The sequence below is a fragment of the Tinamus guttatus genome, unplaced genomic scaffold (genome assembly GCF_059628265.1).
Source record: "Tinamus guttatus ecotype Peru unplaced genomic scaffold, ASM5962826v1 Tinamus_guttatus_pri_ptg000355l, whole genome shotgun sequence".
In the NCBI taxonomy this organism is placed as follows: Eukaryota; Metazoa; Chordata; class Aves; order Tinamiformes; family Tinamidae; genus Tinamus; species Tinamus guttatus.
In genome coordinates this window covers 3,884-148,062 of record NW_028288889.1, presented here as the reverse complement: position 1 = coordinate 148,062, position 144,179 = coordinate 3,884, and the positions used below count along the sequence as shown (strand labels likewise).

The following is a 144,179-nucleotide window of genomic DNA, read 5'->3' as shown; positions in this document are numbered from 1 at the left end:
GTTGATGTCGGGGTAGTTGAAGTCCCCCATGAGAACCAGGGCCTGTGACCGTGAGGCAATATCCAGCTGCAAAAAAGATTGGAAGTTATTTCTACAGTTGCCAGATCCCATATTTCCTATAGTATCTACCAAAAATACGTACTTTGCTGACAAATTCACACTGCCTGAACTGTTCTGATGGGTTGCAGAACTGCTAAGATCTTGTAAACAACCAGAATTTTCTTGTCTAAAAATAGAAAGCTTTCTTGTGGAAGGTGTGGTAAACCACCTGGACACTCACTACCAAACATTCTTGCCCAAGCCAAAGGCAGCTATTTAATTTTAAAGAAAGAAACATTATACAATACTACAGCGATGTGCAAAGTAGCTGGAAATTATACACAGTGGAAAGAAGCCAGGAAGAAAGGGAAATTATGTTCCCTGGCAAAGTGGATCCAAAGCTGCCAATGTCTGATGGTGATAGTGTTGAAAAGTGAATTTTGCATCCTTAATCAAACAGTAGCAGCAGTTTATTGAAGGTCATAATCACAGTTCAGTAGTGGATTCGGCAGCAAATTTAAATGATCAGCATATAAGTATCAGAACAATGAATGTTGGCCAAGCAGACTTGATTAATTATTCCAAAAGCACAGGACATGTGACAGATTAAAATTATGCTTTCTGACTTAGGCTGGAGACTCTCAAAGATTAGAGTTCAGACTCAGAATTGCAAAGGCCCCTTTAGGCCAACTTGCAGCCTACTGCTGTTGAGGTTGGAGAGAAACCTCAGACCTCACATGACATTGAGTTTTTGGGAGGGGATGGGGAGCAGAGACATGTTTTTGTTTTGAAATGAGGTTTCCACATCCAAAGCTGGATGATCATGTGTGTCCCCTGCAAGATGACCCAAATGCAGGACATTGGGTTTCAGAGACTTCCCACCATCGCCAATGATACTCAAGCAAGACAGTCTTACCACTGTAAGACAAGAGCAATGCAAGACTACCAAAAGTGGATAATTCAGAATTATCCAGTTTGAATTATCTCAAAACTTTTACACATCAGCATACATATTTTTTCAAAAAAGACAAGCCAGTAGTACTTTTCTCAGCTTACCCACTAAGGTTTGGTGCTTGGCACTTCCTAGATTAGCAAGGTATTCACTGTGGAGGCATAGTACCTTGTCAGTAGATAATAGATGCCTTGTTAGTAGATAGTTAATCACAAGAATGCCTTAGCAGTGCACGGTTGATGGGTCGATGGGCAAGGAGCAAAGCAGGAAAAGGAGGAGGACTACAACCACATGTGGAATGTCTTGTTAGCAGATAAGGAACAAAGCAAGGAGAAGAAGATAACCACAACTGCACGGCTGGCAAGATGCTGATTGGTTGTAATTTTAGCAACACTTGTGTTAAAAGAGTATAAAAGGAGTTGGTTTGAGAATAAAGTTGTCTCACTCTGCATCCCAGACTGAGTCCGTTCTTTCGCAAGGTGCAACAAATGGCGCCCAACGTGGGGCTCGAAGACTAGCTGTCTCTCCGGTTGCACCGCCCAGCTGAACTCCCGGGATTCACGCTGAAAGGAAGCGTCCTTTGCGCGCACACCAACACCTCTTGAAAGCAAAGAGGTAAGCAGCTGGGGACTATGGGGTTACACTTAACGAAGGAACAAAAAGATGTTTTAGAAGTCTTTCTTAAGATCTTAAAACAACAGGGCAAGAAATTAGATGAGGAAGATCTGCAAAAGGTTCTTGCATGGGCTTCTAAAAACGATCCCTCCGTGAACAGTAAGAACGTATTTGATATGGAGAAGTGGGACCAAATTGGGGTCCGATTATGGGACTGTGCCACTTGCGGTGATAAGGCTGCTGCTGGCCTGTTGCCACAATGGCGAGTTGTATTTGAAACGCTGAAATCTCACAGTGGGTCGCAGTTGAACACAAATGACGGAGTCGGGGCTCCTGCCATCCCCTCCGCGCCTCCATTACCTCACTCATGTCCTGATGAGAATCAGAAAAGAAAATGCGCTGCAAAAGCCTTCACGGTACAGCCACCTGATGACCAGGACGATGATCCTTTTGACCCGGGTCCTATTAACCCTGAGAAGGAGCCAGACCTATACTCCCTGCAGCTGCATGATAAATGGGCCTCAGTAAAACCAGGAGCAAAACAGGCAGGGGATGTGGGCATGCTGAAAGCCTTCCCCGTTATCTATGCGCCAGACCAGAATCCGCGCTGGGAAGGATTATTGTACAATCTTATTAAGGACGTGCGGCGCACAGTGACAGATCATGGCCTTGGCGCACCATATACCACCCACCTTATACAATCTCTTTGTGATACTTCGGTTTTTACTCCTCACGATTTTAAAACTTTGTTTCGCCTGATTATGACTGATATGCAATATACGATGTGGGAATCAAAAATGAGACGGCTTGCTCGAGCACAGGAGGAGGAAAACCAGCGGCTGTCGAAAAAAAGGTCCTTTACGGACTGTTACTGTGGACATGCTAATGGGGGAGGGTGACCACAGTGCCACAACAGCACAAGCAGGAATTCCCCCGAGGGCCTGCAGCACGTTAAGGCACTTGCTCTCCGCACCCTTAAGGCCGTCCGTCCGGAGAGCGGTAAACAAAGACGGCCTTTTGTTAGCATAAGACAAGATGCGAATGAGCCTTACATGAAGTTTTTAGATAGACTTAATGAGGCTCTGGAGAAGCAAATTGATAATGAACAAGCAGGAAGCTACATTTTTAAACAACTAGCAATTGAGAATGCTAACCCTGATTGCCAGAGAGTTTTGCGAACACTAAAGGATCCTACTATTGATGACATGCTGCAGGCGTGCATTAATGTCGGCTCTAAACTGTATGAATGCTCCCTGATGGCTGAGGCGTTTGCAACAATGTCTATGAAAAAGCCATGCTTTGCTTGTGGCCAATTTGGTCATATCCGTAAATACTGTCCAGAAATGCAAGGAAACAGAGGAGCGCCTGGAATATGTCTGCGCTGTCACAAAGGACGACACTATGCTAATCAGTGTCGATCAAAATTTGATAAGGAAGGTCAACCATTAGCCCCTTCGGGAAACTTCAAGCACAGCACGGCAAGGGGTCGCGCCATGACAACAAATCACCCCTCAGAGCGGCCTCACCGGGAAGCAGCCGCCACCTGTGCACCCGCACAAGTGGCAGCGCCGGGGTGGACCTGGCCACCACAATAGAAGTGCTAATTACTGATACATCAGTTGTGCTAATTCCAACTGGTGTCCATGGCCCCCTGGGGCGAGGAATGGCAGCATTATTGATTGGGCGATCTTCAACAAGGAGACAAGGGCTGTTTGTGTTACCTGCAGTTATCAATGCAGATTTCAAAGGAGAAATAAAGATAATGGTATGGACTCCGATACCACCCTGTACTGTGCCAGCAGGGAGCCGAATAGCACAACTAGTATACTTTTTACCACAAACACCAAATGCTGCAAAAACTAAACGCGGCATAGGCTCTTTTGGGTCCACGGGACAACCAGAGATTTTCTGGACTCAGCAGATAACTATGAATTGCCCACAGATATCCTGTACGTTACAATCAGGAGTGATAAAGTTTAATGCACAAGGAATTTTAGATCGCGGAGCGGACATTACAGTCATCGCTGCCTCTCAATGGCCAAACAGTTTACCCCTGGTGAATGCGCGTACATCGCTTTCAGGAATTGGTGGGCAGAGTACCCCAATGCAAAGCGAAAGCCTGATAAATATTATTGGTCCGGAAGGAAGAACCGCAACCATTAGACCATTTATATTGCCTGGATCCGTTACCCTGTGGGGGAGAGACTGTTTGAGTCAATGGGGCATGCAGTTAAGTACGGATTTTTCTTAGGGGCTACTATCCAGCAGCAGGTCCAACCCTTGATCTGGAAAACAGACAAGCCGGTATGGGTGGATCAGTGGCCTCTTCCACGAAATAAACTGCTGCAGTTACACAAGTTAGTAGAGGAACAATTGCAAGCTGGACATATAGTTCCTACTACAAGCCCCTGGAATACACCAGTTTTTGTAATTCAAAAGAAAAATAATGCCTGGAGATTGTTACATGACCTTAGAAAAATCAATGAGGTCATTGAAGATATGGGAGCCTTACAGCCTGGACTCCCTTCTCCAGCGACGTTACCTCAAACATGGACTTTGATCGTAATTGATTTGAAAGACTGTTTCTTTACCATTCCACTTGCACTGCAAGATGCACCTCGGTTTGCATTTTCTGTACCTTCCATCAATGCTATAGAACCCCATAACAGATATCATTGGAAAGTTTTGCCACAAGGCATGAAAAAAAGTCCTACATTATGTCAACAATTTGTGGCAGCAGTCTTAAGTCCAGTACGGAAGTATTTCGACAACGTCCTCATCTATCACTATATGGATGACATATTGATTGCTGCAGAGCAAAAGGAAACAGCAGAAGAGGTTCTGCGTCAGATTACGCGAGCAGCATCGGCTGCAGGATTAAAAATTGCAGAAGATAAAGCACAGGAAAGTCCGCCTTGGCGATATTTAGGATGGAGAATTTCTGATCATCAAATTCGACCACAATCATTGATCCTAAAGACAGACATAAAGACTTTAAATGGTCTTCAAAAACTTTTGGGAACTATTAACTGGATCCGTCCCTCCCTAGGGATTTCCACGGAGGAATTACATCCTCTATTTAAGCTTTTAGAAGGAGACACGAGTTTGACATCCCCAAGGAAGCTTACCCCTCCCGCGCAAGCTGCACTTGACAAAGTTGTGAACAAATTAACCGCTCAGACTGTTCACAGAGGAAAGCAGAACTATCCTGTCAGTCTTTTTGTCTTTTATTCTAGCTTCCAACCTTATGGCCTATTAGCACAATGGATACCACAGGACGCATGTCCGTTAATAATCTTAGAATGGGTGTTTCTACCTCATAATTTTGGCAAAACTGTCACCACTGCTATTGATATGATCGCGATGGTTATTCAAAAAGGCAGATTTAAATATGTGCATGTTTCTGTTGATACCTTCTCATCCTGTATCTATGCTTCTGTACATACAGGTGCGAAGGCCAAAGATGTATGTCGACACTTTATGATGGCCTTTGCAATGTTGGGAGTGCCTAAAGCTATAAAAACTGACAATGGTCCAGCTTATATAACACAAAAAAACGCAAATATTCTTTCAACAATGGGGAATCCAACACATCACTGGTATCTCCCATTCACCCACAGGCCAAGCGATTATTGAGCGTACGCGTGGCACCCTTAAGAATATGCTACAAAAACAAAAAAAGGGGAGTGTAGGGTTATCCCCTCAGGAACGCATAGCAAAAGCTTTCTATGTTTTGAAGTTTTTAAATCACTGGACAGAAGAGGGACCCCCTATATACCGACATTTTGATTCACACAGACAACACAAAGTTCAGGAAAAAGCCCAGGTTGTAGCCAAAAACCCACAGACGAATCAGTGGGAAGGGCCTTTTCCTTTAATAACCTGGGGTAGAGGATATGCTTGTGTTTCTACAGGCTCAGGGCCAAGATGGGTACCTGCTCGATGGATCGAGCCTTTCTTATCACAGCCATCATCATCATCTGCACCGTGACATCACCCACACCGCAGTGGATGCCACCCCAGCCTAAAACTAACATATGGGTAACTCTGTCCAATCAAACGGGACAGGACACGTTATGTTTGTCATTATCTAGTCCAGGAAATCCTTTTGTAACCTGTCTGGTAGGACAACCTGTTGATGATTGGCAGGTTCCCCTCGAAAGGCGTCCATATATAAGTGATAAACCAACTGACATAGTTGATAAGTGGAATAATGGGGTCCCATGGTTTCCAAAAATGAATATAGAGCCACAAGAGCTAGATTTGTTAGGATCAGTAAAAATCGATTATTGTGTGTATCTTAACTATACAGATGGATGGGCCAACTGGAAAGAAGTATCCCCTCCCCTCCCAGGATACAAAAGACGAGATCCAAAGGATCTGGAACCACATAAAATACAATGGCTGAATGCTACCTTACCGGAGTATAGAAATGCCACTGCATGGTGCAACTATACTGCCGCAAAATTAACCTTATCTGGTAGATACCCACTCAAATTACCAAAGGGCCTATTTCTAATTTGCGGAGATCGTGCCTGGCCTGGTATTCCCTCTCGCGCATGCGGAGGACCATGCAGCATTGGAAGGCTGACTCTATTGACACCCAACATTTCAATGATTAATAACCATAGAAAACGCCCCAAGCGCGCCATACACGCTTTTCAATCTGAGTGTGATGACCAAGTAACATTTTGGAACACTGCAGAAATTGTATCAGCATCTATATTTACACCCGGGGTGGCATCAGGGAAAGCGCTAGTAACCTTAAATAAGCTTGCTTGCTGGCTGGCAAAACAGACTAATGCTACTACCCTGGCACTGAGTGGGCTATTGCTAGATGTTAATTCTGTTAGGCATGCTTCACTTCAAAATAGAGCTGCTATAGACTTTTTGTTATTAGCACAAGGCATTGGGTGTCAGGATTTTGATGGACTCTGTTGCATGAATTTATCTGACCATTCGGAATCCATCCATAAAAGCATTGAAAATTTACAAAAAGGAGTGCAGAAGTTACGTCAAGACGATGGTTTCAATATTTTTGGGAATCTTTTGGGGAATTTAGGATTAGCTGCGTGGATTAAGGGAACATTGCAAATAGGTTTGATGTGCTTGATAATCTTTGTTTGCCTTTTAATTTGTATCCCATGTTTGTTAAAAACAATTCAGTGTTTAATAGACCGTGCCTTGAAACAAGCATTCTTCATAAATAAAGAAGGGGGAGATCTGGGGATCTCAAGGACAGACTCGAGAGTGTTGGTGGAGAGACCTTGGGAAAAGGACACTGATATGCTTGTTGGAATCAAACCATGGGAGTAAATGCAACAAACTAAACAATCTTTTGCTTAGCCATATTAACGCAAAGTTTCTAATTATTGTATTAACTGTATTTTGTTCATTTGTACTACCTGTATTTTGCACGAACTGTATTTTGCTTATTGTTAGTGTATCTATCTGCTTTGTTTCTTATTATGTGTTCAGTGATTGATTGATTGATCATTTTAACTAAGTCATGGCTGTTCAACTAAAAACAAATAAAGAAGGGTGAGATGTGGAGGCATAGTACCTTGTCAGTAGATAATAGATGCCTTGTTAGTAGATAGTTAATCACAAGAATGCCTTAGCAGTGCACGGTTGATGGGTCGATGGGCAAGGAGCAAAGCAGGAAAAGGAGGAGGACTACAACTACATGTGGAATGTCTTGTTAGCAGATAAGGAACAAAGCAAGGAGAAGAAGATAACCACAACTGCACGGCTGGCAAGATGCTGATTGATTGTAATTTTAGCAACACTTGTGTTAAAAGAGTATAAAAGGAGTTGGTTTGAGAATAAAGTTGTCTCACTCTGCATCCCAGACTGAGTCCGTTCTTTCGCAAGGTGCAACAATTCACATTAGTCTTTCTTCTAGACAAGTGATAAGAAAGAGTGACTGAAACAACTGAAGAAATGTCTTAAGAGATAAAAGGGATCCAACACTGGGAACTTAGTTTCAACCTACTCTTTCGTGTCCACAAAGAGGCAACAATCTTATAACTGAAAAGCAGGGAAGTCATGACAGACAGTTTGATATAATACATTGACAACAAGATCACATATAGAGCCGGTTGGAGGATGCCTGATGTACATCCATTGAGGACCTATAAGGGGTCAACAACGAACTGCTGATTCTACTGGGCAGTGTGGCTGAAATTTGGTTTTGGTTCAAATTTTAGTTTCAGAGCATGGAAGTTATATTTTCTCATCTGATTACTGCTATCGGAGGAAGAAAAGATGATAGTGGAACTATAGAGCTTTTTCAATCCACCTTAAGTGGCAGTAGTTTCTTCCACGATTTTAGTATACTTTTAATTTGCTTTCTGCTGTAACTACTGGAAGGGCAATATATGCTCTTGCACAGGTAATATAAATATCACAATGGAGCAAAGGGGACCGCTCACCTGAACTACGTTGGTTCTGCAAGTCACACAATCTCTCTTTAGGGATTAAGTACAAAAGCAGTTATTGCTGTTGCACTGCAAGAATGGTGGCACCAATCAAAGACAACCTTTTTTTCTTCATAGCCTCAAATGCTGTTATTTCATCAACCGATCAGATTGTGAAATACAAGTCTGAGGTAAAAAAAATCAAAAGCAACTATCATATGTTGTGTGCACATGCATATTAGTGTATGTAGAGAATTGGCTGCGGAAGAATGTCGAGGAGATAGGTGATGGGGACTGCCCAGACTGTTCTGGGGCACGCTGACCTAACTGTACTATACCCCATGCTTGGCTTATGGCCATGTCACGTACACCATGCACACAGACTCTGCTCATTATCGTACATTGTACCACATGATGCTTATGTGCTGTTGACCTGCTATTAGCACCAACTGAATTGTAACACCGGACGATCATGTGCTTAATAGTTGTATAAGAGCATAGGTTCCCCTTCCCGCCCGGCTCCTCGCCATGGACCGGTGCTCAACGTTGTCTGGAATCTCCCCGTTGTTCTCTTCCTCCTGCTGGGAAACTGGGGAGCCCCCGTGCTTTTTTCCATCTACATCTGCAGATGTAGAGCAGCAGTGAGAAAAGAGGTCTGAGTGGGAACGCAGGGCCAGAATGCAGGGAGCGAGCTCGGATCTTCCGTCTGCTTTTACAGAAGGGCGTTAATAGACAGGAAATTGATGGGAAACCAACAGAAGTATTACGCCAACTAGCACGCTGATATAATGTCCGTGCGTTCCAGGCTGCGAAGCAGCGCTCAGGAATAATGTCCAAGGCTGATAGATCACAGGTGTTGCACCCATGGGAGGATTTAGAGCAGACAGTGTTAAGATTCAGACCGAAGGAGAAGCTAGAGACAGTTTCTCCCCCTCAGGAGGGGCTTGGACGCCCAAAACAAGAATAGGGGCATGGCCAAGCTCCAGTGTCCGAAGGGTTCCAATGTAACATCGCTCGCCAAGACAATCGACCGTTCGTTGCATGTGCCATTTATTGTTCGGAACAAAATAGACAAACGGTTCGTGCCTTGGTGGACACGGGAGCGGAGGTCACAGTAGCGCACAGGAACCCAGAAAAGTGCAAGGGGGAAGTAATCCCTGTTTGGGGTTTAAGTGACCAGCCTGTCAAGGGAAAACTTGTGACTGACTGCCATCAAGCCATACACCAGACTCCTGAAACTGCTGGGGTGCTGCGACCAGGAAAGGTCCAGGTGATTCAATCAATCAGGGCGCTCAACAATAGAGGGTTGACCAAAGAGTGGACACTCCTTACCCTGATGAGAGGGATACCCCATGTAAATCGTGCGGTAGCCACCTCAACTGTAGCATATGAATCTGGAGTGAACTCTAGTCTCTTCCCTGCTAGGGAAGGGTTGGTATTAAACCATAGAGGAATACTTGAATGGGATCCCGGGGGAGGACTTCTCGAAAATTAAGGCAAACCCTCCCCTGCCGCTTTTCTGCCTCCCCCCCTCCCCGCCTTTCCCCACAAGTGGACCAGATGTTCTGGGGAGAGGAGGAGGATTGAGAGCCATACTCTGACTTATATCCTTACAGAGAGACCAGGAGCATAAGTTCGGTATCGAATACAAGAATGAAGTGACCTCCGAGCTCCAGTATGAGGGGCACGGAAGGGCCAGTGACCCCATGTAGAGATCATTAGGTGTGTTGCAAGCACTGGGAATTGAACAAAATAATGTGTCCTTTGTTCTGAGTTGCACCCAGGCCCAGACATGGGTGCAGAGTGTCGTTGCAGGTATATTGAGAGATGGAGACAATGGAGTCCTCCCCACTGAGATCTGAAAAAATCGTGTGGGACGTGGCCACAGAGAAAGAGCGGCAGCTTCAACCGTGATGGAGACCTGTGAACATCACCCATGACCAGAGCCTCCGCGCAGTCATCACCTACGTACTGGCCCTGGCGGATGTCACCGTTGAGAAGGTCTATCTGTGCTCTACACACCCCCACCCCCACACCCCCGAAGATGATGCCCTTAAAGTGAGCAATGTTTTCTCTTGATACCGAAGAGGGCGGATGCCATTATGGGATCAATCCGCAGAGTAATAGTAAAACCGTATTAGCTTATGTAGGGAAAGGATGCGTGTGTTCTAGAACAACATGTAAATACGTGTTAAGTAATGAAAGCTATAACCAGACTGTGTTTAATGACTCTAATATGTGTGCTCACAATGTAGTTATTATTAGAGGCTATGATTTTGTATATGTTACCCATGTTTAATGACAATCTGTGCGTGTGCTGCCATAATAGTGCCTTGCTACTGCATGAGGCAAGTGAGACTACCTTGATGACCAGCTGAAGTCTAAGCGCCTCCTACCGCAGTCAAGGGCAAGACTGGGTTGGCCTCTATGTTCGCCACGAAGAAGAACCTTGAGCTCCACTGTTGGCTGCAACCCATTAGGCGTTGAGCAGTGGGGACACATGCCATGCCCGACCTTGATGTGAGTGATGGCCACCTCCGTCTCTGAGGGCCATCTAGGAGGCGAATGTAGGCCAAGCGGCCTGCTGCTGGCATGAGTGACAGTGTAATTAACTTGTGCACAGAACCACAGAGCTTGCCTGAAAAATGGCTTATGCTACCTCTGCTGCACATAGGTCCGTTGGACTGCTTACGCCACCCTGCACAGTAGGGCAGCTTACTATTTTAGGGACCAGGTTTCAAAAAAAAAAAAAAAAAAAAAAAAAAAAAAAAAAGAGAGAGAGATGTAAGAATGTCATTGCTCCAGGGATCACTGCTGCACAAGCACTGACCACATTACACAGATCGGGATGCTGGCTAGCAAAATCCTGCAGTGCTACAACGACAGCTTTGCCATCATTGTTAGTAGATGTGGACTCGTCTCGGCACGCAATCTTGCTGCAATGGCTATGCTTCTGCTTATGCATGACCGCAGATGTGAGGAGGCAGGGGCATGTGCTGCATGACTCTAAGCAATCATACCACGTCTATGCATGCCCAGGTCCGGATGTTACAAGACCTGACTCATCAATTGAGAATGGATGGTGATTGGACTCCATTTGGACGATGGACATGGGGTTGGCCATGGCTATAGAAACTGTTATTCGAGCTGTTATTTCTAATTGCAATATTATCATATGTTGTATCCCTTGCATAATGATGCTGACACGAGGCATGGTTGAAACTGCTATGAAAACGTTCGGGTGCTTGGCTACGATAGATTGACCTCTACAGATCGCGGGGTGGTATGTATAGGAGGTGGGAATCCTTATGATTGTTTATGATCTCTACAGATCACGGGGTGGCATGTATTGGAGATGGAAATTTCTGTGATCTGTAGAGTCATAAAAATCTCCTGTGAGAAGAAGAGGCCAGACCTTGAGAAAGAAGATGTTTGCCTGCCTAGGCTGAGCGATAAGGAGCAGGGATGCAGTTGCTCAGCCCGGTTCACAGGCAGCCCGCCCGGAAACCTGTTGAAGCCGGCCGCTCGGCCGGGCTTGTAGCCGACTTAACCGCAGATGTCCTCCAAACTAGCTTTGGTGGTCAAACACCTGGACATGAGGAAGAAGAGGAGGAAGGCAGGGCCCTCGAATTGAGGGCTGGGACCCCCGACTGGTATGCGCGCCTGCGCACCCAGGGGGGAGAGTTGCACAACTCGAGGCGGAGTTTGTCCACCCCACGGCCTGCCTCCTGGGTTGTACTGACCCTACGTGCCAGGATGCACCGGGCATAAAAGTGGACAGTGCGGAGAGAGCGGTGAGGGGAGAAGAAACTCCTGACTTTGCGGCCTACGCTGTCTCCGCGGGAGCCGGTCAGCAACTCTCTCTCTCTGGTCTGCCAGCTCGAGAGGATCTTCGGGTCCAGATCGGCAGGTATCACCTCGTGAGTAGTTATCCATACTTTGCTGCTTTTATATGCTTTCACCTGAATAAATGCTTGATGTAGTCACCTCGTTCTGGCGAGATTATTGCCGAATCCCGAGCCCATCCGGAACACTAACCCAGTCCTCCTCGACCAGCGGAAAGTCCTCCTCTCTCCTGGTTCTCTCTCTTGTCTCCGGGCTCAGTACATGGGGACTGGCCCTAGCAGTAAAGACTGAGGCAAAGAAGGCATTTAGTAACTCTGCCTTCTCTGCATCCTCTGCCACCAAGGCACCCTCCCCATTCAGCAGCGGACATTTTCCCTAGTCTTCCTCTTGCTCCTGATGTATTTGCAGAAGCCCTTCCTGTTGCCCCCGACATCTCTCGCTAACTCTAATTCCAGATAGGCCTTGGCCTTCCTCATTGCATCCCTGCATTCTCTGACAATGTTCCTATATTCTTCCCATGTGGCCTGGCCCTTCCTCCACATTATGTATGCTCTCCTTTTCTCTTTAAGTTTTCGCAACAGCTCCTTGCCCATCCACACAAGTCTCCTGCCCACCTTGCTCGACTTCTTTCTTGTAGGAATGCACCGATCCTGAGCATGGAGGAAGCGGCGCTCAAATATTAGTCAACTCTCCTGGACCCTCTTTCCTTCCAGGACCCTTGCCCAGGGGATTCCTCCAAGAAAGTCCCTGAAGAGGTCAAAGGTAGCTCTCTTGAAGTCCAGGGTTGCAATCCTACTTCTTGCCCAGCTTCATAGAATCATAGAATCTTTAAGGTTGGAAGGGACCTTTAGAGATCATCTAGTCCAACCCCCCTGCACACGCAGAGTCACCTAGAGCACGTGGCACAGGACTGCGTCCAAGGGGGTTTTGAAGATCTCCAGAGAAGGAGATTCCACAACCTCTCTTGGCAACCTGTTCCAGTGCTCTGTCACCCTTACTGTCAAGAAATTCTTCCTTAAGTTCCTGTGGAACTTTTGGTGTTTCAGTTTGTGGCCATTACCTCTAGTTCTGTCGGTGGCCACCACTGAAAAGAGGCCGGCCCCATCCTCTACACTCCCTCCCTTGAGGTACTTATATACACTGATCAGGTCCCCTCTCAGCCTTCTCTTCTCCAGGCTGAACAGGCCCAGCTCCCTCAGCCTCTCCTCATAGGACAGATGTTCCAGGCCCCTGATGATCCTCGCAGCCCTATGCTGGACTCTATCCAGTAGATCCACATGCCTCTTGTACTGGGGGGCCCAGAACTGGACACAATACTCCAGATGCGGCCTCACCAGGGCTGAGTAGAGAGGCAGGACCACCTCCCTCGACCTGCTGGAGACGCTCTTCTTAATGCACCCCAGGATCCCATTGGCCTTCTTGGCCATGAGGGCACGCTGCTGCCTCATGGTCAACTTGTTGTCCATCATGACGCCCAGGTCCTTCTCTGCAGAGCTGCTCTCCAGAAGGTCGGTCCCCAGCCTGTACTGGTGTCTGGGTTATTCCTCCCCAGGTGCAGGACCTTGCACTTGGCCTTGTTGAATTTCGTGAGGTTTCCCACCGCCCAGATGTCCAGCCTGTCCAAGTCCCTCTGGATGGCAGCGCAGCCCTCTGGGGTATCAGCTACTCTTCCCAGCTTCGTATCATCAGCGAACTTGCTGAGGGAGCACTCTGTGTCTTCATCCATGTCATTGAGGAATAAATTGAACAGGACGGGGCCGAGGACCCCTGGAGGACACCGCTAGCTACAGGCCTCCAACTAGACTCTGTGCCACTGATCACCACCCTCTGAGCTCTGCCATCCAGCCAGTTCCTAATCCACCTCAGCGTCCACTCATCTAACCCACACTTCCCGAGCTTGCCCAGGAGGATGTTGTGAGGGACGGTGTCAAAAGCCTTGCTGAAATCCTTATATATGACATCCACCACTCTCCCCTCATCTACCCAGCCCGTCATTCCATCATAGAAGCCTATCAGCTTAGTCAAGCATGATTTCCCCTTGGTGAATCCATGCTGACTACTCTTGAGCACCTTCTTGTCCTCCACATGTTTGGAGACAACAGCCAGGATGAGCTGCTCCATGACTTTTCCAGGGATGGAGGCGAGGCTCACTGGCCTGTAGTTGCCGGGGTCCTCCTTCTTGCCATTTTTGAAGACTGGCGTGGCGTTGGCTTTCTGCCAGTCCTCTGGCACCTCCCCCGTTCTCCAGGACCTTTCAAAGATGATGGAGAGTGGCTTAGCAATGACATCCGCCAGCTCCCGCAGCACTCTTGGGTGCATCCCATCAGGGCCCATGTATTTTTGGGTGTTCAGTTTCCCTAAGAGCTCTCTGACCCAACCTTCCTCTACCCAGGGCAAGTCTTCCTCTCTCCAGGCACCTTCTCTGGTTTCTAAGGTCTGGGATTCCAGAGGGCTGCCCTTGGCAAACGCTGAAGCGAAGAAGGCATTCAGTGACTCTGCTTTTTCAGTGTCTTTCGTAATCAGGGCACCAGCAGACCCATGTTTTCCCTAATCTTCCTTTTGCCATTGATATATTTGAAAAAGCTCTTCTTGCTATTTTTAACATCCCTTGCCAGATTTATTTCCAATTGTGCCTTAGCCTTCCTCGTCGCATCCCTGCATTCCCTGACAACATTCCTATATTCCTCCCAAGGAGCCTGTCCTTTTTTTTCCACTTTCTGTATATTGCCTTTTTCTGTTTGAGTTTTGCCAGCAGCTCCTTACTCATCCACGCAGGCCTCTTGCCCCTCCTGCCTGACTTCTTACTCAAAGGGACGCACCGCTCCTGAGTGTGGAGGTAGTGCTACCTGAATACTGACCAGCTCTCTTGGGCCTCCCTTCCTTCCAGAGCTCTAGCCCATGGGGTTCTTCCGAGGAGGTCTCTGAAGAGGCCAAAGTTGGCCCTCCCGAAGTCCATGGTTGCAAGGCTACTTACAGCCCTGCCTCCTCCTCGTTGGATCCTAAACTCAACCAACTCATGATCACTGCAGCCGAGGCTAGCCCCCACCTTCACATCTCCAACAAGTTCCTCTCTATTTGTTAGTATGAGGTCCAGTAGCCCACCTTTCCTCGTTGGCTCCTCCACAGTCTGTGTTAAAAAGTTATCATCAATGCTCTGCAGAAACCTCCAGGACTGTTTGTGCCTGGCTGTGTTGTCCTTCCAGTTGATGTCAGGGTGGTTGAAGTCCCCCATGAGAACCAGGGCCTGGGACCGTGAGGCAATATCCAGCTGTCTGTAGAAGGCCTCATCAACTTCCTCGTCCTGGTCGGGTGGCCTGTAGCAAACGCCTACCACAGTGTCTCCCACATTAGCCTGCCCTCTAATCCTTACCCACAAGCCCTCAACTCACCCATCCTCCACCCCCGGGTTGAGCTCCACGCATTCCAGTTGCTCTCTCGCATAAAGAGTGACTCCACCACCTCGCCTTCCCAGCCTGTCCTTCCTAAAGAGCACATAGCCTTCCATGGCAGCACTCCAGTCGTGTGAGCTGTCCCACCACGTCTCTGTGATTCCAATGAGATCATGATGCTGGGACCGCACACAGCCCTCCTAACCAGGCTGGCCAACCTATTGGCAGACACACGTGCTCCTCTTGCTGAGGTGGTTCTCATTGTTCCCCACTAGCTGATGATCCTCAGAGTCTCATGGTCACAGAAACCAAAACCCTGTTGCCAAGAGCAGTGGCGCAGCCAGTTGTTCACCTGTAATATCCGCCTTTTCCTCCTCATATCCATTCCCCACATTGGCAGGATAGAGGAGAACACAACCTGGACACCCAGACCTTTGACTGCCATCCCTGGGGCTCTGAAATCTCATTTGATGTTTCTCAGTTTCCCCATGGCATCGTTAGCGCCCACATGAAACACTAACAGGGGATAAGAGTCAGATGCCCGGACAAGCTTTGGCAGTCTCTCTGCAACATCCCTTATTTGAGCCCCTGGCAGGCAACAGACCTCTCTGGATGAGGGGTCGGGTCTACAGATCAGTGCCTCTGTGCCCTGCAGCAGGGAATCACCCACGACAATCACATGCCGCTTCTTCCGGGTGCTCCTTTTCTCCTTAGTGGGAGCGGCCTTAAGGTGCAGACTTGACTGCCTCACTCTAGACAACCCCCTAGATGGGCCTTGGTCCTTGACCTCATCTGTCTGGCCCTCAAGTTCCAGGGCCTCATACCTGTTGGATGTGGTCACTTGTGGGGGCGAGGCGGGCCGGGAAAGGGTTCTCCTGCCACCTCAAACAGGGATATGTTTTGAGTCTTGTTCATCTCTTAATACTGTTAATTCTGCCCCCCTCTGCCCTATGGCAAGAGGGTAGTGGATCCTCAGATGGAATTGAGAGCTTCTCTGGGTGTACTACCTGGGACAACTGCAGAATGCAGCTCCACCAGTCTATTTCTTTCTCATTCTCTAATGCTCCTCAACCTTTCTACCTCCTCCTTCAGCTCCACCACCAGGCTGAGTAGGTCGTCCACCTGCTCACACCTAAGACAGGTGCTGGTTTTGCTACTCCCTGATAACATGGAGAGGCTCAGACACTCCCCACAGCCAAAGACCTGGACTGCTGCATGCTCATGCGGCGCTTCAGTCTGCATTGCCACAGTCTTCCTGGCAGAGGTTGTCTGCCGCGTAGAGACCGTGTGATATAGTGAGAAAGTGAGAGGCAGAGAGTGAGCATGCAATAGAGAGTGAGAGAGAGCGGGAGAGAGAGATTGCAAAAGAGAGCAAGAGAGTGAGTGAGAGGGCATGTGGAAGGGAATGGGGGGAAAGAGAGAGCACAAGAGAAAGCCAGAGAGTGGGAGATAGAGCAGGGGCAAAAGAGTGAAAGAGAGAACAAGAGAGAGGAGAGGGAGAAAGAGCAAGAGAAACAGCGAGAAAGTGAGTGAGCATGACAGTGTGACAGAGCACACGAGAGTAAGCAATGGAGAGCGAGCAAGCGAGTGGTAGAGAGACAGAGAGTGTGAAAGTAAGAGAGAGAGGAAACAGGCGAGGCAGTGAGAGAGAGACAATATGAAAGAGTGCAAGAGAAAGTGAGAGAGAGAGCACGAGAGCAAGAGAGAGGGAAAGAGAGTGACAACAGGAGATGGGGAGAGCAAGCAGATGAGAGAGAGTGCATGCGAGGAGAGAGTGATATAGCGAGAGAGCAAGAGAGAGACTGAGATAGAGAGACTGAGAGTGGAGATAGGGAGCAATAGAAAGATAAAGTGAGACAGAGACGTTGGGGAGAGAGGGGCGATAGCACAGAAGAGAGAGCAAGAGCAAGAGAGAAGTGCGAGCAAAGGAGTATGAGAGAGAGAGAGAGACCAAGAGAGCGACGGAGCCTGAGAGCGAGTGAGAGAAAGAGGGAGACAGAGAACGAGAGAGAGTGAGAGAGCGCAAGAGTGAGATAGTGAGGGCAAAAGAAGGAGAGCAAAAGAGAGCATGATAGAGTGGGAGAGAGAGTTGGAGAGAGCAGGAGAGAATGTGGGAGAGAAGGCAGAAAGAGGAAGACAGTGTTATTGTGAATGAGCAAGGGAGAGAGACAGAACAAGAGTGAGAGAGTATGAGAATGAGTGAGACAGCAAGAGAGAGAGCATGTGAGAGAGAAACATGAGGCAGAGCGAGGGAGAGAGCAAGAGAGAAAGGGAGAAAGCGAGATGAGCGAGAGAGCAAGAAATAGATAGCAATAGAAAGGACGTCAGAGCGTGAGCGAGGGAGCAAGATAGAGCAAAAGAGTGAAAGAGAGTGAGATGGAGGCTGAGAGAGTGAATGAGAGAGCACGACAGAGCGCATTTGGGAAAGATTGAGATAGTGTGAGGGTGAGAGAGAGAGCAAGAGCGCACATGAGAGAGAAAGATCAAGAAAATGCGAGTGCAAAAAAGAGTTTAAAAGAGAGCAATAGAAAGTGAGAGCGAGCGAGACAGCAAGAGGAAACAACAGAATGGGAGAGCAAGTGGGAGAGCATAAAATTGTTAGCGACAGAGTGAATGAGAGCAAGAGAGCGAGAGCAAGAGCAAGAGTGTGATACATTGAGGGAGAGTGAGAGAGAGATTGAAAGAGAGAAAAGGAGAAATAGCAAGAGAAAGAATTCAAGAGCTAGAGAAAGCAAGCAAAAGAGCAAGAGAGTGTGAGCAAGAGAGCGCAAGAGAGGCCAAGAGAGAGGGAGCTAGAGCATGAGAGCGAGAGAGAGAGAGCGTGAGAGAGAACAAGTGAGAGGGAGAGAGCAAGTGTGCAAGAGAGCAAGCGAGAAAGTTGTAAATATTGGGAGAGAGAGCAAGAGAGAATGATCGAGGGCGCAACAGAGAGCCTGAGAGCAAGACCAAGAGAGTGAGAATGCAAACGAGAGACAGGGAGCAAGCGACAGTGAGTGACAGAGTTAGCCAGAGTGAGCACTAGAGAGAGCACAAGAGAGAGAGTGTGAGGTATAGAAAGCGAAAGAGCACGAGGGGGCGAGAGAAAGATAGAGAAGAGAGAGCAATAAAGAGCAAGGGAGTGAGGGAGAAAATGAGATATAAAGATGCCGAGAGAGAGACAGAGAGCGTGAAAGAGAGAGCGAGAAAGTGAGACCCAGAGAGAGAGCATGACAGGAAGATAGAGGGAGAGAGAAAGAGAGAGTCATAAAGAGGGAGAGAGAGGAGCAGAAGGCAGGGAGAAAGTGGTAGAGAGAGAGTGGAGAGTGCTGTGCAAGCGGAGGAGTGAGAGACTGCGAGAAAGAACAAGCAAGAGAGTGAGAGAGATCGAGTGAGTGAGATTCCACAAAAGAGAGTGATAAAGAACAGAAGAGAAATATACAGAGAAATATAGAGCAAGTGAGAGATCGAGGGAGGGAGCGCACATGAGAGAGAGCAAGACAGAAAATGAGAGTGTGAGAGGAAGAGAGAGAGAAAGGGGGAGAGAGCCTGAGAGTGAGCGAGAGTGCGTACGAGAATGAGCATGACAGAGAGCATGACAGAAAGTGCAACAGCAAGAGAGAGTGAGCAAGAGAGCAAATGAGACAGCGAGTGAGAGTGAGCGAGAGAGTGCAAGAGAGCATGAGCAAGAGTGAGAGAGTGCAAGAGCACAAGAGAGCAAGTGAGAGAGTGCATGCAAGGGAGAGCATCAAAGACCAAGAGTTTGCAAGAATGAGAGAAACAGAGAGCACACGAGAGAGCATGAGAGAGATTGAGCGTGACTGAGCTAGATAGCAAGTGAGAGAGTGAGACTGCACAAGAGAAAGAGGAGAGCAAGAGTGAGACAAAGAGCAAGAGCAAACAAAATAGCTAGTGAGCATGAGAGCAAGAGAGAGGGAGCTAGAAAGGAGGGGAGAGAGTGGGAGAGGGGGTAAGAGGAAGAGGGAGAGGGAGAGAGAGAGAGAGGGAAAGAGAGCAAGAGAGAGTGAGGGAGCAAGAGAGAGCATGTGAGAGCACGTGAGAGAGCAAGAGCATGCCCAAGAGAGAGTGCAATAGAGTGCAAGAGCACAAATGATAAAGAGCACAAGTGGGAGAGTAAGAGGAAGAGAGCGAGAGAGGAAGAGAGCGAGTGAGCGAGTGTGTGAGCAAGTGATAAAGAGTTTGAGAGAGCAAGCAAGAGAGCCAGGGTAGAGAGAGTGGGAGAGAAAGCAAGAGATGAGAGAGAGAGAGAGAGAGAGAGAGCAATAGAGAGCAAACATGAGAAAGGGAGCAAGAGTATGAGCGAGGGAGTGAGCCAGAGATAGAGTGCAAGAGTGAGTGCGTACGCGCAAGAGAGGGCATGAGCGCAACAGCGTGCGAGAGAGAGCATGTGTAAGAGTGCACAAGAATGTGAGAGATTGCATAAGAGAGCCGAAGAGAGAGCACACGAGAGAGTGAGACAGAGGGAGAGAGTAAGACAGTGTAAAGAGGAAGGGATAGTGAATGAGAATCAGCAAGAGTGCAAAAGAGAGTGTGAGAGCAAGCGAGAGAATGACAGAGAGAGGAAGAGGGAGAGGGAGAAAGGGGGAGTGAGAGAGCATGAGAGGAAGAGAGAGAGCGAAAGAGCAAGTGAGCAAGAAAAGCATGAGAGAGAGGGAGAGAGAATGGGAGAGAGACCGTGAGAAAAATCGAGGAAGAGAGCAAGACAGAGCATAAAAAGGAAGAGATAGCAGATGATAACAAATGAGGGAGAGAGACAGAGAGAATGCACATGCACGTGAGAGAGAAAGAACGCAAAAGTGAAAAAGAACATAAGACCAAAAGCAAGATAGAGAGAGAGCAAGGTAGCAAAAAGTGGATTAAGGAAAATTCACACTCAGGGATTACTCTTGGATGTTTGGGGGTTTTATTTATTCCTTCTTCTTCTCTAAATTAACTTAACTGAAAATTTTGTGAAAAAAAAAATATATTTACACATTCATTAAATGCCCCTACAGCTCAGATAAATGGTCAACTGTAGTTCTGCAAGACTGAACAATATTAAAAGGTGATTTTTAGTCCTGTCTTGCTTTACTATAGACTTATCAATTGTCTTCAGAACACTGCAGACATACAGATTGGATAAATGGTGGCCGCAGACACACAGATCAAAGTGGCTGCTTGGTTTCCCTTCCTTCAGTTTAAAGGGGCAACAACCTTAATCACATGGCCTGAAAAGCCTCAGGAGTTCTGCTGATATATCATGTTTTGAACAGGATATTATTTCCAGGATATTCTTTCCTCTTAAAATACCATCAAGAACCATTTACATGAGAGTAGAACAGGGACTAATTTCTTTATAAATAGGAGCTGAAAGTTGGGTTGCTAAATCCATATTTAGCCAATTATATAAGTTGACCTGATTTTCAAATATGCCAAGCACCCTCTACAGTTCCGTCATCAAAACACCATTTGGGTTTCAAGGGTGTCCAGCATACTTGAAAGTAAGGCCACTAGTTTTAGAGTCCAAATAGGAATCAAATAATCTAACATCAGGTCCCTGTTTTGAAAGTGTCACTATATTGCTTAGAAAAATTGGGGTTTCATTTATTTGCTAGCTCTACTAAATGCAAATGCTATAAGAATAGTTAAACTAGATCCAAAGGTCCGTCTATGCCCTTATTCTGTTTTCAGCAGCAATTAGGACTAGATGCTTTAGGAAGAACATAAGAACACAGTAAAATCACAGTAAATATCAAGGGACACTTTTATCATCATACCCTTCTAGCTCCCAGCAACGTGATGTCAAGTTATTCACACACATGCTCTGCTTAAGATTTTTTTCTTGTTCTAGCACTCATTGCAAACTAGTACATCTAAAGTATATTAATTCAAACAGAAAAGTGGTAATGTCATGTTATTCAAATCACACCTCTGGAAAACAAAACTTTTAAAGACTGTAGTTTCTAAAGAAGTATTCCAATTCAAAGCAAACAAAGACTTACAACCCTCGGGGAGTAAAATAAATATCAGCACTTGCCTGTCAAAAAGTAAAAATCTTGTAAGTAGTTTCTAAAGCTCAATAAATGCAACAGATTAATGGGACTGTGAAAAGTCCTCAATGGTTAGCAAGGAAGCAATATTGACTTTTGTGGAAAAAAAGCTGGCTTATGCAATGAAACAACACAAGAGAGGGCAGAGACTCTTGCACAGGCTCAGGTGGCACAAAATGTTAGATCTATGTTTATCTATGCATAAAAGACTTTTTCCTGGATCTTGCCAAAATGAAAGGAAATGCAGCCAGTAGGACATTTTGAAACATAGGGTTTTCAAATGGGATCAACAAAACTAGATTTGAAATGGCCCGATTTGAAGAAAATGAACCACCAGGGAAAGCAGAGACACCTCTTTCACATTTGAAATCCTTCAGTCAGCATAGTTCAGATGAGTAACTTGACTCACATGAGAGTATTTCCAACAGTGAAATAACTATGGTATTTAAATTCCAATGGGGTCTACACTCAATTCCTGAGCACATAATGTGACATCTTCATTACACCAGATCAAACCATGAAGCTACTTTCAGTCTCCTGCTTCTAACTTGCTAGTTCTCAGGAGTACATTAATGATGCCTATCTCTCCCTGTGGTGTGAGGATGAATCTCTTTCCTGAAAAATCTAATTAGGAGCTCTAAAGTGTTTATGGTCTGATATATATCCCTTCTTTTCCTCCAATTCACTCCTATCTGTTGGTTGTAGAACTTAAAATTAGTAGTTAGGAACTTACAAAATTCTCAAAATTCTGCAGAAAGCACTGAATCATTAACTTTCATGATGCTTTCTTCTTTTTCATGTACAGTTTGTCAAGAACAAAGACACATGGGCCACAATCTCTTACTAGCACAAATTTGGGAGAAAGTGTATTGAAGTTCACTTGACATAAAACCAAGAAAGAGTGCAAAGTTAAATCCTTCAACTTCAAAACAGCTACAGGAAGCAAGAGGGGTTGGTGGTGTGGAGGCATTTTCCTGATGTAATGCTAGAGTTCAGGATTAGTGATAGGGGAGGGAGGAAGCATAGGGCCCCATTTAGAGTGAAGCTGCAAAGGGCATGTCAAGGGAAGTGTGGGGCTGAGCCAAGATTCATGCTTCACCTACTTTGTGGTTTGGGTAAGAAATAGGGTTGGTGGTGTGGAGGCATTTTCCTGATGTAATGCTAGAGTTCAGGATTTCCCTGTGTTAGGAGTTGCATATAACTGGGCCTTAGACCCTTTCTTCCAGAGCATTATTTCTATAGGTAAGAATAGAATCATACTCATTATTGTTGGGCGCAGTGGTATCAGTAGATCCCAAGATATTGCCTCTGGAATTGGTGCACTGGGTGAACTTGCAGGTCCTGAGAGTAGGCCCAGGGCGAAGGCGCCCGGCGCCCCATCAGAGCTTTCCCAAAAGCTGCCACTTGGGATTTTGTGCCCTACATGGGATGGGGGATCTGGACCACCAGCACCAGCATTTCACTGACAGCCCGGTCTTTGGGAGTCAAACCTCCACTTGTGGGGCACTCGCACCTGGCAGGGTGTCCAGCTGCCCGAGAGCCTTCGGCAAAATTTTGGACCCTAGCGGCAGTCTCGGTAGGTCCTGAGATATTGCCTCTGGAACTGGTGTCCTGGGTGAACTTGTAGGTCCAGAGAGTAGGCCCGGGGCGAAGGCGCCCACCGCCGCGTCAGAGCTTTCCCCAAAGCTGCCACTTGGGATTTTTCGCAACACATGGCATTGGGGAACCCAACAACCATCACCTGCATTTCCCTGACAGCTCGGCCCCTGGGATCCAAACCATCACTTGTAGAACACTTGCACCTGGCAGGGTGTCCGGCTTCCCAAGAGCCTTTGCCAAAATTTTGGACTCTAGTAGCAGTCTCGGTAGGTCCCGAGATATTGCCTCTGGAACTGGTGCCCTGGGTGAACTTGTAGGTCCAGAGAGTAGGCCCGGGGCGAAGGCGCCCACCGCCGCGTCAGAGCTTTCCCCAAAGCTGCCACTTGGGATTTTTCGCAACACATGGCATTGGGGAACCCAACAACCATCACCTGCATTTCCCTGACAGCTCGGCCCCTGGGATCCAAACCATCACTTGTAGAACACTTGCACCTGGCAGGGTGTCCGGCTTCCCAAGAGCCTTTGCCAAAATTTTGGACTCTAGTAGCAGTCTCGGTAGGTCCCGAGATATTGCCTCTGGAACTGGTGCCCTGGGTGAACTTGTAGGTCCTGAGACCAGGCCTGGAGTGAAGACACCCGGCACCACGTAAAAATTTCCCCAAAACTGCCGCTTGGGATTTTGCGCCCTACATGGAGTGGGGCATCCACACCACCAGCACCTGCATTTCTCTGACAACTCGGCCTCTGGGATCCAAACCTCTACTTGTAGGGCACTCGTGCCTGGCAGATTGTCCGTCTTCCTGAGAGCCTTTGCCAAAATTTTGGACCCTAGTGGCGGTCTCGGTAGGTCCCGAGATATTGCCTCTGGAACTGGTGCCCTGGGTGAACTTGTAAGTCCGCTATTCATTACCATTTTCTTCTACTCCAGTTAAAATATTTACAAAATATGAATGAAGTTTTTTATTTGTTTCTCTGCCTTATCCTAATTACCTTTACTGCCATAATATAAACTTTATTTCTAATTTGAATTTGGAAAGAAAAAAACCCAAAAAACTCATCTGCTTGCATCATGAAATCTTCTCTGGGACCCTACAGATGCACGAGCCTGAAGCCGCAGCTGTACGAGAGGGAGCCAGAGCCTGCTTGCCGAGTGAGGAGCCAGCGACCCTGCTGATGGCACAGCCTGAAGCTCCTGCTCTGTAGCCTGCACCTACAGCCAAGGCACAGGGCCCTGGTGGCACCAAAGGGGCTGCCCAAGGCAGCAGCTGAGCCTGGACCTGCAGGAGCACCAGTAGAAGTGGGCTGGCAGCTTGCTGGGGTCTGAGCTTTGGGACATTATGGAGAGGCTGCTGAAACCTTGCCAGCCCCTGGGGCAAACGGTGCAGCCAGGGGAGAGCTGGAGCCCAGCAAGAGTGACTACATGTCCCTGGTGTGAGAATCAAGGGCGTGACGGCCCAGCTCTTTATTCCCATTTAAACACAAGAACTTCTCTCCCCACACGTGGTGAGGGTGATCAAATGCTGGAACTAGCTGCACAGAGTTGTTGCAGAGTTCCCTTCCTTGGAGCTATGAAAACGTGACAGGACACTGGCCTAAGCAACTTCTCTAGCTGACTTTGCTGTGAGCAAGAGGCAGCGGTTGGACTAGACACTTTCCTGAGGCCCCTGTTCTGGGAGTAGAAAAGTTTTTTTCCTGAACTGTGTTCACCTATTCAATCATTCTGAGAGGTAGCTTGGGAAAATACTTTTCAGTTAACTTTCCATAATAATGGATAGTTATTCCATAATAATTCCGTAATAATAATTCTTCAGTCATTCTCAATAGTGGACGGTAATAATAGATATTAGTGAATATCCATTAAAGGGCTTACAGTATATATAGTCAATCAGCTCTACTAATTATAATTGACTAAAAGTGGCTCGTCCTTTTATTGTTTTTTACCATATATTCTTCCTTGGAGCAAACAATGTTTGGAATAGCTCAGTAGATCATATAAAGTAAGACTTTCTATTAGCCAGTCAGCACATAGAATATCAAGCATATTATTGTCAGGCTAAGCACCACGATAAGATGATCTGCAAAGAGCTTTGCCTGGGAATCTTGTTTTATTTGGGTACATGAAAGGCTCGGTGAATTTGCATCCCTGTCAGCTAATCTTAGAAGTTCTTATCTGCCCAAAGTGTTTGCCTATTTGTATGTCAAGCTGTTTTTTTCCCTTGCCATAATATTTTTCATCAACCACCAATTATTCTTTGGGTGATTCTGTAATGTATGTTACTTGTCTAAATTATGCAGCACCCTATTAAACAAACAGAAAGACTGACATGTATATCATTCAGGGAAAAGAAAATTGCACACATGGCAAAAGGATGGCCCTTTGACTTTGATATTCCATTTGATAGATATATTTTGGCTGAGTGTGTTTGTCTTCCAGAGAAAAAAAATCCAAATATAAAAACATCAATTGCATAAAGCTGTTTGAGTTGAGGGATTTTTTTGACATTTGAGGCTTCAAGAAAAGTTCAAGTGAATGGTACATGTGTTTTAAAATAATGGTACCACCGTAGCACATATGGTTCTTGTTTTCCTTTAAGTATGCTCCTTGTTTTGTTTTTCTACAATGGTGAACATATGTTTCACTTGGTCTTTCAGTATATGAAAGTGATAGAAACAGACATGTATAAATCACGTGAAGAGATACTATAAATGAAAATAAAGCCGTTTTTGCTGAGTGCTTTCACAAGAAATATTAAGATGCCAGTGAAAGTCTATTTGTAGAGCTCTTGATACATAAGCTTGTTTCCAATTTTATACCTTATTTCTTACAAGTAAAATTCCAAAGTTTTGCATAGGTGCTTGTCAGAGGGATATAGTCCAAGTATGCCTTTTTCAACAGAAATGTTACTTCTCTTGTGAATTAAATAGGAGGCATTATCTTCAAATGGTAGTTTGCTACTGCTGCTCAGAGTAGACTGCCTCTTCAAAATGATTCAGAGATTTCTGTTATTTTTCTTAGATTTTGCACAGACTCATGACAGGTCAGGACAGATTTTTTTCTGTGCCTCTTGTAATCAATCAGGAATTTTACTCACGGCATAAATTCATACAAATCTGCTTGCCAAGGTCTATATCTGGCCAAAGCCTCAATTTTGATAGTGTGAACTGCTTCTTGTCAAAGTAAGTGGGTTATTAGCACCCGGAAGAAGTGGCGTGTGATCATCATCAGTGATTCCCTGCTGCAGGGCACAGAGGCACCAATATGTAGACCGGACCTCTTATCCAGAGAGGTCTGCTGCTTGCCAGGAGCCCAAATAAGGAATGTTACAGAAAGGCTTCCAAGGCTTGTTCAGGAGTCTGACTATTATCCCCTGGTACTGTTTCATGTGGGCACGAATGATGCCATGGGGAAACTGAGGGATATCAAGTGAGATTTCAGAGCCCCAGGGATGGCTGTCAAAGGCATGGGAGCCCAGGTAGTGTTCTCTATCCTACCAATGAGAGGAGGAGAAGGTGGATATCGCAGATTAACAACTGGCTGCGCCGCTGGGCTTGGCAACAGGGTTTTGGCTTCTGTGACCATGGGACCCTGATTGATGACCACCAGCTAGTGGGGAATAATGGGAACCACCTCAGCAAGAGGGGCACATGTCTCTTTGACAAAAGGCTGGCCAATCCGGTTAGGAGGGCTTTAAACTAGAGGGAAGGGGAGTGTCACACAGACAGGGCAATCAGTACCACAGAGCCAAAGTCAAATGGCATCCAGCAGGAGTATGGTAGCGGGGAAGTGAGGATAGGATATGATTATAGAGGGTCCTCTCTCACCCCTCGCGGGAAACATGCAGGCTCAATTACTTCCCTGAAATGCCTGTACACCAATGCACGAAGCATGGGGAATAAACAGGAGGAACTGGAGATCTGTGTGCGGTCCCAGCATCATGATCTCCTCGCAGCCACAGAGACATGGTGGGACAGCTCACACGACTGGAGTGCTGCCATGGAAGGCTATGTGCTCTTTAGGAAGGACAGGCTGGGAAGGCGAGGTGGTGGAGTCACTCTTTATGCGAGAGAGCAACTGGAATTCGTGGAGCTCAACCCGGGGGTGGAGGATGGGTGAGTTGAGGACTTGTGGGTAAGGATTAGAGGGCAGGCTAATGTGGGAGACACTGTGGTAGGCGTTTGCTACAGGCCACCTGACCAGGACGAGGAAGTTGATGAGGCCTTCTACAGACAGCTGGATATTGCCTCACGGTCCCAGGCCCTGGTTCTCATGGGGGACTTCAACCACCCTGACATCAACTGGAAGGACAACACAGCCAGGCACAAACAGTCCTGGAGGTTTCTGCAGAGCATTGATGATTGATAACTTTTTAACACAGACTGTGGAGGAGCCAACGAGGAAAGGTGGGCTACTGGACCTCATGCTAACAAATAGAGAGGAACTTGTTGGAGGTGTGAAGGTGGGGGGTAGCCTCAGCTGCAGTGACCATGAGTTGGTGGAGTTCAGGATCCAACGAGGAGGAGGCAGGGCTGTAAGTAGCCTTGCAACCATGGACTTCGGGAGGGCCAACTTTGGCCTCTTCAGAGACCTCCTCGGAAGAATCCTGTCGCAGTCGTGGCGGCCAAAAACACAAACAACTGGGGTAGATGCAACGCAAACTACGCTTGTTTTCTAGGTACATTATTTATACCGAGCTCTCCTTGTCGTGGCTGCTGCTTATTGGTGAGGGTTACAAAGGACAGTAGTTAGTGACAGAGTTATGATTGGATGATTCTTAGCTTGGCCGGTTTCTGCTCCGTGGCCAAACCTCCTTAAACTTCTTAATAACTTTCTGTTGTCTCTGTGTGAACTCCCTATCTCATAGATACACTCTAATCCTTTCAAGGTTAACGTTCTCTGCTAAGGGAGCCAGGGATTTCACAGACCAGCTGCAATCCCTGACAATTCCCCCTTTTTGTATTTGTGCTACAAAAATGGCACTAACGGTTTACTGCAGGGCCCTTTGCAGCAGACGGATCAAACAAGGTACCATTAATAACACAATTACAATAATTACCAAAATCAGCAAACCTGTTTTCACTAGAGATAGTAACCACCCAGACAAACCCCGGTTGCCAAACAACTTATTTAACCACTCCCATCCATCATCCACTTGCAGCTTGCGTACTCCGCCAGTTAGAGCAACTGTAGTCTTTGCCCCCCACCGAGTCTGGATCTCTGGTCTCACTGATCCATTGCCAGCATATTATGCAGCAGTTGAAGCCCTTGTATTCGGCTCGTGTGGATACCCGCCACCAATTGGTTTCTCCGCTGGAACTCCCACCAGACACGTAGAAAAGGGATTTCGAGGATCGCTGGTAGCCAGGCATATGGTGCTTTGATTGATAACGTTGACTAGGGTTATCCAGATGTTGCTGCCAGTTCTTCGGGGAAGGGCTGGAGGCCAATCTCCTCCTCCACAACTTCCGAGGATGAGGAGGGCAGCGACTGCAACGCAGGTCGCACGCACCATGCTGGAACCCATCGCGGTCCACTCTCTGTGGAGACACAAGCATATCCCCTTCCCCAAGTTATGAGCTCATGTGGCCCAGACCACTGGCCAGTAACCAGATCACGAACTTGCACCGGTACCCGCTGTGGTACCTTTTCTGTTGTAGTCAAAGAGGAAAAATGAGAAAAAATGGGTGAGTTGTTTGTTAGGGAAGGAAAGAAAGTTAAGCACATATACAGCTTTATCTAGTCTTGCCTGCGGGGACTCCCCCTGCATTCCCCCTTTTTGTTTTTGCACGAGGCGCTTCAGAGTGCCATGCAAGCGTTCAACAATGGCTTGGCCTGTAGGGGAATGGGGAATCCCGGTTATGTGGTGAACACCCCATTGATTTAGAAAACTCTGCACCTTTTTGGAAACATAGGCAGGACCATTGTCAGTTTTTACTGTTTGAGGAATACCGAGAGTTGCAAAGGCACGTTGAAAATGGTGAATTATGTGTAGAGATTTCTCCCCTGCTTGGGCTGTAGCACAAGCAGCGTGGGAAAATGTATCAACAGAAATATGGACAAACCGAAGCTGCCCAAATTCAGAGATATGGGTGACATCCGTTTGCCACAATTGTAACGCTTGTAGGCCTCTAGGGTTAACTCCATAGAAAACAGGTGTCTGCTGTCCTTGACAATCAGGGCAGGCAGCAACTATAGATCGTGCCACAGATTGTGTCAAGCCAAATTGTTGACTCAACGCCAAGTTGCACTGGTGAAAAAAACGATGAGATAATAAAGCCTGCTGGTGTTTGTTAGGGAGCGGACCCAAGGCCACAGCAGACACAAGGGCATCAGCCCTTGCATTACCCTCAGCAAAGAAACCAGGTAATGCAGTATGACTGCGAATATGTAGTATAAAATAGTGTTCGGTTATCTGTTGTATTGCAGACTGTTGCACCTTGCGAAAGAACGGACTCAGTCTGGGATGCAGAGTGAGACAACTTTATTCTCAAACCAACCTCTTTTATACTCTCTTAACACAAGTGTAATCAATCAGCATCTTGCCAGCCGTGCAGTTGTGTTTATCTTCTTCTCCTTGCTGGTTATTCCTTATCTGCTAACAAGACATTCCACATGTGGTTGTAGTCCTCCTCCTTTTCCTGCATTGCTCCTTGCCAATAAGACATTAGTCCTTGCGGGTCAGCCCATCAACCGTGCACTACTAAGGCATTCTTGTGATTAACTATCTACTAACAAGGCATCTATTATCTACTGACAAGGTACTATGCCTCCACACAGACCATAGGTCCAAGAGTACCGAAAACAATGGACGTTGATCAATAAAAGACAGAACCATCTTATCTAGCCGTGCAACTAGATTGGCAACATAAGCAGAGTCCGTAACAATATTCACAGGTTGAAGAAACATTTGAAAAGCTACGGCCATAGCTTGCAGCTCCACTATTTGAGGTGATCCTTCTTGTAAGATTACCTTGTCATGCCATTCTTGGTTGTCGTACCATACCACAGCAGCTTTACCGGTCTTTCCAGATCCATCTGTAAAGACAGTGAGTCCATCAACTGGCCCTATTTGCCTCAAGTGCTTTTGACCCACCGTAATTTCCTGAAAAAGCTTAATAAGCGGATGTGAGGGCAAATGATAAGAGATCTGCCCATGAAAATCAGCCATAGCTGGTTGAACTTCATACTTGTTGGCTAAGCACCATTCAAAATACCACGTTTGTATTGGGACAACAATGCGATACGGATCCCTTCCTGTCAGTTCCACACATCTTTTACGAGCCTTCATAATAAGGTCTGCTAGAAGTTCAAACAATCCTGGTGCAGTCTTTTGAGGTCAAAAAGGTAAAAACAGCCATTCCAGAATATGTAAAGGATCTGTCCTTTCAGGGTTCCATTGCACCAAGGCACCGAAAGGAGTTGTCCGATCAATGAGGACAAATAACTGAACTATCTGTAATGGGTCAATGCGGGATACAAATTTAGTTTGTAATAACGACTCCACCTGTTGGATTGTTTGAACCTCTGCAGGACTCAAAGTCCTAGGTTCAGAAGGATTAACAGAATGCTGGAGCAGTTCCAATAAGGGCTGCAGCTGGGAATTTTTGAGACCAAGATAGGGTCTAATCCAATTCAGAGACCCCATCAACCTAAGGGAGCCAGGGATTTCACAGACCAGCTGCAATCCCTGACAGAATCCCATGGGCTAGAGCTCTAGAAGGCAGGGGGGCCCAAGAGAGCTGGTTAGTTTTCAAGCGGCACTCCCTCCACACCCAGCAACAGTGCATCCCTGTGTGTAAGAAGTCAGGCAGAGGGGGCAAGAGACCTGCGTGAATGAGCAAGGAGCTTGTGGCAATGCTCAAGCAGAAGGCGGCGGTCTACAGAATGCGGAAAAAAAGACAGACCCCCCTGGGAGAAATACAGGAACGTAGTCAGGGAATGCAGAGATATGACAAGGAAAGCTAAGGCACATTTGGAACGCAATCTGGCAAGGGATGTTAAAAATAACAAGAAAAACTTCTTCAAATATATTAACAGCAAAAGGAAAATCAGGGAAAACGTGGGTCTGCTGGTGGAATGGGGTGAGTACGCTGGTTAAAAATAACACAGAAAAAGCAGAGTTGCTGAATGCCGCCTTTGCTTCGGTGCTTACCAAGGGCAGCCCTTTAGAGCCCCAGGCCCTAGGGACAAGAGAAGAAGTCAGGGGAGAGGAAGACTTACCCTGGGTAGAGGAAGATTGGGTCAGAGAGCACCTAAGGAACCTCGATACCCACAAATCCATGGGCCCTGATGGGATGCACCCCAGAGTGCTGTGGGAGCTGGCGGATGTCATAGCTAAGCCGCTCTCCATCATCTTTGAAAGATCCTGGAGAACGGGGGAGGTGCCGGAGGACTGGAAGAAAGCCAATGTCACGCCAGTCTTCAAAAAAGGCAAAAAGGAGGACTCCGGCAACTACAGGCCAGTCAGCCTCACCTCCGTCCCCGGAAAAGTCATGGAGCAGCTCATCCTGGCTGTTGTCTCCAGGCACATGGAGGACAAGAAGGTGCTCAAGAGTAGTCAGCATGGATTCACCAAGGGGAAATCTTGCTTGACTAACCTGATGATAGCCTTCTATGATGGAATGACCAGCTGGATAGATGAGGGGAGAGTGGTGAATGTCATCTATCTCAACTTCACCAAGGCTTTTGACACCGTCCCTCACAACATCCTCCTGGGCAAGCTCTGGAAGTATGGGATAGATGAGTGGACAGTGTGACGGATATGCTCCTTCCCCAGCTCATCCTGACTTCTCACAGGTAGCGCTGTTCAGGTGTTAACTACCACATTATCTGATCCTAGTAGTTGCCTCCCTGATTTCTTCCCCCACCCAGACATTAACCATCAATAACAGTCCTGATGGCCCTATCCTGATGGGGAGATAAGGCTAACTGTGAGTACACCAGTTAACAGTCATTTCTGAATTGAAAGCATGAATATCAGTCAATCATCTTTTATCCCATAAATACGGGGACAGCCCAAGAGCCCATTGAGCTCACCTTGCATGGCAGTGGGCTGCACGCCAGGATCTCCCCTTGAGCAGGGACGCCTCTCAAGGATACTCCTCGAGGTTAAGAGATCCTTCCCAATACAGATTTGTGGTAAGTGACTATAGCGCACCTTTCTCTTTTTGAACTTGTAAACTTTACTTTGTAACTGTGCACAAATCCCTTAGACGTAAACCGTTGATCAAGTCTGGGTCTAGGACTGGATCCAGCCGCACCCAGACTCCTCTCAGAAGGAGTTTGAAAAGCAAGGGGGTCCAGTTTGAACCTCATGACCCAACAGGAGGGTGTCCTTGATAATTCTGTGTGTGTCTTGAACCTCCATAAAGTAACTAATAAGCGACTTTGCCATAGAATCTCGTGAAACCATTGTCATTGCCAATAAAACCTATTCCTATTTTTTTCCCATGAGTGAAGTGCATTGTGTCACTCACTCCCACCACCACTCGTTCCGTGACAGACAGTGAGGTGGATTAGGAATTGGCTGGATGGCAGAGCTCAGAGGGTGGTGATCAGCGGTGCAGAGTCTAGTTGGAGGCCTGTAGCTAGCGGTGTCCCCCAGGGGTCAGTCCTCGGTCCAGTCCTGTTCAATTTATTCATCAATGACCTGGATGAAGGTACAGAAAGCTCCCTCAGCAAGTTTTCTGATGATACGAAACTGGGAGGAGTAGCTGATACCCCAGAGGGCTGCGCTGCCATCCAGAGGGACCTGAACAGACTGGACAACTGGGTGGTGAAAAACCTCATGCAATTCAACAAGGCCAAGTGCAAGGTTCTGCACCTGGGGAGGAATAACCCCAGACACCAGTACAGGCTGGGGACCAACCTTCTGGAGAGCAGCTCTGCAGAAAGGGACCTGGGCGTCATGGTGGATGACAAGTTGACCATGAGGCAGCAGCGTGCCCTCGTGGCCAAGAAGGCCAATGGCATCCTGGGGTGCATTAAGAAGAGCATCTCCAGCAGGTCGAGGGAGGTGATCCTGCCCCTCTACTCAGCCCTGGTGAGGCCGCATCTGGAGTATTGTGTCCAGTTCTGGGCCCCACAGTACAAGAGGGATGTGGAGCTTCTGGAGAGAGTCCAGCATAGGGCTACGAGGATCATCAGGGGCCTGGAACATCTGCCCTATGAGGAGAGGCTGAGGGAGCTGGGCCTGTTCAGCCTGGAGAAGAGAAGGCTGAGAGGGGGGAATCTAATCAGTGTCTATAAGTAACTCAAGGGAGGCATTGAGGAGGATGGTGCTGGCCTCTTTTCACTGGTGGCCACCGACAGAACTAGAGCAAACGTCCGGAAACTGAAGCACCAAAAGTTCCACAGGAACTTAAGGAAAAAATTCTTAACAGTGAGGGTGACAGAGCACTGGAACAGGCTGCCCAGAGAGGTTGTGGAGTCTCCTTCTCTGGAGATCTTCAAAACTTGCTTGGATGCAGTCCTGTGCCACATGCTCTAGGTGACCCTGCGTGTGCAGGGGGGTTGGACTAGATGATCTCTAGAGGTCCCTTCCAACCTTAAGCATTCTATGATTAACATGAAACCTGAAAAAAGCAGCATAAACCTTGCCAAGATCCAGAAGTATTTCAGGGCATTTTATTTTTGAATAAAACTTTACATAGAAGCAGGAGTTTAGGAATTACCTATTTTATTCAAGTTCACACTTTAGTTTAAGTTGAGCTAGTTTTCAAGTACAGACACACCAGAAAACTGCCAGAATCCCAGAATGTTTGAGGTTGGAAGGGACCTCTAGAGATCATCTAGTTCAACCCCCCCTGCTCCAGCAGGGACACCTAGAGCACAGGGCACAGGGTGGCATCCGGGTGGGTTTGACGATCTCCAGAGAAGGAGACTCCACAACCTCTCCGGGCAGTCTGTGCCAGGGCTCTGGCACCCTCACAGGAAAGAAGTTCTTCCTCACATGGAGGTGGAATTTCCTGTGTTTTTTACTTACCCCCATAACCCCTCGTCCTGTCACCGGCCACCACAGAGAAGAGCCTGGCCCCATCCTCCCTACAATCACCCCTCAGGTACTTGAACATGTTGATCAAATCCCCTCTCAATCTTCTCTTCTCCAGACTAAACAGGCCCAGCTCACTTAGTCTTTCCTCATACGACAAATTCTCCAGTCCCTGAATCATCTTCTTGGCTCTCCTCTGGACCCTCTCTAGAAGCTCAATGTCCTTCTTGTACTGGGGAGCCCAGAACTGCACCCAATACTCCAGGTGTGGCCCCACCAGAGCTGAGCAGAGGGGCAGGATCCCCTCCCTCACCCTGCTGGCAATGCTCCTCCTGATGCAGGCCAGGATCCCATTGGCCTTTGTTGCCGTTTGCTGTCTCCGGCCGCGCGGTCTCCGCGGGCTCCCCTTAGCCCAGCCCTGTGTTTGACCATCAGAGGGATTAGGCTGTCCTGGGGTAATCTCAAAAAATTTTAAAACATATACTGCTCTTGCCAAATTTTCGTTTTTTTGTAGCTGGCGTTTCAGCGTTTGGTTCATATGTTCCACTATGTCATAGTCCTCAGGATGCAATGGTATGGTGAAAAAACAATCTTTTAAATCAATTATTAAGATGTCCCAAACATTTTGGAAGGTCCTCTGTTTCCATTTCTATTTATGTTTGCATAGCTTCAATTTGGTTTCCTCTCTGTCCAAGGATACAAGTCAGAGTACGGCTCCCAGTCCTCCACTCGTGGTGGGAGGGGGGGTGGGCGGGGGAGGTGGGGGGGGAACGCCGTAGTCTGAGTTATTCCTGATTTTCCCACTTTCGAATTCTGCACTTTCTTGTTGTGCTTATTTAACCCTCTCTGCTGATATATATTACACAATAAAGATCAAAAGACCACAGACACAAACAGTACAAACACAATTTCTATCCAGAGCAACGACCTCACGTAACTGTGCGCTCCACTAGTGAGTTCCACTGGTTGTCGGCAGGATACTGAGACTGAACATTCTCTCGAGTTAGCAGATTAGAGGGTTGCTGACAGGCTCCTAACTCGGCGGGCGTCCCCGCAGAGACAACGTGGGTCTCAGTGTTAGGAATCTCACCCCCTCTCTCTCTCTGCACTGTCTGTTTATGCCCGGTGCATCCTGCCACGTAGGGCCAGTACGTGCCAGCAGGCAGACCGGGGGTGGGGGGGCGGACAAACTCCGCCTTCAGTCACATAACCCTCCCTCCTGGCTGCGCAGGTGCTCATACCAGTAAGTGGTCCCGGCCGTCAGTCTGAGGGTCCTGCCTTTCTCATCTTACTCCCTCTCGGGTGTTTGACCTTCAAACTAGTTCAGAGGATGTTTGCTGTTAAGTTGACTACAAGCCCGGTCGAGCAGCCCCCTTCAACTGCTTTCGGAGGAGGTCGGCTGTGAGCCTGGCTGAGCAGCCGCCTCCATGCTCCTTATCTCTCAATCCGGGCAGGCAAACATGTTCTTTCTCAAGGTCTTGGATACACATAATAGAGATGAACATAGCAAATAGAGATAATAGTCCTAATAACGGTTTCCGTCCTCACTTAAAGCATTACAATTCTTCAACCTCCACTTTAAAAGACGGATCAAATCCCCTGCACCTCCCTCCTGGCTGTTGTCAAGCCCTCAGCAACATAAGTCTCTTCTTTGATCTCATTTGCCTTCTCTTCCCTGGCCCCCCTTCTCCTTTTTTTTCAAGGTGATCTAACAAGTCCTGGACACAGCGGGGCCGTTCTTCAGGTGCGACGGGGGGGTCCGGAAGCGGGGGCACAGACGGTGTAGGCGCCGCAGGCACAGGCGAGGACGCGGGCGGAGGGGTTGGCAATGGATCTCCAAACACCAACGGTTTTCGGTGGCGTGGCCGTCCCGGTCCTGAAGTGCTCGCAAAGGCGGACGTGGCTCCAACAGCCACTTTCCTTTTGGCTTTCACATCGGATTCGAATACTAGGTGGGGCTCGGCTTTGAACCCATTCTCTCTGCACCAGATCAAAAGCTTGCAGAGGGTCTGTTCATCAGCTTGCTCCAGGGATTGCACGAACCTATTCACCAAATTTCTGTAGGACTTCCACAATCCCTGCTTCGCCATCGTAAATGATGGGGCCTTTCATTCTGACGGCACTAAAAACAGCGCCTGCTTCCGCAAAGCATTATACGTGGGCATCGAATAGGTTGGCTGTGCCGCGGGGTCACCATAAAGACCCCGTCCTATAAGCATCTGCACAGTCACACCATACGCATCTCCCGGGATGTTATGTGCATTCACCACCTTTTGGATTTGTTTCTCCCACTCCCTGGCAAGCTCTGGGATAGCTAGAATCTTCCCGAATACGACTAGCTCTTCCGCCTTTCCAAGCATAGTCCGCTGCGTTAGTTCTGCTTTGATTTTATCCCAATTCTCCTCCCTAAATATCTGTGAGTGGGAGCCAAGCACTCCCTGCCTGATTAAAGAAGTATCCAGGCACCCTTTTATGGCAGCCGACTTGATGCAAGTCCTATATTCTTTGCCTAGGGTCTTTATCACCTTCACTGCGGTCTCCATGCTGCCTGTAGCGTCCTCCTCCGCCTCCGGGATCACGTCGGAGTCACCACCTGTTGCTGTTCACTGTCTCCGGCCGCGCGGTCTCCGGTCTCAGCTCTCGGCAACGTAACGTGTTCACCCGGAGGTCGGGCTCTCCGGGGCCATCCTACCCCGCTAGGGGACAAACCACGTAACACCAATATGGTTGAAGTGGAGTGCCGTTTATTGCTTGCTGCTCACTACAGTTATACTCCTTTCGAATGCGGAAGCTTGCTCTGCCACCAATTAGCAACAATGTTACCTTATATGGCTATGTACTGATTCTTCAGAGTAAGACAGCTGACTCGCCTTAATTTCTGCTGACCCTTTGCTTTCCGTAACATCACGAGATCTTCCGAGCGCCAGGCCCTAAGCCTAAGTTTGGCCAAGTCAGCTTATGTCAAGCACGAAGCCATATTGCTATATCTATATATCCGTCCACAGGCCTTCTTGGCCACAAGGGCACATTGCTGCCTCATGGTTAACCTGTTGTCAACCAGGACTCCCAAATCCCTCTCTGCAGAGCTGCTTTCCAGCAGGTCAAGCCCTAATCTATACTGGTGCCTGGGGTTATTCCTCCCCAGGTGCAGGACCTTGCACTTGTCCTTGTTGAACCTCAGGAAGTTCCTCTCTGCCCAACTCTCCATCCTGTCTAGGTCCCTCTGAATGGCAGTGCAGCCCTCGGGAGTGTCAGCCACTCCACCCAGTTTGGTGTCATCTGCACACTTGCTGAGGGTGCACTCTGTGCCCTTGTCCAAGTCATTGATGAACAAGTTGAAGAGCACCGGGCCCATTATTGACCCCTGGGGGACACCACTGGCCACAGGCCTCCAACCAGACTGCCCCATTTATCACCCATTTATTATGTTTGCTTTAAACATTTCGTAGATTATAGAACTTGTTCTCAATCCACAGTTTTTTCACAAAGTTCACAGTTCTTGCCAAAAAAATTGCTTTCATCTGCTTCCCACCATTACACCTTTCAGAGTCATCAGGTAAGGTATGTCTTACTATGATATTTTTAATGAGATTGTGTAGTAGAGGCAAAAATCTGGCAGAATACTGAAACTATTCCATAAAGTTCTCTAACCAATATTTGTGATCTAAAAAAGGAAACAAAATGCATTTAAATACAAAGAACACTTTTATATCTCTACCCAGAACCTTTTTGGAAAGATGTTTCTAGCATACAATTTCTCTATTAGTGAATTATTTCTCTCAGCTTAAATTTTAGCTCAAACCTTAAAATCCTAAACATGCTGGAATTGGTGGATGAAATCTCAGTTGTCACACGATAGCTGTTCGAATATCCTGCCTCAGATATGGCAGCAATCTAAAGCCATCATCGTTAAATTGAACCAGTTGTGCAATTTTTGCATCTCATTTTTTTTGATTGTTTATGGCAATCACATGAAATAATTAGGATTGTTGCATTTAATATAGCAGTATCAGTTGAGAGTCACAGCAGCGATGGAAGCGTGTTCTAGAAAGTTGGCCTTTTTTCTTTCTGTAGAACTCCTTAAATAATCATAGTTGGAGCAGTGTTTCTTCGCTTTCAGTTCTGTCTCGTTATTCCAAAGCAAGATGGAGTGAGCTGACAAACAGTAGCATTTGGTCGTGCTTTCCTCCCTGGCTCTCTAGGTGCACACTAACAGCCAGGGAGCCCCTGCATCCCTGGCGAAGGGGGAGCCCTACCAGGAAAAAGGCAGATTTGGAGGCAGAATCTGCATCCAGTTATCCCATCAGCCCAGCATTTCCTCAGTCACCTACCAAATCCATATTTGTCTTCCAGACAGCACTGCCTGGATTACAGAAATGTGTCTGCTTCCAAAGGGGTTTTTAGACGACCCGCTTTTAAGCTGTATGCAAGTTGAGTCTTATAAATTCTTGTTGTTGAGCAAACCATTTGATGAGTATACATTTAAAATCAGTAGTGTATGAATGAGAGGGAAAAAAAGTATTTTACAGTGCAGCTTTTTTATTTTTACCCTACTTACCCACTAACAGATATCCTGTAGTCATCTGCCCTCAAACTTCACTCGTGGTACTATGCTTAGTCAAATAATTACCACTCTACTATTCATAAAGCACAAGTCACTTGCTCCAGAGTTACTTCCATTTTTCAAATCACTGACTGCTTACCAAATACATTTTCATATTTTTAGAATTAAAATGCAATAGAAAAATGTTTGGAGGCTTTATCTGTTCCATCATCGTTCCTAGTCTTTGCAGGCGCTTAAAGCAACCATGAATCATTTTACATAGCAGTTATTCATATACCCTTTGCTCTCTTACGCTTTCATTTTTCCCAGGATTTACTAACATGCCAACCAACCAGCTGCTAGAATTTCTTCCAATATTTATTGGAAAATCTCACTTTAGCAGTAGAAGAGCCGTGGCTTTCAACAAAGCACTGCTGGCAGAAACATTCCCAGCAGAAGTATCTCCCTGTGCTCAGAAATGAGTGTTACTCTATTGTGAGGAGAAGTCATTGCCAACAAAAATGCTAAAGTGCAGGATGTTGGGAGCCTTTGCACAGTATTGTCAGATTGTGCATTTTACTGATGCATGTACAGTTCAGTAGAAAGCTTTCTTCCTGTAGAGAAATGCTGTGCTGAGAATCTGCACTGTGCTGAGAATCTGCACCACCTGCGCCTTGCTGATAATGTACTGGGGAGTGTTAGTGAATTGTCCTTGGCCGGCTGGGAATGGAGAGCTATGTGGGAAAGAGTAGCTAGCCGTTTCGGGTAAACAACTTTGCAGGGCTGAGAAGAGCCTATGCGGCCGGGACATAGCAACCCCCCTAGCAACCAATCGTAGCTAACCTGGATATCCCTCAGATGCTTGTAGGTATAAATATATGCGCACTTCAGCTAATAAACGGAGCAAGACCTAACCTCATATTGAGTCCGTGTCTTGTAATCCGGCTCAGCTCCCGGAAGGCCTGTGCAGTTATCCTGCACTGGTTCCAACATCTGGCGCCCGAACAGGGACCCAATGGCAGGGACGTTGGGACCTGACGGCAGGGGACCAACGGCAGGGACGTCAGGACCCGATGGCAGGAAGGTGCTGCGGGCAGGCGGAAGATCCTGGGTCGCCACGGCTTGACGGGGGAAGATCCGCGGGCAGAAGATCCCGGGTCGCCACGGCTTGACGGAGGATTGGGGAATATCCTGGGTCGCTACGGCTTGACGGAGGATTGAGGAGCTGAGAAGCAGCGTCCGGTGTGAGGTACCCAAACTGCCAGGACTGGGTGCCGGGCCCAGGGTCCAGGGGCTGGGGCTGTTGAGCTGCCAGGGCCCCTCCGCGAAGACTGCCTTAACCATGGACTGGGGGGGGGGCAACACAGCTGCTGTTGTATATTCTTGCCAAGCGAGAGGCGGCTGTGAGTACAAAGAAACTCTATGAGTTGTTACAATGGGCACAAGAGAAGGGACATCTGCAAACTCTGGAACTTATGATTAGTGCCACCGAGTGGCAGGAGATAGGGGACTCTCTGCGATGCCACCATTGGGGGTAGCAACACGGCTAAGGACTTGGGTTGTACGTGGCAAGAAGTAATGATAGCGAAGGTCCTCCTCACTCCCGCGCAATATCTGTTATGGGAACGGGAGTGGGAGAAACAAATCCAAAAGGTGGTGAACGCACGTAACATCTCGGGAGATCCGTTGCATGGTGTAGCTGTGCAGATGCTGATGGGACGGGGTCTCTATGGGGACTCCGCCACACAGCTAACCTACTCGATGCTCATGTATAATGCTTCGTGGAAGCAGGCGCTGTTTTTAGTGCCGTCAGAACGAAAGGCCCCATCATTTACGATGGTGAAGCAGGGATTGCGGGAGTCCTACGGAAATTTGGTGAACAGGCTCGTGCAATCCCTGGAGCAAGCTACTGATGAACAGACCCTCTGCAAGCTTTCGATCTGGTGCAGAGAGAATGGGTTCAAAGCCGAGCCCCATCTAGTATTCGAATCCGATGTGAAAGCCAAAAGGAAAGTGGCCGTTGGAGCCACGTCCGCCTTTGCGAGCACTTCAGGACCGGGACCGCCGCGCCACCGACAACCGCTGATGTTTGGAGATCCATCGCAACCCCTCTGCCCGTGCCTGCCTCTGTGCCTGCACCTGCGGTGCCTACACCGTCTGTGCCCCCGCTTCCAGACCCGCCCCTGTCGTGCCTGAAGAATGGCCCGGCTGTGTCCAGTACTTGTTAGATCACCTTGAAGAAAAAAAAAAAAAAAGGGAGAAGGGGGCGAAGAGAAGGCGAATGAGATCAAGGAGACTTACGTTGCTGAGGGCTTGACGAAAGCCAGGAGGGAGGTGCAGGGGAATTTGATCCGTCTTTTAAAAGTGGGGATTGGAGAACTGTAATGTTTTAAGTGAGGACAGAAACCGTTATTAGGGCTATTGTTTCTATTTGCTATGTTCATCTCTATTATGTGTTGTATCCTTTGTATATTGATGCTGACACGAGGTATGGTTGAAAGCTGGAAATTTGTATGATCTGTAGAGTCATAAAACTGTTGTGCAAAATAGAATCCAAAATCTTGAGAAAGAAGATGTTTGCCTGCCCAGGCTGAGAGATAAGGAGCATGGAGGCGGCTGCTCAGCCAGGTTCACAGCCGACCTCCTCCGAAAGCAGTTGAAGGCGGCTGCTCGACCGGGCTTGTAGTCAACTTAACAGCAAACATCCTCTAAATTAATTTGAAGGTCAAACACCCGAGAGGGAGGGAGATGAGAAAGGCAGGACCCTCAGACTGACGGCTGGGACCACTTACCGGTATGCGCACCTGCGCACCCAGGAGGGAAGGTTATGTGACTGAAGGCGGAGTTTGTCCGCCCCCCGGTCTGCCTGCTGGCATGTACTGGCCCTACGTGGCAGGATGCACCGGGCATAAACAGACAGTGCAGAGAGAGAGAGGGGGTGAGATTCCTAACACTGAGACCCACGTTGTCTCTGCGGGGACGCCCGCCGAGTTAGGAGCCTGTCAGCAACCCTCTAATCTGCTAACTCGAGAGAATGTTCAGTCTCAGTATCCTGCCGACAACCAGTGGAACTCACTAGTGGAGCGCACAGCTACGTGAGGTCGTTGCTCTGGATAGAAACTGTGTTTGTGCTGTTTGTGTCTGTGGTCTTTAGATCTTTATTGTGTAATATATATCAGCAGAGAGGGCTAAATAAGCACAACAAGAAAGTGCAGAATTTCAAAGCGGGAAAGCCAGGAATAACTCAGACTACGGCGTCCCCCCCCACCGATGGAGGACTGGGAGCCGTACTCTGACTTGTATCCTTGGACAGAGCTTAGGGGAATACTTAATAATTGATTTAAAAGATTGTTTTTTCACCATACCATTGCATCCTGAGGACCATGACATAGTGGAACATATGAACCAAACGCTGAAACGCCAGCTACAAAAAACGAAAAATTGGCAAGAGCAGTATATGTTTTAAATTTTTGAGATTGACCCAGGATAGCCTAGTCCCTCTGATGGTCAAACATAGGGCTGGGCTAAAGGGAGCCCTGACAGAAGTAAAAACGGGTCCGTGTAAGGTGATGCTGAGAGCCTGTGCAGTTGTCCTGCGCTGGTTCCAACACTTCCCTTCCCCCCAAAAACCTTTTTGCAAATCAAAGTCAACAATTGAGCAAAAAATTCACTGTAGAGCATCTGCTACCAGCTCCACTATTAACAGATGTTCCTTAAGAAGTTTATCCAAATCAGTATTTTTACCAGTCTCACAAATGAAAGTGAATATTGTTAGCATTTTGCTAGTGAGGAACATGAATAGCTAAGTGATTTGCAGTATCCACTCGTGTATCTCACAACCGTAGTGAGTGCAGAGCCCTATTCCTCTTCCTGTTAGGCAGCTGAAATATAGATGTTTAAACTACTGTTGGTGCAGATAATGTAATTCTTGCTGTCCCAAAGTTTCGAACATGCTAAAAAAAGCTGTGTAATTCCAGTAATTCACACTTGCATACGGAGCCATTCTTGGCCATCTCCGGACCACTGCAGGCCCAGCTGCACCAAGCTCTTCTCTTGCATATTTTTGGCTACTTGTTTGTCATATAGTGTCAACTGAGACGGGAACAATCTCCTACTGCCTCTTTGGTGTATGGCATAGTGAGAGTCCAGTTTCAAGCGAGACTCACAAATGCTGCAACAGAATCTTCCAGGCACCTTCTGCAATCTGATTTAATCCAAGTCAATGGTAAGAACATGCCAAAATACATATTCTCTTGGAGAAAGTGCATCCAGTCAGAAAAGCACAAGTTGAATCCAGCCTATAGGATCCATCTAAGCTTGATGCAGCCTTAGGTGCCCGATGGAAAGGTAAAGTGCTAACTAATGGAAACTAGTAGCAGGGCATAGATGAAAGGCTGAGGTGCACAGGAATGAGGCACACCTACAAACAGCCCTGAAACTCAAAAGCATAAATGCTGTTGGATGCAGAAAAGACAAATATCCCAAAGGAGGCCAGAAGGGCAAAACGAAGGGGCGGGAGAGGGGGATTCCCTCCAAGAAGCCAAGCACAGGAGGGCCTCGGTGCTCAGGGTCACTGGGGCTGGAACAGCAAATACGCTCTCCCCGACACGGGCGCCCCAAGAGAAAACTCGTGCAGCACCTTGGTCAGGCTGCGAGGCCAGATGCACATAGTAAAAACAAGGAGACTGTCCAGTACAGTTTATTTGCATTAACACACTGGCAGGTGGTTTCCAAGAAAACTGAGGGTACATCTGCATTACCTTTCTCTAGATTTTGTGCCCAGCTCTTTGCTTTACCACATGACTATTGAACCCTCTCATTAGAGCATTCCTAAGACACTTCTACCCTGCTGCTTAACTTAGTCACGTCTTCTCAGCTATTGAGACAACTAGATTTGCATCTGACAAATGTATCTTCTTAGGAAGTCCGCTAACTTCCCAGAGCTTTCTGGGATTATTTGAATACACACTGGCCCTACAAACAATCCAACAAGCGAACCAAGAGCACTTTTATATGATCACTTAAAAAACTAAAAACAGGTTTCCCAATTATTTTGCACAGCAGCAAGTCTCCTCCCATCCTCGCTTCTGTTCCCTCAGTAAAGAAGAAACAGAATGATGAGAGCCGCACAGAGCAGAGCCAAAGCAATACAGCATTTTAATCCTTTATGCAAATCCTTAGCCTGAAGTCTAATGCCTTAGCCTAGGGCTCTTATATTCCAATACACTTCTGAATAAACAAGCCCTGCAAAGCAGCCCACTGGGGCTGACCTCCAGGCAGCACGATGCAGGGAGTCAGGAAACATGAGTGACCTTTTACCAACAGATACTTAGAAGGTAAGGTGCTGCAGAAACCACGGGAAAACAGAATGGTGTTATGGAGAATTTCCTGCAGGTTAAATAAATCAGTTGCACACGACTTTAAAGAGCATTAGTTTATTATCTATTCTCCATGTGTTACTCAGAAACAGTCTAATTATATACAAAAATTTGGAATGTTGAGTAAATGCTGATCAATAAAAACATTTCATAGCTGTTGACAAGGGAATATTTCGGGAATATTTCTAAACAAAACCAAAAATCATAAAGGTTTAACTGTGTTGCTTATTGCTATGTTTGTGTTCATAGAATGCTTTCAAGTATATACACATTTTTTTAACTCCAGTCCAAAAAAGAAACTCAGAAAAATATTTACACAATAAATATGTGGGAGATTCCATCTTCTCACTGTATCAGTTGAACTGATTCTTTAATGAACTAGTAAGAATCAAAAAAATTAACAGAGATTGCATCAACTCATTGCCATACCGAGTAACTTATGCTGCTGATGGATTTTATTCTATTCCAAATGTAGGTTAAAATGCATTCAAAATGGAAAGTGCTGATATGGTTTCTCCTCCAGCACAGTCGTGGCTGGACCACTCGAGGAGACCTCTTCCTCCCAGGCTCTGCAGAATTGTCTAGATTGACATTTATTGATTTACCTTTACACACAGACACTGAAGGAACACACACATTTCAACCCATTACAAACTCCAAGGTTTTGTGAGTAAAATCAGCATAATCAATGTTTTATTTGATGGTTAATTTGCTAATTTAGTGAAGACAAACTTTGGCCAAGTATTTCCACAAGAAGTGGTATAAACTCCTTGTTATAAATCTCTTCTACACTTCTACCGTAGCCAAACGGTTTTTGGTATCATTTTCCCGTGATACACAACTCTGCAAACTAAGTGACACAATATAGTTTACAACTTTTGTTAACATTAAAGTAGAATACAGTGTAAATCCTCAGGGATATTTTTAAAACATACTGCAAAATGTATCTAAAGTCCACCCAAGATCAGTAAAGAATCAGTTCTGCCTTTACAACTTTCCTCTTCCCCAAGATACAGGTTATGAATAAGAGCAAGTTAATTCAGGACTTGCCTGAATGCATTCCCTTTACAAGGCAGCGTGTGATAAAAATAACACGATCAGAAGTAATGAAAATGCAAAGTGAACATTTTGCATTTTCAATTAAAAAAATATAAACTAAAGACATCTTAGAAGGGGAATACTGAAGCCTGCCATTATATAGCTATGTTTGTCATTCTTTTCTTTAGAGATTAATGGCGAACAGAAAATATATCAAAAAAATCATTTCCTATGTAAATATTACTGAAAAATCAACTAAAAAGAATTAAAATATACAAAGAATTGTTAAAGGGTTTCAATTGAAATTAGAACTATACACAGTACAATAAGCAATAGTTAACATCTTTGAAAGAAGTGCAATAATATTGGAGTTCACTTACTTAAAAAGTACTGCCTGGTTCTTTGCCGCTAGCTATGGAGAATTCCTTTCTCTTCCAGCTCATTTTCCCCACACTAAAGGAGGCTGGTGTTTTTTGCTAGCTTTATTAAAAGCATTTATTTTTGTACACGTGTGTTGAAAAAAAGCAACTTTACCTAAATTTTGAGCTACCAACTTATTTGTAATAAAAAAAAAGAACTGCAATAATTAAATATTGCTCCAATGACAGGTTAATCATTAACCCTGATTTAAAAACAGTTATTGGTCTTCTATGGCACTTTTCCCCGGTCCATAACAACCGTGCATTAATTATCACTGCAGACAATGCAGTCTCTATTCAATTAAAAAGGAGAAAGAGAAAAATAAAGTTAATGTTCCTGGTAAATAAAGTTAATAAAAGCATAATTGGATATTTTACACAGTAATAAGGAACAAAGGTAGCCTGTGGTAAATCACTATTATATTAATACAGTTAGAAACCCTTTAATGACTCTGAAGTGTCAAGTTCACATTTCAAGTTACCTGTAGGAAGAGCCCTTAGAAGAGGCCTCGTTAGAGCTGGGGGGTTGCAGAGACGCCCTGCTCTCACGCTCCCCACTCCACGTTTCGCCTGCTCGCTTTGCTCACCCGGCTCCATGCACACGCGCTCCTCTGACACACACAAGCTCATGCAAAGGCCAAGCAAAACCAGCAGCTTCATAACCCTCCTTGCCTCATTCACTTGGTGTTTTCAGGTGTATGTTACAGGCAACAATCTTAAAAACTGGCCATTTCAGTTTCATTTTTAAAGTCTATAAGATTAAAATGGAGTACTTTTATAAAGATAAAAGCATCACCTTTTGCACAAAATCGGGGATTTCCACAGCAGAGAAAAACCTCCGGGCGCATTTCCACAGTACAGTTGAAAAAATCATGTATGCAAAAAAAACCCAACTAAACTTCAATCGCATGTGGCAAATGAATATTCAATGACTACCTTAAGAACAAATCCTGTAGAAGATCATAAATTTTTAATTATAGTCTTCCTAAAAACATTGTAAGCTATTATTGCATTTTCTATTGGTAGACATACAAGTCAAAAGTACACAATTTCTCATCACTCTTGATTCCAGATTTAGACAGCAAATAGTTGTTTCACCCAGCCTTTATTCTGTCCAACCAGCACCACCTTCCATCTACCCGTTCATCTGGACAACATGCACATAGCAAAGCCAACGTTTCATATCTCCTGTCCACATCTACACAAGTGGTTTTGCTAACACATTAATATCTGGTGAATAAAAAGAAAGGCAATAAAGAGCTACAGGACAGACAGCCCTGCCATCTGTCCATGGGCTACAACCTCAGACTTCTCAAAGCCTTGCACAAAGTTTAGTAATGTGTATGAATTATCCAAAAATAAACCTACTATCTGTACAAAAAAACAACACAGGTTTGTTCTTGGAGGAGTGATCCTTAGATTGCTATAATGCTTAAAAACAAGTTTATTCACCATATGCATTTCCAAAATGATTTCCCATACGTTCTATACAGTGTTTTTTTCCCCCCTTTAACCACAAGTTCAATATTTCATCTCCTGTACAAATTTTGATCATAGTTCAAGTCCCTTTCATATATAAAAATAGTCAAAATATTCAGTTCCCCATAAGTCCTCCGATGAACCTTGTTGGCTTTTTCTCCATATCCACAGTATTTATGAAGAAACCTCTCGCACAATGATGAGCTCCACTGCATTCTGGAAAGTCTTTAGCAAAGATACTGCTTGTCCATGATCAATATTGATGAAGTTGTAGCCATTAGCCTAAAAAAAATTGAAAGTAGCAGTTTCAATATTTTATGGTAGTTTATTGGAACTTAAACTATGATTAAAGTAACTTGTAATGAATGTAGGCAATAAAATACTGCAGATTTGCATATTATGATGTTATTGATAAGTAGATGGTAGTAGTTTTTTTAGTAGATGAGTATTATTACTGATGTAGTAGTATTGATTATACAAGAAATGAGACTATTCTGTTAACCCTGGAACAAATTTGCCCCAAAGGCACTAAATACTTGTGGAAATAACTTCTGTTTAATTCCTGTTACTGTGGGGAGGTCTGGAAGTTTCTCCCCTCTGGAGGGCTACCCCAGTAAGAGAACTAGGACCTGAAGCTGCCTTTCTCATTCCGCTAATGAGAAAGAACAAACACATACAGAGTTAGTTATTTTAATTAGCCTGAAATACGCAATATTTTAGTTGGGAAAAACTTGATCTTAGTTTATTTTCTTGGCATACTAGCTGACTTGTTGCAGGGATTATACTGTGTTTTCAGTCTGCCTTTGTTTTAAAAACTGTTCATGCCAGGTTGTAATTTGAGATATTAATTATTTTGAGAGAAGCTGAAATGCAGCAAGTCCAACTCTCTAAACATTTTCTGACTGGGAATGTGGCGAATAATTTTATCGCAAGCTCTGCAAGTCTCCAACTCCAAGGGTGGCTACAGCACTGAGTGTACTGCTGCTCCTGCTTCCACAGGACTGATGAATGTTTCAGGCTTTAGCATCTATCCTGATGTTACTGGGAGGGAAACTGAAAGCATCATCACAGCATACAAAAACGCTCACAGAAAAGATATCGGCCATCTATGGCAAACTTAAGCGTTCTGCTCTTGTGGAAAAAAAAGACAAACCAAGAAGTGAACTGGTAAAATTACACAGGCTATTTAATTAGATGATGACAGTACCTGAATTATTTTATCTCCAGGCTGCAATAGCTTAGATGCTGGTCCTTTGGGTTGCACTCTTGTTACAAATATACCCTTGAAAAACAAGTAGAAAATATTTGGACAATTTACTTTACAAATAGTATGTTAGCATAAAACTGATAATTCAAAGCATTATTTCAATTTTCCATTTCAAGTAAAAGAACATGCAATACTACTTTACAGATCTGTTTGCTTTTGTGACTGCATCTGTTTTTGACATTAAGTCCAGAACCCCTGGAAATAAGGTTGTAAGCTAAATCATACTTTCTTTTAGAGACTTCCTAATTATAAACCCCATAATTCACTTATCTTGAATCTGTTGCCTGGTATTTGTAAGACTATTAAAAAAAAAAAAAAAAAGCCACAGAGAGTCATTGTCTGGACTGTCACATGGCCGCAATGCTCACCTACCCTCTTGGTTTGCTGTAGTTATCCTGACTTCTCTCCTACCAGCTCCTGGAGTTGGGTTTTTGTTGTGTTTTAAAACACTGAAAACATTTGCTGATCAGCATGATTTTAAAAAGATGCATTAGTATAAAATACTCACATCATCTTCAGGTCTGAACGGATTCCCTCTGCCGCCAACTCCTCCTGATACACTAAATCCAAGCTCAGGATCCTTGTCAATTCTCACTCGAATCTGAATGTTACAACCAAAGTTAGAAACACTGGTGAAAACTTGCACCTGAAGCTGATGTAGCTATTAGTAATTCAGATGAAGAAAAACTTTTTAAAAGAAAATTATGCCGAACTTGTTCTCTTTCCTTGTTCCTTCCAGATTAATTTTTATCAAATCTGGCCTCTGTTTCACAGGAGTCCCACATAGCTAACATCCCCCTCTGCTCTTGCCCGAAGAGTGGCCTATTACTTATTTTGCACAAAACTTGGAGACTCTCATTCTATTACACAATGAAAACAAAGAGCTCAAAATTTTGTACGGATAAGAGTATTGCAGAGGAAACAGCCCATCTCTAAGAACTGAAAGAACAGTGCACACGGTGAAAGGACCATTAAGAGGTATGTGAATTTGCCACAGACAAAACTGAGAATTTTCAGGTATGCACCAGACATTTTCAATCCTGGCTTTTGTCTAGGGTTGCACACTACTATGTTCGCAGGTTACTGAGTCATTCTGGATAGCACTGAATAGATGTAAAATACTCTGCACTGTATTGCTACTTTGCTTTTTTTTTCCCCCAGTTATTACATAAATACTGAGTTGGTTATCAATAAATGTAGTGGAGAAGCACTTCCTATCTCAAGAAAGACACGGAAGCAAAGATTTCTGGTACGTTCTGAGGAAAAGAACACACCACGTTTACATCTCACGGCATGCACGTGAACAGGAGAAGAGCTCAAAACCAGGAGGAGTGCGCTTCCAACAGCAGAAGCGGACTGAGGTAGAACTGTCTGCTGCGGGAGTTCAATTCCTAAACAAATTCAGTCACCGTCTGCAGAGCAGCAGTAACGAACAAAACCCAAAGGAATCGTTCACTGCTACTGACAGACAAGTCGTGCATTCAGGTTGCCTGTTCCCTTACCTCTTGCTTGACCATTTCATGGCTCTGTCTAGGAGAACACTGGGACGGTACATAGGGAGGCTGGTGGGCAACCTTCAACATCAGATAATCAATCAACTGCTCTCTAGATGGATGTCTCACTACCGATGCTTGAGGAGGGAGGTGATGGACTTGGCTGTAGTTGGCCTGTGGTCTTTGAGGCTGGCACATTTGTCCATTTGTCAAAGGTACCTGAATAAAACATGAATACTCTTAAACCACATTTTATGAGTAGCAAGTCTAAATTCTTTCTTAATTATTTCAATACTCATGCTCAACTGCTTTTAATTTTAGGAGCATTGCTAAAATTACTGTTCTGGAGCATGTTCCATTGCACTCAATTTTCATTACAGTCATCAGTTGTGACCTCCCAAGATACATCTGAAAAATCTGAGCACTAATCTGCTAGAACAGACTAGACTAATTTCTCTGCTTTTAGCATAGGTTGAATTGAGTTACCTCAATCTTTTCTTTTTTTTCCCCTCTCCTGGCAGTACAGCTGACAGCATTGCTACTGAGTTGATGTAATTATAGCTTTCACTTCTAGTGCGTGATTTTTCAGAAGTTTTTGTAACAATTCCAGTAGATTATATGTAACTAAAATCCCACACAGCTAATGAACAAAAATTACATGCTGATGGAGCATCTTTGGGTGACCACAAGAAAACTTTCTGAGTAAATGCATAAAGAAGTTCAAGATGTTAATGTAAAAATCTTAATAAGGATATTTCCAAGATATGTTGTTATTTTGTTAGGATTTGCTACACTGACAGCAAAACAGAAGTAAAATTCACAATTGTAGAGACATCCAGGGCATTCAAATGATATCGCTAAGAACGGTGCTGCCAGCAGCACTTCTTACAGATGTCTCCACATCTCTGTGTGTCCCAGAGCTCTGGGCTGAGATGGGCAGCTCCTTTCCTGTGCACCCAAGGGCGTCTTGCACTAACCAGTTCAAACAGCTCCACATCTGTCTGCACAATTCCCACGTTCCAAAAACACCAGCATCCTGACTTACACATTTCTTGCCTACCACCATTATCTCACTAGTTATAGGATAAAAAGATAATAAAATACCCTAATTTTAAATATGATAAAAACTGAAATGTATGTGCAAATTTCAACTTCTAACCCTGCTATGTGAACAGATATATCGCAACCTACTTTGTTAATATGAGTTTCTATATCAAAGTAATTCTGAAAAATAGGAGTGAGGTTGGAAATATTTTTTCTGATCTGGTTTACAAATCAGATGCATTAAAACTACAAGATTTTCCATTGCCTTATCTGAAAGAAAACACGGACATTTTATACAGGCCACACATCAAGAACTACACAATTTCCCAGTATGCAAAATGGTTGCAGAAATGCAATTGAAGTTAATAAATGTTAAAAAAAAAATCTAATGCTGCACCATAACAAATTACAAACACCTATTTATTTTTACAGCAATAAGTCCTGAATGTGTGGTCCTTAAAAATCCATACAAAATGTCATCCTACCAAGTGTAGCTTATCACAGGATTTTTATCACAATTAATTTAAAGTTCTATTTTTAAAAAGGTTTCATTACTTTTGATTTGCTTTCCTAAAACCATTTGCCATATTCCAATTTCCACTCATGGTAATGTTTTATGCTGTAAACTTTTTCTTTCAAAGCCCTGCTGAGGAAAACCACTCCTCACACATATCGTTCACAACTTCGTTCTCCAAAAAGAGAAAGTCCCGTTTCCGTTATGCCACCTTAAATACTGGTTGAAAGGGTCAAATCCAGTTTTATATTTTAAATAAGCCCTGTCTTACAGAAACAGCTGCTGTAAGCAGCAATGTAGGCCATGGGTGGCATCATGGAGCTCGTTACCTGCACAGCTACTTTCTTCATGTTGTCCTGGGGAAGATCTTTGAGGCTGAGGGTGGCAGACAAGTAATGCTGCTGTCCCAAGAGGAATACCTCATCTGGGCAGCGCTCTCCTGGAGCACAAGCCTGGGGATGCTGCGAACGGAATGAATAAGTAAAGAATGCCTTAACTGTCAAAAAACTAAAAAGTTCTTTTTTTAAAAAAAAAAAAAAGGCAATAATAAAAACATTTAAAGGACTTTATTGTTCTTTCTCTTATATGAAAGATTACCATTTTTTAATGCAGAAAATGTAAATCTTGTCAGCCAAGACCTGGCACCCATGAAATGTTGTTGGACATACATACATAAATTTGTAACTGAAAAGGGCCTTTGATCACCAACACATGGTTAAAAAAACTAGTAGATGTTAAAGACTTCAGGTAACCCTGCAGATTCTTGAATGGGAAGTCTTCCATTGACATTTATGCTGCTCGCTATGGATACTGTAATATCACTCAGAATACTTAGGATTAAAGAATTGTTTCCTAATATTTTCTTACAAATCAAAATATTTAATTGAATGTCCAAAGTATCTTACAATATAGGTTACACCATCAGAATTTGATTGTGGGGGAAAAAAAAAAAATGTAGTAACATTTTTGTTCAAACCTGTATCAACCTAGGTTAAATTTGGAGTAATACTCTCTTTTTTTCACAATACGCAGGAGGTCATAACCACACTTTTTTTATATGTTCAACCATACACAAGAGTCAATTAGCAAACTATTTTGTGGCATTAAATTGAAAAGTTTTGCAGCAAGGTAAGTCAGTTAAAAGTACTTGGGGCCTATGAAAAACGTCCAGCCCAGTTCTAGTCTTTATAGGAAACACTGCCTGCACGCGAGGGACATCGTGGTGCCCGTGCTTGCGCTGCGGCAACCCCAGCGGGTACTCACTCGAGCAATGTGCACAGCAGCAGCTCTTCCGTCCGCAACACTACCCTGGCTGCCATGCAGATCCCTAGAGCTGCAAGGGGCAAAGCTGCTAATCACAGCCAAAGTGGAATTAAAGGACCTAGACAGCATGCTCTGAATAGAGAGGGGACAGATTTAACAGAGATTAGTGCATCATGCATAAACCACGAGACGTGTTATACAGACACTAATACACACATATCCCATTGCCATGCAAGATAAATACCATGCAAACACGGAAGAGTGCCCCTGTGGGGGGGAAAGTAACCCAGTGACCCTCAGGTACCTGTATTTATTGTAAGTCGGCATGCGACCAGCAGCTTACATAGAGAGTTACAGGTAATAAAGCCATTTGCACGTATGTGTGTCTGGAACAAACAACATAGGTGCGCGGCTTATCCAAATTTCTAGGTTTTCACTGGATTTCCAACATATCAGAGATGTTGGCAGAAGTTGACGGTCAAGATGCACAGCTGTGGAAAACTGCTCCATTTATTTTCACCATTTTGCCTCATTTTTCCCTACTACTACTTGTACAGTACAAATAAAAAAAATGATACAGGAATTTGGGGCGTTAACCGGGTTTTTTTCTTTTTCTTTTTTTTTTTTTTTTTTTTAAATACAACATTGTCAATATCTACCATGCATTTCAGTAACACTCCATTCAAGAAAGTGTCAGCAGGTGTCATTAAAACAGAGGCCTCCTCAGAGGCCATTCCGGTGACTGCAGGCACTAAAACAGTGCCTACGCTTGAGGACAGATGTGTCATTGACTTGGTTTTTGTTGAGGGAGGTGATCCTGCCCTGGTGAGGCCGCATCTGGAGTATTGTGTCCAGTTCTGGGCCCCACAGTACAAGAGGGATGTGGAGCTGCTGGAGAGAGTCCAGCACAGGGCCACAAGGATGATCAGGGGCCTGGAACATCTGCCCTGTGAGGAGAGGCTGAGAGAGCTGGGCCTGTTCAGCCTGGAGAAGAGAAGGCTGAGAGAGATCTAATCAGTGTCTATAAGTCCCTCAAGGGAGGCAGTGAAGAGAATGGTGCTGGCCTCTTTTCACTGGTGGCCACCGACAGAACTAGAGGAAATGGACAGAAACTGAAACACCAAAAGTTCCACAGGAACTTCAGGAAAAAAAAAAAAAAATTAACAGTGAGGGTGACAGAGCACTGGAACAGGCTGCCCAGAGAGGTTGTGGAGTCTCCTTCTCTGGAGATCTTCAAACCCGCTTGGATGCAGTCCTGTGCCACGTGCTCTAGGTGACCCTGCGTGTGCAGGGGGGTTGGACTAGATGATCTCTAGAGGTCCCTTCCAACCTTAAGCATTCTATGCTTCTATGATTGGTTTTGAGCTCCCACATTCTGCAATATTAGTGAAGATACTAGAAAGGGGAGCAGTAGGCACATTGCTATCTTGCCACCATTGACTTTTGTAATGGTAAGGAAAAGCAAAATCAAAAGATGTTGCAGCTTGGAGCGGGTCAGGAATGCCAGACATCAACTTCATAGAAGCTGGAACTGACTTCGTTTATTAGCTTTTCATGCAGTACATTTATATGATTCTTAACAATTAGTGATGTAATTACACAGGCTCCTAATTGGTAGACAATGATCTAACTCAGACCCTTACAGCCCCCCTTACTTGTTTAGCTCATCCTTTTAGTTCAACAGCTCTTTTATTCCCTCTGACCTTGGTCTACTTTCTTATCTCCTAGTTAGCAGTCCCTTTGTTCTTTCACTGAAACCTGAAGGCTGGAATTGAGCAGGCCTGCTGGGCAGCCATGTCCGCGGCTCTCTAACCATTCCTCTACAAAAAGACAGGACATGAGTACAGGAAAACCCTCTACGTCCCCCGACATAGGAAGGAGACCTATCTGAGAACAGTGACAAGACCACAGTGACAGGGGTATATTGATATTGAAAGATACACAACAGAGCATCAAAACCCAGCAAGTCCAGAGTGTTTTGTTTTTATAAATTTCGAGCAAAGAAAAAATCAAAACATTTGACTAAGGCATCTCAACAACTCTTACATGAAGAAATGCATTTTTGAGATTGTCTGTTAACCCCATACACAATTCTCATTTCTAAACCCCTCACTAGTCAGCCAGCAGACGTCTGTACTCTCAAACTAGCTTTATCCTGTGAAATTAGAACTAGTTTATCAAGCAAGTTAATGAATGGCCTCTGCCTGTCCATAGCTTGCAGGCGCCCTGGTAGCAGTCACTGAAAAACCCCTCAAACAACAGTCTCTTCCTGGCCCAGGCCCTCCCCCAGGCAGCGCCTGCTACATCCCAAGGGAGAGGCTTCCTCCTCCCCTCGGATGATCCCACTCAGTTCGGCAAGTTCCCAAGCCTCTAGGTGAGCTTCTAGCAGCTTTTCCCCTCACAGCAGAGGCGGAGGGAAAAATCGTCCGCAGACCCTTTCTAGGGACGGTTCAGTCTGCATTTCGGTACAAAACACCCAGGTGAAACTGCTGAAGCCCCTTCTCCTTGAGGCTTCTCAGAGCCCTGTAGCACTAGCCCATCGCCCGCTTCCTTCCCCGCTTACACAAGGTCCCTACAGGCTTTGTACAACAGCCTCTTCTCTGGGCCTCCCATATCTCCAAATTTTCTGTTGGGGGCAACCAGATAGACAAAAATACAAGCAGTGCATGGTAAGGCTAAAAGCCGATCTCTGAAAGTCTCTGCAGAAGCCGGTTCTACTAAAAAGACCCCTAGAAACCCATAAGATCCCCTCTGCTCTAGGGAGGGCCCTAGGGGAAGTCCACACCTAACAGGAACTCACTTCAGAGGTGATAAGAAAACAATGCCCGATGTGTTCAGTGAGCAGCGACAACTTAACTCCTCAGCACAAGGGAATCCGAGCACCAGACGCACAGCCAACAATCTCCTTTCTGCATTGAGCTTGACCTCAAACAGGACACAGAACTTGGCTACAATTTCCAGGCACATGAACAGATCCACCAGGGACTAAGTTTCACTTAGTTCTGTGAGCTTCAAGGCGCTTACTGACTTTATCCTTCCATGCAAACCTGAGAGCAGCTTTATTTCAGGGCTTATAAAATCTCCTGCTTTGATAGAAATTAGTTTAATGCAGACCTTCTTTTCTCAGTATGTATATATACTAAGTTTCCTTCTCACCAAACATTTGATAGAAACTGTTTTTCCCCACCTATGAGGAGTGGCACGTGCAAAAGCAGGGTAGACCCGAAAAGCACCGAAAACACCATTTCTACCTCCTCTATGAGGGCCTCAGCATGGGCTTTTCTACATTGGAAGTACCCTACAAGTATGAACTGCACAAAACAAATCCTGCTAGAAATTACATAAACCAAAGCTTCTTACAGCTTCAACACAAGAAGATATTCCCAGTGATGAATCTAGAAATACTCCTCCTTTACCCATTTTAGCTAAAAATGATGGAAGGGAGCAACTGAGATGTTTAACACAGACAGTATCCACTGCGCATCTTTTCATGGGCACAGCGAAGGCTGGACATTTTTAAGGAGTTTTCTGAAGATTGTTGCATCAGAGAAGTCACTTCCAGAAATGTGAATGTGCAGAACAAACAGGGGTTTTTATACTCCAATTTACAAATTTACTCCAATTTATAAAAATTAAGTGCATTTTCCAAGCTCCCAATTAAATATCATATTAATTCTAAACAACAACCTGCTTTGCTACAGAGCCTTAGGAGTGTTATGGTCTGCAAAACAGTAATTCAATAAACTCAGATATTTGAGGCTTGAAAACTCACTTCTAAACTAATAGAGACTAACCAATATACACGCCATGTTCTCCTACACTTTTTGTCAAAATCATATGCTTGCTAGAAATCAGTTACTCATTAGGGGTGAAAAATGTGTTTTAAAAGCTCTAGCATACCACAAAAAAAGGCTTTTTACAAAGCAGCAAAGTGTTCTGCCTACAGATCAGGACTCGGTCGAAAGATCAGCCTCTAATGGCATCAGTTTAGACATCGGCAGTTAGTGACAGAATTTGGGGGCTTATTTGCACTCTTTGAATGCCAGGAGTCAGGTGATATTCTGTATTTTTCAGCTTATGAGAGAATTAATGGAGTCCAAAGAAGGGACTCTAGCTCAGGTACCAAAAAGCCAACCTTGACTTTGGAGAGCGCTTGCTAAGCGCTCAGCAAGAGGCTTCATCTCCCTGTCCATAAACCTGCTACGTCTGCTTAGGAGCAGAGAAGGAACAGCAGCCTTCACCGAGGAGAAATCCCACTGGTCAATATTGCAGCAGCTCTTACTTAACAATCTTACTTGGTTCAAGCCTCCTCATTTTGCAATAATTCTGTTAAATAAAAATAAATCTCTCTCAAGATACAGTTGGGACAGTTACTGGGTTAAGACTACAACCACTTGACTTTTGCCTTTCCCCCTCATTTTTCTATATGCTCCACAGTCCTGCAGCTGGCCCCTTTACTGCAAAGTCTTTCTGTCCCATTGGGTGCTTGTACCACCAAACACATAAAACACAGTTTATCCTGAATCTTCAGTGCCACTGACACTAGTCGAATCTAGCTGTAAGTGCACAAAAATTTATGCATTAGAATGTGCTTCTTAACTTTATATGAATTAATTTGATGTCTGAATAGGAATTAGTTTTATGACATCATCTCTGATAGCTCTTTCTTAAATATTTGAGCAGCAAGGTGTGTGCATGCAAGGAAACCAATTGTTGCTTTTATTCAATTAGTTTGACAGGAATTTTTATTAGTCATGTGAAAGCAGGCTTAAGCAATAAGGTTTTAGTTTTTTTTTTTTTTTTTAATTCAGAAGACATTATCCAATGTGAAGGCCAAATATGAAGGAGATAATTTGCAAAATGATAGCAGATTGTTTTGAAAAGAGCTCCTTTCAGCAGTTCTCTAGCAGCAGGAGTAGATGAGAAGTAGAGCACTTAATTGCAGGTGAAACTGGAAGGGAAAGCAAGCACACATCTGAGAAACAAGAGATCCTCAACAACAACAAAAAGAAAGATTCACATGTAAGGAAAGGACAGAGTCAGGGCCAACAACTATTTCTGCTGACTTAGCACAGGCAAACACGATGGATATTTGCAGGCAGCTCTGCTGAGGGTATCTCTTGTGGCAGCGTATGGATGCAAAGTCCTCTACGACACCAGAAAGCGGGTGTCATCCCAACACTTTAGCTGGGCTCGGATCCCGTCCAACCCCCAAAGCTTTCAGCAGGATGATGACACAGCACTATGGCCAACTGCATACTGAGCTTGAAAGTTCACACACCTCAAAAGAAAAGCTAATGAAAAATACTGTTCTTAAAAAGCTCCCCTATACACTACATTTAAGAGGCTGGAATTCACTGCATGTTTTCCAACAGCTTACATATATAATCACTAGAGAACAGCTTGGCATCCAAAGAAACCATTTTCTCTATCACACACTAAAATATGCTTTGCAACAGATAAGCAAATTGCTTCTCCTGAATATTTGCAAAAAATCAATTCACAAATTATCTCATGTACCATTTTCATTTTCCCTCCACCTAATGAATGGTTTTAGTTCACTGAAGCAAGTCCCTTTGCATCCTGCCAAATGGATTACAAATACCAGTTACTTGGCTGGACTCCATTGTGAATCATTTCTGCGTGACTTCGACCTTTCCTATCTCTCTTTTTGTGCAAATTAAATTCTTCAAATGCTTTCCCACCTGCATCAGGTGAAAATCATCAAATAAAGCTGTATCAAAACCTCCTGTGATTTCCTGGAAGGAACAAGGTTTTTAAGTGTTCTCATCATACAGCAATAAATATTCATTCAGCAATCTGTCAAACATCCAACTTCAAAAGACAAGTGGCTTGAAGGCCAATATATGTTAATTACATTTCTTTGCATTCTTCAGCAACACAGCTGTAAACCTATGCTTCCAGTTACATTGTACTCAATTTCTTTTCCTTATTCTTAAAATGAAGGAACAGAAAAAAGGCAGAACAGAAAAAACAAGATGTAGAAGGGATTATTTTAGTGCAAAATAAATACAATGCTGCTACAAAAGCAACAACATTTACCTGGTCTAAAAGAAATGGCCTTTAATTTATTCTAAGGCAAGTGGACTAAGCTGGCAAATACAATGTGAAAACAACTTTCTCTTTGGTGGAAAAGCTGATTTAAAGTGTGCCATTTGACCATTTCTCAGATATGCAGTACAAACTTTTATTTATCTTTCTTAAGGCAAGACCCGAAGTATATTTCCACTGGTCATTAAAAGCAATTCAAAACAGGGATTATTTAACTTAACCAGATGACAGAAAGGTGGGAGAAAAAAGTGTTTTTTTTTTTTTTTACCTTTTCTAGTTTCTTAGCCTTGATGTGTCGCAACACCTGTTCCCTCCAGTCGTGAGGGACTTTGCTCTTTCCTGGAGGGTCTAATAAAGAATGCTCAGAGTTAACCCTCGGGTTGGATCTCTTTGACGGACTAGTCTGTGAGTAATTAAAGTCATTAACTGACATAGTTCTTTCTGGCATTTCATTCATGGAGGGTCGAGCACTCTGAGGTCGGGGTACGTTTGCACCATCAATGCTGTACATCCTGGCAGAAAGAGGTTTCTGATGCCCGGACATGACGGGTGCAGCTCTTCCCATTGAATGCAAATCCCTGTAGGTTAAGTAGTCCCCTTCAGGGGGCTGAGCCCGCAGGCAGGGTCCAGGATCAGTGACATTTAGGGAAGCTGCAGAGGTGACGCTGCTCTGCCTCTGAAGGGTGTTCCTGGCTGTTCCTGGGGGCAGCCTCTCATTTGGTGGAATAGCCCACATATCCATATGCCTCCCAGCCCCCTGCCGATGGGTGTTATACACGGTGCTGGCTCGAATGTTGTTGTGATTGGAGAAATTCATATTGGCCGAATGCTTGTCGCAGGCCGGCGTCTCTGCGCTGTCAGAGCGTGGCAGGTGCGAAGGCTGCATGCTGTCGGGCTCCACCGGCGGGGCTGCCTTCGGGGGCCACAGCGTATCCTTGGCTGTCATGCTGTTGCTGTACTGGATGTTGTTCTGGGGAGCGCAGAACACGTGGGCACTGCTCACCACTGACCCTCGCACCATGTTAGCGCTGTCGGGGTTGTGATTTGAGTCAAACTTGAACACTGTCGTCGTAGACAATATTAAATCAGATGACGATCCAGGAAAAACTTGCAAAGGCTGATCATACAGAAGAGTAGCAGATTTACTCCTCGCTATATTTTTTCCATCTGTGCTACTGGACACTGACTTAACCACTGCCTTTGGCTGCTGAGGTCCATTGTCATTGACAATGTCATAGATTTTCAGAGCCCCAGGATCCATACTGGTGATACTGTGCGATTTCACCATAGGACCACTTCTCTGGGGGGACAGATCTTCACTGCTTTTTGAAACAGGCAGCTCAGCAGGAGAATCGCCTTCAACTATAGTGCTGCGCATTACTACTTCTCTAATGGGAGAGTCTACTACTTCCTCAGGATGCCCATTTACTTTATTTATAGGATATTTATTTCCATTTTCCAAGTGTTCATTTTCTTCTTTCACATTGTTATTCAAAAACCTTTTTACTGATGCTATTTCCTGTGGTTTTAATCTTTCCACAGCAACTGGCACGGGCTCTTCACTAGTCAGCTTATTGATGTTCATGTTTATTTGGTCTAATTTGTGAGACTTCTCAGTAGGAGTGTTCAGATCAACACCTTTTCCTATCAGGCCTAATCTTTCTTCAATGCTTAATTCATATTCAGACAAATTTGTAACCTCGTATTCTATATTTATTTTTTCTTCTACTGCAATGCTTAATTCACCTCCATTTTGCAGAAGACTATTCAAATTTTCATCTTCTTGTCTGGAGAAAACACACACACACACACAGAAAAAGAAACTCTTGAAATAAATTCAAAATTAAAATAATATATTCCTGTATTAAGAATGGTTTTAGAAAATTAGTCATTATCACACAACACAGCCATACTGTGTGCAAAATACAGGACAGAGATCTGTATACAACCAGTTTATGATTTCCTATACTACCAACATAAAAATATTTTATGGAGGGTTCAGTTTGACAATTCTTTTTTAGGTCACTAATTATGAGATCGTGTTTCAGAAGGTTAATTAAATTCAGCACTAATGATTAAAGACAGATAAAAAGCCACAAAAAACTAAGTGACAATCACTCATATTGTTTGTTGGATTCTTCCAAGTTCCAGAAGAATTTTTACAATTTAACAAATAATTTAAAATTAAAAATTAATTTCGTTTTAACAATTTAACTTTATTTATATTGGCACTTTATAACTAAACAGTACATGTTAACTAAAGCTACAGACAGCCGCAACCTTCAAGTACATGGTTATAGTAAGTATAAAAAAACCCAGAAACTTGTTTTGGCGATAAAATTGATATCCAAATAGAAAATAAAAATAAATAGATAAATTAAAAGAAATAGAAAATAAAAACACAATATTTTTAAATAATGTATTGGAAGCATATAAAGTATCAGAAGGATTAAATTATTAAAACTGATTATCAGAAGAGAAGGGAACCATGTTTTGCACATTAACATTTGCATTTTAAAAAGATAGGACAACAAAACTCAGAGAGAACTATTCCATTATTTTACATCAAATACCTATTTTAAATATGTTAAAATAACAACTGTTCAAGTAATTAAAGGGACTAAAAAAATTTAAGTAACATACTTGTCTCTTGCACTTGTTCATTGGCATGTAGTATCTTACAAACCTGATTTTGGATAAAACAGCTGCAGGCGTTTCTTTGTCTGGAGAGCAGAGAGAAACATCTTGGCTACTATCAGTATTTAAGGAAACTGAATCCGACATTCGAAAAGGAGAGGAACAGTTGCTGTTATTTTGATTGCTATTGTGGGTAGCTTCATCTGATAAGGAATCAGCATCTTTTAAGTCATCTGAAATAAAAAATTGTCACTTTAGCTGTAGACACATGCTTTTAAAAAAAAATGTTCACTGCATATATGCTCGTGTGTTGAAAAATCATATCTTGGTTTTAAGTAATATTTATTACAGGAAACTAAAGTATAAGATATCACTTTCCCAAACCTTCTACAGTTGTCTACTGACAAGACTTTTGGCCAAAGTTCTTATTCAGTTCTTATTTTTTTGAAATACTTTGCTCAGTGTAAACAGCCCACACCTAATAACTAAATTTAACCTGATCCTTTTTTTTCCACATTTCCTTGGCATAAGCCAATGCTACGTTATGTAATTTTTCTCCCATACACAGTTCCCACTTTTTAGCATCATTATTAAATACCTGTTTATTAGGCTAAACAGTCTGGAAGGAACTATATCACTGGATGAGGTCTATATACTTTTATAAATGGAAAAGTGAAAAATAAAATGTTCTTTTGCATAACAGGAATCCAATGTACTGTTATGCTTTGCAGGTCATTTAAGACAGTATCCTTAAAATCATTTATATCTGTGCACATTTACACAACATATATGCATGTGTGTGTACTACAGCCATGTGAAAAAATATTTATTTGAGGGACCTCAAGTGAGCCATGATTTTGGCACAGTATACTACAAAACGGATTGTATCCTTTTGTAAGACAGCTAGAGGTGCCAAAACCTTAAGTTTTGTGGAGCTAAATAATAGCTCCAGAGCTTTCATTCTAATCTACTTTTATGTAATTTAATTAGTAAAATAACCATTTCGGGTCAAGAAATCATCAGAAACATACAACATTTTTTTAATGGTATCTAACCTTTTTTGTTATTGCTAAGAGCTACCACTTTTGGTTGATTCATGGAGGTTTCTATCAATGGAGGCCGCATTTCTGCCATTTTCATCTCTTCATCAGAGGAGAGTTCTTCTGACTCCTGCTAAAGGAAAAACAGCTTTATGCTCTGCACTTTACAGAACTGCTTAAAGATCGAGTGCTGTCTAAACTGTCACCCACCAAACAATAAAGTAGAAAAATACAATCAAGCAACATAATGTAGTCCTACTTCTTATAGCAACGGCAAGTATTTGTAGTGCAAGTGAACTGAATTTCATAACTTTTGCTACTGAATTATCTTTAAGAAACAGCATGTGCAGACTTATGCTCTTTTACGGTTGGACTTGATGATCTTGAAGGACTTTTCCAACCATAATGATTATATGGTTCTGACAAACTTCACAGGAATGACTGTCAAGCTGGTGACAACTTCAGCTACAAGAACTGCTTGGAGCAGGCAGATGCAGCCTCCGTTTCACCAACTGGGAGAGAACTCTTGACTGAACTCAAGTCAGGAAGCAGCACCCATCATTTATCATCATCACACAATGATGCAAAAACAGATCTACTATCCAGACATATCCATAACATGGAGTGGTAAATACAGACTTAGAACATATTTCCAGTAACAGAAGGGGAAGTATTTGTGCTACTGCATAACAATGTTTTTCTGTCCTGCTAAGAGTGGAAATGGGGTATAAGTTCACTCCTTGTCTCTCTGTGGGAGCTTTTCACATGTTGTAAGATGCTAGTGGGCATCTGCTCCCCTTGCCTTCTGCTCCAAAGTTGTCACATTTTTAGACTAAAGAACAATAATATTTTCAGGTTTCCTTATAATTCTCTAGACTTTTCATTACTAATGTCCATTTATTATTCTTCCTTTGTACTCTACACAACAGATCCCCACCTTTATTGAATTTCAGAGCCCACAACTGGACGTGTCTTAAACATGCTAAGGAATTGCCAGTCTACTCCTGTTAAAACACATCAGGGATGTTTGTTTCTCCTCTGCTCCCAGTTGATTTCCATTAAGTAATTAATCATTGAGCAAGGAAAAGCCTCAGATGTTGATTAGCTGGATATTGGTTTTGCAAAAAAAGAAATATGAACTCGAACAGCTATACAGCAGCAAGACCAAGATGACCTTAAGAAAGGAGAGGTATGTTATGAGAAAGGACTGAATAAGCTTGGCTTATGAAGTTCAGCAAACAAAGATCAAGTACAGTTTCAGGCTGCTATCTTTAAGTTTGCTTTATTAACCTTTTACCAAGAGGATGCAAAATTATTTAACTTCAGGAACAACAATGGTTTGGGAAAAGTGATGTTGAATATGTTTAAGCTAGAAATCAGCAAGCTTCTAACCATAAGATGGAGCTCAGTGCATTTATAAAAGAGAGTAACTGACAAAGCTGCCTGCAAGGGCAAACGTGATTGAATTCAGTATCTACTGCCAGGTTTGTATTCCTATTATCTTTAGAAAACCATTATTTTCAGTAAGATATTGAAGGAAAAAAAAATCCTTTTCTGAAATTTAACTCTAGTAAGCATGCTTCCATTTACAAATGCCACAAAACATATAGAACAGCTGTCAAAAAATTGTCAAAAAATTCTTGCTTTAAAAATAAAGAAAAAATTCCTTGCAAGCAGAAGAGACAGACTGATGGCTACTCTATCACACTTAATTTCCCCCTAGATTTTATGTCATTGTTGAAATAAAGAACTTATAGGTGAAGTTTAGGTATTTGGATTCAACTGCTACAGAGCTACAGAGTTAGTGGCAGATTCTCACATGGAAGTAAGGAATTCGGGATCCCTCCTCAATGGGCTATGCACGGCTGTCCTAGTTGCTTATTGGTATACAGCCAGCTTCATAGAACTGCTGCCAGAATAGTTAAATATCTATTATGATCTGCTGAAATCTTTCCACTAAAGAAAAATGTCAAAGCCAAAAATTTTGTAACATACATAGAAGTATGTATATAGTGGAAAGAGAGCCAGCAGCAATACAGCTGCCTCTCCAATGAAATCACAACATACACATAGTCCCCTGCTTACACAACACAGGCAAGGATCTGGTGATACTGGAGGGGAGGAAAAAAAAAATACTAGTACTTTACTTATGACAGGCAACTAGTTAACTGACAGGTTCCAGAATTTTTGAGAAGTCTCAAAATCATCCTAAAAAAATCATGACGAATTGAATTTGTTTTTTCTTTAAATCCATATATCATTTCATTATGATCTTTTTATTAGATATTGCAGCTTTTACTTATAGCAGTCTGAAGTTAGAGAAATATTGCTTTACCACCCACCTGTACTTCCAGCACTTATGAATGGCAATTTTCTGCTACTGTCAACATAAATTTTCAATGCTATCTCTCAGAGTAACATGTACTTTGTTCAAAACTAGCACAATTCTCAGATTGCTATGATTTTCATCGCAATCCTGTACTTCAAGCGTGTCTTCATGGTTGACAGCTTTTTTTGTGTTCTTTAAGGTTTTAACAAGTGCAGTCATCTGCAAATTTGCAGTGCTGTGCTCAGCTTCTGGTTCAGTAGGCTTCTGCACAGAGCTTCCTGCTGAATACTGCTTTCTCTCCTCTGCTTTGTTTTTAACTGGAGCAATTTCTGATGTCTGCAGGATTAAAAATATTAGCAGAAAAACATCCTGAAAGATTTTCAGTGAGATATGGTATGTAGAGTCAACATTACATTTTTTGGGAAACTGAAATGGAAAAATCTGACCTTTTAAATCACCCAGTAGAAAAAAATTTTTGTAGATTACTGAGATAGTTCCCTATCCCTCACAAATCTGCCTTCCTCGGGGAGAGGGGACAGGAAAATCTACAATGAGACACGTCAGCACCAGCTAGCAGTCAGAACACTTGCTGTCATACTAACTTCAACCTGGCAGTGACTCCTGTGCCAACTCATTACTGTTGCACTCCATCCTGTAAAGCCTCCAGGCATGAGGGCAGTGGCAAGATACTGATTTTCATTCTGAGGTTTGGCAGATAAAGGAGGATCAAAACATGACAGGGGCATCTTTCAGAAACCAAAGAGACAACTGATCTCTGTATTTGCCCAAGAAGCAAATCACTTTCCTTCTTGTCAGTGTCAGAGGAAAAAATCACTGCCAGAAAACACCCATTTATTTTAAAGATGTTGAAGAGAGAAAGTCTATTCTTTAATTGGATATCTTTTCTTCCTAAAGCAGCAGTGGGAAAGAGAAGAGAATTAAAAGGCATCAGTGATCCTCTAGATCTTTGGAAGTTCTTCCAAAGCCAGAAGAGAATTTTATAGCTAACCTTTACCCCCACATCTTTTACAGAAACTGCTTGGCCTTCTTGTTTTGACTCCTTGGCAGTATCTTCTGCAGATTCTTCATCCTTTAGTCTGTGCACAATTGTCTGGACTGTTTTGACCATATTCTTCAGTTCATCAGGATATGGAGTTGGATATCTCTTCAGATTGCCCTCCTGCATTAAAATAAGCAATAAATATACTAATTTAATTAAATGTAATAAAAAAATCATTTTTACCAAAGAAAAGACACTTTGCAGAACAATCTAGAACCTCAGTTTCACAGTTTCAGTCTACTTGGATCAACTCAGAGATAAGGTAGACAAAGTCTAGCAAGATCATAATTTTTTTTCTTTATTTTTTTTAATTCTCGATTCACTGGAAGCAGGAAGAACTATTACGACTTTAAAATATTTAAAGAAAACTTTGGAAAACTTAAGTAAAACAGAAGCAATCATTTTGCACTATTCCCTCACCCCAGCACTCTCAGTAAAGTACTTTTCTAGCATTGCTGTACACCAGCTTTTTCCTGTGTGCTCCATTTCTAATAATCTGCCCCTTCACCAAAAAAAAGAATCATAGAATCCCAGAATGGTAGAGGTTGGAAGGGACCTCTAGAGATCATCTAGTCCAACCCCCTGCACATGCAGGGTCACCTAGAGCATGTGGCACAGGACTGCGTCCAAGCAGGTTTGGAAGATCTCCAGAGAAGGAGACTCCACAACCTCTCTGGGCAGCCTGTTCCAGTGCTCTGTCACCCTCACTGTTAAGAATTTTTTCTTAAGTTCCTGGGGAACTTTTGGTGTTTCAGTTTCTGTCCATTTCCTCTAGTTCTGTCGGTGGCCACCACTGAAAAGAGACCAGCACCATCCTCCTCACTGCCTCCCTTGAGGTACTTATAGACACTGATTAGATCCCTCTCAGCCTTCTCTTCTCCAGGCTGAACAGGCCCAGCTCTCTCAGCCTCTCCTCACAGGGCAGATGTTCCAGGCCCCTGATCATCCTTGTGGCCCTGCGCTGGACTCTCTCCAGCAGCTCCACATCCCTCTTGTACTGTGGAGCCCAGAACTGGACACAATACTCCAGATGCAGCCTCACCAGGGCTGAGTAGAGGGGCAGGATCACCTCCCTCGACCTGCTGGAGACACTCTTCTTAATGCACCCCAGGATCCCATTGGCCTTCTTGGTGAAGTGGTGAAGGAAGAGATGGATCGTTTTAGATACTCTTAAACTAGTAACTGAAGACTTGATTTTTCAACATAGTGAAATCCACAACCAGAAAAGGATGGAGGGAAGAGGAGGCAGGGAAGCACCAAGGATCCAGAAATATATTGAGTACTAACCCGAGGTGGTGCCTCCCTTTCATCTTTGTCTTCATCACATTCAAAAGCCACCTGAGCACGCTGTTTCCTCTGTTCCTCCCACAAAGATGGATTGAAGCTTTCATTATCAGATATGAACATAACTAAACAAACAAGAAAAAAGCAGGACAGACTGTAGTAAGAATGTGAAAATTATACAAGATAAGAATATTTTCTTCTTTCTTTTCCTTGGAAAGGATTTATGTGCAAAAAGTTAAGAGACTAGCAGTTCCAGACGTTGAAGACTAACTGTGCTGTCACAGCTCTAAGAACTTGGCCATATTTTAATAATGGTTAAATCTCCATCTGTAAAGTAGAAAAAGCTTCTTATATACAGATGTAGGCTAGTATGAACCTTCACAGTTGTGATTCTTTGCAGAAACCTCTCAGCTGTAAAATATACATCAATATTTAGAAAGATAAATGGGGGTCTATGTGTGTGTGTATTTGTACACAAAAATATCCTGACTTTATGATGGTCTTATTTAATAATGTATAAGAACTGATTCCATTTCATGAAAACAAAGAACAGGAAGAATAAACTACTGATAAATTATGGTTATAGGGAAACTAAAATAGGAAAACTCATGGGATATTACTCATTTCTGCAACTACCTCACAAGAATTAACTCTCTAGCAAGGTCAGTGCCTAACCTTTTGTAAAAGGGTTCTGCTTAAATGCAAGCAGTTCCCCCCACTTCTAACTGATCTTTTTGATTTTTAATGGATAATGATCTGTATTTAACTGTTCTCCTCCCTAATGGATGAAGCATATTATATAATACCTTCTTAAAAGTGTTAAGCCTGAAGGAGACACCAGCAAAAAGCCAGCAAACCATTAAACTTTGCTGGAAAGAAATACGTTGTCACACTGAGGAGCGGCATCCACGCCGCTCCCCACACAAGTCCACTTCCCACTCAAATGGATCTTCTGAAATTTCCTAATTAGTTGTTCACAGTTTTAAGTACCTACGTAGTATTACCTAGTGAAAAGCATGCTAGTTGGACTCTCTTCCCATATCTATTTGCGCAAGTCAGCTTTCTGATAGAGCTACTTCAGAGATTCTTACCATCCTCAGTCCTTGGCTGCTGGGGAAACATGTAGTTGGTAAGCACAGTTTTCTGTGTCTCAGGGTCAGTTTCTTTTTGAAGAGGGATAAGTGGTTTAGACTGAGAAGGAAATGAAAAAACAGACATTATGAGAATATATATGTGTAATAACCAAGTAGGATCTATATATTTAAATTCCTGCTACTTATCTACATTTAACAGGGCATGTTCTTTCCATTACGTTTGAAAACTGCTCTGCCTTGTGTTAACCCCTCTGAATAATTTTTACAAAACAAAGTTTTTAGCAGGCATGTCTTTGACAAGACTACTGGTAACGCAGGAACTTTTTTTTTTTTTTTTTTTTTTTCCTCTCTCTCTCTCTCTCTCTCTTTTCAAAGACAGGCAAACACTGGATATTTGAAAAATATCCAGTTTCTTGCTAGGACATAATACTGCCCTAAAACACACTCATCTGGAACACGTACATATATTTAGCCATTTAAAGCTAAATACACCATGGTCCCAATACACAGGAAAGGTGCACATGCCATGAGCAGAGTTACTTCACAGCAGCTTGAAACTTGGATAGTCAGAGTCCAAAGGCTGACAAGGAGTTTAGCACAAAGGAGAGCATGCTAAATGTCCTCAAAGGAGACTTACGTACTGTGGAAGAAACAGGGCACTACATATCAGAATACTTACTAGCTTATCAAGCACAACCCTTTCTGCTTTAACAAGCCCTAACCAAGAAAAAAAAAAAAACAGCTCTATCTGTTAAACTGCATTTCCTAACACACACAACTTGGCCAGAAACAAAGAAGTCTCAAGGTGGGTATGGTCAGTGTGGTTTAGTTTAAACAGAATTGACAAAGTCATGTGAAGAAATGATTGGTGCATACCCACAATACTATTTTTTATTTATTCAACAGATGGGCCTGCATAAGCTCCATTAGAAATAAATCCAACAGCATTCTATTCATCCACATTAAAAACAACAACAAAAAGTTCACCTGATTGTCTGACAGCCACATAGCCATGAGCTGCTGCAGTTTTGTAAAGGTAAAGGGCAAGTTCTTCAGTCTGCAAATTATAAAAGGAAGATTTTATATAAGTATGCTTACCAGTGCTAAAACTGTTAAGAAACAATGCTGCATTAGTCTGTAAAAAAAAGCTTGCAAATGACTTTTAAAGATATTGTTAAATAACTATTGAAAGTTGAATAGGCAATAGCATTTAATTTCAAAGCTATACTTTGAACTAATAAAAAATACGTATTTTCTACCCTGTAGAGCAGGCACCTTAAAAGAACTGAAACTAGTTAACTTAGTATAGCATAGATAGCTCCAGTTGAGGCAAAGAATAAGTTAAAAAAAAAAAAAAAAAAAAAAAAAAAAAAAAAGAGAGAGAGAGAGAGAGAGAGAGAGAACAGCTACACCTGAAAACCTACTTATTAAAAAAAAAAAGGGGGGGGGGGGGCTGCCCTCAAAAACAGAAGCTCAGACATTTACAGATCAAGCACACTATATGGAAGCAGCATGGAGAAGCCAAACTAGAAAAACAAGAGGAAGAGCCTGGTTATATTCATCTCTCCCAATCCATTTAAATTTAGAAAATTGTCAAGTCCCAAAGAGAAATATTTTCATAGAGTCACAGAATGCTTAAGGTTGGAAGGGACCTCTAGAGATCATCTAGTCCAACCCCCCTGCACATGCAGGGTCACCTAGAGCACGTGGCACAGGACTGCGTCCAAGCGGGTTTGGAAGATCTCCAGAGAAGGAGACTCCACAACCTCTCTGGGCAGCCTGTTCCAGTGCTCTGTCACCCTCACTGTTAAGAATTTTTTCTTAAGTTCCTGGGGAACTTTTGGTGTTTCAGTTTCTGTTCGTTTCCTCTAGTTCTGTCGGTGGCCACCACTGAAAAGAGACCAGCACCATCCTCCTCACTGCCTCCCTTGAGGTACTTATAGACACTGATTAGATCCCCTCTCAGCCTTCTCTTCTCCAGGCTGAACAGGCCCAGCTCCCTCAGCCTCTCCTCATAGGGCAGATGTTCCAGGCCCCTGATCATCCTTGTGGCCCTGCGCTGGACTCTCTCCAGAAGCTCCACATCCCTCTTGTACTGTGGGGCCCAGAACTGGACACAATACTCCAGATGCGGCCTCACCAGGGCTGAGTAGAGGGGCAGGATCACCTCCCTCGACCTGCCGGAGACGCTCTTCTTAATGCACCCCAGGATTCCATTGGCCTTCTTGGCCACGAGGGCACACTGCTGCCTCATGGTCAACTTGTCATCCACCATGACACCCAGGTCTTTCTCTGCAGAGCTGCTCTCCAGAAGGTCGGTTCCCAGCCTGTACTGGTGTCTGGGGTTATTCCTCCCCAGGTGCAGGACCTTGCACTTGGCCTTGTTCACTTGCATGAGGTTTGTCACTGCCCAGTTGTCCAGTCTGTCCAGGTCCCTCTGGATGGCAGCACAGCCCTCTGGGGTATCGGCTACTCCTCCCAGTTTGGTATCATCAGCAAACTTGCTGAGGGAGCACTCTGTGCCTTCATCCAGGTCATTGATGAATAAATTGAACAGGACTGGACCAAGGACTGACCCCTGGGGGACCCCACTAGCCACAGGCCTCCAACTAGATTCTGCACCACTGATCACCACCCTCAGAGCTTTGCCATCCAGCCAGTTCCTAATCCACATCACTGTGCACTCATCTATCCCATACTTCCGGAGCTTGCCCAGGAGGATGTTGTGAGGGACGGTGTCAAAAGCCTTGGTGAAGTCGAGATAGACGACATCCATCACTCTCCCCTCATCTATCCAGCTGGTCATTTCATCATAGAAGGCTATCAGGTTAGTCAAGCATGATTTCCCCTTGGTGAATCCATGCTGACTACTCTTGAGCACCTTCTTGTCCTCCATGTGCCTGGAGACAACGGCCACTATGAGACATGTGCCCCTCTTGCTGAGGTGGTTCCCATTATTCCCCACTAGCTGGTGGTCATCAACAGGGTCCCATGGTCACAGAAGCCAAAATCCTGTTGCCAAAACCCCCAGTGGCGCAGCCAGTTGTTAATCTGCCATATCCGCCTTCTCCTCCTTGAATCCATTCCTCTCATTGGCAGGATTGAGGAGAACACAACCTGAACACCCAGACCTTTGACTGTCATCCCTAGGGCTCTGAAATCCTGCTTGATGTCCCTCAGTTTCCCCATGGCATCATTTGTGCCCACATGAAACAGTACTAGTGGGTAATAGTCAGACTCCTGGACAAGTCTTGGGAGCCTTTCTGTAACATCCTTTATTCGAGCCCCTGGCAAACAGCAGACCTCTCTGGATAAGGGGTCAGGTCTACAGATCGGTGCCTCCGTGCTCTGCAGCAGGGAGTCACCCACGACGATCACCCACCGCTTCTTCCGGGTGCTCCTTTTCTCCTTAGGGGGAAGCAGCCTCAGGGTGTGGACCTGACTGCCTCTCTGTAGACAGCCCCCTAGATGGGCCTTATATTTGAATTATATTTGAATCTTTCCAAAGTTAAAAATTAAATTTTTAGAAAATAACTGAATTTTCTATAAAAATACATCCAAACAATCATGAATATATTGAAGCTATGACATGAATCTCATTAAAACACCACAGCTTCATACAGTGGCTTCATACAGCAAGCTTCAGAATACAAGAATAATAAAACAAGTGATATACCTGCATCTCAGTGTTTGCAGGAACCAGAAAGAACTAAGTTTTTACAAAGTCAAGACATTTGGAAAGTGCGTATTATACCTTACTGTAATACACCCGAAAAGAGCAGAAACCCAACAGAAACTGGAACACTATGGTGAGATAAGGAAAGATAGAAATGTATATTCATAAAAATTCCTCTACTTAATTTTGAGGTAGACATCAGTTACAGTACAATATATGTAATGCTATTACATTTTATGCAACTCCTACATGAATGAATATAATGTGCAAACCTATTGTCACTCAGATTGATGACTCTTAATTTCTGCATATCACCCATATCTTCAGGGAGAAATTCAAGCTTATTAGAATGAAGAAACAATACTGTTACATGCTTCCAGTTTCCTATCTGGAAAGAAAAAAAAAAAAAAAAAAAAAAAAAAATCATCTACACAGGTCAAAACAAATTTTTGCATTTTTGAAAACAACAACTATAAAAGCTATATGGTCTGTAAATTACAATTAGGTTTATTTACATACCTCTGGTGGCAACTGTGTTAGAAAGTTATGATCTGCAGCAAAGGTCCTTATGTTAGCGAGTTGCCCAATAGATGAAGGCAATGTTTCAATCTCATTAAAACTACAATCCAGTTCTTCTACTGATATTAACCTGAACAAATTAAAAATGGAAGAATTGCATTTAATTTTTAAAGTTTGTTCTATGCACTTATATTTAAAAATCCTGCTGTTTTCATTTTAACAGGGAAAAAATCACCTTCCTACATGTGCCTTTCAGATTATCTTTTTATAACCAGGTAATACAGGTTCCATCATTTGCAGCAGTTAACCAACACAGATGCAGATAAGACAGCTGGACTTTCTTCTTACAGGATGCCCCAAAACCCCTGCATGAACTGCAGGCCTTCACAACCACACTCGCGTTGCTTCCCCTCACATTCAACTTTCCACTTATAGATTGATGCTCACATTAATTCATGAGGAACTAAGGTCTTTTGATATTAAAGAACATACATACAGCTGCTGACCAGACTGCCTTCAATTTATTAAGGCATCACAGTAATATATAATAGATAGGTCAGGCAGAGAAGTGTAAAATCATTCAAAAGAGCTGCTGTTCTTAAAAAAAGGCTTGCAGAAAGGTTAGTTGCTATTTTATTCAAGTGAAATACTTACCCTCCTATAGAATCTGGCAAATAAATTAACTGATTTTCATCAATTTTAAGTGTTGTTACCTTCTTCAAGGAACCTGTTGTAAAAAAAAAAAAAAAAAAAAAAAAAAAAAAAAAACACCACACAATTAATTCAAAAAGAACATTATGGTTAATTTAAAAATAGAACTGAATTTTTAAAAAGTGAAAACACTATGGACAAGTCACCACATGTTCTGCATTCCCTGAAATCCCAGCACAACTATAGTGCTATAAACCTACTACAAAAATAAGAACATGGGCTTAGAAATTTTGCTTGCCAGTTTACCATCTATCAGCCATAGAAGAAAACAAATATATTCAATAAATATATACATTTTATATATATATATATATATATATATATATTTTACTCTATGGTACAATTAACATTTTTTCATTTAAAAAACTCTGAAATAATATCAGAAACATGCCAAAACAAGCATAAATATTCAGCTATGTGTTATAGCTTTATCCAAAACTGGAATTTTAAATCAACTGAAAATAGACAAGTGCTATTTTAAAAATTTAAGTGTTCTGTGTCTAAACCATAAAGTTTTAGAACATGAATTAAGCTAAAATACAAACCAATGGACTCTGGCAGTTGCTGAAGTGAGTTGCTGGATAAGAGTAGGTCTTGTAGGCTTTCACAACCTGAAATACCTTCTTCAACTACTTCAATATTGTTTTTAGAAACATCCAAGTAGGTCAGCTGTTTCAAAGTACCTATGAACTAAAAAGAAAAGGGGAAAAAGGATTCTAGGGAGTGCAAGTTAGAAATAAAAATGCCAGTAGTTTTGACAACAAAGCTACTAAAATATTATGTCACAATGAAAGATGAAATATTTATAGGATTGAAATACAAACTTATATCAAATATCCAGCTTCACCATGCATTTTCTTTGGTGCAGATATGCATAGTTAATGTTTTTCCACACATATAGACACACTACAGTTATTCCACAGGTCTAAAATGTAAATATAGTCTTCCTGAAAAATTGAAGAGTTTGTTACACACATCCACATTCAGCTCTCCTCAAGGAAGAATTAGCTGAAGTGATAAAAGAGTGGGGAAGACTGAGGTCAGGTAGAAAGCCCCACTGCTTTTCAAGACTGAAAGCAGACCAGCTGCTGATCAAATTTCAACCGCTGTGGAACTGTGTTTATGTTGTAGTAAACAAGCACTGCAGCAGTAGGCCATCCTCGACTCTAAGAGATGCCAGGAACCTAGGTCAAGGCAACAGAACACTTCTACAGGAATGTAGCCACGGTCTGTAGATACATGGCATAAAAATGTGAATGACAACTGCTTACTCTGCAGCAAAATTCATAAAACATTTTTATCCTGTGAATTCTAGCTTGCTCTCTAATACAAAATATATTTTTTTTCCAGAAGGAAAGCTGGGAAATCCTAAATTTGATCTAAGTATTTTTACATGTCCCTCTGCTGGGTTAGAAGAAAGATTTTATAACCTTCAATGACAGAAGAACCATGTATCCATCTCTCTCAGTGACAATTAGTAGTCAAGTTAAGCAGGAGCACTCAGCCTTTTGGCTTAAGGCAACATTAAAAATATGCAATTACTCCAATGTAAAAGCTAGCTGACAAAGCAAATACCAGTGTAAAACTGAAATAAAAAAATTTAAATCAATAAAAAAACCTTACCCCTGGGATAAGTGTTAATCTATTACCATCCATCCAAAATTCCTTTAACCCATTCAGTTGTTCAAGTACTTCAGGCTGTAAAAAGGAAATTTTAAAGCTTTATGCCAAAAAAGGTCAAAAGACAAAATAAGTTCAATGATACTTATGTTTGCAACTCTAAGTAATATCTTTCTATAGTTGTTATACTTTTGCTTCATTGGATCATAAAATTAAACTCAGCTGTATTACTTACTCAAATGTGAATTTATACTAGATATACAAAAATCTGTTGAGAACTTAATCAGAGGACTAAATGATCCTTAGTAGGAAGGATTAGTTTCCAGCTAAAACATAATTCTTATGTGTGCAAGTCCCTCTCTCATGCAGGAGCTCTAAAAAAACTTTAATTTTCATGAATTTAAGACAGCGTTTTTCCAACAGCCACAAAGTTGACAAGACACTGAACTAGAAAACTGAAGAATAATTTCAGGTTTTTTAGCAAACAAAAGACGCAGCCATATGATGGCATACGGATCCTATCCATGAAGCAAATTGCAAAATGTGTGTAATTATTAATTATTATTATTTTTAAATACAAACATATTCTGTATTAACAAAAGACAAATCCTTACAAAAAAAAGAAAAAAGTGTTGCAAACTTTCTGTGCTTTTAGCAAAATATCTTAATGAGGTAAGCTCCCAGTACTAGACTTTACTAGATAAAATGCTGGGAGAGAAGAAGTAATCTGCCCAAAACAGACCCAGCCAAGGGATTTAACAGCCTATACTTAGTCCCTGAGTGTTAGGGCCTGAGCATGTTAGTTTAAGGCTCTAACAGGCCGATCTACACTGTAAGGAGACTCGGGCAGTAACTGTAACACCAATGAACAAACCCCAAGGTCTCCTCTGTAACTACCAAGCCATGCAGCCCCCACAAGTGTCAAGTGTGTCAAACACAGCCTGACCCATGGCTACTGAAGCGCCTGCTGGTGGCACAGAGGGCTGACTTCATTGCATAGCAGGTGAGAATACCTCTCTGGATTTTCAAACTGTTAGAATTTCCGTGCACATGAAAGTGTTTTAGAAGCAGTGGGATGTTATGTGACTATAAATGGAAAGGGATGTCTGTGACACCACGAACAGGAAACACACTGATCCGTGCTGAGGAAAAACCTCAACTGAAAATAATACTTAGAAGAATACTTGAGACAAATTTGTAACAAATTAATAAAATTGCCCTTGAATGCAAACTATTTAGTTTGGCCACTCTAATAAAAGCATGTTTCCTACAGCTTACACAGAACTTGCAACGTTTATGTACACAATGACTAAAAAGCATTTAAAATTTCTTATAAGCCAAACCATTCTGTCTATAACTTAGACCTAAAAAAATAGCCTCTTGCCAATACTTCAGCCCCACTATACCACAGTTTTATTTTCAAAGTGAGAAATGAAATATACTTAAGTATATACACACAATTTTTAAAAGAGGCTCCATAGTGTAAGGTATATAGAATCTTTGTTCGATAGCAGATTTTCACAATTTGATGTTGATTAAAAATATATTAAAAGATACAGAGACATCAAAAAGATTCAAAGCTCTGCTACTTCAGTAAAACTCACCACTTCTGTGAATTCATTACTTCCTAAGTCCAGTCTTTCCAGTTGAGTCAGTCTGGACATGGTTCTGCAATGGAAGGGGATAAGTAAGGAATTAGATTTAAGAAAATGCCAGTTACGATCTTGTTGTATTCATACAGATATATCATTTTAATCAGTATTAAATTGTGATGCTGTTCTATAACCAGGCGGATATCTAAATAAGGTCAAATTTCCTTCATCTTTCAACTGTTAATGAACATGCCGACAAATCAAGAGTCTTGTACAAATCATCTATAGATTAGTTCATGAAAAAAAATAAAGAACACTACAACTATCTTTATGATAAAGAGTATCTCAGTGAAGTTGCTCTCTTTGACTGCCTCAAATTTCCTCCTAAGGTCGTAATCACCACAAAGTTCTCCGAAAAGCTACGAGTGGTTAACATTGTATTTCCTTCCCCAAGAAATAGTTGACAGTTAACTGTGTAATAGTTAGCTAAAGCAGAAAAGATGACCACTGAATCACTGTAACAACCAACACCTTTCCCCCCTCTCCAGGCTGTTCACATAAAGTTGCTTCCGCTATGATCTGGAATCCTAATTATTTCTCTAGTCTTAAAACAAACCATATTACTAAATTGGATTTCAGGACAGATCTATACTCTTTAAGCCAACTCCTGGCAAAAACTAAATGAATGTCTGGAATAATCATTAAAAAAAAAAAAAAAACCTTTATTCCAAGGTGTGTTTCGGCAAACTTTTCCTCCTATTTTAAGTTTGCTCTGGGGACGCCATATATGCTCAAAAATAGTCTACAAATAATTCACCCATATTTTATTTCCTTACTGATCGGAATTGGTCTTTTTCTGTTCCATTTCAGTGCATAAGATCATTCACTACATTTGTGCATCAAAACTTTGGGTAATTATCATGCAAGGAAAATCCACACGCCATTAAGAATAGTTAGTTTATCAACAATTTGTTTTATTTTAAGCTTACAAAAAGGCCTTAGAAAACATTACAAGCTGCCAACAGGATAGTTCAAGAATTCCTCAAGCAAGGGGCTCTCCCACCACCACCAATAAGGCAAGTCTCTGACAAGGGGTTTGCTACTTTATCATTGCCACACTGGCAGGCACCATCACTACTCTAGCCAACACTGTACTAGCTGAAGATATTTTCAAAGAGGCTACGAATCCCTCAAATGACATTATATTTGTATTTATTTGATAACAGCTTTCCCTCTGACAACTAAAATCATAAAACATTCAAATACAAATCTTCAATGTGGACATACTATAAAAATCTCAAGAAAAAAATCCTTAAATATTTAGCCTCTAATTTGGAGAATTTTCAGTATTTCAGAATATAAATGTGAAAAGTATTTTTTTTAAATTATGAGTACAAGATGCTCTATGCAGCATTTCAATCTCCATTGTTCTTCAAAGATCTCTCACTAAATATTATCATTTTTTCTGAATACACAGTTCATTAATTACATTGAAAATGTGCATGTAAAGCTTGTTTGCAAGATCCTTTATTTCCCTTGGCTACCCCAACTGTTTGCCTAATTTACATTTCCTTCAAGTAACATCATTTTACCTTTCCCATATTGCTTATAGAGCCACTATTCCTTCAGTAAACAAGAAAAACATCTAAAATACTAAAAGTGTTAAAAGTAATAGGAAAATACGCTAGGAATTGAAGAGGTGACTGGGTGAATACAGGATTGGAGGGTAGGGAGGAGAGGATCTACTAGATCACTGAGTCATTACATCTATTTCTACCTCAAGCATCGCATTATGTAAGCTCTTTCATAAACTTATAACACTGTTTCATAATTCATATTATTGAAATTGCCGTCAAATCAATGTCACGCTAACAGAACAGGTACTTTAATTATGCCTCACATTCTGAGGCTGTAAATAGACAACTTCACCCAGGCTAACAATACTACCTGCTTCAAATAGCACAGAATTCAAGAGGTATGAGTGATAGCAAGATTGGGCCCTGAATCATCGTAATTAACCTCTCAAATAAATTGCTTCTTTTTAAAAAGCTACTCTTTTTATTGTCAATTGGGCAGACACATGCTTAAAATTTTAAAAAAAGAAAGAATGAAAGTTTTCAAGTTCAACATTTTCTATATGCATCAAACTATATTCTCAACTTTCAGGTAGATGGCAGATGAACTGCCTCTCAAATATTCTCTGCACACTTTTGCTCTCCTTCAGTAGAAATATTTTTACTGAGCTGGTCTGCACTATAATACTGCCAGTTTTGCAGTCTCTGGCTATGGATAAGCTCCAAGCAAAATGACGCATTTGGCACAAAACAAGGTTGATTTAGTGTCTTGGTATTGATTACCCATTTTGATTAACAGTCTTCCAAGTGCTTTACAATTCACTGTTAAAAATTACATGCATGTTGAACTTAGCAGGAAGGCTAGGTTGACATTGTAGAAATTTGTTCAGGTATATCTATGATTACAAAAAGAAAAAAGTAACCCTAATTATGAAAATATTGAAAAAGGAAAGAGCAGTAATAAGAAATTTTTAAAAGTATATTTTATAGTAAAAATATTTGCATGTACCACTACATGCCATTAGCTTCAACAACGCATTTGATTTTCTGAGCTACAGTTTAAAGCTACTCTGTTTAAAGCTGTAGACCATGTTCTTTTTGGAACACATATTCAGGTTTTGAAAACTATGCAAGCTAGAATTTCACATCAGTTTCTGGTTTGACTCAATAGCTAAAAGCAAGGTCACAGACCACTTTGTGGGCTACACCAATTGAACAGATGCATCTTGCTGAAAGGCAGATTCACCTCTTGCATACAATTCACACCACAATAAGTTTATCTCCCCAGTGTACATCAGATATAAACAATGTATTTTTCCAGTGCCTCAGTGTAGTAGAATGTTTAATCATGTGTTTAAATTAAAAATAAGTAGTCTCAATAGCTTTAATCTCACTTAATTAAAAACCACAGGAGTACCAGAAGAGAACAATTAAGGTGGCAGTTCAGCCTGTACTGTAGCTCATTAGGGAGATACTACTGAGGACATCCTCACAACAGCTGAGTTTAGTTATGCAGCTAAGGGTGAAACCTTGGAAACACTGAAGTCAACAGGAAAAATTCCCAGCAACTCCAACCACAGTAGTAGCATTAAGCTGGAATACATTACAGCATTCCTGTAAATATCTCTTATCAGTACAAGAGTCCTCTGTAAACTACTTTGGAAAAAAAAGAACAAAAGTATGCAATTCATGCTGTTAGCATTAATTATAGCAATTAAGGTCAAAGTAATTTCATAAACTAAAAAAGCTATAAAGCTATATGTTTGTTTTAATCATAGCTACTGTTCCTCAGTCAGGAGTAACGATTTACACAGCCAACATCCCAAGTTACATGTCCTCTAATTTTGCTACTGAAAATGAATGATATCACAAAGAATAAAGAAAGATGAAGTATTTGCAGCACATGAGTAAGTAACAGAACTCACATGTGAAAGATTTTAGTTTACTCTTGCTAGTGCTACAGTTCATTCCAGATTGGAGTTTTGGCACTTTGATACAACAGACACAGAATGGTATCTAGACACTAGACACACTAGACAAAAGTGGCACACAGCGCTCTCAGAAGGGAGCTCCAACTGAACATGCTTGTTTCTCATGTTAGCACAAAGCTGACTGGAGTCACCAGGAAAACTCATTTTTGCACTTGAAGAGCTCACACCTCACCCGATTACATGCAAGTCTGCTAGCACCTGAGCTGGGCAGTGGGAACCTTCTTGTGTTGGCTCCTTCTTTTCTATCCCCAAAGTTGTGAGAGCTGCACCTCCTTTTACCAGTTTCTATTGCTAATGGAGGACCCTTTATACTGTACCTCACAGCGTATTCAGCACCATAGAGCTGGTTGTTCATGCCCCATCATTGGGATCTCTGTCCTTCTCCTCACTGACCTTCAAGGCTCCTGTTGGGTGCTTAGGCCTCCAGGTCCAAGCCAGAACATTCAGAGCACTGCTCTAGCTCACACATACACAGGAATTACAACATTGTCACCCTGGATTTGCTTGGCACAAGAGTTGTGCAAGGCAGGACTTAGGAACATTTTAAAAGAGCAACACGCCTCAACTCTTACTGCTAATCTAGAACTACTTCACAATTACAGAAAATGTGGCTGAGGAAAATACTTCCATTATGGAAGCCTGGAATGTTACACGAATATGTACTGCATAAACAGATCCCATGCAACACAATACAAAACTATTACTTTTTTTTCCCAGCAGTGAAATACATAAATAATAATAAAAATGTTTACATGGTGTGATTCACACCCTCAGTCATTCTGAACAAGCATCTCAAACCCCACATTTCATTTAGAGATTTTGGTAGTTAAATACCAATGCCTGAGTTTCAGGCACTCGGCCACCACAACAGGACCCAGACAAGCATCTGGGCCCCAGTACAGTGCAGTAGGTGGAAAATGGACACCTCAAAATGATCATCCTGAAACACCTATGTGCTGACTCGAAAGCTCTATCAGTGGATCAGAAATCCACAGAACTGGATAGAGACAGACATCTTTGTGTACAGAATGGGGCACCAGGATAAATAAGAGTCAGTATGAAAGGGAAGTCTGAAGGGAAAGAGTCTCTTGTTATAGAATCAAAGTGTCAAGTTAGTAAAATATTATTAGTAGTAAAATTATTATTAATAGCAAAATTAGTTAGCAGAACATTATTAGTAAAGCTGAGGAAAAAAAATCTAGAAAATATTTAAAAACAATTTAAATCTGTACTTACTTTGGCAATAATTTTAACTGGTTTTCTCTAAGTTCCAATATCTGGAGTTTAGTTAATCTGTAACAGAAAAAGAATAACATTATCACGATATACAGTATTTTGTAACAAACAATCTCAGTACTTGCTTACATTGCTAAGCTTCTGTTTTACAAAAATGGATGTTGGGAATAATTTTTGTTCAAGAATACAAACATGTTTTATCCAGAAATCAAATATGTTATTCTCTTCATCACTGGGGTTTGGTTTTGGTGAAGCAGCTGACAAACAGGGTGTTCATTTGCTTTTCTGCACCTTCTTGAACATTATTTATTCCTGCATCCTATCAACAGCAATCATTTAATTGGATTCATAACGAGAATATATTAACCTCATATACAAAAATACACATAAAATGAAGAAAGACAGGATTAGTAAACAAAAATTAAGACATAACATTCAGTATGTAGGCCTGTGTTAGAAATTATCACATGCTCTTACAAAAAGCCTCAGAAGAGCACCTGGTCTTCTCTATGGTAAAAATGACCTTTAAATTCCTCTTGGATTTCCTTTTTCTTTCTCTTTCTAGTCAGTTGCTTAATTCATTTTGATATTTTCTATTAGGAGGCAGTTTTACACCTCTTTCAGATAATTTTTGTGCAAGATAAAATAACCTCTATATCTCTGAATTTGACTGCTTGGCCGAGATAAGTTCAAAGCAGCCTTGGCATCAAGCAGTTCACAGTCTCTAACAGAATTCTGTTGATTAGGACAAAAGTGACAAGACTCTGTCTTTAAGTGAAACACAGTAATTGAGTTTGGCTTAATTCAGAGAGGGTCATAAGGACAAAACCTTCCTGTGACCACCTAGCAGCCCTCATACACCACAAAAACAGGGTAGTAAGCTGCATGACTCAGGAAGGAGTGAACAACCTAGTCTTTCCTGAAGGTGCTCACCCAAACACGGTGTAAGGAAGCAGACAAAAAGCTTAATTCTTATCAAGTAATAAGAAGCATATTTATAGTAAAGATAGAAAGCCTGAAAATATTTTCCCCCTCAAAACATTCTCTCATTTATGGATAATTTCAAAAGTAGTGATCAGCTGCATCTATGAACAACTTAACATTAACCTTGAGGCAGAGCTGCCATCTGGTAACAACTGTTAGAGGGGAACCTTGTCTCCCTGTCTTTTCAGAAAAAAAAAAAAAAACCCACAAACAAACAAACAAACACCCCACCTTTTAATGATGCCAAAAGAATACCCTAATATCCTTTTATCCTTTGGGATGTCTTCCCCACTACAATAGCTGTGAAAACAGACAGCCCGTATCAAATTCAGCTCAGATCAGGCTTTAGGGAACTGCAAGCATCCAGAATTACAAAGCATGAGTGTCGAGGGTCACTCGAATGCTGAGGCTCACTCCACGAGTCGGAGTGAGCAACACCCCAACTCGAAGCCGGTTCAATCCGCGCCAAGCGCCAAGGCCCTCCCCACAAGCCAGAGCAAACAACACCTCCACACAAAGTGAGATCAACTCTGCTCTGCTGTTGTCTGCAGCAGAGCTTTATACCAGTGCAGGTGGGCATGCGCTGAGGAGCAGCACTCTCATTGGCTACAGGCTCCCAGCTGATTGGTTGCCGGGCGTCAGTCCTGTTCTTCTCTTCCTGGTGAATCCCATTACTCCGGTTCCCAGTATTCTTACTAAGGCCCCAACACATGAGGGACCTAATTTTGTATTCTCGTACTTAAGGAAAAAACATACTGTAACACAGGACAACAAAATAGCCTGCCTTCAAAGGAGTGTCCTGGAACCAGTTGTGCCTCTTCTCTTAGCATGTGGAGAAAAATGTCTCATACTCTCATCATCAGCTCAGGCAAACTGGGATTATTGCAAAATTTGTTTTTCTCTGATCTCTTATTGCAATACTAGGAAAATGATGAGTCCTTCTATTGGTCCATTGCATATCAGTACCTTTATTCATGACAATAAAGTTCATATTGTTTGCAGTTTTCATTATTAATAATCAATGCAAAGGATTCTCAAAATATGACACAAGGAAGCACAGTAGTCCTTTCTCTTTGGAGACTGCAGATGTTGCACCTGATATTCCTGACGACCTTCACTCAGCAACAGCAGAATCACAGCTCACAATCTCTTTTGGTATTACAGCACCCCATTCCCACCTCATAATGGGACTAGCCTCTGAAAATGCAAAGTGCTTAGGAACACTGCAGAAGAGGAGACACATGATTTTCCCACCAAGATACCAATTCTTCATGCACTCAAAATAAGTTATACCCCCCCCAATCCCTGCAATTCTCCTGATGCAGATTATCAACTCCTGAAACATGCTCAGTTTTTAATAGATTTGTAGCAGGGCTCTTTAACAATAATCTAAAAATAAAGTTGCACATGCAAGCAACTCCAGAGTTGCTTCATGTTCTTCAACAGTCACACACTGGGGCACCAGGGCCCAGTTATTGTATTCCTTTGAGGACAAGGAAAATGGACAGGCAATGGCTAGTTTATCTTTGCAACATACGCATGCAGTCAAACTGCAGTAGAGAGTAGTGAAAGCCAACCTCCAGTCATACACTAAACTGTGTATTAGCAAAGTCACACTTCACTGGTTTTAGCCTGAACCCACTCTATTACACTCTCTTAATAAGCTACTTCTATGAATTTAAAGACTGCCTTTGGTGATAGAGTTTAGAAATCTTCATAGCTTTGTGACTTTGTTTCATGTTCTACTGTCTCATCCTAAAAGACTGGAGATATAAATATCCAAATTCCTCTTTTTGTGTAGGGCAAAAAGGTTACTAGGGAAACATTTTTAGCCTCTGCTGCCTGGAAGCATCTGCTGCCTCCCTCAGCATCCCTCCACTCCACTCCTCCCCATCCCCCGCAAAAAAAAAAAAGAAAAAAACAACAACAACTATATGAATATCTTGCCCAGGGTACATTCAATAATTTTCATAAATTTGAATTCTTTCCTATTCAGCAGAATTGGATACATGTAACTAATTAGGCCCCCAATTGCACCATCATTGTTCATTTATGCAAAAATGAAAAATATCCCAAATTAGATACTAAAAATTTTCTTTGCTTATGTCCTACAAATTCTCAAAAAAACAAGATTGCAAGTAAATTCACAGCAACAGCACAATAAAAAAAGTCTATGAAAAGAAAAGCAATTATCCCACTATTGACAACATTTTCAAAGTTTTTAAAAAGATGCCATGGGCTGAAAATAAGCTCCTTGCTTATTCATCAGTAAAACTTAATCCTGCTGCTCTACTATTTCCCCTCCTTCTACTTCTGTAGCACACTACTTCTGTGTGCTATAATCGATAAAAGAAAAAGTAATTGCTGTTCAAATCCTCTGTTCTTCACCAAAAGCATAAACCAGGCGCTAGTATACCTTTCCTCTATCCCATTTCACAAAGTGCTCTACAAAGTGACCAAACAAAAGCTGCAGTTATGACAGCTGTGCAGATGTAGCCAACAATCATTACTTTGCTAGGAAATCAGAACACACTTTACATAAAAGTCACAGTTTAAGCCACCCAGATTATCTACTGTATTCTGTTTAGTGTAGCTACTGGCTCTTGTTTCCTACTGGACAATCAAAAACTCTCAAAATATTATCCTCCTGTATCTCAACATTAGATTCAGGTGAGTTTCAAGTTTTGGAAGAAGTACTTTCTGCGTTTGTATATTTGATTTTAACTATGTATTATGTGCTTAAAAATAACAAGAAAAAATCTTTCTTAGGTAGCCATAACACCAACAGATCTCCAATTTGCGTGTACTGGCGGCCTGGCTACCTCTGGGATCCTGGCCAGTCTTGAGGAATGCAAATCAGAATTTGGGAGTGGAGGAAGCAGCGCTTCAGCATCTCGGGATTTCAAAGGAACTAGCACATTTAATGACAAGTCTGGGGATTTTTAATAAGCCTAACAGGCTGGGCTAGTACATCACTGAAAGACAGCAAATATGTAATATCCATAGAAGGGGAAAAAAGATCAGATAATCTGAGGTCTTTAACCTAAGCTCGCTATTATGCAAAGCTTTAGCACAGATTTTGAAGGAGAGAATCAATCGTGGCAGCAAACACATTGTGCCAATAGTAATTTGCATAACAAAAAGCTTCCTTTGCTATTAGGTGGCAGGTGACAGACAGAGGTGCTCAAAGACCTATTTTGGGACTCATCCTGTCCATTACTTTTAAAGTAGCATTCCTTATGCAAAGCATAGGAAAAATGTGTTGGCCATGCTGGCCGATAAAACAAAAAACAGCAGTCACTATCAATGCAGTGAATTATTAGGACACTCAACAGAAGAAAAACACAGCCTTGAGCACTGGAAAAATATGGACTGAGATGCCACAGTGTGAAGTTCTATACTTAACATTTCCTTAGTGAGTCACCGGTCAGGTCAACTCAGCTGCTCAGGGCATTAGTTGATCGGGGGAAACAATATTGAGCAGCTGCAAAAAAGGGTGGTAGAACCCTAGAGTGGAGCCAGACACTTCCAAGAGAAACAAGTTATCATGACACTGTGCAATGCCATGGAAAGATCTTGATTTAAACTCAAAATATAGCTCTATATGCTGTCCTCTTGGAGGAGGGAAGGCAGAAATTGAGAGCTTGAGATTCAAACTGGAACAGATGCATGAAATGATAACTTGAGGGCTAGCCCTGGATGGAAATAACCAAAAGAGATCAATATCCTGAAAGCTTCTACTAGTTATTTTTGCAAATGCATTCCTGCATTCCAAAGTATAAAGTTATATCTCAGAGCAAACGCAAAAATATTTATGTTTAGTTACAAAGCTGTGGGCTGGTAACACAGTCTGATCATCATCCACACAAAAGAAGTACTCACTGTCAGAAGGGGCTGAACTTCAGTTGGGAAAAAAAATAATGCTTAATACAAGATCAACTGCAGCAAGCATTAAATCACCATTTCCCCTTTATATTTTTTATATATATATGCGCATGGCAAAATGGGAACAGTGACATCACAATTAATTTCTACTCAGAGACCTCTAAATTAAAGGCATTTTTTTTTTACCAAATGCCAAATATTACTCAATTTCAATAATATGAAGCATATTTCTAACTTATTTATTCTTCAGTTAACGACTTATTAATGACTTCACCACTTGCCTAACCATTAATCAAGTTATAGTCCAGCAGAGATGATAGAGAAGACAGTTTTAAAGAAAAATGACAACGAAAGTGTGGTGGAATTTTTTTTAAACTATACTTAAGATTAACTTCTCAGAAGATCAACTGTGTCAATCTTAAATTTTCATTCTTAGCTGTTTTATATTGAAAAAAAAAACTGTCCTTTTGGTTAGAAAAGGGAGAGAACAAGGTGTACATAATTATTAAAACACCAAAAGATAAAAAAGACCAGTCTTCCAGATATTTCTTTCTGCCAAACTTCTGCAGCCCTCAGCCTAGAGGTTTTTCTGACCTCCTGTAAGCTGAGCTGACCCAACTAGTACACAGTCTAAGGCAACTGCTTTCACACAGCCATATGTCTGGTTAAGTAATGGCCATATTTCCTAAAAAAAAAGGCCTGTTGGACATGGGATAGCACACAAGCTGCATGCACTAGGAAAAGAGAAAACGGAAAATAAGAGAAGAAAAAACAGAAATAACAGTACAGGAGAACACGATGAACAATACTTATCTGTGAGTCCTTCCTTTTAGCTATATTTTTGCTTGCAAGATTAAATCCATTTTTTAAAAGTAGGTGGTTTAGTATTTGTCTCATATAAATTATCAATTGCAATAATTTTACTTAGTCCTGCATACCACAGTTCTCAGACAGATTCCTGATGGTGGAGGAATTACAGATTTTCCTAAGAAAACTGTGCATCCCAGAAAGGACAAGCAGAATGACAGATGTCATTCTTAGCTCCTCTCAAGCTTCTAAAAGATGACCAAACTACTTCAGAAATATCTCCCATATCTGTACTTGAGCAGTAAATATAGCAAGTATATAAATAAGTTTTATTTCTTGTCTCTTTATAAACATGGTTTGTCTTTTCAAAAGCCCAATGACAGAAATGGTGATAATTTTTTTTAAAAACTAATATTTGAAATAAATGTTTAAGTAATGTACATTTCTTCCCCTTCCCTTGACCTCTCACTTTGCTTGAGAAGCAGCAGAAACTGCTCTGCATAATTTAAAAACAAGTGTAGATCCAAGCCTCAAACTCATCTTACCTGCCAAAGTTGGCTGGCAAAAACTCAAGAAAAGCATCATTCAGGTACAGCTGTGTTAGGTTTAACAGTTGGGAAAATCCATCAGGAAGTCTGTATAGAAAAAAAGTAACATAGTACTTCTATTTCACTTATACTCAGTGCTTTGTCATCCTTTCTTAAGCAGCAGCATAGCATTGGAGTGCATTTATAATATATTGATAGCATTTACATTTAAAGTATTCCGAGAATTTTTATAAAAATGCATGAGCTGGTTTGCTGTAAGAATAGTTTCAAATTTATTCTTTAAATATTGAAGGCAATATCTACAGGCAATAAGAACAGACATCATCTTGCTACTTATTTGTGATCTGACACCTAACATAGAAGATTCACTCACTAGAGATGATTAAATAAATTAAATCATATACAATACTGCTTTAATCATATACAATACTGCTTTTTACCCACAAGGGAATTACTTTTAAAGCAAATTTCTATCTCTGCAAGTGCTACTTCTGCCAAGTTAATTTTGTCACCATAGAAGGCAATAGCAAATCTCTTCCTACAAGCTGGGTTTGCAAAACAGCTCTATAGGCTTTAAAATATATAATATTTTAAAGGAGCAACACTCTCAGTGTATTTGTCTACCTTTACAGAGAAGTGACGGGGGAAAAAAAAATCCTGGAAAAACCACATGACATAGAGCAGTACTCTTCGCATAGTCAAATTATCTGGACAAAATACTTCACTGACATAACCATACTGTTTGCCAGTGCAGTGAGGTAAACGAAGACACTTGATCACTTGAGTAAAATTATTTGATCACTTGAGTAAAATTATCAGTAGATAACTCTGCTCCTGGCCTTCAGTTCCAAGGACTGGCTCACAAAAAGTGGTATGGGACATGTTAGAGACTCAACAGTGTTTGGATAAAATATAAAATATCACAAAAATAAACAAACTTACTTGGAAATTGGATTTACGCTGGCTTCAACAACTGTCAAGACTTTACAGTTCTTTATATTTTCTGGAAACTCCTGTATGCCTGTAAAAGGCAAAAAGAGGTAAGAAAACAGTGTTAAAATATGAGACTGCCTAACAAGATGCACAACACAATGCCGTAAAACTGCTAACTATAAAAGCTTAGCGACCAGAGAACTGAATCTTGGATGTTGCATTTTAAAGTAAGTTTTTATTAAAAACAAGCAAAAAAAACAAACAAAAAGCTCCACCACACTTAGGCAGTTTATTTACCATTCTCTTCTTAAAGCATTTTAGACTTTTTTTCTCTTTTTTTTTCTCTTTTCTCCTTTTCTTTTTTCTCTTTTTCTTTTTTCTCTTTTTCTTTTTTCTTTTTTTCTCTTTTTCTTTTTTCTCTTTTTCTTTTTTCTTTTTTTCCTCTTTTTCTTTTTTCTTTTTTTCTCTTTTTCTTTTTTCTCTTTTTCTTTTTTCTCTTTTTCTTTTTTTCTCTTTTTCTTTTTTCTCTTTTTCTTTCTTCTTTTTTTTCTCTTTTTTCTCTTTTCTCCTTTTCATTTTTCTCTTTTTCTTTTTTCTCTTTTTTTTTTCTCTTTTTCTTTTTTTTCTCTTTTTCTTTTTTTTTCTCTTTTTCTTTTTTTCTCTCTTTTTCTTTTTTTCTCTTTTTTTCTCTTTTTTCTTTTTCTTTTTTCTCTTTTTCTTTTTTCTCTTTTTTTCCTTTTTTTTCCTTTTTTCCTTTTTTTTTTTCCTTTTTTTTTTTTCCTATAGCTGGCATTTCAGCGTTTGGTTCATACGTTCCACTATGTCATGGTCCTCAGCATGCAATAGTATGGTGAAAAAACAATCTTTCAAATCGATTATTAAGATGTCCCAATCATTTTGAAAGGTTCTCGATTTCCATTTCTATTTATGTTTGCATAGCTTCAATTTGGTTTCCTCCCCAGAAATTGCTTGGGATTTCTATATATCAAGGAGGCCCCTGCTCCAGTAGCATTGAGGCTTTTACAATTTGTAAGGACTGTTGCAGGTCCTTCCGTGCCAGTTGCATTGGAGCTTGGCCGTCGCTTCATTCTTGTTTCCCATGCTGAAGTACTTCCCTAGTCTCTTTCCAAGGATACAAGTCAGAGTACGGCTCCCAGTCCTCCACTGGTTGGGGGGGTGGGACGCCGTAGTCTGAGTTATTCCTGGCTTTCCCGCTTTCAAATTCTGCACTTTCTTGTTGTGCTTATTCAGCCCTCTCTGCTGATATATATATATTACACAATAAAGATCTAAAGACCACACACACAAACAGCACAAACACAGTTTCTATCCAGTGGCATGACCTCACGTAGCTGTGCACTCCACTAGTGAGTTCCACTGTCTCAATTGCCAAGTCCCATCCTCGTTGTCAATTAGGTTGCGAATGGGTTTGGGATTCGGCAATAATCACACAGAAAAAAGTTGCTACGGCTATTCAGGTGAAAGCACGTTAAAGAAGCAAAGTATGCCTAATTACTTGTGAGGTAATACTTGTCGGCAGGACACTGAGACTGAACATTCTCTCGAGCTGGCAGATTAGAGGGTTGCTGACAGGCTCCTAACTCAGCGGGTGTCCCCGCAGAGACAACGTGGGCCTCAGTGTTAGGAGTCTCACCCCCTCTCTCTCTCTGCACTGTCCGTTTATGCCCGGTGCATCCTGCCACGTAGGGCCAGTACATGCCAGCAGGCAGACCAGGGGGTGGACAAACTCCGCCTTCAGTCACATAACCTTCCCTCCTGGGTGCGCAGGTGCGCATACCAGTAAATTGTCCCAGGCGTCAGTCTGAGGGTCCTGCCTTTCTCATCTTCCTCCCTCTCGGATGTTTTACCTTCAAATTAATTTAGAGGATGTTGCAGTTAAGTTGGCTACAAGCCCGGTCGAGCAGCCGCCTTCAGCTGCTTTTGGAGGAGGTCGGCTGTGAGCCTGGCTGAGCAGCCGCCTCCATGCTCCTTATCACTCAGCCCGGGCAGGCAAACATCTTCTTTCTCAGGGTCTTGGATTCTATTTCGCACAACAATTTTATGACTCTACAGATCATACAAATTTCCAGCTTTCAACCATACCTCGTGTCAGCATCAATATACAAAGGATACAACACATAATAGAGATGAAAATAGCAAACAGAAATAATAGCCCTAATAACGGTTTCTGTCCTCACTTAAAGCATTACAATTCTTCAACCCCCACTTTAAAAGACGGATCAAATCCCCCTGCACCTCCCTCCTGGCTGTTGTCAAGCCCTCAGCAACATGAGTCTCCTTGATCTCATTCGTCTTCTCTTCCCCGGCCCTCCTTCTCCTTTTTTCAAGGTGATCTAACAAGTCCTGGACCCAGCCGGGCCGTTCTTAGGCACGACGGGGCGGTCCGGGAGTGGGGGCACAGACAGTGCAGGCGCCACAGGCACAGATGAGGACGCAGGCGGGGGGGGGGTTGGCGATGGATCTCCAGACACCAGCGGTTTTCAGTGGCGTGGCGGTCCCGTTCCTGAAGTGCTCGCAAAGGCTTTTACAGGTACACTGCTCGCAGCTTCGGGAGGCTCACAATCCAGCGGTGGCCCTGTGATGTCCTTTGGGCGATGGTGGGGCTCAGAACCCCCTCGCTTCAGCTTGGGTCTTTGCAAGTGTCCCTCGTCTCTAGCCCATTTATACAGCTCATACAGCTTCTTCATGCTCACTGCTGCCTCCCTCTTTGCTAATAAGTCCAGCAGCAATTGTACAGCAGCTTCTCGCTCCATTTTGTACGTACACCGGGGTCTCTGCTTCTAGCCCTTCCCTGACGCCGTTTTTCCGTCCCGGGCCCCAGCTTCTTGCCCCCCTTCGCCGTCTTTTCCGTGTGCGCAATCACGGCCGGCTTACCCGCTCTGGTCCCCTTCTTGGTCAGATCACTCGGCTGCACCCGTATGTCGTCCTCCGGAATCCCGCACCGTTGTGCCAAGTCCCTGTTCGGAATCTTGTCCCTGTTCGGAATCTAGTCCCTGTTCGGAATCTTGTCCCTGTTCGGGCGCCACTTGTTGCAGCTTGGAGCGAGTCAGGAATGCCAGACAAGAACTTCATAGAAGCTGGAACTGACCTCGTATATTAGCTTACATGCAGTACATTTATATGATTCTAGCAGTTAGTGATGTAATTACACAGGATCCTAATTGGTAGACAATGATCTAACTAAGACCCTTACAGCCCCCCTTACTTGTTTAGCTCATCCTTTTAGTTCAACAGCTCTTTTATTCCCTCTGACCTTGGTCTACTTCCTTATCTCCTAGTTAGCAGTCCCTTTGTTCTTTCACTGAAACCTGAAGGCTGGAATTGAGCAGGCCTGCTGGGCAGCCATGTCCGCGGCTCTCTAACCATTCCTCTACAGGGAAATGCTGTGCTGAGGATCTGCACACCCTGCGCCTTGCTGATAATGTACAGGGGAGTGTTAGCGAATTGTCCTTGGCCGGCTGGGAATGAGGAGCTAGCTGGGAAAGAGTAGCTAGCTGTTTCGGGTAAACAACTTTGCAGAGCTGGGAAAGAGCCTATGCGGCCGGGATCTAGCAACCCTCCTAGCAACCAACCATAGATAGCCTGGAAATCCCTCAGATGTTTGTAGGTATAAATATATGCGCACTTCGGCTAATAAACGGAGCAAGATTTAAACTCATATTGAGTCCGTGTCTTGTAATCCATCTCGGCTCCCAACATCTGGCACCCGAACAGGGACCTGGCACAACGGTGCAGGATTCGGGAAGCGACGCGGGGACCTGGCACAACGGTGCGGGTAGGCGTCGGACCTGGCACAACGGTGCGGGTATTCGGGGAACCTGGCACAACGGTGCGGGAACGGTCGGCCTCGGAACATCGTCTTGAGATGGTGAAGGGAGGCCGGGGAGCCGAGAGGCGGCGGTGAGTGCATGCTAGCTGCACGCCGGGACCGGGCGCAAAGGCGTAGGTCTGGGGGTGCTCAGAGGGGGCCCCTCCGCAAAGACCGCCTTAACCACGGACTGGGAGGCGGCAACACAGCTGCTATCACAGATTCTCGCTAAGCGAGAGGCGGCTGTGAGTACAAAGAAACTCTATGAGTTGTTAAAATGGGTCAGAGAACAAGGCCACTTTTCAGATCCTCCCAGTATATTCAGTGTTACAGCGTGACGGGAGATCGGGGATTCGTTATGGGAATCCACAATCAGCGGAAGCAAATCCGCTAAAGAGATGGGGTCCACCTGGAAAGAAGTTAGGAACCATCTCCGTCAGATGGCTGCTGAGCAGAAGATGGCCATGGCGGCTTCGGAAATGTTGGGATCGGAATCTGAGGTTTCACCATTTAGTGGGGGAATGAATGCTACTCCAAGGGGCATTGTTGCCAGATCCCGAAAGACTGCGGCTGAAGTCACCGAAGAGGCCGGCCTTGGCTCTGAGTCGGGTAGAGCTGACTCCTATCGAGAGGCTTCTGCTTCTCCGGAGGAGACAGGACCACCGGCAGGGGCTGAGGAAAGGGCCGGAGCGGCGAGAAAGTCGGCAAAAAGTTTGGGGAAGCTGGAGAGTAGCAGCAGTGAGCGTAATGCAGCCGCGGATGCTGCGAAGCAGGCGCTGTTTTTAGTGCCATCAGAACGAAAGGCCCCATCATCTACGATGGTGAAGCAGGGATTGTGGGAGTCCTACGGAAATTTGGTGAACAGGCTCGTGCAATCCCTGGAGCAAGCTACTGATGAACAGACCCTCTGCAAGCTTTCGATCTGGTGCAGAGAGAATGGGTTCAAAGCCGAGCCCCACCTAGTATTCGAATCCGATGTGAAAGCCAAAAGGAAAGTGGCTGTTGGAGCCACGTCCGCCTTTGCGAGCACTTCAGGACCGGGACCGCCACGCCACTGAAAACTGCTGGTGTTTGGAGATCCATCTCCAACCCCCCCTCCCGCGTCCTCGCCTGTGCCTGCGGCACCTGCACCGTCTGTGCCCCCACTTCCAGACCTCGCCCGGTGAGCCTGAGTAATGGCCCGGCTGGGTCTAGGACTTGTTAGATTGCCTTGAAGAAAAAAAAAAAAAAAAAAAAAAAAAAAAGGGGGAGAAGGGGGGCCGGGGAAGAGAAGGCGAATGAGATCAAGGAGACTCATGTTGCTGAGGGCTTGACGAAAGCCAGGAGGGAGGTGCAGGGGAATTTGATCTGTCTTGTAAAGTGGGGGTTGAAGAATTGTAATGCTTTAAGTGAGGACAGAAGCCATTATTAGGGCTATTATTTCTATTTGCTATGTTCATCTCTATTATGTGTTGTATCCTTTGTATATTGATGCTGACACGAGGTATGGTTGAAAGCTGGAAATTTGTATGATCTGTAGAGTCATAAAACTGTTGTGCGAAATAGAATCCAAGATCTTGAGAAAGAAGATGTTTGCCTGCCTAGGCTGAGAGATAAGGAGCATGGAGGCGGCTGCTCAGCCAGGCTCACAGCTGACCTCCTCCAAAAGCAGCTGAAGGCGGCTGCTCGACCGGGCTTGTAGCCAACTTAACTGCAAACATCCTCTAAACTAATTTGAAGGTCAAACACCTGAGAGGGAGTAAGAGGAGAAAGGCAGGACCCTCAGACTGACGACTGGGACCACTTACTGGTATGCGCACCTGCGCACCCAGGAGGGAAGGTTATGTGACTGAAGGCGGAGTTTGTCCGCCCCCCCACCCCCGGTCTGCCTGCTGGCACGTACTGGCCCTACGTGGCAGGATGCACCGGGCTTAAACAGACAGTGCAGAGAGAAAGGAGGGGTGAGACTCCTAACACTGAGGCCTACGTTGTCTCTGCGGGGACGCCCGCCGAGTTAGGAGCCTGTCAGCAACCCTCTAATCTGCCAACTCGAGAGAGTCTCAGTGTCCTGCCGACAACCAGTGGAACTCACTAGCGGAGTGCACAGCTACGTGAGGTCGTGCCACTGGATGGAAATTGTGTTTGTGCTGTTTGTGTCTGTGGTCTTTAGATCTTTATTGTGTAATATGTATCAGCAGAGAGGGCTGAATAAGCACAACAAGAAAGTGCAGAATTTGAAAGCGGGAAAGCCAGGAATAACTCAGACTACGGCGTCCCCCCCCACCTCCCCCGCCCACCCCCCCTCCCACCACCAGTGGAGGACTGGGAGCCGTACTCTGACTTGTATCCTTGGACAGAGAGGAAACGAAATTGAAGCTGTGCAAACATACATAGAAATGGAAACAGAGGACCTTCCAAAATGATTGGGACATCTTAATAATTGATTTAAAAGATTGTTTTTTCACCATACCATTGCATCCTGAGGACTATGACATAGTGGAACATATGAACCAAACGCTGAAACGCCAGCTACAAAAAACAAAAAATTGGCAAGAGCAGTATATGTTTTAAATTTTTGAGATTACCCCAGGACAGCCTAGTCCCTCTGATGGTCAAACACAGGGCTGGGCTAAAGGGAGCCCTGACAGAAGTAAAGTCGGGTCCGTGTAAGGTGATGCTGAGAGACTGGAACACGGGAAAATGGACGGGACCTTTGGACTTGATAACCTGGGGAAAAGGGTATGCTTGTGTTGTTACAGATACTGGAACCAGATGGGTGCCAGAAAAATGGGTGAGACCTTGGCTGGAAGCAAACCCGCATACATCAGATGTAGCAGGCAAGCAGCCGGTACCCTAGCTGGTACCCTAGCCTGCAGAACAACAACATGGGAGGAAGAAGTGTTACTATTATTATTAGCTGTATGTTGTGGCTTTTAGGAGGTAATGTTGCTTTTAACACTATTATAGAAGCTGATGCTACTTTTAACACTAATGCATATGTTATGTTTCTTAGGTGTATTGTTAATTATACCCAAATCAAGAGTTGTTGGCTTTGTGGGACAGCAGACCAATTTGATGCACTGGTGTTAGGTATTCCTCTAAGCAACTGGCCATACCTGAAGCCATATGGCCTACTCAATACATCATATCAGTGCACACAGGAGAATGTCGCAATGGAAGGAATGCTCTGAACTCCCGATGCACCTCATGGTCGTCTCCAACCCAATCTCGGTGTTTGCCCTCATCATGCAGTGGCAAAAGAAAAAAGGGGGACAACTAGTAAACAAGAGGTAGTTTAAACAAGAGTTAGTTTAAAACAACGGTAGCAAATCTTTGCTATTTATCTTGCAGTTAAGGGACGTAATTTTATCTGCTTCTAAAATGTTGAACAGGTGCATGGGCAGGGCAGCCTGAACCTATGGAGCAAGCCAGCTAAGAAGCAACTGCCCTCAGTGGATGCTCTTTTTTATTCCAGGGGTAGTGGCATTCCAGGCTACTCGCAGCAACATTAATGCTCTTACAGTGCAGCTGCAGGGACAAGTACAAGGGCAGGGTCATCTGATTGAGATTGGCAGGTGGGAATTTGTTTGTGTCTTTCCTTGTGTATGTGCCTGGGAACACCAAAACAAAGAAAAATAGCAAAGCATCAACTGTAATGTTTTTACTAAAATAATAATAAAAAATATATTTTCTCACAGTAGCCTTTGATTCCTTTCATGTTTGTATAGTAAGAAAGTTGAGCTTGTAGATAAGAGATCATGATACCACTTGACAAGAAAATTGGCCACGAAACACATACTTTTACCTTATATCAATTAATGATGTTGAGGAAGAAAAATCACTATGCCCATAAATTCTGTCTAAACACAAACTCTGATTCTGCTAAGGCTGCTTTGAGAACTTGACCCAAATCTGTTTGTCACGCCAAACAGCTGAAGCTCTTGCTTTTGACTCATACCAGGTGTTGTACTCTGTTCTTTAGAGATGAAAGGCAAGAAAAGCACACTAAGCCACACAATCCAGATGCTTAAATATTTATTTAAGTATCATGGATTCTTTTTAGGAAATAACTCATTGAACTCGAGGACAATTAAGAATAGCAGGGAAGGGGCCAGCAGGAATTGAACTATCAGCTGTAACACAAGCCAAAACTGCTGCTAATTCTTGTTTTTTCAGGGGGGAGTGTGTACCTGTGCATCAATAAATACAGAGCTTTAGCCCTGTGAATTTTACCATTGGATCGGGTGGTTCTTTTAACTGAATCCATTCACTGTCACTCTCTGAGTTCAAAAATTGAAATTAAAAAAGATCTGTGATATAATGAGGCTTTATTTCTAGGAAGCAGATGGGATATTTTCAGCTCCAGGGATAGTTTGGAAGTTTAGAAGCCTACACCAAAATACTAGAAAAGTACATTGCCTATTGCAGGTAAAGTTAATGAGGAAAACGTATTATGCTTTTCCTCCATGAGGAATGAGGTCTACAACAATCAAAGCATGTGACTCCTAAGTTCCCCTGTAGTTAGAGTAAAAAAAAAAAAAAAAAAATCAGAGTGACCACAGCACTGACCATAAGTTGGTGTTTGGATATCAGATACTCTAGTATAACATGCAAAAACTCATGTTTTTAATATTAATACCATGCCCAATACTACATCAGGCATTTACTAAAGCGCAGAAGACTTAAACTTGTGATCAATGCCTAGAAAACAGAAACAAGGCTCTTCCACTAGAGAGGAAGAGAACACCAATATAAACTTGCTCTCAACAGAACAGCTGAATAAAATATTAGCTATCCAAATACAGACATGTTAAATCAGCACGCTTTTGTATATGATCAGAAGACTCTACAGCAGTCCCTTATTTGACTATGCCTCGGGCAAAATGTAGTAAGAGTTTTAAAAACAAACTAACAACTGAAATTCAACTGATATGGGAAAGCCAACTATGAAGTAACCCATGAATTATCCATTGCTTTGTTCTTAGAGCCAGAATTGTCACAGTATACGCTATCTTACCAACCTCATTTAACACCTAGGTACGCTGTTAAATAAATAGGAACTACCACTCAAAACAGCAGTAAATTGCAGATAACAGCATGTAGCAAAATAAACAGTATTCAAGAACATTCAGAACACAAGAAAACTAAGAGATGGTTCCTATCTATCAGATGATAAGGAAGCAGGATTTACTAACTGATCCTACAAAGAGTTTCAGCATTCACAAACAGATCAAGTAAACACCACAAATTCTGAGATCCACATTGTTTTCTAAATCCTGTTTTCCTTCAGCATCTTCTATCACTTACTTAATCTATTGATACTCTAGTATTACAGAAGAGGAACACACTACAATGACCAATTTAGGGGTTATCCAGTCTGTTACAGCCTTATCTCACTTTCCTTGAGAAGCATCATATGGATACGGATCTTCTGCTTGTTATTTCCTACTTTACAAAACAACTTCCACCCAACTTCAGTGCCGTAGATGACTGACAGATCACTCTTACTGCCTCACAGCAAACAATGCACCATGATAATGGACTATGATCTTTTGTAAAGCATGAGAAAATAGAGCTTGTTCATAATCTTTAATTTAACCACTGGATCCACAAACTAAACTGGGAACAAAGGTTCCTTGTGGTGCAGTTTCCCCCAGAAGTGAGATTTAAATGACAGCAGTTTTCACTTGCTCCTCTCTTCCTCCCATTTTTCCCCAAGTATCAAGGATTCTAAACTCACTGGCCAACTTCTATAAGAGCTGAGTCTGGAGAAAGGCAATGAAACTGCAAGATAGCTGCAGAAGAATTTGGCAATTGGGTAAAGAAGGGAAAACTAAATTACTGCCTGGGCTGAGCCATAAGCAGAAATCATTCATCGTTTATAAAATCCACTTGGCCAAACCTCCACAGGCAGCAGGGCCTACAGAGCAGGGTAGGGAATGCAGCTCCCCAGAGCAGCTGCAGCATATGCATGAAGGCACAGAGGTCACAGGGGGAGTTAGGGTCAGTGGCCCCAAGTCTGTAGATCATCGATCCCTTCTGGATCACGCAGCACAGCTGTGATGATGAATTTCACCTGGTCTCTGTCTCCCCAGACAGCAATAACTGTTTTGGCACAGCTGATAAAACAAACATGTGCTAAGGTTCCCCTCATCATCAGGGGCTGGATTAAGGCAGTTGTACAGGTAATTGGGGGCTCACCCACCATCTGGAGCTGCAGCCACCTCCTCACCTGGACAGCAGATCCTGTTCTCTCCCCAAGACCAGCATTATTTGTAGAGCAGGAGAGCAAACTGGAACCACCTTTTTCTCTTCTCCAAGAAAAGACTTTGCACTAATATCAACAGCTCTGGGTTTGCAGAAAATTGTGCAAATCAGATGCATTGCTGGCAGGAGCCTGTGCTGCAATGGATCACAGAGCTGACACGTGCTGTTGTTTGAGCTGTACTCAAGATAGGGGCTTGCTCGTGTTGTTCATACTTTGCAATCAAATCCTGTAATTAGTATTCCTAAATTTCACTTACTCAAACTCTTATTGCTAGAGACAGCAGTGGCAGTACCTCCCAATTAACTTCTACCTCTCTTCACACAGGAATGTTTTAAAATAGAGGCTTGCCAAGAGATTTATTCATTCAATTTCTAAAAAGCACAGGAAAAAAAAATCACTAACATATGAGACCTGTGAAAGCTATATGGGTAACACCCCAAAGGAAAGTGTTTACAGCTGGGTCTCTTGGTTTCTGGGAAATGCGAGAAAAACACACGTTTTCTTCCTGCACACGACAGACAGACACAAACCAAAAAGGCCTCTTGCTGCAGGAACAAACACTCTCTGTGCAGCCATCCCAGGCTGCAGCCTCCCAAATGGGGATGACACAGAGTCAGACCTGCATGCTCAGCCCTAATGAAGCACCTTCCTCCCCCTGCTCTGAGCTCCTGTGCAAGCAGCTGCTCATAAGGCACCAAAAAGAGAGCAGCTTTGGTGCATTCTCGGCTCAGCCTCTTTACTGCAACTGGAGCCAATATGAATTAAACACAGTAATCAAGATAAAATATTTTCAGAGCTCAAAAAAACATACCACAGCTGTCTTTAGGATAATGAAAAGTTTTTGTAAAAGCTCAAAGTTGAAACCAAAAGCTTAATATACAGTACTGGTCATGATCTATATTCTTATATATTTACACAGTTTGCTTTAACTTGAGATTTCTGCAAACTTTTCTGCATTAAAAGCATTTTTCATTATTCGCAAAGCAACCAGCATCTTAGATCCCAGTTAATTCAAAGATTTCTATACTGGTATTGGTGCTACAGAATCTATAACTTTCTGTCTCTTACTAAAGCCAACACCACAATCTGAGACCTGTGGAAGAAGCCTACCCTTCTCAAGGTTTACAACTCAAAGGTAAACCTGTCACCGATTTAAATTATTAAGTTATTAAACTTGTTATGGATTTAACAAAACAGAATAAATTTATATGCCTTTCATTCTCCAGTCCTCCCACACATACTTCGTTTACACAGAATAGCTCCCTTATTTGAAAACCTTTTGCTTTTAATCAACAACAACAACAAAATAATAATAAAAAGTTAAAATTTACAAGAACCTTACTGGATTTACCCATTTTTATTTGAAGCAACTTGGCTTCACAAGTGTCTGCTAATAGCTTGGCAAACTGATTCACCTCTCCATTGTTACAGAGCATTTCACTGCTACATCCTAAGAAAATGTTGAAGCTTCCTCTCCTCTTGGTCCTCCCTTTCATTGAGCTCCCCTGCAAGTCTGTAGGCTTAAGCTACAACTATGTTCCTGTCCTATGCTCAGGCTACAATAAAAATGGGTGTTGGACCATTGTTTGGAGGGTTGCTGGGGAAGTTGGGAGGGAAAAGAAACAGTCATTACACTGATTTTTCAGAAAAAAAACATCAATGAAAGTGTCAGTTTAGCTACAAACCGGACAGAAGCAAATTAGCACTTTTATTTAAAAACTAGCAAATATTTCCATACGATGTTTTTTAAATTTCACTAATGAGATTTAAGAACAATTTTGTTCTTATCAGTTATGGTAACTATTACAATATAATTAGAGTTACAACAACAACAAAAACAGTATTGGCAATATATTTGGTGTTCATTTTCTGAGTGAGGTGGGTACTTAACTAAATATATTTTCTCATTTATACAGTAACAAAACCTGTTTACTCACAATTAAGACTTTTTTCAGAATAAGTGCCCACACTTGGAAGAAGTAGTGACATTAAAGATGCAAAGTACTTTTTTATATAGCACTTAAAAGCTTTAAAATAAAGATTTCATGCTTACGCTTGTGTACACGGTATTACAAAGTTGGCTTTCAAAAATAAGCTTTTCCTCATCTTCAAACTGCTTTGAACCCATTACAAGTCTGGTTTAATATTTCTAAAATTTTTGTTTTGAGACAGTTGGTGAAATTCATAAATTTTAAATATTATTTTGAAAGCTGAAACTCATGCCATATTTAAAAATACTACGAATAACTTGTACTGCTTAAACTGTCTGACCTGGTACGGGGGGAACCAAGACTATGGTCACACTTTTTTTTTTTTTTTTTTTTTTTTTTTTAATCCTTGTGTAAGTGTGTCTCAGCATAGCTAGAAACCTTCAGCAAACCAAACAGCTTCCCAAGCATTCATCCTCAAACCAGTTGGAAGAGCTTCAATTTTAGGGCAAGATCTCTCTGTAAAAGTATTTGAGAAGCAAGACAGATTCCTAAATGCCTCTTACTGGAAAACAAGGATAACCAAGAATACTGCTTCTTGAAGACCTGCCTGACATTTCCATCCCACCAAACATGGCAGGGCAGGGCAGGGCAAAACTGCAGAAGGTGGGATAGGAGGAAGGCTGCAGGCAGCTGTTCTGACACTGCAGCCATCTCACAGGACTACCGAGCTTCAGGTGCTTCTGAACAAGGTCTCATTTATTGCTCGGGTTGTCAAGTGCTCGGAGTAACCCAAAACTAAAGGATAACACGAGTTGGCCTTTTTTTCCCCCTCCTTTACCATCCTCAGCTGCAAATTCAGCACACTAGAGATACTATAGTGAAGAGTCACTGGAAATGTCCTGTTACAAAAAAGGGCATAGTTTACTGTACCATGCAATTCACACAAAAATAACAGTTACTTCTACAGCAATGCCTTTTCTGCGTTACGAAAACTGGAGTCCAGAAACAGATTTGCATTACACTTACCTCAGAATTTCAAATAAGTACACTCAAATTCCATATTCAAGACCCAAATCATGCCTTAACTGCATTGGAAAACCATTTTGTTCACCTCCTATCTTTTATATATATTTTATACAGAATTTAATTTTACATTGCAGAAACATTCTGTTTAGTGTCTTTCATAACACAGACAAAATATTTAATAAAGGAATTACTAAAAAGACTTGAAAAAAAATAACTGTAAATAGAAAAGCTTCCCACATTTAGAATGAACTTTATGAACTCATTTTGAACTCATAAGAATATTTGAACTCATATGAACTTTATGAACTCATTTAGAATGAACTCCCGAAGGCCCACATGGTCAAGTTCCAGCTGCCCCATCTAGAAAGAGTGGCACATTGGGAGCCCAACTCAAATGCCTCTATGTAAATGCATGCAGCATGGGGAATAAACAAGGGGAACTGGAGAGGCATGTGCGATTACAGGGCCATGATCTCACTGCAATTACTGTGACATGGTGGGACAGCTCTCATGACTGGAACGTGGCCTTGGATGGCTTTAGGCTTTTCAGGAAGGACAGGCCAGGAAGGCGAGGTGGCAGAGTTGCTCTTTACATGAGAGAGCAACTGGAATGTATGGAGCTCAGCATAGGGGAGGACAAAGCGTGGGACGAGAGCCTGTGGGTGAGGATTAAAGGGCAGGACAACAGGGGCGACGCTGTCGTGGGAGTTTACTACAGGCCACCTGATCAGGGAGAGGAAGTGGATGAGGCCTTCTACAGGCAGCTGCAAGAAGCCTCACGATCCCAGGCCCTGGTCCTTATGGGGGACTTCAACCACCCTGATGTCTGCTGGGATAATCACACAGCTAGGAACAGGCAGTCCAGGAGGTTCCTGCAGAACATCGCAGATAACTTCTTGACGCAGGTGATTAATGAGCCAACAAGGGGAGGAGTGCTGCTAGACCTGATACTAACCTACAGAGATGGTCTAGTGGGAAATGCGAAGGTTAGGGGCAGTCTCAGCTGCAGTGACCATGAGATGATGGAATTCACGATCCTGCGAGGAGGAAGCTGGACAAGAAGAAGGATTGCAATCCTGGACTTCAAGAGAGCTAACTTTGACCTCTTCAGGGAGCTCCTTGGAGGAATCCCCTGGGCAAGGGTCCTAGAAGGAAAGGGAGTCCAGGAGAGTTGGCTACTATTCAAGCACCATTTCCTCCAAGCTCAGGATCGGTGCATTCCTACAAGAAAGAAGGCAAGCAAGGTGGGCAGGAAAGCTGCGTGGATGGGCAAGGAGCTGTTGGGTAAACTTAATGAGAAAAAGAGCACGTACATAATGTGGAAGAAGGGCCAGTCCGCATGGGAAGAATATAGGAACATTGTCAGAGAATGCAGGGATACAATGAGGAAGGCCAAGGCCCGTTTGGAATTAGAGTTAGCGAGAGATGTCAGGGGCAACAGGAAGGGCTTCTACAAATACATCAGCAGCAAGAGGAAGGCTAGGGAAAATGTTAGTCCGCTGCTGAATGGGGAGGGTGCCTTAGTGGCAGAGGACACAGAGAAGGCAGAGTTACTAAATGCCTTCTTTGCCTCAGTCTTTACTGCTAAGGCCTGTCCCCATGTACTGAGCCCAGAGAAAAGAGAGAGAACCGGGAGAGAGGAGGACTTTCCACTGGTTGAGGAGGACTGGGTTAGGGATTATTTAGGCAAACTGGACACCCATAAATCTATGGGCCCGGATGGGATGCACCCAAGAGTGCTGAGGGAATTGGCAGGAGTCATTGCTCAGCCGCTCTCCATCATCTTTGAGAGGTCATGGAGGGCGGGGGAGGTGCCGGAGGACTGGAAGAAACCAACGTCACTCGAGTCTTCAAAAAGGGCAAGAGAGAGGAGCTGGGAAACTACAGGCCAGTCAGCCTCACCTCCGTCCCTGGAAAGGTGATGGAGCAGCTCATCCTAGAGACCATCTCTAGGTATGTCAAGGAAAAGAAGGTGATTAGGAGTAGTCAGCATAGATTCACCAAGGGAAAGTCGTGTGTGACAAACCTGATAGCCTTCTACGATGAGGTGACCAGCTGGATGGACGATGGGAGAGCCATGGATGTTGTCTACCTTGACTTCAGCAAAGCGTTCGACGCCATCTCCCATAACATCCTCATAGGAAAGCTCCAGAAGTGTTGGTGAGATGAGTGGACAGTGAGGTGGATTGAGGACTGGCTGGACGGCAGAGCCCAGAGGGTGGTGATAAATGGGACCGAGTCTGGTTGGAGGCCTGTGGCCAGTGGTGTCCCCTAGGGGTCAGTACCGGGCCTGGTGCTCTTCAACTTGTTCATCAATAAACTTGGACGAGGGCACAGAGTGCACCCTCAGCAAGTTTGCAGATGACACCAAACTGGGAGGAGTGGCCAACACTCCCGAGGGCTGCGCTGCCATTCAGAGGGACCTGGACAGGATGGAGAGTTGGGCAGAGAGGAACCTCATGAGGTTCAACAAGGACAAGTGCAGGGTCCTGCACCTGGCGAGGAATAACCCCAGGCACCAGTACAGATTAGGGGTTGACCTGCTGGAAAGCAGCTCTGCAGAGAGGGATTTGGGAGTCCTGGTTGACAACAGGTTAACCATGAGGCAGCAGTGTGCCCTCGTGGCCAAGAAAGCCAATGGGATCCTGGCCTGCATCAGGAGGAGCATTGCCAGCAGGGTGAGGGAGGGGATCCTGCCCCTCTGCTCAGCTCTGGTGAGGCCGCACCTGCAGTATTGGGTGCAGTTCTGGGCTCCCCAGTACAGGAGGGACATTGAGCTTCTAGAGAGGGTCCAGAGGAGAGCCACAAAGATGATTAAGGGACTGGAGCATTTGTCATATAAGGAAAGACTAAGTGAGCTGGGCCTGTTTAGTCTGGAGAAGAGAAGGCTTAGAGGAGATTTGATCAACATGTTCAAGTACCTGAGGGGTGATTGTAGGGAGGATGGGGCCAGGCTCTTCTCTGTGGTGGCCGGTGACAGGATGAGGGTTAACGGGTGTAAGTTGAAACACAGGAAGTTCCACCTCCATGTGAGGAAGAACTTTCCTGTGAGGGTGACAGCCCTGGCACAGGCTGCCCAGAGAGGTTGTGGAGTCTCCTTCTCTGGAGATCTTCAAAACCCACTTGGACACAGTCCTGTGCCACGTGCTCTAGGTGACCCTGTGTGTGCAGAGGGGTTGGACTAGATGACCTCTAGAGGTCCCTTCCAACCCTAAGCATTCTGTGATCTCTCACTGAGAAATTCATCCCCATACAAATATCCAGAGCTCTGACAAAATGTTCAAAGCCCAAGCAATGGGAAGTAAATACGATAGTCTAAATTAAGAAAGTTTTAGTCTTACTCTGCAACGGGTCCTCTCATTTCCCTTTGAATCAAGGCAAGTCTATTATATTCTCATCAATTCAGCATGTGATTGAACATACTTTTTAAAAAAAGCCACAAAAAGTAGTCTGTTGACAGTTTAAGTTATTTCAATTTCCTCACAGTGGCACAGAGCTGCCAACTTCACAAAACATTACCATTATCATAGAAACTCCATTATCATTAGAAACTCCATATGCATAGCTCTCGGCTGACAACTTTTCACAATCTATCAAGTGCTCCGATGTGCCAGGAACGATATAGTTTGAGTCACACACGTGAAGTAGTCACTGCTCAACACCACTTACTCGCCCCACAAGACAGAGGTTCCCAGCCCCACAGCAGAGATGGCAAAGCAGTCAAGTCCTACTACAGTTTCCAAACTGCATACTACAAACCAGCAACTTTCATCTGACACCAAGTAGAAGAGAAGGTCCTAAAAAAATTCTACAAAGGCTTCTGCAAACACAACTCTCCTCTAGAAGAGCCCCTAAAAGTAATAAATTTGTGCATATGCATAATTGAGAGCATATGAAAGCTCTTCACCACATCAGGCTTTCAGTAATGAAACTCAAAGTACATACCTATTAATTTGGTAGGTAGAACAAACACACACTACAAACAGACCATAAAAGAGAACCTTTTGTGTGAAGCAATGATTTAGACTAGCAAATTAAGATTTATTAGATTTAGAGTTTCTAAGAATACTTTCGATTGTAGCTTTTTACAGTCATGTGGATTTGTCTTTTAGCAACTCGAGTATAATAGGTGACTTACCATTCTTGCTGACATCCAGTTCCCTGAGATTAATGAGATTTGCAATGGATGCTGGCAATGTGGTTAGATCATTGTCTGGCAAACTCAGCTTGTGCAGAGACTGACAGTTAAAAAGTTGCTATTAAAACAAAGAAAAAAAGTGAATGTGTTTTACTCCTAGTTTCCTCTATATATCTTTTGTTATTAATCCCCTTAAACTTCTGACCTCAAAGCGTGAAGGCCAGACTGTTCAGTCTTTCACTACAGAAACTTCATCTGACAATTAGTTCACTCAAAACAAACCAAGTTTACAAGGCTTAGGACAGCAAAAAACTGCAAAAAGCCACAGCAAACCAGTGGCTGTGTTTAGTATTTCCTACAAACTCCTTCCAGTATCGCAGAAACTAGACTGCAGTTATACATAGTACAAAATATTTTCCATAAAAGTTACTTTAGATGATATTCAGAAATTTAAGTTTCTTTTTTGTTTGCTTTTCTTAATAAACTCCACCATTTTAAAAAAAGTCAAATCATTCTGGAACATGGCATTAGAGTAGGGACTGATCATTTCTAACAGAAGTTAGAAACTTTTTGGAAGATGAAATGGAATAAAACTATTACACTATCCTAGTCTCTAACTCAAGCATACTATAAGTCAACAAAATTCCAATGAATACCAGTGTAAGTATTATCTCAGAAGACAGAAAACTCTACACAATAACTTCTATATATAAAAATTATAATAAATATGTATGAATTATATATTATATATATAATGTATTATAAAAACTTATATATATACACACACATCTGGTTTCAACTTATATGCTTTTAGCCCTGTTCACTTTAAGAGTATGAATTTTCATAGATGGCTTTTCAGGTGCATCTAAGGGGGACTTTTCGAAAGCACTCAACTCATCTTCACTAGGATCCAGGTCTTTGATCAATTAAGGTAATACACTGAAATAGCTTTATTTGCTTATTAGTTTCAGTTATCTTTACTTCCAAAATATAGCACAGATGGGAGCTGGTTATAACAAACTTTCTAACAGAGCAAACCACAGTCATCCCCCATGGCCGTGGGGTTTTGTTATGACAAATCAATTTTAAATATTAATTACTAACCTAATTCTATCAAAATAGGATCTAGTAATGCAACATTTATGATCACTTTGTACTCAAAAGTCTCCCTGACACCTACTTTCATTCTCTTCTCTAGCGTACTGTTAATTCAGTGTGGTCCGTCTACAATCTCCAAAGTAACAATAAATATGGATTTATTTAAGATGTAATAAATCTGATATTCCAGCTTATGAACTTTGGCAAAAACTCACTGTTCCCAAGTAAAACATGAAACTTTAAGTGCATAAATTCTTTAGACTGTAGCTATCTCTTGTGGGCACAGAAATCCATCCAAATAAGATATTAAACATGCTTATTTTATCTTCATATGTTATTGGAGCTTCGAAATAACACCACAATTTGTGGCATACCATCAGTCAGTATCAGCAGACACTGCTACAGCAATAAGTTACCCTGCCTCTTCTGCTGCGCACCACCTTCTCTTGGGGTGGATCAGTTTCTGTACAAGCCAGTACTGGAGCCTGGTCCAGCTAAATTGCATAAATATTCTTTTTCCCAGGATTGCTTTTGCTGGGACCAAAATCAACTTAAAAGCATTTAGCAAACTGCAACCTGAAAGCTGAAATAAGAAGCTAGACCCTACACCAGCTCCTACCCAAGCCAATAAAGTAACAGAGTTAAAACGCATCACAAAATGAAAACCACGCAACATACCTTTGGAAGCTCTTCAATCTGATTAGCATCTAAATAAAGTTCCTCCAAGGTCTTTTCAAAAGTGAAAATCTCCTTAGGCACCTGTTCTAGGCTGCAGTGAGAATAATCTAGTGTAGTGACTGTTTCTTCCTCTCCACGCAGACAGCGGCATGGCACCAGCCGCACAAACAAGTTCCGCTTCGTTGTCATTTTCAGGCACTGTAAAAAAGAAATTGGTGGATTTAAAAACCTACAAGGTAGTTTCAGAGGTATCCAATTCAGAATTTTCTCAAACTGCCCATGGATGGCAAGTATTTGGAAAGAAAAAAGTGTATATGGAGAGGGGGTGTGTGTGTGTACATGTACATACATAAAATACATACATGCTCATACACATGCATATATATATATATATATATAAAGTATGCAACTGTGTGTGTGTGCATGCCTATGTAAGCACTTTTAATACAACACATCTTCACTACTGCATTAAATTTGACTTAATATACCTTCAAACTCTAATGGATTCGGTCAAAATTTAGCCTGTAATTTGTCACTTGCCTGCACAGTATTGCACTCCTGTGGAAGAACTGTCTGAAAGCAGGAACTGAGAGGAAAACTCGGGCCTAACAGAAGTTTTGGCATTACAGAAGCTTGCTTGGGGTGATACACAGTTGCCACTTCCAGGATGGTTGGTAGGCACCAACTCAGCTCCTCCACGGTTCCCTAGGCAACACAATCTGCCCTCCTCGCAATTGCAAAGGGAAGTAACGGAGGATGGAGCGGAGTGAAGACACCGTGGCCAAGCTCTGTTGCACTCCCAGTGCTGGGCTGCTGATAAGCCGCACAGTAGCTGTCCAATGGGAGATATATGATAACGTGTCCGGTGATGAGCCAGAAAAGGTGGCAAATCACTCCTTTCGGATGAACTTTGCTTGAACTTTGCTCATTATAATGCCAAAACACACCTCCACCCCAAAAGTTACCCACCTCCAAGGTAAGACCACCCCTCGCTGAGCATGTGCTCTAGATTTTCGATTGACTGTACCTTTAAATGAAAGCAAGAAACTTTTTCACCAATCAATAACAATATTAAGTAGGACTCTAGTCACTCAAGCTCCACCTGAACGTAAAGAAAAGTATAAAAGGTGAACTAAGGATGAAAAGGAGGGGGGAAGAAACCATCGTAACTCTTGGGTCAGTTGACTGGCTGAGCCCCCTTCCCTCCCCTCAGGTTGGGACGCCGCCTGAGGAGACTAAGAAGTGAGAAGAAAGAATCCATCGTAAATTCTGGCTCAGTCAATGCACTGATCCCCCTTTCCTCCCCTCGGGTTGGGACACCACCTGAGGAGACTCGAGACCGAGAGCCCTCTCCCATCTTCTGGGGTGAGTGATGATTGCACATTTGTACATCAGAGCTAGCTAAAAACCCCCCGCTCTAGTAGAGAATTTCCTGTACTGCCATCCGAAACCTGCTTTGTAAATGTTGCATTTGAATAAATCATACTGTTTCTGAACTCGACTACCTGTTTGGGGGGAGGCAATCGGACCTACAGTTGACGGACTGTTCGTGAATCCGATACTGTCAGGGTCGAACTTATAGTTGATCACACTATTTGGGAACTCGATTCGCTCCTAGGAAGGCGATCGGACCTACGGTCCACGGACTGTGAATCTGATACTGATTTGATATCTCCTTCCCCACCACCACTATGTTTTTCAAACTGCAACATTTCACAAAACTGGTGTAGTCAGCAGGATGTTGATAAAGGAATTCCTACGGAGACAGAAATGTGGCCCCTCAGAAGGTGAGGAAGTTTGGGCCAGAGATAATTGGTCAGATCCTGGAAAAGGTTTTGCAAAGAATAGAGGAACGCCATGCTAAATTTAAGGACGGCAAAGGCAAGGCCGTTATTTGTGCCATTCTCGGCAGTTGCTTAATTCAGGTACAGAAGGACTATAAAACAATTGAGAAATTGAAATTAGATTATCAAGGTAAGAATTCAAAAATTCAAAGCTTGTAGCATGAATTAGAGAGGGAATGGCAAATTGAAACAATGCTAATGCAGGCACCCCACACACCCCCTGTACACCTCCCTACTTGGGTCGATCTGTTACATGATACAGTGAGTCATGGACGAGAGATGGAATGGTCAGACCTTGAACCTCCACCAGAAAAATTAGGGAAAAGAATTTGTAAATCAAACTTACTGCCCTCTGCACAATAATTTATGACGACAAGCATTAGCTTTAGGAGTGCCTGGCTCCATGTTGCATGGGCAATCCCCAGGCTGTATCAAGAAATTGGTTGAAATCCTGTAACATAAAGTGACTGTATCTTCCCCCTTCAAGCAGACTGGACAAAAACTCCCCTTTGGCACCCTCCCCCGCCCCCCTCTCTGGCAAAGCAAACAATCCTTTTGCACCTCTAAGGGAGGAGTTGAGGAGATCAAAAAACTAAACACTACAGACTGGGACTCGGGCCAGCTGACACACATGATATATGTTTGGTTTTTTTAGTGGCCCGAAAACTAAGAATTCTAAATTACAACAACCAATAAGCTCAGAAATTACGACATTATGTCTCCCTTAATAGATGAAAGTTTTTAAGGTAGCTCCAGAATTTACTAATGCCTGTGCCAAAGGACAAGCACAGGGTGGAAATAGAAAGCAGCAGCATTGGAAGTAACTTATACTGATTGCTTTCGCCATATTTAAGGAAGCGACTGATTGGGGAAAGATCACTGCGTGCCCACAGCGCCAGCTGAGACTGTGAAAGAAACAATGCTGCTAGACTTCCTATACACCTGGAAGCTACTGATAATAGTAGTGCAAAATTAGTGCATGATAAACATCTTCCTTTTATTCCAAATGGGGTAACCTGTTCGGCCTCACCCCACCGAGACAAGTCTTGTTTTCTCTTACAGTGATCCTCAAGATGGCAAATGAAAACACTGTGTCTGAGCTGCTCAACTGAAGTCTCTCTAGCCTGTGCTTTTGTTATTATTGTGATTGCATTTCTCATAGGAAATTTAGCGTGTAGACTCAAATCGTAGTTCAAAAATAATGGCCTGTTCCAGCATATTATCTCTTCTTATTAACATAATCTGTTTAGTAGCTCTCCATTCTTACCTTCTGTACTGCTTTAATACCGCTACTTTTAAATAAAATATGCCTGTTTCCTTACACCCATCAGAAGAATAGAGGGTAAGATTGTCGTCCCCCCCCCCAAAATAACCATAACTTAAATTGCTCTTGGTTTGGGGAATTTCAGGACTTCACAGGTTTTACACCATTTGGCCCAGGATTTCCTTTTGGTTCAGTATCAAACAAGTCAGTGTTGTGGTATTGTCAAAATGTGATCTGATGTCACCCAGGTTACTCCCAGCTCCGTGTGTGCTCCCTTTTCCCTTGAAAGCAGTGCTAGCAGCATTGGCAGCGCAGTGGTGAGCACCCCAGCCATGTCCTAACGACTCCATATTGGAGAAGTCCTCACTAACAGAAGAGATTCAAGCACCACCTTCAGCAGCACCAGCAGCCTGGCCAAACTTCTGCAGTAACGAGGCAGAAAACTTCCTGGCCTCCCAACCAGTGGAGACTTTCTTATAAGAAATGTATGGCCTGAAGCCCTCCTGCAACGCTTCAGACGTGGGCCAGCTGAAGATGAACCTGGTGGACAGGCTGAAGAGGCTGGGAGTTGCCCAGATGGTCAAACCCACTGAAGCCCAGGACAAAAGGGAAAACCAAGGGATGGAGGTTGGCCTGCACAGACAGGACTCAGCTGTATTTTTAAATGCAGGTAGCAATTTAATGGCAGGACTGAGAAGAAACCAGAGTCTTCCCATCACAATTGGTATCCTGGGAACTCCAGTTTGCACACAGTAAATAATAAATGAGGGCTAAATATTTAGCACAGGGATGGTTAGATGTGTTACAGAACGTTGGAGAAGGTATATACATGTTAAAAGACGTGGTGGGGGAAGACGTGTTGGGATCAAAGAGAAAAGAACAAGGTTCGGATTTGAGGAAAAAGGGCAGGGGGAGCATAAGAAAGAAAAAAAAATAAAGCTTAGGTTTGAGGCTCTTCCCAGGATCCATCTTAGATGGAAGGACCTTTTTGGATTTGGTCATGCTATTGTGCAAACGCAATTATGGTTAAGTAAGCGAGCCTATCAAGTAGAAAAAAATTACACTTCAGACCTGCATGGCACTGGACTTGATACTGTTACACCAAAATGAACTTTGTGACTAACTGAACCTCTCCAGTACTGACTGCTACATTTATATCCCTAAAGTTACACAGTACCTCAACATCCAACCAGAGAAGATGTGACCAGTGGCAAAAGACACCCCTGAACTCCAGGAATCAATGAACACTAGTTGGTTGGTGAAGGTGTTTAGTGGGTTTGGATTTGGTGTCCCTGGCTGGATCCAAAGTTTAATAGAATATGTGGTGATGTTCACTGTGATGATAATTATCCTAAGTACAGCAAAATTCTGGGTAAAATCTACTATAATGAAAGCTATTAATGTAAAGATGATTCAGTTCTCCACTTAAATCCTTTTACAGGCGGATGACCCAATCGTTGTCCCGAGTGCTAAGACTCTAATTTGAGACTAAATTTCAATATACAATGGTAACTGGAGTCACGGGGTGGATACAAAGTTTGTTACAATCATTACTTACCATTGTAACTACAATAATTTCTGTATATATTCTTGTAGAACTAAACTCCCTGCCTTTTCTGTAACTCCTCCCATCTAATGTATCAATGTGCAATCACTTGCTTAACTGCATCATGTTTAGGCCATGTAATATTAACACCTAAACGACTTCATGTGAAGCTTGAGTGACTATAGTCACGGGGTGGATAATGGGGAAGAATTGTTTGTGGAAGAATTGTTTGAAAGCAGGAACTGAGAGGAAAACTAGGGTATAACAGAAGTTTTGGCAGTATAGAAGCTTGCTTGGGGTGATACACAGTTGCCACTTCCAGGATGGTTGGTATGCACGGACTCAGCTCCTCCATAGTTCCCTGGGCAACGCAATCTGCCCTCCTTGCAGCTGCAAAGGGGAGTAACGGAGGATGGAGCGGGGTGAAGACACCGCGGCCAAGCTCTGTTGCACTCCCAGTGCTGGGCTGCTGATAAGCCGCACAGTAGCTGTCCAATGGGAGATATATGATAACATGTCCGGTGCTGAGCCAGCAAGGGTGGCGAATCACTCCTTTCGGATGAACTTTGCTTGAACTTTGCTCATTATAAGCTCATTATAATGTCAAAACACACCTCCATCCCAAAAGTTACCCACCTCCGAGGTACGACCGCTCCTAACTGAGCATGCGCTCTAGATTTTTCATTGACTGTACCTTTAAATGAAAGCGAGAAACTTTTTCACCAATCAATAGCAATATTAAGTAGGACTCTAATCACTCAAGCTCCACCTGAATGTAAAGAAAAGTATAAAAGGTGAACTAAGGATGAAAAGTGGGAGGGAAGAATCCATCGTAATTCTTGGGTCAGTCGACGGGCTGATCCCCCTTTCCTCCCCTCAGGTTGGGACGCTGCCTGAGGAGACTCGAGACCGAGAGCCCTCTCCCATCTTCTGGGGTGAGTGATGATTGCACATTTGTACATCAGAGCTAGCTAAAAACCCCACGCTCTAGTAGAGGATTTCCTGTACTGACATCTGAAACCTGCTTTGTAAATGTTGCATTTGAATAAATCATACTGTTTGTGAACTCGGCTACTTGTTTGGGGGGAAGCAATCGGACCTACAGTTGATGGACTGTTCGTGAATCTGATACTGCCAGCAGCAAGCTTATAGTGGATTACACTATTTGGGAACTCAATTCGCTCCTAGGAAGGCAATCCGACCTACGGTCCACAGACTGTGAATCTGATACTGATTTGATATCTCCTTCCCCCCCACCACCACAGCTTTCAGACTGCAACATTTCACAACTGCATAGAAGCAGAGTTATGAAATGTCAATCCTATGCATTTACAACATACCTTCTTATTCCTACCTTTATGAAGGTGATATCAGATTATATTTTTGCTTAAAGCAATAAAATCCACCTTCTAAGAAACATTACAGATGAGCTATTTTAAAAGGTTAAATTTGAGAGATGTGAATTTTATCTTAAGGCTTGCTTAAATTTAAAACCCTAATTTAAAGACAGAATACATCACAGAGAGGCAAGATGTTTTCTATAAACTCACCTAACTACAGCTTAAAAGAAAAGGTTTCCAAGAGCTCAGGTTAAAAAAGAAAAAAAAAAGTTCCTTCAATTTCATATGACACCATTCACTTTGGAAAACTTCAACAAATCACACTGTGCACACTGGAACTAATTGACTTTCATTTGCTATGGAGATGGATCCCCTCCCCCTTACATTCAGTGATTGCTACAATTTTCTCCTCTTCCCTCCAAGGCACCTACTCAGCAGGAAACAGCAAGTATGGTGCAACCTGGCCAGCTGATTACCCAACACCAGTGAACACCAGGCATGTTCTACCTCAACAAGGGCACAAGTTTATGTCATAGAATCATAGAATGCTTAGGGTTGGAAGGGACCTATATAGATCATCTAGTCCAACCCCCCTGCATACGCAGGGTCACCTAAAGCACGTGGCACAGGACTGTGTCCAAGCGGGTTTTGAAGATCTCCAGAGAAGGAGACTCCACAACCTCTCTGGGCAGCCTGTTCCAGGGCTCTGTCACCCTCACTGTTAAGAATTTTTTCCTTAAGTTCCTATGGAATTTTTGGTGTTTCAGTTTCCGGCCATTTCCTCTAGTCCTATCAGTGGCCACCACTGAAAAGAGACCATCACCGTCCTCTGCACTCCCTCCCTTGAGGTATTTATATACACTGATTAGATCCCCTCTCAGCCTTCTTTTCTCCAGCTGAACAGGCCCAGCTCTCTCAGCCTCTCCTCATAGGGCAGATGTTCCAGGCCCCTGATCATCCTTGTGGCCCTGTGCTGGACTCTCTCCAGCAGCTCCACATCCCTCTTGTACTGTGGAGCCCAGAACTCGACACAATACTCCAGATGCAGCCTCACCAGGGCTGAGTAGAGGGGCAGGATCACCTCCCTCGACCTGCTGGAGACGCTCTTCTTAATGCAGCCCAGGATTCCATTGGCCTTCTTGGCCATGAGGGCACACTGCTGCCTCATGGTCAACTTATCATCCACCATGACACCCAGGTCTTTCTCCGCAGAGCTGCTCTCCAGAAGGTCGGTTCCCAGCCTGTACTGGTGTCTGGGGTTATTCCTCCCCAGGTGCAGAACCTTGCACTTGGCCTTGTTGAAATGCATGAGGTTTTTCACCGCCCAGTTGTCCAGTCTGTCCAGGTCCCTCTGGATGGCAGCGCAGCCCTCTGGGGTATCAGCTACTCCTCCCAGTTTGGTATCATCAGCAAACTTGCTGAGGGAGCACTCCGTGCCTTCATCCAGGTCATTGATGAATAAATTGAACAGGACTGGACCAAGGACTGACCCCTGGGGGACCCCACTAGCCACAGGCCTCCAACTAGATTCTGCACTGCAGATCACCACTCTCTGGGCCCTGCCATCCAGCCAGTTCCTAATCCATCTCACTGTCCACTCATCTATCCCACACTTCCGGAGCTTGCCCAGGAGGATGTTGTGAGGGACGGTGTCAAAAGCCTTGGTGAAGTCCAGATAGACAACATCCACCGCTCTCCCCTCGTCTATCCAGCTGGTCATTTCATCATAGAAGGCTATCAGGTTAGTCAGGCAAGATTTCCCCTTGGTGAATCCATGCTGACTACTCTTGAGCACCTTCTTGTCCTCCATGTGCCCGGAGACAACGGCCAGTATGAGCCGTTCCATCACTTTTCCGGGGACGGAGGTGAGGCTCACTGGCCTGTAGTTGCCTGGGTCCTCCTTCTTCCCTTCTTTGAAGGCTGGCGTGACATTGGCCTTCTTCCAGTCTTCCGGCACCTCCCCAGTCCCCATGTCCCTCTCCCTTTGAGCAAAACTTAGAGAAGGAATCATCTTCAAAACATCACCTCAGCTTCAAGTTTGGCATAAATCAGCTCAGAACTTTTTGAGGAAGAACCAATATACGTGGACAAGCAATAAGATTATGTAAGCTTAATTTTCTCAGGAAACTAGGCAAAAAACAAGAAAATATCCAAAACACCAATGAATAATTATTCTTTTATTCTTTCCAGCTCAAATATCCAGATTAATTCCAAGTTAAGATACGCACGTTTAAAAGAACAAAAAACACACCCCACATTTTTAGAAATGCAAAATTTAAAGTCCATCTCTGAGCTTGGTGAAGGACAACATTCCTCTCTGAACACCAAAAAGACCTTTCAGATGCATCTGGTAGACCACACAGAATATAGGTAGCAAACAGCAGCACAAGGAGAAAACAACAGGACCACTGTACTATATGAAGTCATGAGTTGCAGGCAGTCCTCAAGCTGCAGGATGCTTTTTCTTGTTTAGAGAGAGAGGAGAAAAAAAAAAGTTTTAATGCACTTGGATTTTTCCTCCTTCAGCAGCTAGCTTGCCAAGTACTTCACAGTATGTAAAATTCATATAATTATGTATAATTTATATGGCAACAGGTTGTGCATATACTGAATACTACTGTACCGCACAACTTTGAACAGTAGGATGACTATTACCATTCTCAGGGTACAAAGAGTCACATTTCAGATCCATCCATTAAAAGCATGGAAGAAAACTCAACCATCAATAATTTTGCTTATTTATCAGAAGCCAAAGCAACTGTAAGATGTTTCAATACACTGAAAACATGGATCAAGTAACAAATGCCAGAGTGGCATCATTGTGCTGGGTCACATCACAGAAAGGAGCAGGTTGGCAGAGATCTCTGGAAGCATCTGATCCAGTCTCCTGTTCAAGGATGGCCAGCTTGAGCAGGTTGCTCAGGACCACGTTCTGTCATGTTCTGGAGAGCTACAGGGATGCAGGGAGACTCCACAGCCTCTCTGAGCAACCTGTTCCCATGTTTAACCACCCACACGCCTAGTCAGCTACAGGGTCAGCTTTAGTAGCTGAACTCACAGCTTATATCCAAGCCAAAATAGTGAAAGCATAGTTAAGTAGCATAACTTTGATCATATTGAGCATACATTTACTATAATGCTTCAAAAAACAGAACAAAGTAAAAGACATTTAAGTAAATGCAGGAAACCACGCTGCATATTTCAGTTCAAAGCTGCCTTGTACGGGTTCCCATTTCCAAAGGATGGTTTAGCAGGGGTGCTCCACGGTGGGGAGGGCTGGCGCAGGAGGCCAGGCATGTGGCAGTACAACACTTGGAGTCCCGTTCCCACAGTGCGCTGCATGCACAGTTCGAGACGCAGCTGCCACAGCTGCCTTGCGGCCTCCTGCCTCAGCAAGAGAAACCCTCGTGAAGGAAAGAGGCACTGAAGAAGAGAGTCTAGCATTATAAGCAAAGGCAGGAAAACATGAGGCTGCACAGAATATAAGCTTCACCCCGGATAGTTTGGTAACTATAGAAAAGATAGAAGGGAAAGCACAATATAACATTGTTTTTCTTCCACAAAAAAAGGAACTCTAGCAAGGAGAAAAAACTTAATTTCATCCTGTACCCCAGCATCAGACAATCTGAAAGCATTAAATGAAACAATACTTACAATTTACCTTTCTCTATCACTGAATACACCCACATTTTTAAAAACTAGATCTACTAAAGAATTCAGAGAAGAGAAACAAACTAAACCACCACATTCCCCAAACCCTCAAAGCCTTGACACAAATTTACCTCAGGTTCTGTTTACAGCCAAAAGAGGAAATCAGGTGCTGATACATTTATCTTACTTCCGGGGGTGGGGGATCACTCTCCAGAGTCAGAAGCTTTTATCTTTCATCATTAAAAGGCTCAAAAGTTGACCTAAGGGAGGAATCAGTTGGGTTCTGCTTCTAAGGACTTAATCTACCATACTACAAAATTCAATGTTAAAAAATATGCACTGTTTGGTTAGATATGTTCGCTAATTATAAACAATCAGATTTCTAGTTGTTGTTTTCTGCACTGTGCACCACCTTTAGCACCAACATAAGACATTTCATACCTCCTCCTTCTCCCACAGGTTTATTCAAGGATCACACCTAATCAGAGAGTCTGGCGCCTCCAAGGCAATTCAAAAATATATAGATAGTTTAAACTATACAGATGTCTATTTCAATCAAATATGGGTCTTCACTCATTTACACTAACTGTGATACTAGCAGATCAGAAACTCATTCCACAACCATTATATAAAATGGGACTAAAAAGAACGAAAGTATTTACCCACCCATATCTTGCACTCTAAAGGTAATGATGAATATGTTGATGGGTTTTCTTCTATGGGTTCCATAGTAGTGAAGGCTAATAGTTCTGGCCAGTCTCTTGGAAGAAACTTGTGAGATTTTTTTTTTCTTCACAAACAAAACAAAACAAACAAAAAACACACCTAACCAGCACTTATCCATGATAACTTGAAAAACAGGGAGATAAGCCATCACAATTGAAAGCAGCTTTGCTGAAAGCTAAACACTTCTTTCTTTTATATAACCTACATCAAATCTTTTCCTCATCATTTATGCATATATCAGAATATGTTTGAAAACTGTGAATGGCTTGAGAGCTGTTTCAAATTTTAAGAGTGATAAGCAATGCCAAAACTGATCAAAGGATAGCCCCTTATCATATTTTTTTCTTTAAATAGGCCAAAATGTCCATCACACGTTTGCACGCACAAACAACGCATTCTCCGTTTTGAAAATGAGGGTTCACTACTTCCCATGAACTCCCCATCACCACCACCAATTAGACTAGAGCTGTTAGTATAGGCAATCCTTCAACTACTTCAGCAAGAACTTATAGTTTGACACATTTTCATTGCTATTGGTGAGCGGGCAGTATAGTTTGAAAAAATACAGAAGCCTACACGAGAATCTTTCAGGGTTTTAAAGCTTTCAGTTCTTCTGTCCTGCCTCCCCTTTCTTGTGAAGTAAGCTCCCATATTTCCCACACCAATAATCTTGAAGACAAGTCTTTCAAATAGGCAGGTCTTTGAAATGCTCTATTCACTGGTAGAGCTGCATTGCAAATACTTTGGTTATTAAACACACATGGGAGGCAGACAAGAGTTACGAAGTGAGGCACAAGCAAAAATTCAAAATTAAATGGGCTGAAGACTCACTTGCTTACAGTTACAGTCTACCTTTTCCTACTCATTGTTATTTTGCTGTTTTCCAGTGTTAATTAGCAGGTGCTGGCCACCTAATTATCTGTAAGCTTGACATGTCTGTTCTTTCAGACTACATGATATTTTACAATAGAAAAAAAATAGATAAGCTATGCTTTCAGCAAATGCTTAACTCTGTGTGTTCAGTTTTAATAACAAAAAAAAATGCTCTATTGGAAACTCCTTATTGTTATTTAAACCAAAAAAGGCAAAAAGGACGACCCAGGCAACTACAGGCCAGTGAGCCTCACCTCCGTCCCCGGAAAAGTGATGGAACGGCTCATACTGGCCGTTGTCTCCGGGCACATGGAGGACAAGAAGGAGCTCAAGAGTAGTCAGCATGGATTCACCAAGGGGAAACCTTGCCTGACTAACCTGATAGCCTTCTATGATGAAATGACCAGCTGGATAGACGAGGGGAGAGCGGTGGATGTTGTCTATCTGGACTTCACCAAGGCTTTTGACACCGTCCCTCACAACATCCTCCTGGGCAAGCTCCGGAAGTGTGGGATAGATGAGTGGACAGTGAGGTGGATTAGGAATTGGCTGGATGGCAGAGCTCAGAGGGTGGTGATCAGTGGTGCAGAGTCTAGTTGGAGGCCTGTAGCAAGCGGGGTCCCCCAGGGGTCAGTCCTCGGCCCAGTCCTGTTCAATTTAGTCATCAATGACCTGGATGAAGGCACAGAGTGCTCCCTCAGCAAGTTTGCTGATGATACCAAACTGGGAGGAGTAGCTGATACCACAGGGACAGACTGGACAGACAGGACAACTGGGCGGTGAAAAACCTCATGCAATTCAACAAGGCCAAGTGCAAGGTCCTGCACCTGGGGAGGAATAACCCGAGACACCAGTACAGGCTGGGGACTGACCTTCTGGAGAGCAGCTCTGCAGAGAGGGACCTGGGTGTCATGGTGGATGACAAGTTGACCATGAGGCAGCAGCGTGCCCTTATGGCCAAGAAGGCCAATGGGATCCTGGGACGCATTAAGAAGAGCGTCTCCAGCAGGTCGAGGGAGGTGATCCTGCCCCTCTACTCAGCCCTGGTGAGGCCACATCTGGAGTATTGTGTCCAGTTCTGGGCCCCACAGTACAAGAGGGATGTGGAGCTGCTGGAGAGAGTCCAGCGCAGGGCCACAAGGATGATCAGGGGCCTGGAACATCTGCCCTATGAGGAGAGGCTGAGAGAGCTGGGCCTGTTCAGCCTGGAGAAGAGAAGGCTGAGAGGGGACCTGATCAGTGTCTATAAGTACCTCAAGGGAAGCAGCAGTGAGGAGGATGGTGCTGGCCTCTTTTCACTGGTGGCTACCGACAGAACTAGAGGTAATGGCCACAAACTGAAGCACCTAAAGTTCCACATGAACTTAAGAAAAAATTTCTTAACAGTGAGGGCGACAGAGCACTGGAACAGGCTGCCCAGAGAGGTTGTAGAGTCTCCTTCTCTGGAGATCTTCAAAACCCGCTTGGATGCAGTCCTGTGCCACGTGCTTTAGGTGACACTGCATGTGCAGGGGGTTGGGCTAGATGACCTCTAGAGGTCCCTTCCAACCTTAAGCATTCTATGACTCTATGAAACAAATCCACATGTTATGTTTCTGATAAATAATGAAGGAAGATACAGACAAAATATTAATTCACAAAAGTGTCATGCAGAAATACCACCCCTTCCTGGCACACATGGACCATTCCCCACACATTCCATCATCCAAGGGCCTGGCAGGCCAACAGCAGACCTACCAAAACCCCTGTGGAACTGCATGCCTAACTATGTTCTGATGAACATTAAAACATAAAAATTTAACCTCTGTTTGTAACAAGTAGCATCTAAGATGACAGTTTTTTCTCCTAATCTCTGTTAATCAGCTATAAGAACATTACTATTTCTGAACAGAGTTGGTTTCAATGTACTCTTTGTCAGTTGAATTTCCTGTCTGATACTAACAGGATGTGACCGCTCACACTCTATGCTGGTGAACAAACTTTTCCCCCTGCCTTCAAAAGGGTGTCACATCTGCAGCAAAGATGAAAATGAAACCAGCTATCAGATGTTTATACAGACAGAAAAGAACTGCTACACACAACAGTATCTGCTCAGGTTCCCTTCAGCCCACTTCAGCGTCCACAATGTTTTAAACATTGCAAATGTTCTAAACACAAAAAGGGAAGGTACTGCAGTATAACAGACAACATTGTTCATTTGGCCAGGTGAGAGAAGCCCCAACATAGTCCTGTTGAAACAGAGGATTCTGGAGAAAAGAAAAATATACTGTTTATTAAGAATCTTACGTAATATTCTCAGGGCAAAAGAGAATCACTTCTTTTCTTCTGTTCTAAAACTAAGTAACAACAAAAGAAGGTTCCTACACTGGAAATAAAAACGTGTCAGTCTCTTTTTGGAGATGCTAATGGGTCTTGAAAAACATTACAGGTTTTTGTCTGCAAGTACAGAAAATAGCTATATAATGGCTATTTGGTTTGTTGTTAAAGCAAACTCAAAACTCCTAGCGCATTATAAAAGAATCTCCTTCAACAAACCACAGTGGTAATGCCTTTGAATTTGGAGAAAACTGAATGCCTTCGTACCCTAAGAAACTCCAACATCCTCTGCTCTTACAGGAAAGCAACAACAGAGTTATCCCTTCATTCTTTAATCTTAAAAATGGTTTGGCATCTCTTGCTCATTAACAAACCACGTACTAAAGCTAAAAGGTTTCTGGAGATTCTTTTGGTTATTTTTAGAATGTTTGTTAAAAAAAAAAAAAAACACCCCACAACAGCAACAACAACAAAAACAACAAAAAACCCACTCAGAAAGGAATGGCAAGATTCTGATTCAACAGACAGACAGTATGGCTCTCAAACCTGAAGGGCATGGCAAACAAACCAAACACCAGCAGCAAGTCTATACTGTGAAGAGACTCTCTTCACAAATGGCAATGGGATTCTCTGGCTGTGCTTTCAAGACCTCATTTGGTGAGGACACAAAATTAAGGTTTTTCTGCCTCCCATTCAGGCTATTTGTTTCTGTCTCTTCCAGAAACGTCAAAAACATTTTTTATTTTAAATTGATTGGTTATGGCATTCATTTTATCAAAGAGACCAACAAACATCCAGGCCAGTACAAACCAAGGAATCAAGGGAAGAGAACGAGTAACCTGAAATGACAGACTTCTGCAAGGGGTTTTGTGGAACAATCCCATATTAAGGTGAAACTATAGTCTGAGCGTCCCTGCACCTGACATGAAAACAATGCTCAGCTGTTTGCTGGCTGGCTGCAGTCATGCAGACAGGGAACACCAAAGCGAACATTGTGCTCAGTCACATGTAATATTCACAGCAAATGAAGTAAAGGGCTTTTCTTATTAAACAACGATGGCACACGGTAAACAACAGGATCAGGAACATGATATATTTTAGTAAGTAAATATAATCGATTGTTAAATAAAAAAGCCAAAAGGAATCTTACTACATATATATGTGTGTATATTTATATACACACATATGTATGCATGTATGTAATTGGCAACAATAATGAGCAGTAGACGACCACCACACTGAGCTGCAAGGGGCAGGGCAGCAAGATAATTTCAGTAGTGTTCAGAAGAGCAATGCTGAGTGAGAATTTTGCAGACAACATTTGTTGAAGTCACTTTTTTTTTTTGTATTCTATGAAATAAATTCCAACTAGACTAACATTTACTACTTGGCTTTGTTTTAAAGATCTGAGGTTCTCAAATTATAAAACCTCTTCACTTATTTATAAAAGCGTTAATGGTATCAGCATATTTTTTTTCGTTCAAAAATAGTGTTTTCTTACTTTATTAAAACTATCTGGTTAGATACTATCCAGATTTGTTGGAAATTACTTTAGATAAAGTGGAAAACTATGCTAAAAAAACTGAGGAGTTGTTATGACAAATCAAATCCACCATAAGGACAACAAAGAGAGACTCTGGAACGCTTATTTCTATTTTCATAATATAAGGCAATAACAAGGAAGTCTTGCCCTTATCATAGAAAAAAAAAAACAAACACACACACACATACACCTAAACAGATTTTCTTTGTAGAAATAAATTAAAAATAAAAATATTTTTAAACTGAGATAAGCAGTAGAAAATGCTTGATAAATACCTGCCTAATAAAAAGATACTGTCCTTTAAGCACAGGCTTTTGCTAAAAGGGACCCTATTATATTCTTTGACCAAGACATCAGTAAGGCAGAGCTACTAGAGCACAGATCTGTAACTTAATCTAAGATCTACTACCAAAACAATCTTTAGAAAAAGGTTAGAAAAAATACAATTTAAGTTTACGGTTATACATAAAGTGCTCAGATACACAGTCCATTTTAATTCTGATTTTTTATACTAATACTACACAATAACATATGATGCTTATTGGCATTTATATGGCCAAACTGCTGTCATTTAAGCAGCATATTAGAGTGTGTTCCCCCTACTCACACACCACTAGCCCAGGTAGCTATAACTTAGTTCTCACACATTTCCTTTTGCTTTTTCTAAGAACAGCTCTGGAAACTAGCTTCCATCTGGCCAGCCAAGCTATCAAAGTGCTACTATAAATATCTCCTCTGAAAAATGGTCTCTAATTGTATCCCATTAACAACACTGGTGAGATTATTATTACATCTGAACTTCATTGCTGATGTTTTACTTGATTGCATATTCTCTGGATAAGTACTTGTAGCGTTACCAAGAGAACGTGAAGATGAATAAATTGATTTAAAAAAAAAAATCATTGCGCTTGAGCCTCCCTCCCTCCCTTCAAAAAAATCAAACTAAAAAACTATATAAATTCAAGCACATCTACTATTGCAATCTGACATTTGAAATGAACCCCTCCCACTTCAGGGTAATATTCAGAAACCTGAGCTTATTTAAAAGTCACGATATTGATTTTTTTTTAATGGATAAATATTTTCTTTACAATATGGAACTGACATATGTTTGCTTGGTTTTGGAGCATTTTGGGTTTATTACTTTTGAATTTATAGAGGAGCCAGGAACATGAAATAGTCTTATTATCCCGCTAGGACACCAAAGTAAGCTCTGATCCTTATTCCCCACCACCAGGCTGCACAAAAATCATGGCCACTACATAACGGCATCTATTCACTCATTTCTATATTAAATGACTTTGTTGTCTTTCACTGCTGCTGTAGAAAAGACCCATGGAAGCAATCTGGCCAAGTCTTGACTGTGTGTGTGTGTGTGTGTGTGTATATATATATAAATAAAGAGAGAGAGAGAGAGAGAGAGAGAGAATCACGCCTCCCTGTGCTTTCGACCTGCCAAACAGGAAGGAGGACACTGAGGTACAAGAAATATTCAAAATATTCTTTCAAACACCATTTATCCATATTTTTTAGAGAGTGTGCTCATCTTCCCTAAAAACCAAACATGTTTATTTTTTAAAAAAAGTAGTATAAAATGCTAATTCTTCAGAAGTCAGAACATTTAATAATGGACATAACGTTTTGAAACAGTCAATTACTCTCCAGTTATCCTTCAACTTAGTTTCCTACATACTCCCCCCTTCTATACATATACAATTACATATGAATATGCATTGTTCACTTAGCTCATATCAACAGCTACAGAAGTTGACTTCATTACAACATAAAAGCTTATGTAGAATAAAATCCAAGTATGAGTTGAATATTGCAACATATGAATCACAAGACTTATATTCTACTATATTGCTCCGCCAGTCCAAAAGAAAATATAGTACTTACCACTGCGTTACTTTTTTCTCCCTGCTGCTTCTTCCCTGAGTTTTCAAACCCAACATTCTGTTTAAGAAAAAGGTACAAAAAAAATTTAGTCAGTCCTACCCCCACAAAATAACTCAGAGTGATTTTTTTTCTTTAAAAAAAAAATTGGGCATGTGTGAATGGTATGAAAATTTCAGAGAACCAAAAAGACTTTTTCAAAACAATAAAGAATATTGGGGAAAAAACTATTTTATGTAATATACAATACAGAGCAATATCACTCTGTACCCTGCTTCAGTTTTGATATTATAGCATTCTGTCTACCATTCATGTCATACTATATTTCGCTTCCATTCCACACAACTGCTGTATTTATTAAGGCTCATTTATATCAATTTTATTTATATCAATTATAAAGTTACATGCAGCAATTCTGCATAGAACTTTAAGAAAAAGGACACATCAGAAATTAACAAAACATTACAAGAGCACCCTTCACCCATTAACTTATCACTTAAAGAATTATTTAGAAAGTCACAACACACGTTTAACAGATTATCAAATAATGCTACCTTTACTGAATTAAACCAATTAAACAAGAAGAACAAGAAACACCATTTAACACATCTCAACTGAACACATTCATAATTATTGGCTGGGCCTGTAAGAAACAGCGATACAACAACAACAGCGATAACAACAAGTAGCACATGTCTTTAGGGGATCCAATATCATTATGATCAGACAGATCATCTAGCTGAGCAATCATCTAGTCACATACATCAGCCAAGGAATAAAGTCAGATGGAACATAATTTGCCAAATGTGTAGTACCTAGACAAAAAAAATATTGCTGGTGGGAGTGCAAGTAACTTCATTAAATATATATATCTCTCCATGAATACCATAAAATTAATTTCCAGTAAAGAGTTTTCAAAAATGTAATCTATCTATAATAAAAAGAATTAAGTGTTCTCATAACAACTTTGAGAGAGTCTTCAAAACTGTTCAAGTAGCAGTGGAAGTGACTTGGTTTGGAGTAAGGAGCAAGAGATAGCACCATCACAGAAAGACAAACTCCTTTGGCAGGCAGGATTAACTATAGAATGGTGCTGGGACCAACTTTGACCTGTTGCATGTTTGCTCCTCATTTCAGCAGTTAATAGTGTTAATTTGCTGAAAAGATTCTATTATTTAGCCAGTCCAGAAATACAGAACAGCAGCAGCAGCAAAGACAATTTAATACATAAGACAGGCAGCAAAGATCACACCTGAATCCGCAACCTGGGATCTTAGGAGGAATGCATGTCCAATTGCCACGGCTATGTGCTTCTTTTATATTATGCTTTGCTACTACTGAAAAATTATTTTATCCTTACAAATCTATTTAGAGGCTTTGTACACAAGATCACAAATGGAAGAGCTACAGGCTTGCAATAGCTCTGCTAGAATAAACAGAATTAATCCAGAGAATACTGTAGTGCAGGGCCTGATGTAGCAGCAAGATAGGCAGAGGATTTTGCCTCTGGAAAGAATCAAGACTTTGCAGGCAGAGCTTTCATGCTAGAAAAAGGATCAAAGAAATAGGCAACCCTATAACAAAAAAAAAAAAAAAAAAAGACAGAAAGAAAAAGACAGAAAGAAAAAGACAGAAAGAAAAAGACAGAAAGAAAAAGACAGAAAGAAAAAGACAGAAAGAAAAAGACAGAAAGAAAAAGACAGAAAGAAAAAGACAGAAAGAAAAAGACAGAAAGAAAAAGACAGAAAGAAAAAGACAGAAAGAAAAAGACAGAAAGAAAAAGACAGAAAGAAAAAGACAGAAAGAAAAAGACAGAAAGAAAAAGACAGAAAGAAAAAGACAGAAAGAAAAAGACAGAAAGAAAAAGACAGAAAGAAAAAGACAGAAAGAAAAAGACAGAAAGAAAAAGACAGAAAGAAAAAGACAGAAAGAAAAAGACAGAAAGAAAAAGACAGAAAGAAAAAGACAGAAAGAAAAAGACAGAAAGAAAAAGACAGAAAGAAAAAGACAGAAAGAAAAAGACAGAAAGAAAAAGACAGAAAGAAAAAGACAGAAAGAAAAAGACAGAAAGAAAAAGACAGAAAGAAAAAGACAGAAAGAAAAAGACAGAAAGAAAAAGACAGAAAGAAAAAGACAGAAAGAAAAAGACAGAAAGAAAAAGACAGAAAGAAAAAGACAGAAAGAAAAAGACAGAAAGAAAAAGAAAGAAAGAAAGAAAGACCCCTCCACACACACAACCACAGAATAAGCCAAAGAGATTTTTCTTGCATCATTTCCTGACACCTGTTAAGTCTGCTCTGTTGAAATGCCCAGGAGAATAAATTTCAGCAGTAGGAACCATTACAAAATTATGAAATGTTTATAGACTTCAAAACCAAACAGGAAAAAAAAAACATTTGGTTTCAACTGTCCAGAGAAGATAATACAGCAATTGGGATACTATCTTTAAGTCAAGTCTGTATTTCACTGTGCACAATGGGATGATACAGAAGTTCTAGCTTGCCTTGAACTAGCCACGTGCAGATTAAGAGTGGAATTACAATCACTTGGTAGCTGCTGAGTTCTATTACCCTCCATTCTTTAAAATTCATTAAAAATGGCCCTAATAATTTTGTTTTGAAAGAACATTTTTAAATTTACAGTTTTTACATTTTTATATTATGAAAACTTGTGGTTTAAAACCAAGTAATTAAAAGATGCATCAAAAACACCAAAATCAAAGACAAAACAGAACACATCTGGGATAACTGGAACACAGGCTTCCTTGGGATTTTGTTTCCACTTCAGCCTGGAGTCACAACCTCAGTCTTGGATGGATTTCTGAAGTACCATACTGAAAGCTGGAATATGCAGCCTTGCACAACTGACAGTTTTTGCATAAAAAAAATGTTCAAGCTACGCAGTACAGGGAATTGCATCTTATCTAGAAATTTGAAGTTTGTATAATGAGGATAATTCAGTACTAATCTAAATTTCAGCAATAAAAGGCTCCTAGTATTTCTAGGATTAGTTGATTCTTAGCATTTACAGCAAATGCGATCTTTTTGTGTCATGCAACTAGAAACAGTGGCTCTATATGAACATTTTTTTATGTCAGGCCACCAGCTGGTTCTTAAGCAATTACCTTAGATGTACACCCCATGACCGCACGCATTAGGAATGTGCCATTGCTCATATTTAAATTTCCAAATGAAGGAAGCTAGTTGAAGGAAGCTTTTATTTGCATTTAAGTTTGCTTTTATTTGCATTTAAGTTTGAGGACAAATTACTAGATGAGTCAGATCACATCAGTGCATATACCTGTACAGGACAATTTCCATTCCAAATGCACTGCAAGTAAAATGCATTAAGTACTAGCTTCCCCACAAAGGATTTTTTTTTTTTTTTTTTTTTATCCTGCAACACAATCTCAACTAGCTCAGAAGAAAGGTCACTTTCCAATTTATTTTGCAGATACGGTAACAGGTACTTTAGATGATTAGTGATAAAGTACCTTCAAGCTAAAAATATCTAATTAAATCTTATTTAACCCTGCCCTAGCACATGGCTTGAACCACATCTAACTGGGTAGAACTCAAAACCTCTCGACTTCTCCAACTAGAAAGGCCCGGCTTACTAACCTCAGCAAGCAGGCTAAGGTAGCGGCAGAGTATTTGGGGAAGTTATGTGTAATCATCTTGTCCATACTCTTCTTTGGTATGGCCCAAAAGCTGTTAGAAGCAGGACACCTGCCCAGGACACAGGTATACCTGCTGGTCTGCACCAGTGCCACCGCTCTTACCATTTCACTGCATCCCATAAGCTGTCCAAATCTTCAAGTGGCTCCTTTCCAACTTGCCACTTGGTTTTACACTGATAAAGCCTACAGTTGACTCAACATGTTTCTTATGAAAATTTTCATGTAGGTATGTTTCACCTCAAATGCTTGTCATTCTTTGACCTGTTCCCAGAAAACTTTGAAGGGATGTTGAGCACTCAAAACACTAGTGGCAAACTTGCACACAACAGATCAGAGAATATGATAATATTTCAATATGCTAAATGACAAGGAATAACCACAAGGCACTTTTCTCCATTACTAATTAAAGAAAAGGAGGAGGGAGGGTAAGTAGGGTCATATCATTTATCCTGCTAATCTAAGGAAGAGCTAGAAAGAAGTATCTTAAAAGTTGCTGGTTTGGGAGTCATTTCAGTCAGTCTGCAGCCCCTGACAATCACTCACCTCTTCGGGTAGTCAGAACAATTTACTATTTAAATAATTTTAGGTAAGTATTCCAGGACCAGGATTATCTCTGTTTACCCTAATATATGCACTCATACTCAATGACAAAGATAGTATGTTTGCCTAACAAGATCTCAGAGATCTGATCAAGCGCAGCAGGCACTGCAACACTGCAAACTACTTCACAGAAACACACACATGCATTTTTGGACCAGGAAAAATGTGAAGTTCCAAAAACCTAGAAAGCATAGCAGAATGTGCTATTAGTATCACGATCCCCAATAAATCAAGCGTTGTATGAGAATGCCTATAACCAAATAATACTAACAAAAAGTGACAAATTCCTTCCTATACCACTAATCATGGTAATCTCTCCCAAAGGAAAAACACACTTCTAGGACTTCAGTGAATTATCACCTGAAATACCACAGAAGTATAAATTTATAAACTTGGATGATTTATGCACTGCATCAAGTCAGATTAAAACCAGCAGAATATTAAGTGTCAGGAGAATATATGCAGAGATATAGGTAATCGTTTCATGTACTACAGTCAAAGTTCTGTTGCTAAAAAGTTACTGGCAAGACAGAGAAAAATTTTTGCCGTACAGCGAGTTAGTGTTAAGAGGGGAAAAAAAAAGATCTTTAGTAAGGAAACACAAAATAAATATCTGTCAAAAAAAAAAAACACCACAAACACACTCTACAAATTATGCCTTTTGAAACCAGACTTTGCACACTTAAATACAGAAGGGTTTGTAGACTGGTCTAGTTAATATCAGATTCCCACATTTGGGTGGTAGGGAGAGGAAGGAGGAAGAAGAAGGAGCAGGGAGATGGGGAGGTTTCAGAGACCATTATGAACAGAGAGCACATCATGTTCTTTCTGGAAGCATGTGTCACTGTCCCTTACTATTTCTTGATACTTTAAGTATTTGAATCAAGGCCAGACATTGATTCAAGGCCAGAGTCTGTAGAGTACAGAAACAATCTGTGCTGAGCAGGTTGTCTGACTGAGGACTTCGGGCACAAGCTCCAGGAGCTGCACTGTACTTCTGGTCTTGGTTGGGAGAGCCTACAACATCTACTATGGGGTTGTCTTAAGCAGCAGGCAATTGACCTACTTGAAAGCTGTGGGTCATCCTCATACCATGCATCTGCTGACAGACAGAATCCTTCAGTGCAGAAATCAGGCAGTTAATGGAACTTTCTCCACAAGAGTGCAAAGTGTGGTTTCACAACAAAATAAACATACTTAGGTTTAGAAAAAGTACCAGGGATGCCACATTAATTCTAGTATCATTTCCTACATTAAAAAAAAAATCAGGAGAATCTGTTTACAGAACCAAAACACTTCATATGAGTGGACAGAAATCAGACTAGAGAAATTACTACTTAATTGAAAATCATTACTAATATACAGGAGGTAATGAATACATTCAGCAAAGCATAGTGTTCAGACTTATGATCTATTAATCTCTGCAGACCAGGGTGCTTTGTAAAACAGTAACAGCAGCATATAGTGACAATTTAATCCTCCTCAGATACAACAATCCTGCTCAGTCTTTACTGATACCACCTGGTGTTGTTATTGCGATGCCACTGCATCAACTCAAGCAACCAGGGACCAAGCTGAGAATGAGAGTAGAAAACAGAGACGTGATATTATCATTTTATGTTCAAAATTTAGTGTTAAAAATAAAGAATTTTAGCAAGGTGTTAAAACCAAGTACTTGAAATATTAATATACCCAACATCCTTAAACATTGCATTCACTTATGCAGGCTTTTTATACCAAAAAACAGTCTCCTGATCTAATTTGACATCAGTTTGTTTCTCATCTCTGATGTGCACAAAATAGCAGCACGTTTTGTGAAAAAGAAACCAAAAACAAGAGAAAACCACCTGAGGTCCATCAAGGGACCAAACTTCACTGATCTTCACCTCACAAATCATGCCTAGGGACCACTGAACCAGCAGAACTCACAACAGCTACACCTCATGCATCACAAGAATTATTTATTTTTCTAAGTGACATTTGTACCAACTCATTGACTGGAAATGGGGAGGTTTGCAAGCTGCACCAAGGCCTCAGCTCAGCCTAAGGAAGTTTGATAGCTAGTGGTTACAACTATAAATATTAAATGGAGCTATTGCACAGACACTGGACCACACCAGAATTCCTCCACTGTGACTAGAAAGAATATATTTAATCTAAGCAAAATGAGCGATTAACCTGTACGATGTTGTTATCATGACCCTCGCACTCCTTCCTCGCTACCCCTCATCACACATACCCTTTTCTCCCTCTACTTTGTTACACCTACGTGTTGTTTCTCATCTTTTATTAAACACTGAGGTAACCTAGGGAGGGACACTTATTTTATCTGCCCAGTGCTTAAGAAATATGGCACTGTGTCTTATAGTGACCATGGGTGGGTATAAAATGCTAGTGGCACCCAATACTCACCCCTCTGAGCAAGGGAGGATTGGCTAAATATTGCTTTAAATGGATCCTGACTCACTACCATAGGCAACTCGTTAGCTATCTGGCAAGAGGGAGAGGGACTACACCTATTGCCTCAAGTAGACACTTGGTCATTTCTACAGCAGCTTATGCACAGTTTTGGATCCTAGACCTGTTTAAGTCTGTTAAGACTCAAAGGGCTGTGGAGAGACTTGGCAGGAGAGCCTTGGGCACACACAAAATTCAAAGAGCAAGGTCTATAGACTGTGCTCAACGCTAGTGGCACTCTAAATGCACACGTTTATCTGGGGACTCTGACTTTTTAGAGGATTACTACTGGCTGCTCCACAAGATTAAGCAACACACTATGAAGTGCTATTACCCAAACCAGCTAAAGGTTTTATTTTATCAAATTATGCATAAAATGCACTGAAATAAGTTGGCAAAACCACTAACTACCTGGTTATTGTCTCAAATTAGATTAGAAAAAAAATGTTAGGAACTCGATAAATCTTTTACTTCCTTATTTGCAACATATCCCATATTTCAGAAGCACTATTTTATAGTATAATAGACAGAACTTTTCAAATCTAAATTGTTAAAAAAAATAGAAAGTAACAGCAAACAGTTGCTATATTTGTGTGCTTAATTATAGATCTCATGCTCCCAGCCAAGTCATTGTTAGGACACGTAAGTTCCCGAATTCCCTTTCCTTCCAGGGCAGGGGTGAGTGGTGCTCGTTAATCAACACTGAAATCTATATTTAGTTATCCTTTCCCCCCCCACTTCTGAATGGCTGTAACTTTCTAATTAGAAATTGCTTTTATGAGCCTTTTACTTCCTTCTGCATTTATTTTGTTCCACTCTATATAAAATTATGTTAGGAGACATCACTGACCAGTTCTGATTACAGATATAATTGGCAGTCTCAGAACTTGCTTGCAAAACTGCTTAACACTCATATTTACAAATGCAGTCAGTCTCAGCTGTTCTCTGAACAAAGAAGAGTATAAAAATATTAGGATGGTTTTGCTTGCTTGGGTGGGCTTAAAGAACAGAAAAAGAACTGCCAGATACGCAGCATAATTGACAGTTGCAAAAAGTATCAATTCCCTGTCATTACAGTTGATCATTAACTCATCCCATATGTACCTTACAGAGACCAATTCTGGAACATCAGTGTTCTACATAAACAATCACCAAGGAAAAACCCAAGAGAAATAACACACTTCTATATTCAAAACAGGAACTAGATAGTAGGAGAGGAACAAAACAGAATCACATGATCACCTCGATCTGAGAGAGAGATGCTCTCAGGGCAAGTGACCAGGATTAAAACTTTCCAGCAAGTGGTGAGCACTGAACGAGCGTCCTGCTGGAAGCTCAAGTTCCTGTTAGGAGAAACTCATTCATCATTAGGTGCAGTAGCTACTTCATCGTGACTAACCACACGCAACATCATTCCAAAACATATTTTCAGTCTATTGCGTTTCATATGGGCACGTGCCACTGAGTTATGATTTGGTTCAGTGACATTATCATGTTACTCTTGAGGAGACTAACGCTGCTGCTTAATCCCATTGTTTGAGGCAATTTATAAACACGGAGGCTTGGGACCTTGTCAGAGCTACTCACTACCTGCCTAAGAAGCATCAAAGTGTGAACTGTCACTTTTTACCATATTATTTAAGCTACCAAACCTAAATTACATTTCCACAAAGATTATTCTAGAAGTGATTTGCTTTATGGATGAAACAAAGTTTTACAATCCCTTCAGATTTTTACTGTGCACCAGGATGATGATTTTTGTCTGAGACACAAAAGCAACCTAGGACCATCACAAGAACTTTTAGCATCTTGAAAAAAAGAACACCACAACTATTGTTTTAAATCCTGGATAGAAAATGACAGTGCCTGGAAAAGAACAGGTTATGAGTTTGCTGTTTTTGCTCTGGTAATGAGGTTATAGCACAGGCTGTTTTTAACCTCAATTCTTAATGCCTTAATTAGAGAACTTACCTAAGCTAATATAGAATAGCACAAAATGCAGAAACTGCTGGTTACATATAGGATGCAAAGCACCCTTAGGTGATCTCATTCCCAAACTCTGTCACTGTCTGAAGAGTCTCCTCGGAGAAATTCTGTTTGAAAGAATGCAAGACCTTCACAAACCGATGAAAGCATCCAAACTGCTTGCCCCGATACTGCATTTTGAAGAGTGCATTAACTAACACATCTTTCCAAAGCCCATTCCCATACTGCAGTGGCCCATTCCAGATCACAATATCTTCTAATAACTCTTAATAAATGCAATATTAGATCCAATAGCCAAACATGCGCATACAGCTCTGTGCTCATTTCTGAGTGAAAGAGGAAGCAGGGTGGGAGCTCTGAAAAACACCCATTACCTGCTGTTCTCTAATCTCAATCAGTCCCTCCTGATTTTCTGGACAGTCACAAATTTAGCTTAAAATTTAAGTCTGTATTTAAAGCTTTCTTAGCAATAAAGCAAATCACCTGCAAATTAGTGAATTCTAGCATTTTAGAGAGAAAAATCAGCCACTCACTATAGTGCATTAGATGGCACCTTTATGCAATTTCCTGTCTAGCACTAAAATACTCCAGAATAAAAAAAAAAAAAAAAAAAAAACAACTTTTTCCAACAGGCTGATTTTTAACAGATCAGCTGTGCATATTAGCCACTGAAAAAGCACTAGATTTCTTTCTACTAGGGAAAAATTTCAGAAAGATCAGTAGCAAGATTAATGGACTAATTCCACTCTAGATATCAGCTTTCATTTTAATACCATTAAGGGATCAGAATTGAAACAGATTGATGGCATCAGCAATAAAATAATCCAACACAGTTTTAATGCATTTACTCAGAGAGTAAGCACATAGTCCAGTGCTCCTATAAATCTATTCTGATATAGAAAGGAAAGCATTTCAGGTTAATAGCAGTCTACGCCAATGAGAAGGTGGGCTGAGCTTTCAGCACTAGCTATGCTTTTAGAGAGACCAGAATGTGCAATAACAGATAACACTAGTTCTATCACTACACCAGTTAAAAAGAAACAGTCTGAACAGTTTTAATTAGACCTGGCAGACCACTAACTAAACCAAAAATAGCAAACATTAAGACAGAGCCTGACCCATTTATTTAACACCCTCCAGTTCAAAAAGTAAGCCTTCTTGATAGATGTAAAACTGTCTGTGCAACCATTCTCCAAACAAAACACTTTTTAAAATAATTAAAATATATATAAGAAGTACAGCTGTAGTGAAATTTAAAAAGTCACTTCACAGTCATTATTTTTTCTCTTTAGAGAAATGTGGAAATAACTTAAGAAAACAAACAACAACAACAAAAACAGAAAAAGAAAGGCTTGGTTTGTTTGCCAACACAGCTTCTATCAGCCCAAGGTTTCTCAGAGAGACAGTATACTCCACAGGAGATCCTTCCAATGATAAAGTTCTCAGTGAGACTATCTCTATGGTAAGAGCCCCAGAAGCACTAACTCATTCAGTTCACCGCATTGGGATGTCCTGTTCTGTCACACCATAGGAGTTTGAATCAGTTTCTGAACTTGGACCACAGAATCACCAGGATGCAGAATAGAGTTATTTAAACCATCCACATGGAACTGAAAAATAATTACAAAAGAAGTTTGCAAAAATAATGGCTACCAGGGGTCTGTAATTTAAGATATTTTCAAAGTCACATATGAACTTTGTATAATATCGAAATTGAATATAGACACCACAAGTTGTACTATATAACTTACCACCCAAAGAAACAATATTTCTACAATTATTCATTTTTGCCCTTCACAAATCTCAAAGTGATAAAAACATCAATATGCCAAAACACTGAAAAGGTATAATATCATTTGCTCCTTCTATACCAGCCGAACACAAATCATAAGGATTGCTAATTAGTTTGAGCTCAAACCAATTCCATCCATACAAATAAGAGAAAGGGAAATTTAATGTCCAAGGTTAACAAAACGCAATAAGATGCAGGGCCTAAACTAGGTAACTTCTCAAAGCACTGCTATTCCAGTGAATAGCAGAATCTATAGTCTGAAAGATAACATATACCACCCACACCATGTCACAAACACTCCCACAGCCCTCATGGGGAAATACAACTCCTAGCAACAGATGAGGTTTTTAAAAGCTGCAATTATTTTAATTGGACCTGCCAGCTGCCTTTCATTTAATTTAACATGAGATTGTATTGAAAGTCTGCAGCCACAGCCATTGGCAAGAACCAAGACAGTTGCTTACAAGTAGCTGGATCTATTTCTGAGAAATTAAGTCTGCCCGGAGAGCTTTTATGGAGTATTGCTATATGCTCTATATGTTGAGGATGTAAAAGTTTTATTACGTGGTCCTGGCTAGCATGCTAGAATAATACAGTAAGTCTGAGATATATGTATATAGAACACACCCATAACCTCATCTTGATGACATGTGTTGGGGCCAGTTCAAATAAGGTGACAAAACATAAGTGAAAGAGAGCATGATGAATTACAGAAAGATGGTTTTGTCATCTGCATCTGCTTTCAAAACAGCAAACATTCCACACTGGGGGGGGGGGGGGATTATGTGTAATATATAGCTTTTTCAGGATAACAGATTCTGACTGATGTACGTTTTTCACATGGCATTCTATATGCAGGTATGCAGGTGCAAAACAGGAAAACTTTAGGGATTATGAGACTAAGACTAACAGAAGGATGGTTAAAGTATCTGCTTTTGCCAAGTCCAGAACACTCGGCGACTTAGCAAGCCCTAGATTCCTCATACTAACATAACTGTTTAACAGCTGCTTTGCATCTCAGCTACCATGTCCAGAAACACTCCAGTACCAGCTGGCAAGGCCACCGTGGCCGAGCTAGAGCTGCTGAGCGATGCCAGGGTCCATGACCGCACTGCAGCTCCCCGGCTTGCTGAGGGCAAGCAGTATGGGCTGCTGCTCCCTATGGCAGTAGCTCTGGAACTTTCCTTCTGAAATTTTTCTACTGCTCTCCTACCTACAGCCAAAAAATTTGTATGACTAGAAATATGGACCTAAGTACCTAACTCAAGTTTACATCTGGCTAGCAACTACATTCGTATACGCTTCATTTAGGAACTGCTGCTCTATGATGTAAAGATAGAAACAGCTTTCCTGCATTTTTTTTTTCTCCTCTGTATTGCTGTCTTCCACAGAAGGTTAAACTTCCACTTGGGTTTGAGATCCAAGTGGCACCCCTGCAGGCAGAGGGGGGACTGTGCTGGATGTGCGGCAACTCTGAAGCACATGTCCCAGCTCCGGGCTGCCCCAGCAGGTCTCCAATCCATGGTAGCCTCCCCTAGCGCTGCAGTCACCAACCCCCTCACTACACTCGCTGGTGACACAGAAACAGGCACTGGAGAACTACACGAACAACTGCACAGATCATTACCTGAAAGACTATCACCTAGGCATTAGCTAAGTATATGTATCCAGAAAAAAAGACAAACAATTCTAAAAAAAAAAAAAAAAAAGGGGGGGGGGGGGGGGTCCAGAAAAGTTATCCTAAAAGCTTGTCAAGATGGAAATTTGAAATTTGTTTAAAAAAAAAAAATTACGCATTTTTGTGTTTCTGCCTACAGTGCTTATGCCAACCAGTGCCACCTCCTCTCTTCAGCACAGGCTTGGCTCTTTGGGGAAAAAGGCAGAGACAGGAGAAGGATCACAGGGGCTGTTACCTGAAGCTCTTGGGAGAAAAGACAGACCAGCAGAACCGCTATCACCTACACAACTGTGCTCTGGAGTCACGGGGCACCTCCCAACCAGGGTTGTGATGTTCCCAGAAGACCTCAGAGTTGTAAGGATGCAGGGCCTTTTATTCACCCAACACCAGGTCCCCAAACTACGTTACACCTTCAATCCCCCAGTAAATTCACAGAAATATACACTGTTCAACTGCCTAAACACAGTGTTTTTTCATACCCCTTCTTAGAGGCCAAAGTATCTTCAGCTCTGTAGAAGACAGGCTATATTCTGTAATATTTCCTTGAACAGGAAATTAGAAGAAATTAGAAGTGTGCTTTTTTTTTTTTTTTAATAAGATTAGCTCCATCAAATCATACTTACAGACCCTGTAAAAAGTACAAACTCTTTACAGCTGAAGCAAAGGACCTGCACAGGAATAAGAGAACGTGCAACTTCCTTAGTGCTTACTGTTGTAGGAGACGGAGCAGTTAAGACTAGGTCTTCAGTCACAAGTTTTCTAAATTAAAATTCCTTCAAAGCAAATATTTTAATTGTTTATAAATATTTTCCTATTAGCTTGAAAGAGATGGAAAAGTCATTACATTTGCAAAAATAATTTAGTGCTCACAGTAGCATAGTCGCATAGTAAAATATAATGGTTTAGTACAACCTTAGAAGGCAACACAGTTTGACAGTTTATAAAATTTGACATCTTATAATCTAATGATTTAGTCAGTCTTGGATTCACAGCAGTTTTGAAAGACAAGGAGAAAAAAAATAAAACAAGTAATTTTTTTAAGAACATTTTCTAACCACACCAAATAGTGCTACAGATCTGGCTGCCTTAAGTAAGCTAAAACCGATCAGTAAACTGTTTTGGTCTAGGCAGTGATATGTCAGCAGTTCATGTTTTACATTCTGATTTCAGAACTAAAAGAAGTGTTTACAGGATGTGGTCTTTAAACTGGAAGACATTCTTGCTCATAAAGTGCTATGCATATTTTAGTAATAAAAAGGCAGTTACTTGCCCACAAAGCAGTGCTATATATTTAGAGAACACTTGAAGAAATGGAACTACACTTTGCAAAACAGATTGTAACCCTCAATACAGCAATTTACATATCTATTTACACTTTAGTTCATTTTATACCTCCCAAAAAGGCTGGGAAAAGAAAAAAAAAAAAGACTAATACAAGAAGCACAGTGAGGTGGATTAGGAACTGGCTGGATGACAGAGCTCAGAGGGTGGTGATCAGTGGTGCAGAGTCTAGTTGGAGGCCTGTAGCTAGCAGGGTCCCCCAGGGGTCAGTCCTTGGTCCAGTCCTGTTCAATTTAGTCATCAATGACCTGGATGAAGGCACAGAGTGCTCCCTCAGCAAGTTTGCTGATGACACAAAACTGGGAAGAGTAGCCGATACCCCAGAGGGCTGCGCTGCCATTCAGAGGGACCTGGACAGACTGGACAACTGGGCGGTGAAAAACCTCATGAAATTGAACAAGGCCAAGTGCAAGGTCCTGCACCTGGGGAGGAATAACCCCAGACACCAGTACAGGCTGGGGACCGACCTTCGGGAGAGCAGCTCTGCAGAGAGGGACCTGGGTGTCATGGTGGATGACAAGTTGACCATGAGGCAGCAGTGTGCCCTTATGGCCAAGAAGGCCAATGGGATCCTGGGGTGCATTAAGAAGAGCCTCTCCAGCAGGTCGAGGGAGGTGATCCTGCCCCTCTACTCAGCCCTGGTGAGGCCGCATCTGGAGTATTGTGTCCAGTTCTGGGCTCCACAGTACAAGAGGGATGTGGAGCTGCTGGAGAGAGTCCAGCGCAGGGCTACAAGGATGATCAGGGGCCTGGAACATCTGCCCTATGAGGAGAGGCTGAGGGAGCTGGGCCTGTTCAGCTGGAGAAAAGAAGGCTGAGAGGGGATCTGAGCAGTGTCTAGAAGTACCTCAAGGGAGGCAGTGAGGAGGATGGTGCTGGCCTCTTTTCACTGGTGGCCACCGACAGAACTAGAGGTAATGGCCTGAAACTGAAACACCAAAAGTTCCACAAGAACTTAAGGAAAAATTTCTTAACAGTGAGGGTGACAGCACTGGAACAGGCTGCCCAGCTCTTGACCAAGAATATTTCTTGACAAGATAGCCGAGAATCATAGAATGCTTAGGGTTGGAAGGGACCTCTAGAGGTCATCCAGTCCAACCCCCCTGCATACGCAGGGTCACCTAGAGCACGTGGCACAGGGCTGCGTCCAAGTGGGTTTTAAAGATCTTCAGAGAAGGAGACTCCACAACCACTCTGGGCAGCCTCTTCCAGTGCTCTGGCACCCTCACTGTTAAAAAAAAAAAATCCTTAAGTTCCTGGGGAACTTCAGGTGCTTCAGTTTGTGGCCATTACCTCTAGTCCTATCAGTGGCCACCACTGAAAAGAGACCATCCCCGTCCTCTGCACTCCCTCCCTTGAGGTACTTATAGGCACTAATTAGATCCCCTCTCAGCCTTCTCTTCTCCAGGCTGAACAGGCCCAGCTCTCTCAGCCTCTCCTCACAGGGCAGATGTTCCAGGCCCCTGATCATCCTTGTGGCCCTGCGCTGGACTCTCTCCAGCAGCTCCACATCCCTCTTGTACTGTGGAGCCCAGAACTGGACACAATACTCCAGATGCGGCCTCACCAGGGCTGAGTAGAGGGGCAGGATCACCTCCCTCGACCTGCTGGAGAGGCTCTTCTTAATGCACCCCAGGATCCCATTGGCCTTCTTGGCCACAAGAGCACACTGCTGCCTCATGGTCAACTTGTCATCCACCATGACACCCAGGTCCCTCTCTGCAGAGCTGCTCTCCAGAAGGTCAGTCCCCAGCCTGTACTGGTGTCTGGGGTTATTCCTCCCCAGGTGCAGGACCTTGCACTTGGCCTTGTTCAATTTCATGAGGTTTCTCACTGCCCAGTTGTCCAGTGTGTCCAGGTCCCTCTGGATGGCAGTGCAGCCCTCTGGGGTATCAGCTACTCCTCCCAGTTTGGTATCATCAGCAAACTTGCTGAGGGAGCTTTCTGTGCCTTCATCCAGGTGATTAATGAATAAATTGAACAGGACTGGACCGAGGACTGACCCCTGGGGGACACCGCTAGCTACAGGCCTCCAACTAGACTCTGCACCGCTGATCACCACTCTCTGGGCCCTGCCATCCAGCCAGTTCCTAATCCATCTCACTGTGCACTCATCTATCCCACACTTCCGGAGCTTGCCCAGGAGGATGTTGTGAGGGACGGTGTCAAAAGCCTTGGTGAAGTCGAGATAAATGACATCCATTGCTCTCCCCTCCTCTAGCCTTCTATAATGGAATGACCAGCTAGATATTAGTCAAGCATGATTTTCCCTTGGTGAATCCATGCTGACTACTCTTGAGCACCTTCTTGTCCTCCATGTGCCTGGAGACAACGGCCAGTATGAGCCGTTCCATCACTTTTCCGGGGACGGAGGTGAGGCTGACTGGCCTGTAGTTGCCTGGGTCCTCCTTCTTGCCTTTTTTGAAGACTGGCGTGACATTGGCCTTCTTCCAGTCTTCCGGCACCTCTCCCGTTCTCCAGGATCTTTCAAAGATGATGGAGAGCGGCTTAGCTATGGCATCTGCCAGCTCCCGCAGCACTCTGGGGTGCATCCCATCAGGGCCCATGGATTTGTGGGTATCGAGGTTCCTTAGGTGCTCTCTGACCCAATCTTCCTCTACCCAGGGCAAGTCTTCCTCTCTCCAGGCGTCTTCTCTTGTCCCTACGGCCTGGGGCTCTAAAGGGCTGCCCTTGGTAAACACCGAAGAAAAGAAGGCATTCAGCAACTCTGCTTTTTCTGTGGTATTCGTAAGCAGGGGGCCCATCCCGTTCACCAGCAGACCCACGTTTTCCCTGATCTTCCTTTTGTTTTTAATGTATTTGAAGAATTTTTTTTCTTATTTTTAACGTCCCTTGCCAGCTTGCCTTCCAAAAGTGCCTTCGCTTTCCTTGCCACATCTCCGCATTCCCTGACTACGTTCCTGTATTTCTCCCAGGGGGCCTGTCCTTTTTTCCACATTCTGTATACCGCTGCCTTCCGCTTGAGCATTGCCACAAGCTCCCTGCTCATCCACACAGGTCTCCTGCCCCCTCTGCCTGACTTCTTACACACAGGGATGCACTGTTGCTGGGCGTGGAGGAAGTGCCGCTTGAAAACTAACCAACTCTCTTGGGCCCCCCTACCTTCTAGAGCTCTAGCGCATGGGATTCTTCCGAGGACGTCCCTGAAGAGGCCAAAGTTGACCCTCCTCAAGTCCATGGTTGCAAGGCCTACTTACAGCCCTGCCTCCTCCTCGTTGAATCCTGAACTCCACCAACTCATGGTCACTGCAGCTGAGGCTACCCCCCACCTTCACATCTCCTACAAGTCTCTCTCTATTTGTTAGCACGAGGTCCAGTAGCCCACCTCTCCTCGTTGGCTCCTCCACAACCTGCATCAAAAAGTTATCATCATGGACGCTCTGCAGGAACCTCCAGGACTGCTTGTGCCTGGCTGCGTTGTCCTTCCAGTTCATGTCGGGGTAGTTGAATTCCCCCATGAGAACCAGGGCCTGTGACCAGGAGGCAACATCCAGCTGCCTGTAGAAGGCCTCATCAACTTCCTTGTCCTGGTCAAGTGGCCTGTAGCAGACACCCACCACAGTGTCTCCCACATTAGCCTGCCCTCTAACCCTTACCCACAAGCTCTCAACTCGCTCATCATCCACTCCCAGGTTGAGCTCCATGCATTCCAGTTGCTCTCTCACATAAAGAGCAACTCCACCACCTCGCCTTCCCAGCCTGTCCTTCCTAAAGAGCACATAGCCTTCCATGGCAGCGCTCCAGTCATGCGAGCTATCCCACCACGTCTCTGTGATTCCGATGAGATCATGACGCTGGGACCGCACACAGATCTCCAGTTCATCCTGCTTATTCCCCATGCTTCACGCATTGGTGTACAAGCATTTCAGGGAAGTAACCGAGCCCGCAGGTTTCCCAGGAGGGGTGAAAGAGGACCCTCTGTGATCATTTGCTATCCTCACTTCCCCACTAGCATACTCCCACTGGAAGCCATCTGATCTAGGCTGCGTAGTACTCTTTGCCGTGTCTGTGCGACACTCCCCTTCCCCCTTCTCCTCTAGTTTAAAGCCCTCCTAACCAGCTTGGCCAGCCTTTTGGCAAAAAGGCATGTGCCCCTCTTGCTGAGATAGATCCCTTTATTCCCCACTAGGTGGTGGTCATAAAAAGAGAGTCCCATGGTCATAGAAGCCAAAACCCTGTTGCCAAGCCCAGCGGTGCAGCCAGTTGTTCATCTGCCATATCCGCCTTCTCTTCCTTGAATCCATTCCCCTCGTTGGTAGGATAGAGGAGAACACTACCTGGGCTCCCATACCTTTGACGGCCATCCCTAGGGCTCTGAAGTCTCCCTTGATATCCCTCAGTTTCCCCATGGCATCATTTGTGCCCACATGAAACAGTACCAGTGGGTAATATTCCAACTCCTGAACAAGCCTTGGGAGCCTTTCTGTAACATCCTTTATTCGGGCCCCTGGCAAGCAGCAGACCTCTCTGGATAAGGATCCGGTCTACATATCGGTGCCTCCGTGCTCTGCAGCAGGGAGTCACCCACGACGATCACCCGCCGCTTCTTCCGGGTGCTCCTTTTCTCCTTAGGGGGAAGCAGCCTCAGGGTGTGGACCTGACTGCCTCTCTGTAGACAGCCCCCTAGATGGGCCTTGAATCATGATCTCATCTATCTGATCTCCAAGTTCCAGGGCCTCGTACCTGTTGGATGTGGTCACTGGTGGAGGTGAGGCGGGCCGTGGAAGGGTTCTCCTGCCATCTCGAGTAGGGACCTGTTTCCATTGTTAATCGTCCCTGGATACTGTTAATTCTGCCCCCTCTGCCCTATGGCAAGAGGGTACTGGATTTACAGACTGAATTGGGGGGTTCTCTGAGTGGCTTTCCTGGGAAGACTGCAGAACACAGCTCCACCAGTCTATTTCTTTTTCACATTCCCTGATGGCCCTCAGCCTTTCTACCTCCTCCTTTAGCCCCACCACCAGGCTGAGCAGGTCATCCACCTGCTCACACCTAAGGCAGGCAATGTTTTCGCCACTCCCCGGGTAACATGGAAAGGCTCAGGCATTCCCCGCAGCCAGAAACCTGGACCACTGCATGTTTCTGTGGTGGTTCAGTCTGTGTCGCCACAGTCTTCCTGGGGGAAGCTCTCTGCCGAGTGGAGACCATGGCTTCACCTGATCTCCCACTGCTGGAAGAGTCTGTGGAGAGGATTCTTTTCCACACCTGGGAGGAGACCCCTAGACCCCTGCCAGCGCTAACTGCTGCGCTTCCTGGGGGCAGCTTTTGAAATCCCGCCTGCCCTGCCGGCTCCGCCCCCGCTGAGTCAGAGCCGCCTCTGGCCGGGAGCTCAGCACTGCCCGCACGTGGGTCAGCGCTGGGGTTGCCTCTCGCTCTGTTGTTCGCCTCTAGACAAGGAGCTCCTGCACGAGCGTCCGCTCCAGAGCCCTTCCCTTCGAGATCTTTTAAATAACTTTGCATTCAAAGTAAGAGGAATCAAACTCACTACCACTTTATTAGCAAGGAAGGAAGTTAAACGCAACAAAACACCCTCTGTCCTGGGCTTGGTTCTTTATCATAACAAAATCTTGCAATATTTGGAGCTGTTATTCACACACATTTCCACTTCCTGCCTTGAGAACTTGTCGGAATTACAGACTTTGGGCTGAATCAATATCCTTCATTGCTCATTCTTATTCTTAACCACCTTGTTTTTCTACCTGTAGTGTCAAGAAATCATTTACATGTCTTCTAGCAATAAGTTACAATAAAAAAAATATATATATATGCTGCAGATGCCAGATACCAAGGAAGAAAAAAGAAATACTAAAAATAATACTCCTTTCCCTATACAGTATCTCCTTTCGATAATTTATGGATATTTCAATTTTATATTGCATTCTTAATAAAGAGAAAAAATAGAATATGAGGAAATGAACAATAGTAAAGCAAAAATGCTCAAAGTGTAAAACAGCAATTGACATTACATGCTATCCTCTGTACTTAATACAGGAAGTCCTTACTTTCATATTTTCTAATCCCACAATTCAGGGAAACCATCAGTTTTGAAAAACATATCTACCATATTCTGTTTTGCATGAGTGTGTGATATATTTATTCATTTGACGTATGCTGCTTCCTGAATGGATTTAATATATTTTGGCATTCCAGTACAGAACAGCTCTGATGTTTGGCGCTCCATGTACAATGTAGGCAGGAAACCACTCAGACTATGCAGTCATCTGCAGCAGAGACCAAAGGTTTTCAAACAAGCTGCACGGTTGTAAATATGCAGTATTTCAATACATAAGGAGAGGTCCAACCTATAACGCAGACTTTCCATCCAATTGCCTGCATGTAAAAAATTAGCCAATCGACAATGCACAACGGGGAGGGGAGGAACTTTTTCATATCAACAGCTATCAGAAGACATCTGGTTACTTTTCTTTTTTCCTCCCTTCCTTTCTTTCTTTCTTCTTTAGATTGTGCTGTCCATGTATTTAAATAAAACAGTACCTGGTGCCCTGCTTTACACGCATTCCTCCCAAAAAGTAGCTGCATCCTAAGATGACCAAAGGAGACAGTGTGCCCAAAACAGTACAAGACAGAGAAACACAAAGAAATCAAGGGTTGGGTACACAGGAAGAAAAGGAACCACACTCAAAACCTGCTAGTTAACCCCAAGTTGGCTTAACTGTGCCCAAGAACTGCTGCCCCAAAACTGGCTACGTTACAGGACCCAAGCAGTGCCCAGGCGCACACACACAGGGACACATTCCTAGACACGCTGCTACATA

The 144,179-nt window shown here is 42.8% G+C and overlaps 1 protein-coding gene across 3 annotated transcripts; it reads right to left on the bottom strand.

Moving 5' to 3' along the window:
- Positions 1–46,233: 46,233 nt before the first annotated feature.
- LOC104575698 (erbin) lies at positions 46,234–123,904 on the bottom strand. Of its 3 annotated transcripts, XM_088529888.1 has the most exons (26): positions 123,853–123,904; positions 106,851–107,048; positions 105,075–105,192; positions 87,913–87,991; positions 86,968–87,057; positions 80,747–80,803; positions 75,958–76,021; positions 74,357–74,431; positions 73,279–73,423; positions 72,677–72,749; positions 72,023–72,152; positions 71,776–71,891; positions 68,815–68,884; positions 67,825–67,924; positions 66,737–66,858; positions 65,399–65,569; positions 64,543–64,725; positions 62,076–62,190; positions 61,070–61,253; positions 58,652–60,170; positions 52,312–52,443; positions 51,378–51,509; positions 49,500–49,709; positions 48,506–48,598; positions 47,938–48,012; positions 46,234–47,012 (listed from the first exon to the last, which is right to left on the bottom strand). In XM_088529888.1, exons 2-26 carry the CDS (start codon positions 107,037–107,039, stop codon positions 46,905–46,907), a joined length of 4,350 nt encoding a protein of 1,449 aa, XP_088386014.1. In that variant the 5' UTR covers positions 107,040–107,048; positions 123,853–123,904; the 3' UTR covers positions 46,234–46,904. The 3 variants fall into 3 exon arrangements, with proteins under 3 accessions (XP_088386014.1, XP_088386017.1, XP_088386018.1); XM_088529891.1 differs by lacking the exon at positions 52,312–52,443; XM_088529892.1 differs by lacking the exons at positions 51,378–51,509; positions 52,312–52,443.
- Between the last annotated feature and the right edge of the window lie 20,275 nt (positions 123,905–144,179).

Bases quoted from the DNA above. Each gene is read 5' to 3' on its own strand.
- LOC104575698 (XM_088529888.1), bottom strand. From the start codon at position 107,039: ATGACAACGAAGCGGAACTTGTTTGTGCGGCTGGTGCCATGCCGCTGT. The intron at 60,171-61,069 runs GTTTGTAAGATA...TGTTTTCTCCAG, and splicing joins GCTGTTTTATCCAAAATCAG to ACAAGAAGATGAAAATTTGA. The intron at 52,444-58,651 runs GTAAAAAAAAAA...CTCTCTATTCAG, and splicing joins AGGCTAAGAAACTAGAAAAG to AGCATGCTGTCTAGGTCCTT.